This window comes from Nyctereutes procyonoides, unplaced genomic scaffold (genome assembly GCF_905146905.1).
Source record: "Nyctereutes procyonoides isolate TBG_1078 unplaced genomic scaffold, NYPRO_anot_genome, whole genome shotgun sequence".
Lineage (NCBI taxonomy): Eukaryota > Metazoa > Chordata > Mammalia > Carnivora > Canidae > Nyctereutes > Nyctereutes procyonoides.
In genome coordinates this window covers 14,111,707-14,254,789 of record NW_026575147.1, presented here as the reverse complement: position 1 = coordinate 14,254,789, position 143,083 = coordinate 14,111,707, and the positions used below count along the sequence as shown (strand labels likewise).

General features: G+C 47.4%; 1 protein-coding gene across 3 annotated transcripts; it reads left to right on the top strand.

The window, feature by feature from the left end:
* The first annotated feature begins 46,989 nt into the window (after window positions 1-46,989).
* IGSF3 (immunoglobulin superfamily member 3) lies at window positions 46,990-139,291 on the top strand. 3 transcript variants are annotated; one of them, XM_055312335.1, is made up of 12 exons: window positions 46,990-47,071; window positions 47,704-48,375; window positions 98,012-98,389; window positions 100,307-100,717; window positions 106,433-106,822; window positions 108,209-108,268; window positions 110,739-111,140; window positions 114,360-114,764; window positions 125,737-126,147; window positions 130,228-130,635; window positions 134,017-134,484; window positions 136,226-139,291. In XM_055312335.1, the coding sequence occupies exons 2-12, from the start codon at window positions 48,333-48,335 to the stop codon at window positions 136,474-136,476; spliced, it is 3,627 nt and encodes a 1,208-aa protein (XP_055168310.1). In that variant the 5' UTR covers window positions 46,990-47,071; window positions 47,704-48,332; the 3' UTR covers window positions 136,477-139,291. The 3 variants fall into 3 exon arrangements, with proteins under 3 accessions (XP_055168310.1, XP_055168312.1, XP_055168311.1); XM_055312337.1 differs by lacking the exon at window positions 108,209-108,268; XM_055312336.1 differs by lacking the exons at window positions 46,990-47,071; window positions 47,704-48,375 and adding an exon at window positions 86,480-86,746.
* The last annotated feature ends 3,792 nt before the right edge of the window (window positions 139,292-143,083 follow it).

The following is a 143,083-nucleotide window of genomic DNA, read 5'->3' as shown; positions in this document are numbered from 1 at the left end:
ACAGCTCCTCAAGGCTGCTGGAGCTCCAGCCATCATGCCCGGCCTTCCAGATAGAAAGTAGGAGAAAAGGTGAATGGGCAAAAGGCAAAAGGGCACTTACAAACTCTGATAACTCTGAAGGCTTCCTGAAAGTTGCAACTCACATATCTGCTCACATCTTATTGACTACCCCTAACTGCAGAACAGCCTGGGAACTTTTAGCTGGCCACACTGCCACCCAAAGATTGAGTGAGCAACTAGCAGTCTTTGCCTTCACAAAGATGATCAGCAGGAGTCAGAGTCTGGTTTGATGGCCTCTGGCTCTCCTTCTGCCCCCCTTCATCTCTCACTCCCAGTCAAATGTATAGGGAATCACTTAACACCAGGGAAGACTCAGTAAGAGAAACCAGCACAGGTGCCCTAGCTGCAACCTCTCTGAAACATCTTGAAGATGCGTATGGGTCCTTTAAGGAGCTTCCCAGAGACTAACCAACACAGTAAGCAGGTACAGAGTGTTTACCTTCTGGCCGGCACCATGCCAGGTGCTTTATCTCCGTGCCTTCACCTCATTCTCAGAGCTACTCCATGAAGAGGCACAATCTTTCCCAGCTTGCAAATGAGGAAGCCAAGGATGAGTGGCAGGAAGCATCTGGCCTGGTCACTGTTAGAAAGTGGGAAGCCAGCATCGAGACCTGGGTCTGACTCCTGACCCCAAGCTTTTAACCAACACACTGCAGCCACTCTGTCCCATATGGTGCTCACTGGCTACCAGAGCTACATGTTTAGGTACAAGGTCACTAGAATAGAATGTGGGTTTTTTTTTTAAGATTTTATTTATCTATTTGAGAGAAGGAGAGAGGGCGCGTGTGCATGAGCAGAGGTGAAGGGCAACGGGAGAAGGAGATGCAGGCTCCCGGGGCTCAATCCCAGGGCCCTATCCCAGGATTCTGAGATGAAGGCCGTTGCTTAACAAACGGAGCCCCCCAGGTGCCCCTGCAGTGTGTGGTTTAATGGCCTAGCCCCCCCCCCCCCGACTACATTTCAGGTGCTCAGTAGCCACACATCAGGGCCAGTGGCCAATCTCCTGAATAGTGAAGGTGCCGGATGTTTGCACCACTGCAGAAAGTTTGGTTGGGCAAGCTTGTGCCATAGAAAGGGATTGTTTCTGGCTTCTGTCCCTCATCCCAAAGGAGGCAAGGAGATCTTCTCTTCCTTCTAAGATGCCAGAATCTTCCCAGTGTTGGCCAATCCACACAAATGGTCTGACCTGATTAAGATCTATTCCTTAAACTATGGATTTTCCATCACTGCTGATAATGCTGTGGACTGTGAGTACCTGATTTTAGTTTTTCCTAATGAAGCTTGAGACAGGATGCTTGTACAAATACTTTGAATGAGACAAGAAACCCTTCGGGGGAAGCTTTTATAAAGAGATCCGTTAGCTTTCTGTGTTCTTTAGTTAAATATCTCTGCAATATAACCTATACAACTCACAATGCAAAGAAGTGGAAGAAACTCTGAGAAAGAAAATATCCAGAAAGTTGGGGAAACGGCAGGCTGCTCTATTTCTGTGGCTACAGGACTTGAACTTGGGGCAGGGCAGCCACTGCAGGGGGTGAAGAGCCTACTGGCCCTTAAGGCTGCTCCCTGGGGCTCCCAGCCCGCTCAGCGCTCAGCTCACAGGGGGGACCGCTGGCTGCACTGGCCTGAGTTTCTCAACCCCCGGCTGCAGCCCCCTTGTCTTCTAATGCCTTCCCTTAGCTTTTACTCTGTCCTCTTCCTGTCTTGGCATGTGCCCAATGCGTTTCGGCTGAAACTTGCTCTTTTAAAAGGTTGCAGAGCGCTCTGCGACGCTGGGTTTTTAAGAGCACATTTGCATCTCTTCTCAGTTGCTGCGTTAATTACACATAATAAAGGTATTTAGTTATAGAAGAATAGCTGATGAGCCCAAACTATAATAAAAAAGGGGCTTGCCAAAAGCCATTTCCTTTGTCAAGAGAGAACTTGCTCAAAGGCAGTGGGAAGCTGTGATTCATTCTTACACCACAAGAGTTACTACGAAATTCAGCTCGTGGGGAGTGGCTGTCGCACAGACTCTCAGCAGTAACAGAGCTCTCAGTCATGTTCTGCTCCGCAACCAGGGCCACCGCCTCCACCAGGAGTGTATGACTAAAGGAGACCAATGCCCTGTGATGGGGATCCTGGGGGGTCTGCAAACTTCACCAGCTGATTGCCTGTTTTTGTAACTAAAGCTGTACTGGAACAAGGCCATGCTCATTCATTTCCATGTAGTTGATGGCTGCTTTCACCCTACAGGGCAGGGTTGAGTAGTAGCAGACACCACGTGGCCGGTAAAGCCTAAAAATACTCTCTGACCTCTTTCCCAGAGAGTAGATGAGAGCAGATGAGAGGTTGGAGTCCTATACTGGGTGGAGCTCTTTCTAGATGGCTCTGCACTCACCCTGCCCTGGCCCCTGGTCCCGGGCGGCATCACCTCACCTCTGCGGCACTGCCTGCTTCTGCCCACCCATGTCCCCCCATCCTCTGCAGGCTCATCTCCACACTGCTGCCAGGGCACTCCTTCAAAGTGTAAGTCGTTTCATGCCACTGCCTTGCTCAAAACCCTCCGAGGGCTTCCATTCCATAGATAGTAAAACTATCTTATAATATTCTTAAAGTGACCTACAGGGCCCTACATCGACAGCCCAGCACCCATGCTATCACCTCTCCCACCTGTTCCCTTCACCTGGCTCGCTCTGCCCACTCACACCAGCCTCCAAACTGCCAGGCACTGTACACTTCATAGGCAAAGGTGGTGAGCTGGCCCCCCAGTATGCCCAACCGTAGCATGGCCTGGTTGCTGGGAGGCAGTGGCCCAGCCAGACCCCTGGCATTCAGGGGCAGCCTCCTGACCGGTTCCTACCTCTGGTGCATAACAGGAAGTGCAGGGAGTGGTGCTTGACACTTCCACCTGGAGGTACACGTCCTAAGAATCCTTTGTGCTTTCCCTACTCCCCAGCTACCCACTTCTTTGTGGGAGGTCTTTGAGGTCCGTGGGAATGGGAAAGCCACAGGATAGAAGGCATGTGTGTCTCTGGACCCAGAGGAAGAATGCTGCCTATCAACCAGCAGCATGACCCTGGACTGGAACATGAGCAAGAGATAGATATTTATTGCACCATGTTTTTATTATGAAGTTGGGGGATTTGTTCGCCACCACAGTTAGCATTACCCGACTGGAGGGCCTTTGCATTGGTTGTTCCCCCAAACAACTGCTTGATTTTTCACTTCCTTCAGCTCTCTGTTCAAAGGCCATCTAATCTGAGAGGTTTTCTCAGGCATCCCTAAGTAGAAGAGCAAATCACCTGCTACCCCAGCTCCATCTGCCCTATACAGTTTTATCTTTCTCCACAACACCCACCATCACCTGACATAGCCTTTATTTCCTAGCTCGTTGTTCAGTGCCTGACTCGTTTGCCATCTTTCTTACTACATTGGAATGTGAGATCCCATGCAGTCAGCGCAGAGTCTGCCAAGTGTAAATGTTTAATGAATGAATGAATGAATGAATGAACAGATCAACAAGCCCAAGGGTCTTTAAGTAAAGCATCATTTGATACCAGAGGCTACATGGACGCCAGACATGTGGAGCCTCTGCTCTCAGGTGGTAGTGCTCAGTAAGAACGGCTCTACCCTGCCGCAGGGAGCCCAGGCTGCTCAGAACCTCGGAACTGGGCATCAGAATTAGCCCGAGGGGCCCGGGGAAGCCTGCCAAAGGAGGCAACACCCAGGAGGGCCTGGTGTGAGAAGAAGCCAGGAGAGGTGTTCCTGGCACAGGGGAGACCGGGAGGCGTGCCACAGCCTGGTGGATTTGCAGAACCCCGAGCAGGCTGATAAGGTGTGAACTCAGGGGCAGCTGGGAAGTGGGGTAGGGGAGGGCAGAAAGGCCTGTGGGGCCAGATCGTGAACAGACTTGCTTGTTGTGCTCAGATGCTTGAACTGTATCCTGAAAGCGATGGGAACCGGGCGAGAGAGGGATAAGTGGGGGAATGGCATAATCAAGGGTGTGTTTTATGAAGCTCTCTCTGGCAGCAGCCAGTAGATGGGGTTGGCATGGGCAGATGAGTGGCCAGGTGAGGCAAATGTATCTAAACATCCTGGGGGCAGTTCAGGACCCCAGGCCTCACACACCACAAGGCCTCCTCTAGCCAGAGAGCCTGGGATGCTCTGCTTCCCACTTTCTCCCTCCCTGCACTAGGTGAGGAGCTGGGTGCCTCCTGGGTCTAGTTTCACAAAACCCTGGGCTCCAGGAGAAGGTAGGGGTTTCAAAAAGTGGGTTGCCAAGGGGCATGTGGGTAGCTCAATTGGTTAGGTGTTCAGCTCTTAATCTCAGCTCAGGCCTTGATCTCAAGGTTGTGAGTTCAAGCCCCACGTTGGGCTCCAGGCTGGGCATGGAACCTACTTAAAAAATAAAAAGTGCATCTTTGAATGCTTATTGAGCTCTGCATTCACCTTCTCTCACTGTCCAGCAGGGACCTTGCAGGGACAGGGGACCATGATGCATCACTGCCACAAACCCATGCCTGTGAATACACCAGGGGCCTGGGGTCATTGCTAAAGGGAGGATGTTTGGGATGCCGAGGCATCAGGTCTGTCAGGTTATAACTTATGCATTTAGGGTCCTGGTCCCTGACAGGTTTCCGGAGAGGGGACAGTTAGCGTGTATAGACCATGCTGCTGCACTTCAAGTGAGTGAGGCTGACTCTCTCCAGTTAGGTGAGGCCCAAGGAAGCCAGGAGATGTCAGCAATAGGTAGCTGTAGCCAACCAAATGTCAGCAGTGGATCTTCCAAGACCCTTGGCTTGCTCCCAGACACTTGGTAGCTTCCATGTGGCAGTGTCCCCACAGCAGGAGAACTCGTAACACCTTCATTTCCATCATACCCCAAGCTCGCCCACCCGTGGAGCACTTGCCAAGGATTCCAGGACTGGGAGGAGGGGGCAGTGGGGTCTCGAAGGTGTGCAGATAATGTGTGGAGCTGAGCAGTGGGGAAACTCTAGGGGTCTGGCTTCCAGCAGCGTGTCTCCAAAGCTGAGAGACAAGTGAGACAACCCTTGGTTCTCCTGTGGTTTGTGCCAGGCGAGAACTGACTCCCTTCAAGGAGCCTTAGAGATGTTCTGAGACCGAAGTGAGGAGTGCAGGTGGTAGGCGGCTGGGTGAGCAGTTGCGGTGTAAGCGTGTGGAGGAGCTGACAAGTGCCTGAAACAGAGGATATTACTGCCCAGAACAGGCTCTCCCAGGCTCCCTGTGGCTCTCATTGGGCAGGAGAGGCACAGGGGTTTGAGTTGGGAGCTTGGAAGGGCTGGCAAGGTATGTGCAGATGAATAAAGTGGGCAGGTGGTGACCAGTCTCCACCCAAAGGGGGAGCCATCCTTCATCTCCTGCCATTTGTTGCCATGGGGCTCTGAAGGCCAGTGTCACCCATCTTCTGGCTCTTCAAGAGCAGTGGAAGATCCAGATTATTTTTTTTAAGATTTTATTTATTTATTCATGAGAGAGAGAGACAGAGACATAGAGGGAGAAGCAAGCTCCCTGTAGGGACCCCAAAGGGGAACTTGATCCCAGGACCCCAGGATCATACCCTGAGCCAAAGGCAGATGCTCAACCACTGAGCCACCCAAGTGCCCTGAAGATCCAGATTCTTACGGGATAGTTCCTGTCTCACTTTCAGTTAGTTTAGGTTAGGGCTGTAATAACCAACAGTCCCAGATATCAGGGGCTTACACCAGTAGACCTTCACTTCTGTTCCTGTCACATCTTGACAGAGATGGCTCTGCTATGAATGGTTGTTTCTTCCCAGGGTCCAGGCTGAAGCGCAGGCTCCAATCTGGATGTGCTCTCTTGTGGCAGAGGGAAAAGAAGGCCTGAGGAACCCCTGAGGTCCCTCTTCAAGCTACGACTCCTTGGTGGCATGGGTCACTCTTGTCCATACTCCGTCGGTGAAAGCAGGTGGCCCAGCCAAGTCTGGGCAAGGGGAGAAGGCTGCAGGCCTGATTCTCTGTCTTTCACGGGGAGACACTGCTGTTCACATGGCCACTAGTGGGCACGGGGGTGGGGTGGGGACCACAGGGGCAAGAATATGATCTACCACACTCTTTTTTTAGATGTTGGCAATTGAATCAAAAGCATCATAAATGCCGGACAGAGCCAAACAAAACACAGGGCACCATGGGCTGCCAATTTCCAACCTCTAATTTACAGGGTCAGAGGTGAAGTGAGCAATATTGCTCTCTTCCTGAAACGCAGACCCACATCTCAGAATCCCCTGAGCTCAGTAGCCCTCTCAAAAAGCGAAAAAGGGTTACCGGACCTTAACATTACAGGTGAAACTATATGAGCTCCTAGAAATCACTGTTTCCTTTTATAAACGCTCATAAATTCCCCTTCAACAGTTTATGCGTGAACATTACCCAGAATCGAGGCTGCTTGGCGTTCTGTGATTTTTAGACTGCACCCTATTCCATTGTTGGCACTCAGGACATTTGTCTGGGTCTGAACTTAGGACACCAGTTTCACTCCCCACAGTCCTGTGAAAATTACTGGCAAAATACAGAAATGACATTTGCAAGATGTCTCAGTATAGTTTCAGGCCAAGAAAGTTGACACTATTTCCAATAGTAAGAAGCTCTTTTAAATTCCCTTAGTTGGCTCATTGGTTGAGCATCTGCCTTCAGCTCAGGGTGTGATCCTGGGGTCTTGGGATGGAGTCCCGCATGGGGCTCCCTGCAGGGAGCATGCTTCTCCCTCTGCCTGTGTCTCTGCCTCTCTCTCTCTCTCTGTGTGTCTCTCATGAATAAATAAATAAAATCTTTAAAAATACATTCACTTAGTTATTCCTTTGAATGGGCGTGTCCTGGGTGAAGCTGGCACCTGCCATGTTCCTTGAGAATCATGTGTATGGGCAGAATCTGAGGAAATTGCCATTCAAATCTGTGTCCATTTTTGTCCAGAAAGAAGACATGGGTTGAATCCATCTGGTCACACTTTGTGAGTCATTTTGTTACAAACACACACACACACACACACACGAAGCAAATACCTCATGTGTGCTCTTTGAAACAATTAAAGTCATTATTAGTCTGGATGGTGATTTTAGGTTTGGATGATAAACGTTTTGTTTTGGTGGTGTCTGTCTTTGTACATGATGAAGTCTGAGCTAAGTCTCTGCAATTTTGCTTTCAGAGAAGGGGAGAAATATTTCTTAACTTTGTGCAAATGCTGGGAATTACAGTGTTTGCATATTCTTGTGGAGTAGAAAGTATTTTTTGCCTGAGCAATTGTTTACAGGAGCTGAAGGCCCAGAGGGCTGTCAGGGACATTCAGGCAGAGTGTTAACCTCTCCTGAGGAGAGGCTGCAGAAAACTAAGGATGCTCAGAACAACGTAATTGGGGCAGATGGTTCCTGTCCTCCACATGGCACAATTGAAAACCGATGACCACAAAGCCCTCTGGACTATTGTGTTCTGGGCTGTTCTATTGGTCACTGCAGGACAGGATTGCAGACCTGGGATGAGGGCTGGTTTCCTGGGGGAAATGGACACCCATCACCAATCACCAAAGAGCAGGTGCTGGGAAGGGAAATGAGTGCAGGGAGGGAGGCCCGAGAACCCCTTGCCCTTTCCCTGCCTTGGGTGGGGTGGGGCTGGGACTCTAGGCAGGGCTGGCCTGACTCCAGAAGGTTTGGAAATAGGCCGCTGTGCTGGCTCCTGCCACACACTGGCACGACAGGAGCCCTGTCAGGAGACAGTGTGGCTTGTCCACGGAACAAAGGCGCCTGGCCAAGGAGTAACAGCAAGACTTGTCCAAGAACAGAGCCATGTCCTCTCTGTTGTGAGGTGGCCCCTGCTGGGAGGAAGGCAGGCCTTATCTTTCTTTTTTTTTTTTTTTTTTGTTATTTTGCCTCTCTTTATGTGTCCTTCTCAATATGTAGAAATGTGTGATAAGTTTTACAGGATTATCAAAATCATTTCATCAACAGCGGTGCCATCATATCATGTTCATAAAATCATTACACGTAACAAGGATAAAAGCCATGTCAAGTTTCCAGGGCCTCAAAATATGTCTATTTTTTCACCCATCTGGAGAAGGTGTGTCAAATATAATTCACTACGCAACTCACAGGGAAAAATCCTCCATTGTTTTAAGAGGCAGTCCCACCCTGATTGTTCCATGTTTTGGTTTAGCTGTCACTCAGAAGCGGGGTAGAGGCAGAGGGAGACGGGAGAGACAGAATCTTGTAGACTCCACGCTCAGCATGGAGCCGGACAAAGGGCTCCACTCCACGACCCTAGATCATGACCTGAGCCGAAATCAGCACTTTCTAAAAAGGTAATCGGCAGTTTCAGGATACTTTTTTAAAAAAGCATTGTTAGCATATATTTCACTTTATATATTTTTATTTAAATTTTTTAAAATCCAGTATATTTAACGTACAGTGTCATATGTTAGTGTCAGGTGTACAAGAGAGTGACTCAGCACTTCCGCACATCACCCAGTTCTCATCACAATATGTGGCCTCCTTAATCCCCATCACTTCTTTCACCCTCCCCAGAGTGCCCTTTCCTCTGGTGACCATCAGTGTGTTCTCCAGAAAGAGTCTGTTTCCTGGTTTTCTTCTCTTTCATTTCACCCTATATTCATTTGTTTTGTTTCTTAAGTTCCACATGAGTGAAGTCATATGGTATTTGTCTTTCTCTGACTTTTTTTCACTTAACATTATACGTTCTAGATCCATCCATGCCATTGTCCATCCATGTCATTGCAAATGGCAAGATTTCATTCTTTTTTATGGCTGAGTAATATTCTATTACATATATGATATAAAACATATTATATCATATCTGATATAAATGATATATATATCTGATATATATATCATTATATATAATATCACTTCTTTATCCATTCGTCAGTTGATGGACACTTGGTCTGCTTCCATAATTTGGCTAATGTAAACAATTGCAGGGATCCCTGGGTGGCGCAGCGGTTTAGCGCCTGTCTTTGGCCCAGGGCGCGACCCTGGAGACCAGGGATCGAGTCCCACGTCAGGCTCCCGGTGCATGGAGCCTGCTTCTCCCTCTGCCTGTGTCTCTGCCTCTCTCTCTCTCTCTCTGTGTGACTATCATAAATAAATAAAAATTAAAAAATTATTTAAAAAAACAATTGCAATAAACACAGGGGTACATATATCTTTTTTAATTAATATTTTTATATTCCTTGGGTAAATACCTAATACCAGAATTACTGAATCATATGGTAGTTGTATTATTAATTTGCTGAGGAACCTCCATACTGTTTTCCAGAGTGGCTGCACCAGTTTGCCTTCTCACCAACAGTGCTTGAGAATTCCTTTTTCTCTACATCCCTGCCAACACTTGTTGTTTCCTGAGTTTTTTAAATTTTAGCCATTCTGACAGGTGGTTTTGATTTACATTTTCCTGATGATGAGTGATGGTGAGCATCTTTCCATGTGTCTGTTAGCCATCTGTATTTGTTCTTTGGAAAAATATGTGTTTATGTCTTCTGCCCATTTTTTAATTGGATTATTTGGGAGGTTTTGGTGTTGAGTTATATAAGTTCTTTACATATTTCGGAGACTAACCCTTTCTCAGATATTTTGTTTGCAAATACTTTCTCCTGTTCAGTAGGTCTTCTTTTAGTTTTGTTGATTCTTTCTTTTGCTTTGCAAAGATTTTTATTTTGATGTAATTCCAATAGTTTGTTTTTGCTTTTGTTTCCCTTGCCTCAAGAGACCTATCTAGAAAAATGTTGCTATGGCCAATGTCAGAGAAATTACTGCCCATGTTTTCCTCTAGGATTTTTATGATTTCAGGTCTCACATTTAGATCCTTAATACATTTTGAGTTAATTTTTGTGTACAGTGTAAGAAAGTGGTCAGTTTCATTCTTTTGCATGCGGCTGTTTGGTTTTCCCAACCATTTGTTGAAGAGACTGTCTTTTTTTCCATTGATTGTTCTTTCCTGCTTTGTTGAAGATTAACTGACTGTATAATTGTGGGTTCATTTCTGGATTTCCTATTCTGTTCTATTGATCTACATGTCTATTTTTTGCCAGTGCCATACTGTTTTGATTACTACAGTTTTGTAATATAATTTGAAGCCTGGAATTGTGATGCCTCTGGGTTTTTGTTGTTTTGCAAGATTGCTTTGGCTACCCAGGGTCTTTTGTGGGTCCATACAAATTTTAGGATTGTTTGTTTTAGTTCTGTAAAATATGCTGTTGGTATTTTAGTAGAGATGGAATTAAATCTGTAGATTGCTTTGGGTAGTATGGATATTTTAACAATATTTGTTCTTCCAATCCATAAGCATGGAATGTCTTTCCATTTGTTTGTGTTGTCTTCAGTTTTGCTCATCAATGTTTCATAGTTTTCAGAGTTAAGGTCTTTCATCTCCTTGGTTCTGTTTATTCCTAGGCATTTTATTATTTTGGTGCAATTGTAAGTGGGACTGTTTTCTTAACTTCCCTTTCTGCTGCTTCATTATTGGTGTATAGAAATGCAGTGGATTTCTGTATATTGGTTTTGTATTCTCTGACCTTACTGAATTCATTTATTAGTTCTGGTAGTTTTTTGGTGGAGTCTTTAGGGTTTTCTATATATGGTATCATGTCATCTGCAAATAGTGAGTTTTACTCCTTCCTGACCAATTTGGATGTGTTTTTATTTCTTTTTGTTGTCTGATTACTGTGGCTAGGATAGACTTGCAGTACTATGTTGACTAACAGTGGTGGGAGTGGACGTCCTTGTCTTGTTCCTGACGTTAGGGGAAAGGCTCTCAGTTTTTCACCATTGAGCGCGATGTTAGCTGTGGGTATTTCACATATGGTCTTTATTATGTTGAGGTATGTTTCCTTCAAATGTACTTTTTTGAGGGTTTTTATCATGAATGGATGTTGTACACAGTCAAATGCTTTTTCTACATCTGTTGAAATGATCATATGGTGTTTATCCTTAAATCTTGTTGATGCGATATATCATGTTGATTGATTTGCAAATATTGAACTACCCTTGCATCCTAGGAATAAATCCCACTTGATTGTGGTGAATGATTTTTTTTAAAGATTTATCTATTTATTTATTTATTTGTTTATGATAGACATATATATATAGAGAGAGAGAGAAACAGAGACACAGGAGGAGGGAGAAGCAGGCTCCATGCCAGAAGCCTGATGCGGGACTCGATCCTGGGACTCCAGGATCATGCCCTGGGCCAAAGGCATGTGCCAAACCGCTGAGCCACCCAGGGATCCCTGTGGTGAATGATTTTTTAATGTATTGTTGGATTTTGTTTACTAGTAATTTGCTGAAGACTTTTGTATCTATGTTCATCTGAAATGTTGGCCAGTTGGTCTCTTTCTTTGTTGTGTCTTTATCTGGTTATGATATCAGGGTAATGCTGGCCTCCTAGAATTAAATTGGAAGCTCTTCTTCCTCTACTTTTTGTAATAGTTTGAGAAGAACAGGTATTAATTCTTCTTTACATGTTAGGTACAATTCACCTATGAATACATCTGGTCCTGGTCTTTTATTTATTGGGAGTTTTTTGATTACTGATTCAATTTCATTGCTGATAGTTGGTCTGTTCAAATTTTCTATTTCTTCTGATTCAGTTTTGGGATATAATATATTTCTAGGAACTCATCCATTTCTTCTAGGTTGTCTAATTTGTTGGCAATTGATTTTTATAATATTCTCTTAAGATCTTTGCATTTCTGTGGTGTCAATTGTTATTTCTTCTCTTTCATTTCTGATTTTTATTTTGTCCTCTCTCTCTCTCTCTCTCTCTCTCTCTCTCTCTCTCTCTTTTTTATGAGTCTGGCTAAAGGTTTATCAATTTTGTTGATCTTTTCCTAGAACCAGCTCCTGGTTTCATTGATCCGTTCTATTGTTTTTTGGTTCTTATTTCAGTTGTTTCTGCTCTAATCTTTATTATTTTCTTCCTCTACTGTTTTGGGGGTTTTGTTTGTTCTTCTTTTTCTAGCTCCTTTAGGTATAAGTTTAGGTTGTTTGAGATGTTTCTTGCTTCTTGAGGTAGGCTTGTATTGCTATAAACCTCCCTCTTTTATTTTTTAAGATCTATTTATTTGTTCATGAGAGACTCAGAGAGAGAGAGAGGCAGAGACACAGGCAGAGGGAGAAGCAGGCTCCTCGCAGGGAGCCCAATGTGGGACTCGATCCCGGACCTGGGATCATGCCCTGAGCTGAAGGCAGACGCTCAATTGCTGAGCCACCCAGGTGTCCCAAGCCTCCCTCTTAGAACAGCTTTTGCTGTATCCCAAAGATTCTAGACTCTTTGTTTTCATTTTCATTTGTCTCCATCTATTTTTTTTATTTCTTCTTTGATTCCTTGGTTGACCTATTCATTGTTTTGGAGCATGTTATTTAACCTCCATGTATTTGTGCTCTTTTCAGATTTTTCCTTGTGGTTGATTTCTAGTTTCATAGCATTGTGTTCAGAAAAGATGTATGGTATAACTTTAATCTTTTTTAATTTCTTGAGACTTTTTTTGTGTCTTAAATGTGATCTATTGTGGAGAATGTTCCACGTGCACTTGAAAATAATGTGTAAGAGCTCCTGGGTGGCTCAGTTGGTTAAGCTTCTGACTCTTGATCTCAGCTCAGGTCTTGATCTCAGGGTGGTGAGTTCAAGCCCAACATTGGGTTCCACGATGGGTGTGGAGCCTACTTAACAACAATAACAACAAGAATGCATATTCTGTTTTAGGATGGAAAGTTCTGAATATATCTTAGGTCCATCTGGTCCAATGTGTCATTCAAAGCCACTATTGCCTTATTGACTTTCTGTTTGGATAATCTATCCATTGATGTAAGTGGGGTGTTAAAATCCCCTACTATTTTTGTATTACTATTGATTACTTACTTGTTTGTTATTAACTTCCTTATGTATTTGGATATACTGGGTGCATAAATATTTACAATTGTTATATCTTCTTCTTGGATTGCTCCTCTTGTGATTATATAGTATCCTTCCTTGTCTCTTGTTATAGTCTTTGTTTTAAAGTATATTTTGTCCAGGGCACCTGGGTGGCTCAGTCGGTTAAGCATCTGCCTTCAGCTCAGGTATTTTTTTTTTTTTTTTATGATAGGTACACAGTGTGAGAGAGAGAGGCAGAGACACAGGCAGAGGGAGAAGCAGGCTCCATGCACCGGGAGCCCGACGTGGGATTCGATCCCGGGTCTCCAGGATCGCTCCCTGGGCCAAAGGCAGGCGCTAATCCGCTGCGCCACCCAGGGATCCCCATCAGCTCAGGTATTGATCCCAGAGTCCTGGGATCCAGCCTCGTGTTGGGTTCTCTGCTCAGTGGGGAGTCTGCTTCTCTCTCATCCTGTCTACCCCTTCCCCCTCTCATGCTCTATCTCTCAAATAAATAATAAAAACTCTTTTAAAAATAAAGTCTATTTTGTCCAATATAAATATTGCTGCCCTGGCATTCTTTTCACATCCATTTGCATGATAAATGTTTCTTCATTCTTTCACTTTCAATATGCAGGTGTGATTAGGTCTGAAATGAGTCTCTTGTAGGTGGCATATAGATGGGTCTTGTTTTTTTTTTTTTTTCTTTTATCCATTTCATCACCCTATGTCTTTTGACTGGAGCATTTATTCCATTTACATTTAAAGTAATTATTGACAGATGATTTATTGCCATTTTTTTGCTCATTTTATGCTTGTTTTTGTGGTTCCTCTTTGCTCCTTTTTTCTCTTAAGGCAAGCCTTATTATTTACCCAAAGTTATCACCTATTAACTAAGCCCTCTGCCTACAGCCCTGCCCACAAACTGGGATCCCTTCCTAATGTGCCTGCTCACCTGGAGGGCAGGCAGATGGGGAAGCTTTTTTTTTTTTCCATTTTGTCAGCCCAGTGAACCCTTTACTTTCCACAAGGACATTTTCTACTGCAAAGCCATGGACCTGCTCAAGGTGGGGGGTATTTTTTTATCATTTGTACAAAGGCATTCCTAAAATCTGGGCTGAGAACCCCCAAATTAGCAACATTTTTTAACGGTTGTTATTTATTCTCTGTCTCAGCTTTAATTTTGGAATGTTTAGTGAAGACTTGATAAGAGTTACGATTTCCTGAGCTCTTGCTATCTGCCAGGAACTGTTCTAGATCTTAGAACACCTGGCCTGGGTGGAGTGGGGACCAACAAAGTCCCTGCCCCTGTGCAGCTGGTGTTCTAGACAGAGGGTCAGTTGGTCTCAGCTGTGCTTTGGGGGGTTGAGAGGATGCTGTCAGCACCCCTCATCCTGAGGTTTGTGTACTGGTAACAGCAATAGACTGGCTGCCTGGGGCCTGCCAAGGGCTAGACTCTTGAGTATCATTAGCAGGAGGGGACAATCTGAAGTGGTGGACAAACCTTTGGAGCCTGGCACCTTGGCATCCTCTCTGAGGAACACTTGAGGAGACTAAATCCTTCTGGGCCTTTAGGGATTTAGTGAGTACATGAAGTCTGCTCATGGCAGTTGTATGTGGCTTCATTCCCTCTCACCAGCATTAGTTCTGCCTTTTCCAGTCTCCAGCTCCATCTTCTGGACTGAGAATTTGGAAGTAAGTACTTTTTGAATTCTACTTTCTTGCCATCATTGGCCAACAGAATACAATTTAGTCTCAATTAGCCTCAATTAACCTCTCTTTCCTCTGGAACTCCCTGCTCACTGAGAGTCTGCTCATGGAGCCCTACTCTGGATATTTCTAACCCTTATCTGGACATTTCTTTTTTTTTAATTTTATTTATTTATTTATGAGAGACACATAGAGATTTTTTTTCTTATTTTTATTTATGATAGTCATACAGAGAGAGAGAGAGAGAGGCAGAGACACAGGCAGAGGGAGAAGCAGGCTCCATGCACCGGGAGCCCGACGTGGGATTTGATCCCGGGCCTCCAGGATCGCGCCCCGGGCCAAAGGCAGGCGCCAAACCGCTGCACCACCCAGGGATCCCTATGAGAGACACATAGAGAGAGGCAGAGAGAGAAACAGGCTCCACACAGGGAGCCGGATGTGGGACTCGATCCCAGGACTTTGGGATCACGCCCTAGGCTGAAGGCAGACACTCAACCGTTGAGCCACCCAGGCATCCCTATCTGGACATTTCTAAAACCTGCTTTCCCAGTGGGTTCAGGGCCCTCACCTGATTGGGCCCTGGATGTTACCAGCTTTTTTGAAGGCCTCAGAGTCTCTGTCACTCTACTTCTACAGAGCAGGATGCCTGGCATTAGGTTCATAGCCCTTCTTATTTCATTCTTTCAGTTATAAAAGATGAAACTGTCAGTGGCACAAGGAGAATTTATCAGATACCCTGTGTCTAGTAGGATGAGATTCGTAGCTGTCTCCACTGGATCTTGCTGCCGTGCCAGCCAGTGTGGTCACATGTGCCATCAGAAGGCCTGCTCACTCTCTGAGCCCCAGGGCAGATCCACGCACATGTGGACAAGCAGGCATAAAAGCAAGGCTTCAGCAGCAGACAGCCATCTGCTGGAATTCCACACAAGCCTACGTCTGCAGCCCAGTGACCATTCGCCTCAACCACACACACCCAAGGGCCTTGCCAACATCTGCTCCTGAGTTCCTCCCCCTCCAAGTGTCTGACCCTTATGCTCTCTTTCTAGATCTTACTCACTCGTGTCACCTGAATTGTGCCCTTAGATTGACCTTGAACCCACATCCATCTGCTCCTAAGTCAATCGATTTGGCATCTAGTGAGGTTCGTGCCTGTGCTCGCTGCTTCCTGGAAGGGCTTGCTGTGTTCCTCACTCCCCGTGAGTGAACCCAGCACACAGCTTGTAATGTTGCTCCGAAGCCAGCCATCCCTTCCTTACCTCTGGTTCTACCATGCTATAGTCTCATTTCCCTTTCTCTCCTGGTCTTTCCATTACTGTCTCTACCCTCATTTGGTACACTGCCATGCAGGTGTTCTTCTTCTTCTTCTTCTTTTTTTTAAAGACTTTATGTATTTATTTGACAGAGAGAGAAAGCATATAAGTAGGCAGAGCAGCAGGCAGAGGGAGAGGGAGAAGCAGGCTCCCCACTGAGTAAGGATTCGCAAACCGGGGCTCCATCCCAGGACCCCAGGATCATGACCTGAGCCCAAGGCAGATGCTTAGCCAGCTGAGTCACCCAGGTGCCTCCCCATGCATGTGTTCTCATCTTCACACATGGTCACCCTCTCTTCCCCTTCCTTTCAGGAGAAAGGAGCTCTTCCAAGGCTTGTGACATCACAGAGTCACATTTATCTTCCTGAGCTAAAATTCCAGCAACATATTTTTCAGGTCTATATTCCTGTACCCTGAAGTGTATGTGGACTTCCAGGACTGCAAATATTATCCCCCCTGGTTATTTTGTTTCTGGGAATTACAACATCTCCATGTTTTTTGTTGCTTCTGTTTCTTTTATTTTATTAAGTTCTATAATTATGCCACCTTTGTTTAGCGCTTTGTTTAAAGCATGTTTGGTCTAAAAAAAATGACAGAAATTTAACTTTGGCCAGCATAGGCAATACAGCAAATTTGTGGACACATAATCCAAATAAGAGGGGCAGGAATAGGTTTGGGCATGAGTTACCAGTAGAACCGGACCTGGAGGTTCTCAGGGCACTTCTCGTCCCTCTTTCCTGCTTGCCACTGGGCAGCTTTGTGCTCCTCAAGCAGCTTTCCTCTCAAGGATGAAGCATGGCTGCCAGCTTCCTAGCTAGGTTCCTAGCTTTGCCATCACACAGGGCAGGGCTTGCTTCTCAGTTCAAAAACCCCTGGAAGCACCAGGTTGTCATCTTGGATGATTACATCATCACGAAGACCAAGGGCAAAATTGACCAAGGCTAAGTCCAAGGTCAGATGGCTCTGACCATCCCATCTCTGTTCCCCTCTGGCCCTCTTCCCAAAGTTGGCCAGTTTTCTGGCCCTAAAGTCTTTCTATCTTCAATTGAAGTCATCATCATAAGCATGCTGGATGTTAGAAACACTTTTTGTTGGTGATGTGAGTCAAGAGAAGAGAACTAAATAAAATACTATAGAGAGGCTTTCCACCTTACAGGAACAGGGTATAAGAATCCAGTAAGTGCTCCCCTTTCACCTGGGCTCCATTCCTAAACAATTCTGGGTGTGGTCTTTGATTCAGAGGATTCTTGTTCTCCTGACTCCAGCTGGATGGTTAGCAGAATTCTACCTTAGAATATTATTGTTTGCTTCATCTAAGCTGTCCATGAAATGTTCCTGCCAAAACTCCTGAAAGGATACAGAACTGTGCTTTGTTGAGATTACCAAACAGGTTTTGTGATGCCTCTTCTGCCGGCTTGATAATACATGTTTGTTATGTGAAGTAAAATTTAATCTGACGCTGGCCTTTGTTGTGACTTGGTAGCCAGGTTATAAAGGAGAAGAACCGATGTCTTCACCCAGGGAAGGTCAGACCCAATATTTGAGGGCTTTCCTTGAAAAAAAATTAAAAATAACAAATAATAAAATTAGGCACCAAAGCTAATGTTTATGTAGAATGTGAAAAGAAATAGCAAATTTCAAACTATAAAAAGTTAATAAATGCACAAAGATCCAGAAAACAGTGTAATTTTTTTACTGATAGCTGATGTATAATGATGTATATATAATAAAAATAAAAGCTAATATGTAAAATAGCAGTATTATAATATAGAAGTATGGATTATCTATATATTATAGACACAGCTATTATGTAACATTTTCAATAGAAATAAAATAATTCCATTCTTCTTCCAACTTGGTTGATCAAATTTTTTTATGAGTCCTTAATTTTTAAAATTCATAAAATATGCAACTTTCATGGACATGTTCACTGCTGTTCTTCCATAGGACTTATGCTCTATAAATAGAGAAATTCTAATAAATGTGATTTTGCACATTCTCTTCAAAAAAGAAAAAAATAGCAGGGAGTATTTATGACTGTAGACACTGCCTATAGCGTATATTGCTAACAGAATTTCCCTCACTAAGAATTGAGGAGAACCAAATCTTCTGATGATAATTTTATGAGTTTAATTGGAAAAACTCTCCACAGATTAGCTTCTGGCTTTGCACCTAAAACCTTGCTCTTCTTCCTCTCCCTGTATACACCCAGTGCTGGTGCCATAGAATAGATTCATTTCACGGTAGGCCCTCTGCATCTTCCTATCATGTCAATGGGTAAATTTGCCCAGTGAGTGGTAAGAGCATTCCTGCACAGGACAGATAAGACTAAGTTAACCATATGTGGAAACGTCTGCAGACCGCACAAATACATCCCACTACACCCAAACTAAATGTATTACCAACTGAACTTTCCTTAGCTAGTTTCCCAAAATGCCCACAGCACTCAATGCCACCTGACAAAAGGGGAGTTTTGTTGAAAGAAATTCATAAAGGAAAGAGAAGGGTGACTTAGTTGATTGTGGTTCAAATATCTGTCCTCTGCAAGAATTTGTAAAAACATCTAGCATGTCAGCAGATGGCTAGGGACCCTCTGAGGACCATAGAAGAGGGCCATCAAATGAAGAGTTCTCGTATTTAGCTTCATTTGTTTTGTGGTATATTGCCTCTGCACCAAACTCTAACTATGGAGGGCTACCAATATTTAATTGATTGAGAATAGCCAAATTGGCGTAGATGGGTTTGCAACAATGGGAATGAAGCTCCTATTTAGAATCATCAGCAAAACTGTCATTAATTATGGTGCTTTCTAATTCATAATATATTGTTCACAATATTCCCTACAACTATTCACAAAGCCTTGGTTGAAAACTATACCTATAAAGATGAAAATAATTACACATTAAATTTGTATTAATATGTAAATATGTAATATGTAAATAACACTAGGCCTATTAGTAAGGCCTAGTATTATTAGACCCATTTAGAAAATTTATAAATGGGGAGGCTGCCTGGCAAATGCATCTGTTAGAGCCTGCTATAGGCTATGAAGACATGGATGGGAAAAACACAGTGGGATTAATAGGTACAAATTAATGACAGATTGGATATAAGTAAGGAAGACAAGAAAAAATTTAGAAAATAATCCTGAGGGTTACCATGAGTCTGGGCTTTAGAAAGTGGTTGCTTTTGGGGGCACCTGTGTGGCTCAGTTGGTTGAGCATCTGACTCTTGGTTTCTGCTCATGATCCCATGGGTCATGGGATCGAGCTCTGAGTTGGGCTCTGTGCTCAGCGCAGTCTGCTTAAAGATTTCCTCCCTGTGCCCTTCCCCCATTTGCACATGCACATGCACGTGTGCCCTCTCCCTCTCTCTCTCTCAAATAAATAAATAAATCTTTTTTAAAAATTAGGAAAGTAGTTGCTTTTGACCTGATGGGAATATTGTGGAGAAATATTTATTTGGGCTTTGAGAGCGGAAAGGTTCTGAGTTTAATTTGCAACTGGTTAAAGTGATACATCTCAAATTAACAAATTTACTTAGTCATCTTGGCAGGATGTAGGTGGATTCAGCAGTTTGGGGCAAGTCCCGAGTTCCTGCAGTTCCAGTAAGTTCCCAGGGATTCTGATATGACTGATTCAGGGACAGCACTCTGAGTAGCAAGGCATTAAAAGCGACTAATGAATTTTCAAGTTAGATTTCTTTTAAAAGATAAGGGGAGGGTCCTGACAGGAAGGGCTTTTTATGCACTTAGGAGGAAGCAGCCTATTGGTCTCCTCTAGAGGCAAGGGAGCAAAGGGATTGCAATCTTGAAGGGATCCTCTCTGCAGAGAAGAGGAGGATCCAGGGCAATCAAGGAGAAGAAATAAAAAGAGAACCAGGAGAATTTAGTGTCATTAAGGAGTCCTATGGAACACAGTTTCAAGGAAGAAGTCAGTGGAATTTTAACACGTAATTAATTTATCCCACCGTCTTCCCTGGCTCCCTTTCACTGCTTTGTTTGCTCTATTTTTTCCAGCCTCCTCTCAGCTACGGTAGATGGTTATTGGATTGTCTGCCTAAAGTTTCCTCACCCCTTTTGCTAGAAGGCCTCCCCTTATGAGTATCACAACCATATGAGCTGCCACTTTTTTATACAACTCTACACTCCCACCCTACAGTTGATTGGTCCGGCATGGGAACCCATTCCCATTTGAGCCAATCATAGTTCTTCCCTGGGATTATTCCGAATAAAACTTGACAGTGGCAAAAGGTGTTAGGTACAAAATCCGCCGCTGGTTGCCAGCCATGTTAGAAACCAACACAGAGAAAAATTAAAGACAGGTGATGGAAGAGAGCCCTGGTAGTGTTCCAGTCTATTCCAGCTGTTCCCAAGTCCAGCTACCTCCGTCTCCTCCTTTCCCACGATTTGTTTATTCAGTACTCCTTTCCATGACCCAGAAAATCCATCTATTGCCCAAGTAGGTTTGAGTCACTTGCAGCAGGATCCTGATTAATACCCAGCAAAACTTTTCCCATCACATTTCCTCCTGTACACCCCTTCCCCTGGGCCTCTGCACACTGTAGCCTTCCCCAGGTACTCACACAGGATGACACCAGGCCAGAACCAGCTGCTGGGCAAGGATCATAAACCCCAGCGTCGGTGTTGGATGTTGATGTGCCACTGAACACCATTGTACCAGATCCATGTGTTCAGGGCAACAGCTGAACAGAGCCCACAAAAACCTAATCTTCTGTGTACTGGGGCCTCCACTGGCAGATTGTTAAGACCCTGGGGGCAGAGCTTGATGTGGGTAACTATTTGCAATGCACAATTTCCTTTTTACACATTGAGACTAAATTAAATTCGTTTTGGAATTCTCCAGGTTCTTGCTTAGTGACTTTTCCCTGCCTTACTTTACATTCTAGGTACGTTTCCCCAGAACCGAAAGGTGCTCCTGACTTTAGCTCCGTGGATGCCTCAGATCCCTGGAGAGGTTCTATCCCTCCATAATTAGTTAAGATCAGTTAACTCCTTACTTCACATAAGTTAACTTCTTAACTGCTGGGAAATTAGCAGGAAAAAGTACAAATAAAATCTGCTATTCTGCAAAAAAGGTAAGTATGGTTAGAACTTCCCATTCATTCTCTCCTATACCTCCAATACACACGCGCACAGGCACATGCACACACGCACACATGCACACTGGTCCTGGCTGAGAGCAAAAAGCCCACCTCCCACCACCCGTTCTGCAGACAGAAATGCTGGCATTCGTAAGCTGTCACTCTGAGGAAGACAGCAGCTGTGTTATTCTATGATTTATGGAACAGATTTGCATTTCCTTGCCTTTGAAGCTTGCCTATAATCTGCCACATAAATATTTGAAAGACAGGATGGTGGAAACAGACCTAAGCAGCTTAATCGAACACTTGGCAGGTAGAGGACTTGGGCTGGTGTTCATTTCAAACGCCCCCATTGCCCCAGGGCCTCTCGGTGTGTGTGTGTGTGTGTGTGTGTGTGTGTGTGTGTGTACAAAATTGAAATTCAATGTTTAAACCCAATCCTACAGTCAAAATCCCACTTGAAGGAAAGCCAGAAGGATGCCTGTCGGAAGACAGGCTTCATTTCATGTCTTGTCTCCTGGGCCAAACGCCCAGCTGGCTCCCTTAAATTCTGTTCCAGGAAGTGGGGAGCAGGGAGTAAGAACGTCTCTGGCACTCCAGAAGCCCCACCTGTACAAACGGGGTGATCTGGGCTCTGCCCTGCCCCACAGCAGCCCTGAGGCCATGGAGAGGCAGCTCTGCTGGGTTGTAGGAATGCTCACCTCCCTGAGACTAGTCACTGTCCCAGGAAACCAGAAGGCCCCAGTGGGGGAGCAGGAAGCCTCCGATTTTCCATGTATCCACTCCACACGGTATTTCCCCCAAATGTGGCACCTAGTGCCCTTCCTAGAGTTGCTAGAGGTTCGTATCTGGTAGTCACAGCACCCTTTAGCCTTCAGCCTAGCTCTCAGTTTTGCAGCAAAAACAACCACCCAAGTTTGTTGCACCTAATTGAGCAGAAAATACGTGGTTTTTTTCCCCATATACTACTGGTAACACACTGTAGAATAAGTAGAAAGTGGAAATGGGGCCGTAATCTGATTCCATAAATATGTGTTAACCGCCCCCCCCAACCCATGTGCTAGAAGGGAGGGCACCAAAGGCGTTCTTTGTCCTCAAGACAAACCAGGAGGGCCGCTCATGGCTGAGGCTCCTTCTCAGAGATCCTGCAGCTTTGGTGGGGGGATGGGATTGAAAGAAGAGGGGTTCCAACCTCAAAGGACCTTTCATAAAACTCTGCCATTGGGAGGGCAGAAGATCCAGTGAACAGAGACCCAGATTGTGAATCCAGAGACGTGGGGAGTCATGCCCTGCCATGGGTTCTGTGGCTCATGTCCTGAGCTCAACAGCTTTGCCTCTCTGGACCTCTGTTTTCTCATCTGCAGAGCTAGTTGGTCTTGACCTCTGCACTCCCTCTGGCACTACTCTTGTATAGCTGGCTGGGGGAAGGGCTGAGATTTAGAGACTTGGGGTGGTAGTGTGACCTCTTCTCCCACCTGCTCCCGCCTGGATTTCTGGAGTTCCAGAGGACAAACCCCACTGTGTCCATAACTGGAGTTGCCTAAAGACTCAGGACAGGGCGGGGAGGCAGGTGGGGAGATTGATAGCAAAAGTCAAACATGGGGCTCCCAGGACACGGCTCACCCTTAGGGAGAAAGGACTCGGTAACACAGATCTAAGTCGGAAGGAAGCAGGGGTCCCGGCTGGTGTGGCGACATCTAACACAACCAGCCATCTAGCAGCTCGCAGACAGCTAGGGCAGCTCAGAAAACTCCCAGTCCCCAGAATGCTGAGCGACCCTGCTCTAGGACCCTGTGGTATAGTCACACGCTAGGGCAGGAACCCGTTCTTCTTCTTCTCCCCAGCAGGGTGCCAGGAGCCAAAGGTCCAGGAACACTGTGCAATTTGCAGACATGAGTGAGACCTCCCCAGGGACTTTCCAGAGAGGCTGTGGGCCCGAGAAACCCTGCGCAGGTTGGTGTCCTGGGGTATGAGCCAGGGACAGGAAACCGATGTGAGTCTGGCCTCCTCTGGGCACCCTGTGAGCCCATTCTAGTTTCACAAGAGCTTCAAAGGATACCAAGACCTGAACTGGGTCTGGTGACCCCATTCTGGGGAAGTGGCTGCCTGGACACAGGAGGGAGGAGACCAGCCTCCACAGGAAGCACAGTGGGCACGCCTGGTGTCACTGCTGGCCAAGCAAGGTAGGAGGAAGACCTCACTGCTGTCTGACCTGGCCTGCCAGGCTGGGATGCACAAGGCTGGCTTGAACCTGGGAGAGGTTTTTGCTGTTGACAAGGGGAGGGCAATGGGGGGAATGAGCCATCTCAAAAATGGAAGAAGGTTTGGGAACCTGGCTCAGCAGTCCATCCTTATGTCCACCCAGCAGCTAGGTTATAGAACGGGGCTGGTGGTTGGGAAGAGATCACAATACCAACCATCCAGAACACCAGGACACTTCATTGAGCTTGGCAGAGCTGCCACATGCAGTGGAGGCCCTACCCTGCCTCCACGTGAAAGAGAAGCAGCTGGCCCAGCCTGCCCCAGTGGGGGAATTATGAGGCATGCGAGACCAGGGAAAAGCCACATGAAGACACACCGAGAAAGCAGCTCCGTGGTTGCCTTGCACCTGGTTTTCTAGACCCCCTGCTGGATGTGACAGAGGAATGTCGGCTACCTAAACCAGGCAGTGCCCAGAGAAGCCTTTGACCCCAGTAGTGTGCTCTTCATCAAAACCATGGTGGCCTTTCCTCTCTTCAGAGAGCTGAGCCCACAGCCGAGCCCATTGTCCTGTGGACTCTGCAGCTGTGCTTCTGACCTGGGTGGGGCTGCAAGTCTGGGCAGGAGAGGCTGCGGCAAGCTAGACTTGCTGCCAGTGATCTGTTTCCAGCCTGGGGCAGGAGCTGGGCCAGGTTCCAGGAGCAAGTTCTGCTCAATCATTAAGCACAGACTTTGCTCTAAGCATGCAGCCACCTCATTCCTGCCTCAGGGCCTTTGCACTTGCTGGTCCTTCTACCTAAAATATTCTTCCTCTCAATCTTCACCTGTCTTATACTCCATATTCCATCAAATGTTACCTTCTCAGAGAGGCCTTCCCTGACCACCCAGGCTACTGTAGCACCTGTTTGCTCTCTACTTCTTTGAGACTTAAAACAACCTATAATTATCTTGTTTATCTGTTTCCATGTTCTTGTCTCTTTCCCCCACTGAAATGTTAGTTCCTTTAGGGGGTGGGATCTGTGTTTCTTGTTCTCCACAGTTCATGGCTTTCAGCACAATGCCTAATGCAGGCTAGGGATTTAGCAAGTATCTACTGAATGAATAAATGAATGAATGGATGGCATTGCAGCAAGCTGTGTGGTTGTTTATTCAAGATAACTTTACCCCCATGCTCTTCCCTTCATAACAGAACCCCAAACTATGTTTGGCAACCTGTCCTACTCATGACTGTGTGTCTTACTGAGCTATTCATAGTATTCCCTTTCCCTGTACTAGTAACTGGTTTCAGAAAGGACACACAACCATCTGGCTCCAGAGCCCATCATTTCCCTACCACCCCAACCCTCCTGTAGAAGTAGACCTGGCTTGGGAAGAAGACACCCGTAGGCTGACCCAGTGACCCGCATGTGGAGGATTAGCAGAACTCCACGAGCAGGAGAGAGACGTGTGTGAGCAGAGTCAGGAGAACGTGTGCCCTGGATATCGTAGTGGGGAGGTTGATGGGGACAGGGGTAGACAAGAGAGAATGCAGGTGGCCTCAAAATACCAGTCGCTCCCACACCGTGTTTATTTTAAATGGAATGACTGCCATCTCTCACCCATTTCCTTTTGCATGCCCCTTCCAGCTAAATATTATCCTAAAAATTTAGCAGCCCACAAATTTTTGTTAAGCAGCCTGCCTAGGAATGTTACACAGATGGCAAAATAAATAAAACCCGCCGGCAGTTATGACTGGCCTCCCCGAAATGGTAGCTGGCCTCGGGCTCTCGGGAACTCAGCTTCGAGAATTCTGCCTTAAATAATGAACAAGAGGACGAAACAAGCATCCGTCCTCTTGCGGGGCCCTGTAAGTTGGCACCCCAGATCCTACAGAGGCCTTTGGTGTGCGAGCTCCCTTCTTCACAAAACGAGGGAATGGCAGACGCCCATCACCGTAATAAAATAACAGGCACCAGCTAATTTCCCCAGGCTTCCATCTCAGCAGGGAAGGATATAATATTGCAAGCCAGCAGAAGCCAACCAAGTGGTGATACAGTAGTTCTGTTTTACATTACATTAAATGTTACTATTTCTGAAGGGAATATCTGTGGAGCTCCGGTGTAACCCATAGCAACCAGCTAATAAATTGTAACTTACACTGCCTCAGCTTATTGTAGGGATGGAGAACAGCAGGGGGAAAAAACCAACAAAAAACAAAACAAAAAAAGGCAAATGCTGGCAAAAACCACCACGTTTCCCCCCCACACTACTGGCTTTAAACACGCGCGCGCACAAACACACACCATGCCACACCACAAATACAGGCGCATCAGCATTCTCTAACGAAATTATGTGAGGTGAAGTGGGACAATAGCAGCCGAGCTTTTAGAATTCTTAACCTTCATGTTTATGAATGCATTTGATGCCTCTTTTAGGGCTCAGAAGGTGCATGCTAAATGTGGCCCGCTGCGGGCCCTGCCTTCCAGGAGGGTGACCGCCCGCATCACCCCGCAGCCTGTAGTGAGGGCGACAGTGGACAGACCCCAGCGGCCAGCCTGCGCAGGGGAGGGAGCCGCTTAGCTCACCTTCTCTCCTCCTGTCTGCAAATAGCTCTTGCCTAATTGCTCCCATACTTCAAATTCACAGCAGGCCTGGTGAGCCTTGCTCTTTGCTACTCTCTGGCCTCCACCCCCATGGATTCCTCCCCTCCATTAACTCCTGTTCCTTGAGCCGCTCTGTCTTTTATACACTCAGTCCCCCTGAAACGTGGGCATTGGATCCGGATTGACGGGAATTATTCATGGAGCACTTTGTGGCCTTGAGACAGTCTGTTCATCTGTCGGGGCTGATTAACGGCGTCCACCCCCATCTGTGTGAGCAGTGCTGGACTTGATGAAATTACTTCCGATTCTGAGATGCCCATCACTCAGCTGGCTGGAAGGAAATGACCGATGCTTATGCCACCTGAGTAAGTGTCCCTAGGTATATTCCTTCTGTCTAGCCATGTCTCCTGGTGTATGGAGAGGAGTAGTCAGGAGGGCACACAGGCTCAGATTCAAGGGGCTCTCCTTGCCTTCTCCCCTAGGAGACCAGCACAGGCCACAGAGGTGCACAGGACTTGGAATCAGGCACTCTGGTTCAAGACCCTTCTGGGGCACCTACTAGCTGTCATTTGGAAAACCCATGTTGTGGGGACCTGAGTGGCCCAGTGGTTGAGCATCTTTTTTCGTCTCAGGTCATGACCCCGGGGTCCTGGGATCAAGTCCCCCATTGGGCTCCCTGCAGGGAGCCTGCCTCTCCCTCTGCCTGTGTCTCTGCCTTTCTCTCTGTGTCAATCATGAAGAAATAAATAAACAAATCTTTTTTTTCTTTTTTCTTTTTTCTTTTTTCTTTTTTTTTAAATGGGTGCATCATTACTTGAACACCTTATTTTTTTTTAATTATTTATTTATTCATGAGAGACAGAGAGAGAGAGAGAGAGAGAGAGGCAGAGACACAGGCAGAAAGGAGAAGCAGGCTCCATGCATGGAGCCCGACGTGGGATTCGATCCCGGGACTCCAGAATCGGGCCCTGGGCTGAAGGCGGTGCTAAACCGCTGAGCCATGCAGGGATCCCTCTTTTTTCTTTTTTAAAAGGAAAACTCATGTTGCTCCTGGGGACTTAATATCCTTATCTTCAATTTGAGGCCACTATGAGTTTGGCTGCAACAAGAAAAAAAAAAAAACTGGCAATGCTTTAAAGAGGAGGAAATATATTTTCTCACATGATAATTGATAGGGCAGGTTGGAGACTCAACTTCCACTTCCCTATGCTTGTCTCCTGGGTGGGACCCTTTTGTCCCCACATTCCCCGCATCAGAGCAAGTCCCTCACTGCAGTGCTTATTACATTGTGCTGTTGTTTGTGTGTTTGTCTACTCACTGGATGCGATCCCCTCTCTCATCTTGGAGAGTCCCACGCCCTGCCTCTGGCTCAGCCCCATGGCATGTGGACAGGATGAATGGACAGGTGAATGAATGAGTGAATGATTCTAAGCTTCCTGTAGAAGGAATAAGAAATTTGGGAAAAATAAAAAGCTGTAATACATGCAAAAATGCTCTGCAAACAGTGAGATGCTACAGAAGCATTAAGAAAGTTATGATTATTATTATAGTCATGAGCCTCCTGCTATCGGAGCAGCCTCTGGGATGCTGATATGAGCTCTAAGGCCCACCGTGCCAGCAGTGGGAGTTTTTGATGGGACAGTGGAAGAGAGGTGGTTTTTCCAAGAAAAGTTGATGGCTTTTGTCCCCTAAAAACAAACAAATAAACGAAAACACCCACAGTGTAATTATTAATTATAAAGTTCAAAAGTTGTCCTTACAGCAGAGAGATCTGATGGACATTGCTTTTTTTTTCTTAAAGATTTTATTTATTTATTCATGAGAGACACAGAGAGAGGCAGAGACACAGGCAGAGGGAGAAGCAGACTCCCTGCAGGGAGTCGGATGTGGGATTCGATCTCAGGACCCCGGAATCACGACCTGAGCCAAAGGCAGATGCACAACCACTGAGCCACCCAGGAGTCCCTGATGGACATTGCTTTAACCAAATAATGAAACTTCTCCTCACAAACAGTGAGGTCAACCAGCCTTACAGCTTCTTGGTACATGCAGTGGGAGGCACACAATTCACCTATGTGGTGTTCTTATCTGAAACACTCAGCTTGAGTATGATCACGAGGAAACAACCATCAAACTCCAGATTGTGGGACATCCAATGGGACAGCTACTGAACTCCTTAATACTGTCAGGGTCATTAAGACAAAGAAGTCAAGGCAGGGGACTTCTAGATTAGTGGAGACCTTGATAGAGCAACCAAATTGCAACAAGTGAGTTTGGATCCTGGATTATAGACTTGCTACAAAAGCATATTTTCAGAAAATTAGACGACATATTGGATAATACAGTTGCATCAATGTTAAATTTCAGCATGACAATGATATTTTAGGGATGTATCTCTATTCTTAGTAGTTACATAGTGAAGTGTCCTGGTGTCTATAACTTCCTTGGAAATGATTTAGAAAAAAATACACACACAAATATACTCTTGTATACTTACAAACTCAGAGACACAGATACATAGAAAAAGCAAATGTGGCAAAATGCTAACTAGAGAATCAAGGGGAGGGGCACATAAGTATTCATTGCAGTATTCTTTCAAGTTTTCTGCAGCTTTGAACTTTTTCACTATAAAATACTAGGAGAGAAGACGTCAGCAGACAGCATGAAAATCCTACTCACTCACTTAGATGCTATTCCAATTAGACATTTACATTTTATTCTCTCAATTTTATTCTCTCAACTTTTATTATTATGCATTTGCCTTTGGACTTCCCTTATCTAGGCTAAATTACAAAAATCAAGGTAACATATGAGTCTGCATACTTGTAAAGACGCATCATGTTTTCAAAAACATTAATTGGGCTCCTGCTAGATATTCCTACCGTGCCTCTTTCCCTTTGCATCTCTGTCTCTGTCTCTCTCCTTCCCCTGCCCCCCCCACCCCCGCCCTTGCCTGTCTCCCCACCAGCGATCTCAAACGCTCCATGCATTTAAGTGACCACAATCCTTGTCCTCCGGCCAATACCCTAGCTAAGACTCCTTTCGAGCAGAAGCAAGATAAAAAGCATCGGTCACACCTGAAACTTTTGACAAAACAGGACAGCGGGATTAAAGTCTAGCTTTGGTTTATCGAGTCTGTTTTAGAGCAGGCATTTGGGTCAGGGTCTTGGTGGAGGAGGGGCTCAGAGTTGGGGAAGGCTTGGTCCGCTGTGGCCATCAAAATGTAGATCAGACCAAGCCCAGAATGCTAGACCATCTGGCAGAGTTTCTAGAGAGGGCAGTTTCCTGCTGCTTACTATCTCTGAAGCCAGAAAGGCCAGCCTGTCCCATTGACCATTGGCAAGTGGCCCTTTGCCAGCCTGGGTTTCCAGTCCTGGCTGTGCTCACTTACCAGAGACACCCACCTCTACTACTGGTCTTTGGCCAGTGCATGACTTGATTACTTTGCCTCCTCTAGTACAAGCCTTCCTCTCCCAACAGGGCCAGAGTTCTCCAGAGGCAGGACCGGTGAGTGGTTGCAATGACACGGAGGGCCTCTGAGACCTCACCTCTCTGGATGCTGCCCAAATCTTAGGACAATCAGGCCTGACTTACTCATTAAGCATCATAGACAAGACACCTTAGGCCTCTAGTATTTTAGGAACCCAAAAAAGTGTGTTAGGTTCTTTTAACATCAGAAGGGGGGAAGAGAAAGAAACTATTAGGGATAAAGTGATATTCTTTTTTATGCTAATAAAATCATAAAATGTAATTTGTAATTTTTTTTTTATAGAGGAGTCCCTGACCCCACCGCACCCCCTGCCATACCCTAAGGAAATGTGCCAAGGCCTAGAAGGCCACAGTATAGCTCTGGGCTCTGGTTGGCTCTGCCCCAAACCTTCCCCCCAACCCAGGTACCCAGATGCCTCAGACCTCTCTCCCTATTCCTTCCCTCTGCTTGTGGCACCTTCCTCAGCTTCTCTCCTCTACGGTTCTTGTTTTCTGGAATTTGCAGCAAAATAAGAGTTCAATGTGAGGAGCCCTTCCCCAGAAATCAAATTTTTTAAAAGATTTTATTTATTTTATTCATGAGAGACACACAGAGAGGCAGAGACACAGGCAGAGGGAGAAGCAGGCTCCCCCAGGGAGCCTGATGTGGGACTCCATCCCAGGACCCCGGGATCATGCCCTAAGCCGAAGGCAGATGCTCAAACACTGAGCCACCCAGATGCCCACCAAAAATTTATGCAAAGAAGAGGACAGTTCCTTTTTCTAAAATTAGGTACTTCTTTCTTTTCCTTTTGGTGTTAAAATGTTCATCTATAAAATCATGGTAACGGTAGATGATATTTTGAATGGCAATTATGTCACAAAATGTAGAAGTCAGTGACCCTCTGCTGGTCCAGCCTCTACCCTCACTTCTGTGAACATTGCCCTGGCTGTAAAATCCCACGGTCTGACAAGTCCTGGCTTAGAAAACTTGGGTTTATCTTCCAGACTGATGTCTCATGGCTCTTCCTCCCTGAAGCCCCCTCTGGCCCCGGGCTCTACTCTTCGTAGGGCCCATCACACTCCCTTCCCCTTGTCTTGTTAGCATTTCTCGTCTGTCCCCCATACTAGCTATCTTCTGGAAGGCAGGGCTGCGCCTTACTCCCTTGTGTCTCCACTGCTTGGCATGGCGCCTGGCACACGGTAACTGCTCAATTGATCTTTGTTGGATGAATGAAGAAATATACTAATTCCCAGAAAAATTAAGTTAATGGATAGAATTTCTCCAGCTTTTAGGTTTTTTTTCTCTCTCTACATTTTTATTAAATCTTTGGCACCTGTTATTGCTTGTCCACTGGCCAGTTCTAGCAGATGACAGAAAGAATTAGCAAGTAGCAAATGAATATTAATGGACCCAGACATAGCCGCCGGTGCGTAGTTTGACAGCTTGTTTTTTCTGTGGACAGGTGTTTAGGCTTATGGTTGTGGTTTTATATTGTGTGTTAGTGCCTGTAAATTTAATTAAATTTAACATTTCTAAGCAACTTGGGCATACAGTAACTAAATCTGTAATTTTTGTGCTAAATCAGAGGCTGTATTTTGGACTTAAATATATCAATATTTCATGGTGTTCTGCAAAGGGTCCCATGACCGGTAAGAACCCTGCTGTATGAAAAAAAAAAAAAAAAGAAACCAGAGGATAGACAACCACTGTCCTGGTGCAAATTTGGGCTCTGGAGGCAGATTTTAAGTGGAAGGGGGGCTCTCTGTGGTTACAGGGAGCCTAAAAGAAGGCGGGATGCTGGAAGCAGGTTGGAGAAGTTTGTAGGAGGCCAAGGCTAATCATCAGTGCTGGTTCCTCCCTCCCGTCACTTTGGGCCTGAGAACATAATTCTCTCTTGTTTATTCTTGCTGAGGTTTTAGGTGGGTCTATATGAGTGTGTGTGTGCCTATTGAGGGTGTGGCAAATAACTAAAACAGTTATTACTGGGTCTTTGGTCCCTAAGCTAAAGCTGAATCTTCCCACGCTCAGCTCTGATAGCAGTACTGGCCTATTGAGAGACTCTCTCAGCGCTGCCATTTCCCACCTGAACAAACCCTAATTTCTTGGCATCTGAAATCCTAACCCAATGCCACTTTTCAACATTAATGCCACCATCCTCTAGGCACACTCTGCAAGACAGCTGAACTGAACTTACCATGTGGTTTTCCAGAGCAGTCCGCCTTTTGGCCTCTACCTTTGTCATTACGGTTTCCTCCTTTCTGCATCTGGGCAGTCCCCCACTCCATCTCCAGCCAGCCCCCCAAATCCCACCTCCTTTTCAAGGTCCAACTTATATTCTAATTCCTTGATGAGACTATTTCAATTTCCCCAAATGGATGTTATCACTCTCTTCTCTGACCTTTTGTATCTTTTTCAAGGCACTTATGGTCTGCTCTCTGGAATAGTAATTTCTGTATTTTATTATCTCCAGTCTACAGTACAGACACACATAGATTTGTTATAATACATTCACGGTAAAGGAGTCTTATTCATCTGGGTATAATACGATGCCTGGCACATTGTTCTCCTTTTATCTATATTGCATTGAGTTGAATTTGTGTCCTCAATAAGGCCAAGCTGAATTCTGCATGCATTTTGCTGACAATCTGTGCATCAGAATTCTTCCAGTTGCAAATCACAGATGAATCAACAAAAACGTTCATAGTCAACAAGGAAAATACATAATAATATCTCATATACTAAGAAATCTGGAGGGGGGAGCCTGGGTGGCTCAGTCAGTTAAGTGTCTGCCTTTGGCTCAGGTCATGATCTCAGGGTCCTGGGATCGAACCCCATGTCGCACTCCCCGCTCAGCGAGGAGTCTGCTTCTCCCTCTGCCTCTGCTCTTCCCCCTGCTGATGCTCTATCTCTCTTTCAAATAAATAAGTAAAAATTAAATAAACAAACAAACAAACAAACAGAAATCTGGAGGTGAGGAGGAGGCTCCAGGGTTGGATTCAGTAGCTCAGTGATATCATTAAAGACCTGCCTTCTCTAGCCTATAGGCCCCCCCACTTGGATCAAGTCACAATTTGGCTGCTCAGATCTGGATTCTACACAGTTATGACACTGGGGAGCAAAGAAAAGAAACCATTCCTTCTATGATTCTTTCTTTATCATAAGGGAAAATCTTTTCCGAGGCACAGACAGCAGACCTTCTCTCAGATATGATCAATCGGAATTGCAACACATGCTCATGCCTAAAATAAGTTCTGGCAAAGAGAATAGAATCACCTTGATTGGCTCAGGTTAATCGAGATTCATGGCCTTAGTCCAGAAAAAAGTTCAGACTCTCCTAAGCACATGGCCACCATGTATCTGTAAAAACGTGTGTTCTGTGTCCAGATGGAAGGAATAAGTAGCTTTGTCCATGCACAATAGTGCCAGGTAAAGTTGTTCTGTACAGGCCATTGGAAAGCCTGGACCTGTAGGAACAAGAGTCCTGAGCTCTTGGGTAGTAAAGGTAGAATGGGAATCCTCACTTCCTACAGGGAGATAATAATGATTAATGATAACTACTATTCATTTCTATCCCCCCTTTTCCCTAACTTTCCAACACCCTTCCTATCCTCAAGCTCAGTCAATGATCCTGCTGAGAAAACATAAGCAAAGGGATGCCTGGGTGACTCAGCAGATGAGCGTCAGCCTTCAGCCTAGGGCATGATCCTGGAGTCCTGCAGGGAGCCTGCTTCTCCCTCTGCTTGTGTCTCTGCCTCTCTCTGTGTCTCTCATGAATAAATAATAATAATAAAAACATAAGCAAAAAATTCTGTGTTCTTCTACCTACACTTGAATACCAACTTTACATCAGCGCGCACATAGTCTGCCTTTCCCCCCACATTATGTGTGCCCCATCCTTGCTCCCAGCTAAGGCTAGTGCCACCACTTATACCCCAGTTCCCATTCCCACTCATCTACTCAAGGTGAATCCAGCAAATCTTTCTGTTTCCTGCACCACTTGCTTTGCCTCTTTCTCTACATCACTCTCATCCATAAACAGCATGCTCCCAACCTTAAAACATCTCTCTTGACTTCACATCCTTCTACCACCATGGATCCATTTCTCTGTTTTCCTTTGTAACAGATTCCCTCAAAAGGGTAACCCATAGCCGCGGCTAAAGCTGTTCCTGTCAGGTAACCAAGGATGTCCCTTTCCTAAATCCAGTGATTAATTCTCAGTCCTCATCTTATTGGCTCAGTTAGCAGTATTTGACATAACTGGTTTCTTCTTTGAACCAGTAACATACTCAGTTACTTGGTTCTCAGGATGCCTTGCATGGCTGGCTTTTCTCCTGTTGCACTCACTGGGCCTTCTCTGCCACATTTGCAATTCCTCTTCCTTTCTATAAATGCTATGGCATCCTGGAGCTAAGTCCTTGGACTTCTCTTCTCTACTTATACTCAATTCCCTGGTGCTTTTATCAGTGCCATGGTTTTAACTATCATCTATATGCTGATGACTCCCAAGATGTGTTCTCAGCCTGGACATATCAGCTACATGCTAGACTCAGACATCCAACTGTCCACTTGCATTCTGAATTTCACATGACACCCTCAAATATAACATGATTGTACCAGTTACCTATCACTGCAGAACAAACCTTAAAGCTTCATGGTAATTTGGGCTGAGCTCAGTTGGATGAATCAACTGGCCTCACTTAGGGTCACTCATGTGACTAATGTCCTCTGAAGGCTTTACCAGGACAGGATGGTCTAAGATGTCCAATTAGCTGGAGCTATTGACCAGGACACTTTGGTTGTCCTCCATTGACAGCTAGAGAGGACAGCCTGGGGTCCTTATGTGGCCAAGGCAGTGGTCTAAAAGAGCATGCCCACATACACAAACCCCAGGGCATGACTTGTTGGGTGCTGTGAACGTAATAATTTCTCACAATATCCAGAACAGAATTCATAGCATCTACTACCCCCGGATCCCTATCTGCTCCAACTATAGTCTTCGCCATCTCAGTAAATAACCATTCCATCCTTTTGATTGCTCAGGCCAAAAACTGTAGAGGCACTCTGCAAACTCCTTTCTTGTTACACTATTCCTTAATCCATCATCCTACTCTGCCAGCAGTTCCTTAAAAAACACATTCTGAACCTGGCCACTTCTCACCACCCCCTTTTCTGACAGCAGTCTCTCACCTGGATGGTTGCAATGGCCTTCACCTGGCTTCCCCACTGCCACCCTTGACACCCGCAATCTGTTTTCAACACTTCAGCCTGAGCTATTATGTTAGAACATTAATCAGATTATATCACTCCTTGCCTTAAAAGTCTCCCAAGTTTTTACGATGGCCAACAAGTTCCTACAGGGTCACTCTCGCTGCTCCCACCCTCTCCTCCTGCACACACATACACCATTACCTCTCTGACTTCAATGCAGTTACTCTCCCTCCCTTGCTTCACTCCTGTCCCACTTGCCTTCTTGATGGTTCTCACTGGTTCTCATTTTGTACCTGGTACATTGCTGGCTCCGGGCCTTTTACTTGCAGTTCCCAATGCCCAAATATCTGTGGGGGCCCGGGCTCCTTCATCATCTCTGGGTTGTTGGTCAAACATCACAGAGGAGTTCAGATTGCTTTACTTAAGATCACAAGCCCTTCTTCGGTGGCACAGCCCTATCCCCCTCGAAGATTTCTTTTTCTTCTTTTTCTCTTGGCCCTTTCCTTCACCTGATGTACTATGTCCTTTACTATGTCCTTTACTTATTTACCTGTTTATTGTCTGTCACCCCCTCTTAGAATGCTAACTCCCCAGGAGCAGGATTTCCTTTTTGTCTGTTTTGTTCACCCAGCACCTGGAACAGAGCCTGGCAGTTCGTAGGTGCTTAATTATATTTGTGAAGTGATTGAATTCATTGAGCACTTACTATGTACTACAGACATCTCTCAGTTTATTCCCCATATAGTCCCTACACTAGACTGACGCAAAAGGTGCTACAATATCTCCTCATGTGAAGCAGGTGCTATTATCACCATATTGCAGGTGAGGAGACTGAGGCTGGTGGATTAAATTAATGATCTGAGGTCATATAACCAGGGGAAAGGGGAAGTGTGGATTCACACTCTTGACCAGCAGGCTAAAGTGTCAGTGCCTTCCTCAAGTTTCTTTCATGGCCAAGGGGCGGGCAGCTCTGTGGCCATTTGGTCAGGATCCTCCCGTGGTGTGACTCTTGACTGCCTTGCTAGAGTTCCACTGCTGACCCAGATTCCAGGTTATGAAGGAGAAGGAGGAGCTGGAGGAAGAGAAGACAGTGAGGGAAGGGCAGGTGATGGAGGTTGTGCTGGAGGTGGTGGGATCTGGAACCATCTAGCCACCTCCTGGGGCTACAGTGGACTGCAGGACCATCCAGAAAGCACTCCCTAGAACAAGGTCTAGGGTTTGTTCCCCACCACGTCTCCCAGCTCATGAGGCTCCTTTCAAACCCAACTAGTCGGTCTGTCCTCTTCCCCCCCCCCCATGCTAATAACTGGATTCCCAGGCTGAAAACAGGCCTTTGAATAAGCAGCAGTTGCAGAGAACCCCACTGGGTCTGCGCTCTCAGGCTTTGCCCATTTCCCCCCAACTTCTCCCCAGCTGGCCTCAGGCAAGTAGACCCCACTCCTTCTGGGGTGGGGCTCAGAGATGGCCAGGACCCCCAGCCCTACACAGGCCTCGATGGCTGTGTGGTGGGTGAGGATGAAAAGGAGCCACTGGCTGACATCTGGCAGCCAGGAGCCCCGCTGGAAGAGTCAGGGCTGAACTCTATAGGTCAGCCATGGTTGCAACGGAGACTACTTTGGTCTTGTGGCTGATAGATACATACACACACACACACACATTTTTTTTTTTTAAGGGTTGGGTTTTGTTGTTGTTTTAAAGCGTCTAGGACCAAGACAGACAGCTGTGGTTGATTGCATCTGGAGAAAAATAGCAACTACTGTGTTTGGGTTATCATATGATAGCTCACAAAGAAAGGGGCTTTGTTCTATGATTGGTTTCTCTAGTCAATTAAACATTTAATATCTGTCATGAGGTCCCTGCTGTTTAAGTAGAGATACTTCAGATATACTTCGCAGCCCCGTGCCTGCTTACCTAATGTAAGGTTCTGTCTCTTTTTTCTTTTTCTTTCCTTCCTTTCTTCTTTCTTTCCTTCCTTTCTTCCTTCCTTCCTTCCTTTCTCTTTGTCCTCCCTCTACTTTCTTTTGTCTTTTTTTTTTGAGATTTTATTTATTTATTCCCGAGACACACACAGAGAGAGGCAGAGACACAGGCAGAGGGATAAGCAGGTCCCATGCAGGGACCCCGATGTGGGACTCCATCCCAGGACCCTAGGATCATGCCCTAGGCCAAAGGCAGACACTCAACCACTGAGCCACCCAGGTGTCCCTCTTTTTTCTTTTCTTTCCTTACTACTCCTTCCTTCATGCCTTCCTCCTTCCCAATTATCTTCATCCATGAATAGGAAATTACACATGAGGAAAAGAAGGGGAGGATGAGGGGGTCACAGAGTGTTGTAGAAGTTATAAGTGAAAGAAGCCTGTCGACATCCATGTGTTGTATTCTGTGCTGGGAACTGAAGGCACACGTGTGGACTCCTACAAGTCATCAGCTTCGTCCAAAGCCTCAGGGGAGATGCTCTTCCTGGTGAAGTCCCCAGGGCTCCAAGGTCTGGGATGGGGGGAGACTCAGGGATCCCAGGGAGATCCCTGTAATGTAGAGGCAGATGTCCCTTGCCAGGGGCTGTTGTGGAGGGAACTAGAGGGTGATCACTAATGAAGGCTCTTGGGTACATGTAGAAACAAAAAAAGCCTGCCCTCCTACTTGCTTGTATAAACCATCTATCCAAAGCAGCCTAGTATCTGTTACACCTGGGACTAAATTGCCCAAGGGAAACTCAAAAAAAAAAAAACAAAAAAAAAACCCATCCCCTGGCTGCTAGAGCTTCCTGAAGCCCAGGGCCTGGAGGGCTACTCTGTGGGCTTGAGGGTATAGTACAGGGTATTCGCTTAGCCTCACCTCATTCATTCGATAAAGCTTTAGTCAAATACCTGCTGGGCACAAGGCACAGTGTGGGAAGCAGAGGACACTGCTATACCAGTGTCTGGGGGCCAGGTAATCTCTGGCCCCCAGAAACTCACTAGGTAAACATATATGTAAACAGATAACCTAAATCAGTGAAAAAGCACTACCCTAGAGGACTATACTACCCACAGAGCTTTCATAGATGATTACGTCAAAGCTGGGAGGAGACAAACAGGGAGAGGCAAGGAGGGGGAACGGAGGGGTGCTACATAGAGAAGTTGGTGCTTCAGTTGCTCCTGCAAGAAGGCTGGGTGTCCACCAAGTGGATGGATAGTGGAAGGAGACAAAGCATACCTGGAAGAACGACGGCATATACAGAGCCCAGCCAGAAACCCAGAGGTAACCAGGTAAGAGGAGACAGATTATAGTGGGAAGAGTCAAGAGCTGAGAAAAGTTGAAGCAAGATCAAGGCTAGTCGAAGGCATGTTTGTAACCCATTCTAAGGAGTCTGAATCTTTCAGAAGCAATTGGTAGCCCCAAAGGGGTCATATCTACACTGTAGGTAGATGTGCACTTTAGAAGGATGATGGGCAGAGAGTGAGATCATCACCTGGGCGAGCAGCTGGGCAACCAGGACAACGGTCTCGAGAGAGGGCCTGAAGCCTGAGCTAGGGCAGAGGCCACGAGAACAGAAAGGAACAGACAGCTTCAAAAGATGTGAAGAAGATAGAATTGGCAGCTCCTGTTACCAATTGGCCATGGAAAGTGAGAAGTCTAAAATTAATCTAAAGGCTCTGGCTTATATGATTGAGTGAAAAGCAGTCTCATTAACGGAGATAGGAAATTGAGGAGGAAAAAATAGATTCGAGGGGAAAAGAATGAGCTGTGTTTGGGGTGTGTTCAGTCTAGGGTCTGGTGACATCCAAGTAGAACATTCCATAAAGCAGTTGGCTCTATAGGTGTGAAGCAAGGAAAGACTGGGCTGAAAGCGTCAATGGGGGTTGTCTACTGAGAGAGAAAATAGAGACCATGTGGGTGTCAGAGGAGGATGGAGTCATATAGAGAATATTTTCAGGTGGGCAGCTATTCTGGCTCTTGTCTTAAACCCTAGGTCTAATCCGACAGGAAGAGTGGTCAACTCTCCCTTCAATGTACAATCTGAACCACCTCCATCACTTCCCCAGGCAAAGCTTCCATCATCTCTCACCTGAGCTTATGCAATAATCTATGAATTGGTAGCCTGCATCTATTTTTGCTTTCCTGTAGGCTATTTCCTATACAACAGCCAGATAGACCTTTAAGAAATGTAAATTAAGTCATATGACTTTAATCCTCTAAACCACCCAATGGTTTCCCTTAACTCATGAAATAAAACCCAAATTTCCACAAGACTTGAGAACAGCCTTTGCCTTCCTTTCTGAATTCACCTTCCACCTCCCTCTCCCTGGCTCACTCTGTTCCTGCCACACTGACTTTATAGCTCTCAAACATGTCAAGCTTATTCCTGCCTCAGGGCCTTTGCACTTGCCTGCAATGCTCTTCTCCTGGATCTTTCTACAGTTTCGATTTTTCTGACAAGACGTTCAAGTGTAAATTCAAGTTCGTATTTCTATGAGCAGAGTAAGATAGGTGCTCCATTGGCTATGTCAGATAACTCCAGTATCTCAAGATTTTGTGGACCTATTCCAGTTTTCTATTGTTTCTGTTGCCTTTCACTCACATTGTCTTATTTCCTAGTTATCTCTTTGTGCTGGAGATTTCATTTTGGAATAATTTGAGGTCCACAGTGATAGGCTTTTCCTCCTGAAAGGATTTTCATTTACTTCTGGAAGTTACCTAATGCATACATACTCCAGTATGGAACCACAATCAGCCATGTTCTAGACTCAAGGTCTCAGGTAGTGTCCAGATGACCTGAAGCCAGGTTGCATGTCTGAGTAAGAGCTGATTCTGGTTCACAGTTATTACCCTGAGGACATAGCTCTTGGAGGATCCCAGCTTCGGGTTCAGAGCTCTCTACATTCTTCCCAGGCTCTAATATTTGTGCCCTCACCGTGTAAGGCCCCCACAAGCTCAGTTCAGTTATAAAGATATTTATTTCACATTGTTAGATGTTCTCAGGGCAACAGTGACTCTGAGTGATGGCCCTCCTCTTCTAGCTTCTGCCTCGTAATTAATTCCTCACCACTTTAATAACTACTTTTGGCATTATTTAAGTTTTGGCCAGGTATTTTTTTTAAAGACTGTATTTATTTATTCATGAGAGACACACAGAGAGAGGTAGAGACACAGGCAGGGGGAGAAGCAAGCTCTCTGCGGGGAGCCTGATGCAGGACTCAATCCCAGGACCCAGGATCACAACCCCAGCTGAAGGCAGATGGTCAACCACCGAGCCACACAGATGTCCCCTGTCCAGGTATTTCAGTTGGTGGTGGGAACATTGGTCCAAATTCCCTGGGCTGATGTTACCAAAAGCAGTCCTGCATGCCCCATTTCTTCCTCAATTAATTTCCTCATTCAGATCTGTGTGCAAATATCATTTCTTCAGAGAAGCCTTTTATGCCTGTTCCATCGGAAATAGCCACCTCTATCCGTGCATTCTCTGCTTTCTTTTCCTTCATGGTGCTTTAATCACCATCTGATATTTGGTTGCATATTTATTTGCTTACTTGTTTATTGTCTGCCTCCCCAGCTAGAAGTTATTGACTCATTCATGCATCAAATATTTATTGCACGTGTCCTATGTGCTAGGCATTATTCTAGCCATTGGGCATACACTAGAGAACGAGGCCAATCAGATACCAGCCCACAGGGAGCCTAGGTTCTCATGAGGAAGAGAAACAATAAACAGGAAAATAAAACAGAATGTAAACTCCATGAGGATAGGAAGCTTGCCTGCTTTCTTCCGCACCTTGGGGAATAGAACAGTGCTTTTATGTTAACTGAATATTTGTAATTTTTTAAAGGAAAAAAAAATCCCTGTCTCAATGTTATTTTTCAGTACTATTTCATTCCTAGTGTTTCAATCATACTGTTGGTTTGCTCTTAAATATGTATCATTTTAAGCATATTAAGGGTTAAAAAGACTTGTGTGTCAGCCCGGAGATAGAATCATCACTTACTATATTACTGTTATGGGGAAATATGTTCTGAGTTCCAAATAATTAACTTCCAAGTGAACTTTTGGAAACTGTCAGCTGGGCTCATATATATTTGGGTGAGATTTGCCAATGTCTTTGCACTCTTTTATAGAAAGAGGCAACATGCCAGCCAGCTCACGCTAGACAGCTCTGGTGATGAGTGCAATAACAGATGTCTCAGAAAGAGGGCCCTCACATCCAGGAGGCTCTCTTCTGCTCTAAGCTTACGGTTATTTGGATTCTTAGAATCTTAGATCTGTGGTGACACACCTTGCCCTGTGCAAGGATGGAAGCTCTGGGATAAAACTAACATATTTTTCACCAGAGGGGCCAAGTGAAATTCTTAAGAGTCCTCCACCTGGGCAACAGCATGGTTAGAAGTGGCAGCCAGCCCTGGCAGCCAGCCCTGCCACCCTGGGACGTTGAGATAGAGCAAGAGATTGGCGGGGGGGGGGGGGGGTGTCAGCCAATCCAACTCAGAGAAGTCACTCCTACATGACAGCATCATGGCATTCAGCCTGAGCTCAAAATCTTTGCCTACACACATGCTCCAGGTTGTTCCATTCATTAGCAACGGGAGGCAGCCTATGGAGGAAGAGCACAGGAGAGCCAGAGCTGAGAATAGGAAGAATTGAATCTAAGGCTGTCATTGGGTTAAAAAAAAAAAAAAAAAAAAACCCAAACCAAAAAAACAAGCACATCAGGATTTGCTGAGATTTTGGAAAGGAAAATGGAGAGCAAAAAATGCTCAAGGTTTGGGCTTGAGAATGATGGGGAAACCTCTTGAGTGGGGTCAAGATTAAGTTCACAAGGGTGGAAAAATGAGCCCTCCCTCACTTCACAGAGTAAGTAACTTGGGTCCAGAGAGCTCAAAAGACACCGTTAACAGCAGAGAGAGCCTAGATAGAAAGCTGCAATTTCTGGCTTATAATTCCTTGCTTCTTATACTATGTGAAGTTCATAATCAGCCCAAACGATAACCAATGACTACTGAGAACTAGCACCAGGCATCTTGGTAAGTTTTTCCTGTATATCAGCTCATTTAATCCTTACAAGCTCCCTATGAAAGCAGGTGATCCTGTCATCTTCTTTTATAGGTGAGGAACCCAGGGGTGCCTGGGTGGCTCAGTAGGTTAGGCATCTGCCTTCAGCTCAGTCATGATCCCAGGGTCCTGGGATCAAACCTTACATTGGGCTCCCTACTCAGTGAGGAGCCTGCTTCTCCCTCTGCTCCTCCCCACCCCATGCTCTCTCTCTTGCTCTCTCTCTCTCTCTCTCTCTCTCTCTCTCTCAAATAAATAAAGATTTTAATAAATGAAGAACTCAGGCAAGAGGTGTAGTAAGTTGATCAGAGTTAAGAGTCGGTGGTTCAGCCTGGTATCCTCTTCCAGATGCCACAGTTCTCCATCAGCCTGAGAAGAGGGGAAGAAGCAAGCACAGCACAGCACAGGGGCCTTGTGGAGGAGGAAGAATGTTAGCTCAGTAGAATCTTACTCCCCCCCTACCCCCGGGACAAACAAGTCTTCAGAGATCTATGGGGGCACATCCAGACCCAGCGCTGATGCCAAATGGCACACCTCAGGTTCTAAGCACCCACCTGTGGGGAAAGCCTTAGGGACCCACTCAACTCCCCTGCCTTGCCACCTTGATCTCGAGATATAAGAGTCAACTCTATTTTTTTTTCCAAGATTGATGGTATCCTGTGTAAGCTATTCCTAGCTTTCAGCTCTGGGGATCCTCGCCCGTGTAGGAGGGTAATCATCAAGAAGAAAGCTTGCTATCAGAATTGTTTCGTGGCACTTTTGTTTTGTGGGGTAGAGACGCTTTGCTCTTTCCACTTGGCATTTTGAGTGCATTAAGAGCAATTAACGCTGGTACTTGTGAGCACAGTGTCAGGCTATCTTTAGGCAGAATGTCTTGCCCTCAACTTTTTTCCAGTTGACAAAAGAGAACTTAGCTGATCCCTTTCTTTTCCTTTGATTTTTAAAAAACATAACTTTATGTCGCTGTGGTTTTATTTTTTTAAAGAAGGTTTTGTGTATTCATAAAGGACAGAGAGAGAAGCAGAGACACAGGCAGAGGGAGAAACAGGCTCCCTGTGGGGAGCCCGAAGTGGGACTCGATCCCAGGACCCCGGGATCATGCCCTGAGCTGAAGGTAGACGCTCAACCACTGAGCCACCCAGGTGCCCCTTGCTTGTAGCTTTCTATCAACCTTTTGATTACAACTACAGTAGGTCTGGAGACCTCAAACTGATAGAACCACTTGGCCATATCGTATCTACAAATTTCATGTTGTTGTTCCCCCAATGTGTTCAATTTATTTTTAAACACTAGCTTCCAATGGATAAAATTAGGAAGAATTCAACGAAAATCTGGATCTCCTGCTTTTCCTGAAAAGTAAGGAAATCAAGCAACATTGGATCTTCGTACCTGCTTGCAACTCTTTGCTGAAGCCCTGCTTCAGCCTGGCTTCGTAGACTTTTGAGTTTAACTCCCTAGGGGAGAAGATTAAGGAGTCTTCCAAAATGTCCAAAATATCCACCTGATCCCAGGCCAGTCCAGGAGAGGTTGGAACATTTCAATATATGTTGTTTTGAAGCAAGCTGCTAATGTTCGGCCTGGGCATGAGACACGCTTGCTGACTGGGGATGTCTGTCCCCTCCTCTCTTTTGGTGCTTCTCTTTCCCTTAAAACTCTTTCTCTATCTGCAGATGGTCTCCTGAAAGGGCCACCATCCTGTCACTGTTCAGCACTTCATTTAATATATCCATGTCTGGAGGTCAGACACTCTTTTCACTGTACGGGTGTGCGCCCCAGAGATGTTGTGGGTTAGGGTTATCCAGACCACTGCAATAAAGCATATTTTGTAAAAAAAAAAAAAAAAAAAAAAAACAAGTCAAGTGAATTTTTTGGTTTCCCAGGGTCTATCATAGTCTAATTGTATTATTATAGTCTATTGTAGTATTGTAGTCTATTAAGTATACAATTGCATGTCTAAAAAAATAATGTACTTACCTTAATTAAAAAATACTTTATTCCTAAAAAATCCTGACCATCATCTGAGCTTTTAGCCAGTCATCGGTCACTGATCACAGATCACCATAACAAATATAATAATAATGAAAAAGTTTGAAGTATTGTGAGAATTACCAAACTGTGAGTGACACAGAAACATGAAGTGAGCAAATGCTATTGGTAAAATGGCACCGGTAGATGTGCTCTAAGCAAGGTTGCCACAGGCCTTTCTTTCATAAAAACTGCAGTACCTGCAAAACAGTGAATAGAGTGAATTACAATAAAATGAGGTATGCTTCTACTCTACTCTCCCTGCCCTACAGTTAGCAGAGCTCTTTGAATCTCTTAGATGGTCCATCAATGTGAAAATTAGAAAGATGCTATGCTGGGAACTAGCCATAGCCTATCTGGAATGATGATGGAAGTCAAGGGTTGTCCATCCAAAAAGATGCAAGGGGCCTAGGTGGCAGGAAGTGGGGTAGGTGGAGAAGTTAAAAATGAGAAGGAATACTTGAGTACAGGGTTCAAAGACGGAGGAAGTGGCCTGGCCAGAGGCCTGGGGACTGAACCCTTAGGAAATGTGGTCTTGGATAAGGATTTGGGCAATTTGGTGGGGTCACAGAGCTGTGACACAGGCTGAGGTAGCTCTTCCTGCAGATCCCTTGACTCTTCTCTTTCTCTCCCCTTCCATATCCAATTCTCCAGAACATTACGTTGATATTTTCAAAATGCTTAGACTCCACCCATATCTCACAACTTGTGTCTTTATCACCCTAGTCCCAGCCACGGTCATCTCCCATCTGCACAACTAACTACGAGAGCCTCCTTTTCATTGTCCCTTCTCCACCCATATCTCCTGACACTCTATTGTTCCCCTGAATCCAGAGGACCCAAATTGCCTGCTAGCCTGAAGGTCCTACTGGATTTGGCCTTTTGACCTCTCTGATCACATTACTCCTCCTTTGCTCTCATGTCCCTATAGGCCCAGCAACACACCTTTTAGTTTCTGAGCATGTTAAGGGACATTGCACCTGCTGTTCCCTAAGCTTGGAATGCTCTTCCAGAAATCTCCACGGCTCATTCACTCCTTCTAATCAGTTGTCATCTTCCCTGATCACCCACCTAGAACAGAATACTCTTCCTCACCCTACACACATACACACAGAATTTCCTTCTTCCACTTTTCCTAAGAACACATGTCATGTTCTACATTTATTTGTTTCATTGTTTGTGTTTTCCACTAGAATATAATTGCCATGAGAGCAGAGACTTTTCTTGGCACACAGTATATGCTCAATAAATAAATGAAGCAGTCTAGCAGATAAGGAGAAATGAGAGGTGCCAGAGTCAGGGTTGTCTTGGGGAAAAGAAGTAATATTTAACATATAAGAAGAGATTTTCCATATAACATTTGGCATATTTGATAAATATTTAATTCAATTCAATTCAATTGAAGTATACATAGTGCAATTACTATATGCAGACCACAATGCCAAGAGATGTTTGGAATAAAGGATAATTTAAGTGCAGATTCCGCCTGCAAGGAATTTATAGGCAAGGAAGAGGGGGTGAGGGCAAATAAGACTATTTATTTATTTATTTATTTATTTATTTATTTATTTATTTAATCAATCCCCCATAGCATGTTCTTCATTGCCTTGTACACTGCGGGGAGGGGTAACTAACTTTTTAAAATAAGTTAATTATCAGTATCTTCCCTCACGAAATCCTTTCATTACCGTACCGTCCAACAGGGTGAAAAACATCTTAAACACCCACAGTCTCTTTCTGAGCTCTGAACTCCACACCCCGCCCCCGAATTGCTTTTTGGACATCTTCAAACTCAATATATCCTATCTTTCTTATGTATCTTGATCTCAGTTTGGGAAGCTGAGCTGAGTTTTTCTGCCCCATTCCTCACCTTCACCCTGGCTTTCTGTGGAATCTACCTGCTGACATTGTGGGGACCTGCTCATTTCTCTCCCTCACTGTTGCTACTTCTGGGGTTCCTGGTCACCTTGATTTCTTGTCTGGATTTTCAGCAACACTCACTAACCTTGTGTAGAACTCTCCTCTTATCCATCTTCCAAAAGGAGGCGAGAGTGGTCTTTCTAAAAGATGTACCTGAAACCTTCAGGGCGCCCAGAACCCTCAGGGTGTCACCATGATCCTGGGCTAAAGTGCAAACCCCTTGACACACCATACAAAGTCCTCTAGGTTCTAGCCTTTCTTGCCACTTTTTTACAGCCTAGCTTGTGCCCAACAGACATTTCTGGTCCTCTACCTGGACTACCCTCTCTTCCCTCTAGGTTTTAGAGGATATTGATGCAGGGTCTGGACTCTGTTACCCCATCCCTCTCTCCTTTCCTTTCTTTGGTGCCTCCTTCTGTTCTTTCGGATTCTACCAAGGTTTCCTTTCCTCTAAGAAGCCTTCCTGGTACTTGATCTGATCTGACCAAATTCCCTCCTCCTCATGTCCCAATCCCACAACACAGGGTGGGGCTCCTAGTGTGTGCTTCCTCTACACTCTGTTCTTTTCTTGCCGTACCCGTTTTATTGTCTCCCCACTGGACTGCAAACTCCAGGCGGGCAGGACCGTCTTATATCCTACCTTGGTTACCTTTTGATCTTCCCTACCCAGAATGTGCCTGTATTCATTAAGTATTGAATGGATGAAAGTGCACTTGTTTGACTAGGGCTGTTCCTTACAAAATAATTATATCTTATGTGTATTGAGGACTTAAGACGGGGCAGGCTCCTTTCTGGTGCTTCACAAGTGTGCCATAACCCCATTTGGTAGGGGCGGCCTATTTCCCCATATAACAGATGAGGAAACTAAGGTACAGAGAGGTTAAGTTACCGGACCAAGGTCGGCAGCAAGGACACGGAAGAACCAGGGTTAGAACCCAGGCTGTGTCCGGAATCCAGTTCGGCCACAACTTCTGGAAAGTTCTGCCCTCGAATGCAGCTCGATATGGGGTTCCAGTACAGGAACAGATTCAAGTCGGCTAAGGGCTTTGTTTTTGCTTGCCGGAGAGAGGACCCGCTCCCCCGCCGCGCTCTTCGGGGCTCACCTGGCCTTGGCGGGGCTTTGGGAAGGGCCTTGCGCTTCTTGCCCACGGCCCGGCAGCCTGCGTGTGAACCCCCCGCTTGACTTTCAGGGCCGCCCGGCCCCGCCCCCGGCGCCCAGGCCCTGGGGTGGCTCTTGGCCTCGGCAGGTGCGCGGGGGAGAGCGAGCCGCGGCCCCTCCCACGGTCGGCCAGGCCCGGCCCGGCCCGCCCCGCCCCCCAGGCCCGGGGCCGGGCCGCGCGGCTCCGGGGGCGGGGCAGGGGCGGGGCGGGGCGGGGCCTCTCGCCCGGGCCCCGCCCCCGCCCCGCGCGCGGCTGCACCGGGCGCAGCGGGCCGGGCTGGAGGGGCGGGGCCTCGGGAGGGGCGGGAGCGGGGCTGCCGGGGCGGCTGCTGGGGGAGCTGGAGGAGGCGGCGCGTCCCCAGAGGCGTGCGCCCGGGCCGCGGGCCGCCGGACCGACGCGCGGAGCGAGAGGGCCGGGGGCGAGGTCAGCGTCCGGTGGGAGCGCGGGCGGCGCGCGGAGGGGCGGCGGCCGGGAGCCGGGGCAGGCGCACGGGCAGGGGCGGGGGCAGGGGGCTGGAGGGCGGCGGCGGGCGCGGGGCCGGCTCCGCGCCGGGGTCGGGCCCGAGACCCTCCCCGTGGCCGGGCGAGCGCTCGGCGAGCGCGCCCCGGCAGCGGAAAGCGCAGCCCCGGCTCGCTTCTCCCTCCGTCTCTTTTCTTTCCAATCAGCGAAAAATAAACACCCGGGAAGGTAAAACAATAGCGGGGCCACCTGGGACGCGGCGCGCGCGGAGCTCCGGGGCGGGGGCGGGGCGGGGGCGGGGCCCGGGAGCGGCGGCCTCGCGTCCGAGCCCCTCCCGCCGGGCCCCGCGCAGGGTGGGGCGGCCCGCGGCGGCCGGCTCGGCGGGAGGCGAAGGGAATTCCCTGGAGTGAGGCGTGTGGGCAAAGTATTGCGGGAGCCTTGGGGCCGCCCGCAGCTGCCCTGCTCTGGGCGGGGAAACTGAGGCGGGGGCCGGTGGCCGCTGGCCGCTTGCCGCTTGCCCAAGGTCAGAGCGCGCGGCCTGCGTCCTGCCCCGGGAGCCTGCTCCCCCTTGAGCCATCTCTGCTTGTTTGTTTTAGAGGTTGCTGGCACCGTGGGACCCGCTTCTCCCGCGGCTGCTGGACGCCGGCTCGCTTCGTGTGTCCTGGGCAGGTGTGGGGCAGGTGGCCGCTCCGCGACCTACCGACATGGATGGAGACGACTTTTTGATGAAGCGACCCAAACAGCCGGTGCCATTCCGGGGCGATTTAGCTGTCAGAGGTTTTGGCCAAACCTGCCCTGTTCCCTTTGGGGAATCTGAATGAGGAAGCTTGCAGACACCTTCACTGGGAAGCCAAGGACATTTCTGTATAATCAGTGGATGAAAGGATTTTCTCAGACTCTTTTTTCCCTTTTCCTGGAGGATTAACTCACTGCAGTCTACAATTCCAGTGGAAACCACAAGGCACGCGATGTGGGAGAAGCCTAGAGGGCCTTCAGAATTGTTCTGGACCCTTCCTTTAGCATAGGGGGAGTTCAGCAGAAGCCACTGGCGGCCCATCCCCCCCACCCCCATCTTGCTGATCTCTTTAACCTCTTCTCATTTTTTGAGTTCAGTTCTGTTTCCAAAACTATCCTCGGGACCCATTAAGTGGATTGCCAGAAATGAGAGATTAAGCGCCCAGAGAAGAGGGAACGTCCTGTGTTGTGTCTCCTCTCTGCTGCCGACATGAAGTGCTTTTTACCAGTGCTGAGTTGTCTGGCTGTGCTGGGTAAGTGGCTCTGCTTTATCAGGGCGATCGATGTGAAAGTTTAACCTGCTGTTGGTTCCTGTAATTCCTTGTGGTTCTTTCCCATCAACACTTGGCATTGGGGGGACACCAGGACGTAGCCGGTGTATATCACAGGTTGGAATGGGGTACCAAGAGGCCCGTTTCTGACCCAGGAGGAACAGTGAGATACTGTTTGTTGTCTTTGAGAAGGAACATTTGCTGTCCTTGAAAGGTCTTGTGGTGTGAGATTCCCCCATCTGCATGTCGGTGGTTTAGGGACTCCATGTGGCTTCTAGACTTCAGTGTCTTTGCCTCTGTGTTGGTCCGCATTAATTCCTAATTCGAAGTGGCAGCATTATTCTTACTGTGGGGAAAGTTGGTTGTGGTAATGATGGTGCAGGTTTTTGTTTTTGTTTTTGAGGAGGAAGTCGGCATGAGGTGGGACAGGGTGGTGAAGGGATGCATCACTCTACCTAAGTGGTCTGTAGGCTAAGAATGTTTGAGGATACCAGCCTTGTGTCCTCTTCACCAAGGAAACTCAGAGCGTGGTTCTGGGAGGAAGAGAGACTGGAGGAGTGGAAACTGCTTGGGAAGGGGTGTGTTAGGATTGGTTTTGGTGTCCCTACAGAAGGCTGGAAGGCTTAGAGCAAAGTGAAGAACAGTGGCCCCAAGAGGCAAGCCCTTGACACCTGTCCTAGGGATTCTGTACCCATTGCCGAGGTCCCCCCACTTTGCACCTACTTTCTGTGCTGTTGAGCTACATACATGTGGGGTCTGAGGACACGTGTTGGGTCAAGGAAAAACTCCCTAGCCAGGATCTGATGCGTCCTCTGTGTCCACCTCCTCAGACCTCACACAGGAGCAAATGCTCTGACCTCTGTGTGGTCCCATCCCCTGCATTTGGAAGAGGTCATCACTGCTGCCTGTAGTGCCTGCATTTTCAAGTCTAGATATTTTGCATTTATAGAGTTTATTCATGACCTGCTGGCCGTGGAGATTGCACTCATGCATTGTCTGTACCCTTGTAGGAGTTTACAGTTGGGTGGAAAGAACGGATTTTGGAGTTAGAGAACCCGACGCGAATCTCAGCCTTACCGTGATCACTCTGTGAACCTCAGTAAGATGGGATGATCCCTCCAAGGGCTGTCTTAACAGTGAAAGGCTCTAAGGTGTCCTAAACATCTTGACTGTTTTGAAAAATGTCTGGAACACATAATAAATGTGTCCAGTTGGCGGTTCTCAAACTTGGGTGCATGATGGAATCACTGTGGGAGCTTTTAAAATTCCTTGTCTCCAGGCAGCAACCCAAGACCAAGGAAACCAGATTCGCTGGGAGGGTGACCCGGGCATCATCAGTCTTTCTGCTCTCCTAAGTAATTCCAAGTGAAAGAACCAGTGTGTGAATTCATTAATGCCAGCCCTCCCTGCCCTTGTGCACACGTGGACATGGGTCCCGTGGCAGGTTAATCAGTGTTCTGCCCAGGTGAGGGTGTCCCCATCTCCTCGTGTCGCTTGTCTGTTCAGGCAGAGAGCTCTCTGTGCACCCCTCCTAAATATCCCACTGGCATTTGTTCATACTGTATTTGTCATTCATTTAGTGTCTGGGTTTAAATCAGTAATTAGTGATTCATGTGGATTCACGGAGGACAAACAAGGAAAGCCCTGGGGAGTTGGGGACGGTGGGATGCCTAAGGTGGGAAAGAGGACCGGCTGGAAGGGTGGGGCCCAGGGCCAGAGAAGGAGCCACCAATGGCAAAGCAAGGATATGTGACATTTGTGCCTTTTGTCTCTTTGGGCTGCTCTAGAAATGTGAGGCCCCCTGCAGGTCCCCTCTGCAGTTCGCCCTCTGGGCCACTCTGTGGAATGGAGCTTGGGTCCTGGCATTGCTCTTCCCTCCACTGCCAGCCTCCTGTATAAACGGGGGCGTCGGGGAAGAAATGAGCATCAAGGTGGTGGGAAGGGGAGCACTGGCAGACGACTGGACGTGGGTGAGGGTGGGCAGGTTTAGAAGTGTGGGTGTCCCTGGTTTTTTGCACTCTACTGCTGAAATCTCATCTTCTCCCAGCACCCGGTGACTGTCAGCATGGCAGGGAGGGGGGTCTTGCTACTGGCTGCTAACCTTGGAGAGCAGGAGGTGTTTGGGGAGGGAGCGCAACCCAAGGGGGGGGGGTCTTATTTCCTGCTTGCAGTCTGGTGTGGGCTGATTCATGCGTCAGCATTCTTGCTGTGCAATGTAAATTAATGTGTAATGTGGATTTCAAAGAGCACAGAATCCCAAGGTTTTATGCTCATGTGGGTCACACACCCAGAATCAAATTTTGTTTGTATAAAGTAGGCTAAGGCTAATAAGTACTCTGTAAAGTAGCATTGAGACAAGTGCTGCCAGCCTCCAGAAATGGCAGTTGGAGTTGAAAGACCCTATGATGGTACACCAGGGTGTATCCAGGGTAAATCTCGCACATGCCTGCAACTCCCTCCACGTCCTTAGACTTGTGCTTTCTGCTCCCTTCCTTTGCCAGTGTCTGGGATTTGGATCAGGTCCCTCCTTTTCTGCCTGTCTGGGCCTTGATTCCTGCCCTTGTCTTTGTCCTACCAAAGCCACATTGACCACTCTGTCATGTTTCTTCCTCTTGCAGCTCTGGGTGCCCCACCCAACTTGGGAGCCATTGGCTGCCACGGCCACCCATGTTCCAGTTCCAAAGCCATCCTAAGCCCCAGCCTGGTTGAGCCACGAGGGTAGTAAAGCCTCCACTGCTGAGAATGGGTGGAGCTAGAGGGGCAGAAGACGAAAGGGAGGGGGGCTGGTGTGACTGTGGCATGAATGTGGCATGCCTGTGAAAAGGAGGGAATGAGGAGAGAGGGAGAGCTAGCTGTGGCTGTGCCTGGCAGCAGCCTGCATGAATGACAGTGACATGGAAAGATGACAGCAATGTGGGAAAGACAGAATGGGATTTGTGTCTACGAGAACAGGAAGGGGACAGTCAGGAAAGGTGATTAGAAGCTTCAGGCACACAAACCAAATTTCAGTTTTACATAGCCACAGATAGTTATGCCTCCTAGGCCGTGCTGATGTTGCAGACAAGACGACAGAGCTTTAAAAGTGTTAGCCAGGAAAGATACAGGAGGTTGGACCATCTCTGGATCAGCACAGGAGAATCTGTAGCTGGCTGATGATCTTCTCCGCTGAGAGAATTTCATTTGTCCTCTTGCTTGAATAGGATGGGACCGAGGCAGTGATCACTTACCTCCCAGTTATGGAAGAGGCCAGAGGATTCTTCCAAAAGAGACTGAAGGAGAACTTTGATGTTCTGATGAGAGTGAGTTCGGAGGCAGGACTCATGATCAAAGGCAGAAGACAGAAGGGAAGCTGCTTGGGGCAGTCAGGGAAAGAGTTCTTAAGATCGTGATTTATGGATGAACAAACACCATCCCCACCAGTTGTCACAGAGGTGGTGCACTTCTCTCTCCTGGGGACCATCTGACCAGGGGGCTGGAGAAGGAAATCCTTGTTAGGAGGTCTAAACTGGCCAGGATGCCTTTCAACTGTGCAAATTATTAAGCCCCCACTGGGCACCCAGGGCTGTGTTAAGACGCCCCAGTCTCCTGCATTTTGCATTGCAGTAAGAGAAGAAGCAGTAATGATACCACGTCTCCTGGCTCTGGCCTTTGCTGTGAAGCGAACCCTGTCTCATTAAGTCTTCAAAATATACCCACTAGATAGATGACTCACATCATCACCTTTCTGTACATGGAGATGTTGAGGTCCAGGGAGGTTAAAGAGCTTGCCTTGGGTAGACTACTGTACCAGCTCCATATGGCGCTCCACAGTGGTAAGGACCCAGGCCCCTAATGTCTTGTCTCATGTGCATGCCCCCATTCCCAAGGTCATTGCATGGTCCAAGATGGCTGTGCTAGCCCCAGCCATCACGAAGGAGATGAAGGATTGGCGACAGGCAAGATCTCATAATTTGGGGACACTTCTGGGAAGTTGCACACATCTCTTCTGCTTTCCATCTCTGTCTGCTAGAACTTGAGTGTATGACAATACGTGGCTGCAAGGGAGGCTGACAGATATCATCCTTAATTCTGAGTGTCCAGCGAAAAATTGAGGGTTCTGGGGAGAGAACAGATTTTGGAGGGACAGCAACAGATTGCTGGCAGAGCAACAGAGCTAGTAAGTGGCAGCACAGGGTTTTGAGGCCAAGATTATTTGGTTCAAATCCTCTGTTCCTTCCATCTCGCCAGCTGCCCCCCTGGGAGTGTGTGGCCCAGCCCCTGGCTTTTAAGAAGCCTTATTGGGAGGGCATGAGCCAGATGAGCCACCAGTTGTTACAATGGGAAGCAACATAAATCAGCATATAATTACACAAGCAGTGTTGTGGTTTTAGCAGTTGTACTGTAGTGTCTACAGAATGCTTATGTGCCAGTCACTGCTAGACACTTCGTAGAGCAAGCCGTTCTGGATGAAGGACCGGCTCTGTCGTTCTGACTACTATAGCTCCAGAGCTCAGCGCTATGCCTGGCACAAAATCAGTAGGTGTATAGTTAATTTTTTAATGAACACATGGTTTCTCTGTTGGCTTCCTTGATCAAGATAAGGAAACTCAAGGCACAGACAATTTAAATCATTTTGCTTGAAGGACAAGTGCTAGAGATTGGCAGAGCCAGGATTTGAGTCCAGGTTTGGCTCTAGAGCTTGTGACCTTTTATGCCACCAGACAAGGGATCTTGGCCTTTTTGGTGCCCGAGATTCTTTGGGCAGCCTGTTGAAGGCTGTGGACCCTTTCTTTGGATAACATTTTGAAATGCATAAATGAAAACATATAGACTAACAAAGGAAATCAATTATATTGAAATACAGTCATCAAAATATTAAACAAATTTGTGATCATAGCAATATGCTTTTTCAGTAACGCATTAAATAATAATATCTCTAACAGCAGATCTGACAATTATTTTAATTATGGCATAGTGAGGCATGGAAAGGGTATGTTGAGGTATCTGTGTCAAACTGTGATGTGATATGAAAGCATTTGTGATTTCTGTTGTGACAAAGTCACAGGTCCTGGAGACATCGCCCGCGATGGCTGCCTGGATTCATAATCAAACAGTTCACATTCACAGAGAGGTTAGTTGAAAATAAAGGCATAATTTTTCCCCCCATTCAAGCTCACATACCTCCTGAATTCTGTTCAGGGACCCCTGTGAAGTTCAAGGTGAAGTTCAGTGTAGGCGGTGGTTGTCGGGAAGGCTCTGTGTGAGAGGACTTCATTAGCTTTCAGAAATGGGCAGGGATTCCATGCAGGGAGCATTCTCTTCCCAGTAGAATCCTGATCCTGCAGAGGAGACAGCCATCATAAAGGTGGTAGAGTGGCCCTTTAGGGTTTGGACAAATGACTGTCAGTGGCTTTAGGGTCCAGTTCGTCTGGGATGATGAGGGCACAGAACTGGCTTAGGTTGTAATGAGTTTGGGATTTGGGCTTAGACTGGGTCCCCAGAGCCCAGGCAGACGACTTCCGCTGAGCCGTGGCCTGGAAACTGAATGAAGTGGCTCCGTTGCTGGCTTCCCATGGTCCCTGGCCTTGTGCATCCTCCATTATGGCTCCTTGATTAATATTTTTAAGTTCCTGCGGGAGCTCTTCATTTGGCATGATTGGACACCTGTTTCTTTGCTGCTTGAAAGTGAGCACAGCTAACTCCTCGTAAAGGGTTGGTTTTTAATTTAAGGAAATTTAGGACACCTGTGTGTGAATGCCCCCTGATTTTCAAAGAAATGAGTGGTTGCATCAAAATCAAGCTTACATTTGTAGAAAAGCACACGTTGCCAAATTCCCTCATCAAAGACGCTTTATTAAGTGACTAATTGTGGGCCACAGTGGTGGGCACTTAACAAAGACCATGGCAGTGAACCTCCCGTAACTGGAACCCTCAATTAAGTGGGATTTTGTTTTTATTTTTGAACTCCACTTTCCGAAAGGCAAAAAATCAGAAGATGTGGTGGCAAGGATTTATTCTAGAAATTAGCTTCCAGGCCACCAGCAGTCCAGTCTGTACACCTTCCGCATCTATAATTATAGTAGCAGAAGAGAATGATGAGCCTCAGGGCACTGCAAGATCCTAAATCAAAGATTAAATTATATTAACTCTACTCAGGCTGGAAAAGTGGTCAGATGTATTTTAAAAACCTTTATAACAGGCTTTATGATAACAAGAGTTGAAGCAAAGTCTCTGCTTAATCTCCTGTTAACCCTTTAATTAAATCCACCTGAAAACCCTGTCTCCGCCACCTGCACCATCCAAGTGACCCAGGCTTTGCTGGAGGCCACCCTATCCGTCCCTTGTCTTCTAAGCGATGATCATCTAAGGCCAGCAGTAAAACAAATGGCAAGTCACTTTGCAAATGGGCAGGAAGACATGGCTAGGCCATGCCCCCTGAGGACAGACGTCTTCTGGGGAAGGAGGTTCCAGGCAAGTTTGTTCTTGTTTTCAGCCCAGTGAGAGCAGTGAGGGAACGTTGACCAGGAGAGGGATGAGGCTGGAATATCTTGTGAGTGGCCAGTCTGGAAAGGCTTTCTGGAAGAGCTAGAATGTTCGGCATTTCTGAAGTAATAAGAGAGTTGAGGTCCTTTCAGAACTGTGGAGGGTGGAGACCACTCTGGGCGCATGGGGCTGATTTGAGAAGGCTTCTCAAGGAGTGGAGGAGCCCGAGTGTCAGTGGACTGGGGCCCTGGAGCTGCTGGTCCGTAAGAATTGAAGCAGTCAGTTGGCATGAGGTCTTGGGTGTTTGGGCCTGAGACAGAAGGAAGGTACCAGAGACCTGTAAGTGGGTGTCCTGGAGGACCGCTGAAGTGGCCAGGGAAGGTAGGAGGTGTCCTGGAGATGGGGGGTCCAGAGTGGAAGTGAAATATAACAAGGGAAGGGCTTTCGTGGGTGCCTGGGGGGCTCAGTGGGTTAAGCATCTGCCTTCGGCTCAGGTCATGACCCCAGGGTCCTGGGATTGAGTCCCACATTGGGCTCCCTGCTCAGCGGGGAGTCTGCTTTTCCCTCTGTCCCTCTCCCTGCTCGTTCTCTCTCTCTCTCTCTCTCTCTCTCTCTCTCTCATTTCTTTCTCAAAGAAATAAATACAATTTTTTTTTTTTTTTTAAGGGAAGAACTTTCGTGTACCTTCAAAACATCGTCAGGGCAGTGAACTCAAAACTGTGAACTCAAAGAAATCAGTGGCCTCTTCTTGATTTTCAGGTCCCTAGGCCTTTCTTTTATTAAAACAGGGGTGGGGGGGGGTGGGGAAGGAATCTGATACCAGTTGTGTGTTCTTTCCCCAAATCTGACTCTTTGGTGTACGGGGAGCATGTTCAGGATTGCCTTAAATGGGCCTTCTTCTTGTGTATTTAATACTGTTTTTGTAATGCCCACTTTCCTATTCTCTGGAGCACAGTCCACACTTCCTTTCTTGTGGTGACTTCTGAGAACACCATCTCTGCCCTCAGGGTGCTGGATCCCAGCTTGGGGCACCTTGGTGACAGAGTCCGGTCTTGAGGCAAGCTGTTGACCTCCTTCTCACGGCTCCCTTTTAGTACTTCCCTTCCCTTAGGGGCCCCATCTGTTTGAAATCTTCTTTCAGCATTAATTACTAATTAATCTGTTTTTCCTATGTAGTAACCAGTATGATCGCTTACACTTGATGTAGTGCTATAGTTGAGCTCTAAAGCAGAGTTAATCGGGCACTCTGCATTGCCCATGACCAAAAGACACACAAGGCTTTGCCTATTAGGTACCTTAGCCCTGGATCTGCAGTTTAGTGGAAGTGGTGTCATTGTTTGGTGTTTTGAAATGTCTAAATGGGGACACCTGGGTGGCTCAGTGGTTGAGCATCTGCCTTCGGCTCAGGTTGGGATTCCAGGGTCCTGGGATCAAGTCCTGCATCAGGCTCCCCACAGGGAGCCTGCTTTTCCCTCTGCCCATGTCTGTGCCTCTCCCTGCGTGTCTCTCATGGATAAATAAATAAAATCTTAAAAAAAAAGTCTAAGGTGGCCAGCTTTCCTACCCCACGTGATCCGTTGAGAGCCTCCTGGCACTTGGATAACCTTGGTATTTGCCCATTCAGTGATTGCGTCGGTGACCTTGATTGACTTTGCCAGGAAGGACTTGCAGTAGGAAGAGCAACAGGAGCCTGATGCTGAGTAACCAGCCATTGCTGCAGGTCAAACCACACCTGTCCTGTCCAGGAACAACCTACTCCTCTTTCTTTTCTTTTTTTTAAAGACTTCAGAGAGGTTTCACAACCTCTTAGAGGTAACAATCGCATCAATCTTAAATTTCACTGAAGACTTGATTTGAATCAACTCATAATTTAAAACAACAAAATGCTTTAGGGTAACGTGTTGTGTAAGAGGAAGATCATGAGAAATTGGTTTCAATTTCAGAAGGTAGCTTATAATTGCTTTGTGTTTTGGATTTTTAAATAGTTGACAGAGGTAACGGGAGTATAGTTGTGTAATAAAAAATCCAGACAGTACAGAGAATAAAATGTGACGGTTCCCACTCTCTGCCCTATGCCCCTTACTGAGTCTGATGTATATTCTTCGTAGTTTAATATATATTCTTCTAGATCTTTTTAAGTCCTATGCATATATTCCCACAAATATAGATTTTTTTTCTGACATAAATGGAATCATACAGAACATATTGTTCAAGAACTTGATTTTAAAAGAGTAATTTACCTCACTGTTTTTCCAGGCTTAATTTTATGGGCATATCAGAACTGATTTGGTTATTTTATAGTTAGTTGGAACTGTAATTTGTGAAATCATTGGGGAGTAGTGAGCCTCATTCAATAGCTGTATCACGGAATAATTTTGTCTTGCTGTATCAAGAGCAAGAGTCATAATAAACACTACCCTTACGTTTTAACGTACTTAATGAAAATAATTGACTTGTTTATTCTGAATATTTTCTCCCCAAACACATAAATTTAACAAATTAAGTACACACATATTTTGTTGACTGTTTTAGTTATAATTTTGAAATGATGTTGAATTCAAATGAAGCCTATTTAAAACTTGCTAAGAGGATAACCATAAATCTTGGGCTTGGGGTTTAATTTAGTCAAGTTTCTTATTTGCTCACTGACTAGGAGAAAAAACGAGAGAAGTTTCCCTTGCATTTTCAATTCCCGAATAATTCTTCCATTTAGAGTGAACTGAATAACCACTGAGGTAGCTGGCTACCAGACATGTAAGACCTTAACACAAGAGAGCACTTATTTTTCTAGTGCTCCAGAAGCAGCTATATCTGTAAAAAAAAAAAAAAAAAAAAAAAAGATGCTCATTTCAAAGTGTTGGGTTACTTCTCAGGTTCACGAGTATGACTGTATTTAAATCCCTGGGAACAAATGCAGGTTTCTTGGATCATTCACCTTGAGTCCTGATTTTTTAAAAAATAATTCCCATTTGGGATGGATGGTTGTTGGATTCACATATCATAGTCAGCTCTTCTTCAGCATCAGGGTTTGACCTGCCACTCCCCATCCCGGAGACCACTGTTCTGCTACAAACCACTTATGATACTTTCCTAAAAAGTTTTCATCGGATCATTCAGCAAATACTTGAATGCTAGCTCCTAGCAGTTGATTGTTGGGTTAAATCTTTTAAAGAAGAGTTAAAAGGTAAAATTATGAGAAACATTTTAAGAAGGCACCTGATGTGTATTTTTAATCTTAATAAATAGAAAGATTATTAATTAAATTAAATTAAAATTAAATTAAATTAAAAACACTCTGACATGGGGGAGTCTTTTCTTTCCCTAAGGTCTGTCTTGTCTTGCTGTTACTTAACATCTTTTCCTCCTGGTTTGTTCTCAGCTCTCCTTTAGCAGCTGTGAGTTACACATACCCTGTCAGTCCTGACGAAGGGCCTTTTAAGGAGTAAGACATGAATACCACTGATTGGGGGAGATTGGGGTGGGTGGCCCCTTGAGTGCAAATTCTTTCTCTTGAAAATGCACGAATATCCCCAAGTCCTGGATATGTGGAGCATCCTTATTCACTGCTGTGGATAATGTCTGTCTTTGGGAACTGGGGATTTCGTCCTTCGCTCTAAATTTCTAGGAAGCCAGGACAAAAGAGAACTAGAACAGTCACATACTTCCCATCTCGACAGGAGGTGGCATCCACACCAGGCTTTCTCTGGAGGACCCTCTGTGTGGGGAAGTGTGGTGGCCGTAAGGTAGATGTGTCTCCTGCCTTATACTCTGCCTCCCTACTTCCCCCACACAGTGGCTCCCCCTCAGGGAGCCTTGGGAGGGGAAGGCTATCATGGGGACAGCTCAGGGACCTCTCCAGAGTGGGCCTGGGTTCCAGAAATCATTGAGACAGCTCAACAGGGTCCAGGCTCTTCCAAGTCTACATCTCGCCAAGTGCCATCGTCCCTTCACCTTGGGCTACCCCTGAGCACTCACTGATCTGCACTTCTCCTGAATGCCACCAGTGCTACTTCCCTTTTCTCCAACCAGTCACCTAAGTCTTAGGTTCCAGGCAGGTTGGAAATGCTGGACGAGGCCATCCTTCTCCTGGCAAGCAGCACTTCTTGGAGGCCTTTCTGGTGCTCCTCATCAGTTTTGCTCCGTGGTGGTTTCCTGTTGGTTTGGAGTTGGCTGGTCTCTTGGGAATTCTGCTTCCCAGATGGACACATCTGGCAGTTTATCAGAGAGTGACTGTGTAGGTAGAGTCATCCTAGATTAATCCCGAAACTAGACCACCCTTTAGGACGCTGGTTAGAGATGATGGGCTGAATAACTTCTTAAGGTCTTCTGATGGTGTAGTGCCAAAGAAAGCATGCTGGACAGTTTTGCCATCTGTCTTCTAGTCTGTCATGAGACAGGCAAGATCACATCTGAGTGCCCTGCCCCGCCTTTCCTCTGTCCCTCTGTCAGAAGGGGCTGGGGTCCCCAGCTGTGTGGGGTGCTGTAGGAACAGCATCTGTGACTCTTGTCACACGGATGAATCCAACGCTTCAGAGAAACTCCCTGCCAGTGGACTTCTGGAAGGTAGAAAGTAGATTGAGAACCCATGTGCCTCTTGGCTTGAATGTATTTGAAGAGAATCCTTAGGGATCTCATGGGCAATCCTCTTCTCTTAAAGGGGAAGTGTTCCGGAGGTGAGTTAAAGATTGCCACGGCCTGGGTTGGGGAGAGGGGCAGCGCTGGAGAACACCCCTCACAGAAGAGAAATTTCTGCTATACGTAGTCTTTGTTTTAAAATTAAAACATTACGTAATCCAAACATTTGCCTTCCCACTTTTACCCCTGCCACAGAAGAGCTGTAATTTCCCATATTTGGAATTTGGGGAGAGCCAGGCCTCATTTGAAGACAAGGCCAGATTCAGTCTATGCTTTGGGGGAAAGTAAGTAAATACGAGAGCCTCGAGGGTTGCTGTATTTATGGTGAATCTGTGATTACTGCATGTGCCTCCTTGTCATAATTTATTCAGCAGCCCCCAATGTCCTGGAGCTGGTGCTGTGCCCATCAGTAATCTGACTCTTGTTTTCTTCTGCATATTTTCCCTTTTGCAAATGTATAGGCATTCAGCTTTAATCAAGTAGGCTTTTACTCTGTCATCTGTAATGGGGATGACTGAAGTCATGTGGAGGATTTTAAGTAACTAATCTCTTAAGACATTCAGAGCATAATCTCCTCCAACCCCTGATCATCCTGCCTGCATCGGAGAGATTTGCGAGGTTCTGCAAAGGAGGCAGGATGGGGACTTTGGCATCCTTCAGCGAGACTGGGGGTCTTCCTTGCTGGCAACAGGTTTTTGTTTGCTTTTGGTGTGGGGACCTGCTGATCATTTGCCGGGTCAAGAGAGTTCAAGATGCTCCGTGAACGTGACCAGTGCGTTAGTAAATCTTGGAGCGGGTGCAGAAAATGAGAGGCCAGACCCACCTGAAGATACTATTCAAGCTCACGGATGTCTGCGCAGCACATCCAGGGCCAGCTCTCAGGGAGAGGCTGCGAGATAGATAAGAGGCCTGCCAGTCAGTGTTGTTGGCTGACATTGGTCGTGACGTTACAGCAAGATCAATCAAAAGAGCAGGGGTGCGGGTCTAAAATGTTCATGTGGTCTCTGCTTATAATTGGAACGTGACTTCACATGTGTGTCATTTATTAGACTTAATTGGATTACGGTCGCTCTTCAAATTGCCCTTTCTCGATTTGCCATTTGCAGCCCCTCTCTGTAACCTCTCTGAGGTTAGCTCAGGTCCCTTGCGGGTCCCTGGTGTCAGAAGTATCCTCCCGCTAAGGAATTTGGTGAACATTCCTATAGGTGCAGACTTTTTGGTGTCCTCTTGGTGTGGTGATAGAACCCCTCCCAACGTAGACTAGTGAGAAAGATTAGTTTGATTTAGTAAAATGTTTGAATTACCAAATATTTTTCAAGGACTTCACTGTTATTACTTTTAAGTAAATATTGTAACTCAAACTAGGCTAATAGAGCTCCCAATAAAGATCCTTAGGGGATCCTGTTTTAGTAGAGAAATAAGAATGATTTGCAATTAGTGCACCAATTGTTTATGTAAATGGAGTTTCTGAAAAACTGGATTGTGCGTGAAAACAGTGTTTTAAGTAGTCCCTGTGAAGCCCTGTGTACGTACGCTGCCGATTGGTTATACATGGTATAAAGACCTATTTTGCAAAGACCTAATTCAACCTTATTAGCAACATCTGGATTTCCAAGTTACTGAAGTTTTCTGATCTTATACACCCCCCCCCATGCTTCCATAGCACCTGCACTTACCTATTTTAACATGAGTTATCAAGCTTAGCAAACATCTAGCATGTTCTGCTATGTGCTTGGCAGTGTTTTATATGGAAACGACAACAATCCTTGTGTAGCTTATAGGCTTGCAAAGAAGTCAAGCAGTATACAAATAAGTACACATCTAATTAATTACAGGAGTGAAGCTAGATGGTATATTACTTTTTAATTAATGATCTGATGCATTAGGCTGTAAGCTCCATAAGGACAGGGATTATGTCTGTGTTGTTGACCATGGTTGGCGCTCCTTAACCTGTTGCCTGGCACGGAGCTATTAGGTTGAGTTGTATGACTTTGCCACATTTGTAGGTCAACAACAGTTGAGTATCGTCAGTGTCGTAGGGTTCAACTTAATGGTTGTCCAGTCGATATGTATTGAATGTTGAATACGTATTATAGTCAGTGAGCTCTTGGAGTACGCTGCATTTAACACAGTTTGCTTTAGCCAGGGAAATGCCTACTGCAGTATTTGAGAAAGAACACTGAAATTTCAAAGAGCTAAAACTCACAGACCCTGTGATGTAGATATGGTCCATCAGCGGGACTTCAGAGCCTTGTGTTCCATGTATCTTCTATGCAATTCTTGGCACATTTCCCAGCCTCGGGTGGAGACATGTGTACTTGGGGTGGGAGGGCTATCAGTAGCCTGGAGAATCCAGGAAAGTGTGCTGGAAAGCTGAGATAAAGACAAAGACCTGAGCAGGGTGGCCCGAGAGGAATGAGGAAGGAGAGACCCATCAGGGAAACCTAAGGGGCCAACTCTTTAGTCCAGCATGATGGGAGCACTTGCTTTGACAGCACAGACCTCGAGTGTTCTCTGATTCAGCAGATTTGTGTGTACCCGCAAAGTGCTTGGTTACTTGCTAGGCACCGACAGACCTCATTGTGAGCCTCCTTTGTGCCTGACAGGTTGTGGGCTGATCTCTTAGATCGCTGGCCCATTGGAAGCAAGGGTTGAACTGAGGAGAAAGCCCAGCTGGGCCCTGCTGGGAGAAGCCCAGCCCTCTGGCCTGTGGCCTATTCCCTATCTGTGGAACTGGGAGTTGGGCCCAGCCAAGGGCTTGGACCAGAGCGTCCCAGACCTCCTCTGCTAAGTACTTTTTTTTGCATCTGTTTGGATTTATTGGCCTTCTTTCCAGCTTCTCTGCACAAATGTCCAATTGTGCTACTCTATTATAATGCTCACTATTTTCTCACACCCACAGGATAATTTCTAGTTCAGCTCAATTCCACAGCTAATTCTTGAGCATCCTTATGTGCCAGCACAGGATGGGGGTGGCAAGTTAGGAACATAAATATGTGACATGGGTCCTGGCCTGTGGGAGACACTGTTGGTTGCCCACACACAGCTATTCTTTCCTCAATGGCAGAGCCCTGATTTGGTTCAAAGGTCATGCCTCTCTCCCTGTACTACTCAAGGAAAAATGACTGTGCTTCTAGCTCCAGAGTAAAAGCTGACCCATCTAAGCCAGTCGTGAAGGTCATAGCATAGACATGAGTGAATGGCAGGGTTTTGGCCAGTGAGATAAGAGAAGTCCACTGTGGGGATCTGGGAAAAAAGTCTTCTCTTAGAAACACAAAAGAAGGACAGCTCCTTTGACTAGATTTTTGGAAATGAGGCAGCCATTGTATCACCATGAGGAAAGTAAACCCGTTGAGCCCTCAGAGGGGAGGAACCAGGGTCCTTGATTGCAGAGCCACTGAAGACCAAGCAGGTTGACTTCCATACTTCCAGTCTTCACTGTTTCAGCCAGTTGAGTTGGTGTTTTCTGCTACTTATAGTTGAAGGCAACCTGTAGACACTCCCTCAAAAGAGCAGGAAGTAGGATTTATGCTTATAAAAAAAATACAACTCAGCTTATCATCAAAAGGCACACTATTCAGAGCTAGTACTGAGCCCTGGGGGTGAGCCAGAAAAGGAGAGGTAAGTCCACTGGTGGGCAAAGCTTGAGGAGATTGTGTTTGGAGTGGATCCTGAGGTTGGATTAGGATTTGCGTGGGAAGAGCAGAAGGGGATTCCGAGCCATGGACAGCATGAGCAGGCCTGCAGAGACAGGAGTGGACATGGCACTGTCAGAGAACAGTGAGATTATGTCCTAATTCTACAAGTAGATCCTAGAGCACTTCAAGCTACAGGCTTATTAGAAAGTGACCCTTGACTGAGGCAGTGGGAAGTGTCATGAGCAGGGGAGAAGCTAGGAGATGGGGTGGCAGCCATGGACCTGGTGGGTCAGAAGGGAAGACAGGAAAAGCCTAGTGGAATAATTCAGTTATAGGTGGTGAGATTCGAGTTGAAAGCAGTAAGAAATGGAAGAAGGTTATCAAAGGAAAATTGTAGAGGAATAAAATAACTGCTAAGAGAAGGGTTGATTGGATGTGGGCGAAAGGGGAAGTATTTGAGTGTGATCGCTTGGGAAATGACATAAAATGGAAATTTGAAAGAGGGGATTGATTTTTAGGGCGATGCTATCTAGTCTTTGTCACTGGGGTTTGAGGTAATGATGGAAGATCTAAGTAATGGGACCTCAAAGTCATCTGAAAATACGGGTTAGGCCTTGGGAATGAGAGGCCAGGGTTTAAGATGATGGGACAGGGACAACACAGATCTGCACATACTCCCCCAGATTTGCAGTGTTGTGGGGTCATGTGACCAATCTTAACCAATAAGATGAGTGAGGAAATAACAGGTATCATTTCCTGGCAAAGGCAGCTAAGAGCTTGTATTCCTGCATTTCTTCCCAGCACCCCCACCCATCCACCTGCAGGCCAGAGCATGCTTGGGGCTAGGGGGCCGGGGCAGTGGATGTGGCCCCAGGGGGAGAAGGGCCTCCTCCTGGCATAAGACTTCGATTGCTCCACCTTTGGGTGGTCGATCCTCATGGAAGCCAGATCTACAGCTATAACAGGGTGGCATTGCTAACTGCTGTTTATGTAGGATCCAGGTTGATATGTGGTCTTCAGGTTACTTTTTTTTTTTTAAAGATTTTATTTATTCATGAGAGAGACAGAGATAGAAGCAGAGACACAGGCAGAGGGAGAACCAGGCTTCTCACAGGGAGCCCAATGTGGGACTTGATCCTAGACCCCGGGATCACGCCCTGAGCCAAAGGCAGACACTCAACCACTGAGCCACCTAGGTTACATTTTTAAAAAGATTTTATTTATTTATTTGACAGAGAGAGCTCGCAGGAACAGGGAGAGGGAGAAGCAGACTCTGCGCTGAGCAGGGAGCCTGACATGGGGCTCCATCCCGGGACCCTGAAATCTCAGGACCCTGAGATCGTGACCTGAGCCGCAAACAGACTCAACACACTGAGCCACCCAGGCGCCCCTTCGGGTTACATGGTTTGCTCAGAGGTCTGCGTTGAATGGGCTAGAGCTTGCTGGCTGCCTCTCCTGCCTCTGGGGTCTTAGTGTTCTTGGAGGGTGAGTTCACTTCTTGATCTGCCCCACAAGGCCTTCTAGCTTTGCCGGGTAGGGGCTCCCTGCTCAGGAGCTGTGGCGGGGAGATGGCTGCTGTCTCCGCAGGTACTAGAAGGTCAAGTGGCTTGTGCAGGGGAATGGTGACCAGCTTTCTCTATCATCCATGGAGCTAGACCTGGAGCTCTGGGAAGAAGTTCCAGACCTCCAGATTAGACTAAGAATGAGGGGTTTTAAAAAAAATCTTTCTTTCCTCTTCTCAAGAGATTGATAATGTGCCTTCTCTTAAAGGCTCACGGGTGTGGAGCTAGGCCCTGGGACTAGACCACTCTTTGTTACAGCGCCGGGTTCCCTTGGCCGGGCTGACTCACGTTATTCCTGAGGGCAGGGGCCGGGGTGCAGTGCAGGCAGGCAGGCATCTGGCATCTGGTTTTTGTCAGGCAGCGAGTAGAAGTGCAGACGCCGAATCTGATCTTGTTTTAAACAAAGCAGGGTTAGATGCGGGGGAAAGGCTTTTGTGAGGCGCCTCTCCTGCTCTGGGTGTGATCGCTGGTGTGTCCTGTTTCTCATCTAACTGAAAACTTTGAGCCCACAAATACCGAGAGGAAAGCCCTTGAGGCCGGGGGATGACCACCATGGGCCCCTCAGGCTTTTCTCTCTGAATTTGAAAACTTAAACGCATGGAGAGGCCATTTCTGTCTCCTGTGGCTTTTTTTTTTTTTTTTTTTAATTTTTCCTCCACTTCCGACAGCACAGAGGTGTCATAGATATTTATTGGCGCCATTCTGTTCATGCACAGCCACTCTTACTTTGCCACCACTCTCCCTGCTTCCTCTGACAGGCCTAGAGGGTCCAAGTGTCGTCCCAGGAGGAGGATGACACTGAAGCCATCTGTCAGCCTGGCCTTTCCTTTGTCCATCTGTCCTTCCAGTCATCCTTCCATCTGTCCACCCAGCCAACATTCACTAAGCATTTGTTCCTGAGCCAGCAGTAGGATTTGGGGCAAGCTACTTAACTCTTCTAAGCTCCTATTTAATTCCTCGTCTGTAAAACAATAGGAGCCACTCAATGTGGGTTAGTGTGAACACCCACTGGGGCTCCGGGAGGAGAGTGGGGGCCTGTGCCTGGCGCCCGGTACCCCGCTCAGGGACTGGGTGCCTCCCTGGTGGGCTGACTGGCCGCAGGTTGCCTTGCACATGGGTGGCCATTTGGAGATTGGATTTAGGCCATAGTACAGAATGGCTAGCTATAAATGCCAGAGACCTTTGGACCGTATTGTCACATTCCTCCGGATATCTTGCCATTCTTGTCTCAATCTTGGCGGGGCTGCTGTCACCAGGCTCCAGAAATCTCCAAGCATTGATTATCTGCATTGGCCTCAGTGTTTACCGGCCTTGACGTCGTTGGATGTTGAGAGTGTCAGCCGCTCGGAGGGGGTTCCTCACCCTGTTGACTGGGCAGGACTGCCCGGGTCTGGCCTGCCCGTCTGCCTCACCCCCCCTTTTTTTTTTTGCCACCTACCATACCTGTGCGTCTAATACGTGAGCCATTGTTACCTCCAGCTTTCTCCATATGCTCACTCTTCCGTGTCTGTCGGGGCTGCTGCTCTTTTGCCTGTTCTTCAGGATTTCCTTCATTTTTGCCTTCTTTTCCAGCACTTTCAGGGAGCAGTGCCGATGTCATGCACTGGGCTGGGTTTTTTGGAAAGAACCTGCACCAGCGTTTGTGTGTAAGAGAACAGTAGCCTAATGAGAGGGTCCCGGGGAAGTGAGTTGTTTGTCATCGGATGACGTGCTGGGGGAGGGCTTGGGGAGACACCCACATTACCGGAGATGGTGCCACCTGGAGCAAGGATGTGCAGGTCAGCTACCAGGCTCTCTGGCTGGTGGCAGTGGCTCATGACCTGAGGGACACACTGTTTGAGCCCCTGCCTAGTTTTGTTGACCAACCTTAGTGGTCTCCCTTGTCTTTCTCCACCAAGAACTCACTTGCTTCTGCCTCTGGTGATGTTGGTCTCCTGGAGGCACTCTTTGGTGGCCACTCTGTGCCTTGTTCCTGCTCTCCTCTGGCGCCTTGAGGAAATTCTGGCCTTCACTCTTCATGAACCAAAAACTAACCCCGACTTGGCCTGTTGAGCGTATTGTGCTGGGAGGAACTTTTGGAGCAAAGTGAGACACACCAACGAACTGGCACCGTCTGCTTCCAAGCCTTTTATAGTTCCTCGAAGTCTTGTGGATCCGTCCTCTGTTTGACCCCCACCCCCTAGAAGTTTCTAGTTCCTCCTGAAGATCATGATAAAGGCATTTTAACCAGAAGCCAGGCAGAGGAATGCGCTCTCCTGGCGCCTGTGGGAAGGGATGGGGCGTGGCCAGAGCTGGTGTTCCGTGTCCCACAGCCCCAGGGTCCAAACAGCAGAGGGAACAAGCCACAGGGTGTTATAAAGGAGACTTTGTCCTGCTCCAGCTCAGCTCTGTGTTTAAGCCAGCGACTGGAGATGATGCAGTGTGGGCAGGCCCTTGCTACATGACCTCTCATTAAGGTAGAGGAAATGAGAGGCCTGGAAGGCCCCATCCAGGCTGGCCTGGAGCACAACGGTCAACAGCAGCCCTGCACTTGCCACCCCCTCTGTGCTATCCTCAGGCTTCCCTTCCTCCAGCCCCCGAGCAGCCATGTCAGGCTCCCCCCCACTGTCTGGGCCCCACTCGGGCTACAGGCCCCCCTCCTTGTCTGGCTGGACCCAGCCTTTGCCCCCCTGCTCTGCCCAGGGTTTTAGCTTCACTGGGGCCTCTGCTGCGTGGCTGGCCTGGGGCTAGTAGGAAGGCATATGGATCGGTAGGGTGACTCCTTTGCACTGAGGAGGGAAGCAGAGGCGGACGTTTACTGAATTCTCACATCAGTCCAGGCTCTGCACGTTCACTCGCATTCTCTGACTTCATCAGAGAACAGTTTCAGGTCTGAGGACTGGCATGCACCCCCCCGTCCAGAGAGGGCAGTCGGGGCACAGCAAGGTCATGTGATTTCTCCAGGTCACGGCCTGCATGGACCACTGTCTACTGAGGAACAGGAACCCAGTATTGTTCTAATCCGCTTTATTGTGCTGTAACTAACATATAGCAAAATTCCCCAGTGTTAAGTATGCTGTTCTCTGAGTGTTGACCAACATAAACATTTGTGTAGATCACCATCAGCGTCCAGTAGAGAACCCTCCTCTCACCCCAGGAAGTTTCCTCGTCACACCTGCAGGCACAGCAGCCATGGATCTGGTACCTGTTACTATGGTGTTGCCCTGGCTGGAATGTGGGCTTCACTGAATCCTGCAGTATGAAGCCTTTTTAAATTTGTCTTCTCTCACCCCGCATAATGCTTTTCATAATTCATGCATGTGGCTGCGTGGATCTAGTTCATGTTTTTTGCTGAGTGGTATCCCGTAGTACAGATGTATCATGTTTTGTGATGGACAAAATGTCCCATTGATGGACATTTGGGTTGTTTCCAGTTTGGGGCGATTATAAATAAAGCTGCTATTTCATGTATAAGTCTCTGTGTGGATATAGGCTTTCATTTGTCTTGGGTAAATACCAGGAGTGGGATTGCTGGGTCATTCAGTGAGTGTATGCGTAATTTTATAGCAAACTGCCAGATTATCTCCTCAAGTGGCTGTGCCACCCCACATTCCCACCAGCAGTGTCTGATGGGGACCTGACACAGTTGACTCCTAACTGAGGGCCGTTCTGGTCATCAACCCCACAGGGTAGCTAGCTGCTGTTGTGTTAGTGGCTGATAATCACATTGATGTGTCTTGAGCTTATGCTTTCTCTTTGCTTTCCTTTTTCTTTTTAACGAGTTGTTTGCCCTCACATTTATTCAGATTAGAAAGCCAATCCCAGAAACCCCAGAACCATTTGAGAAAACACATATTTAAGATTCTGTTCCTCTAGAACCATCCTACGTACAAAAATCAGTATCAGATAAGTGGTTCTCCTGAGAAAGAGAACATAAATATTTATAGCATGAACGTATATATGTATGCATGTGTACGTGTATATGTATATTTACACACATATACAAATGTGTATAATGTATATACACAGAAACACACATAAGGAGATTTAAATTTTGGAATTATTCTTGTGGTTGTGGGTTTGGCAAGTTTGAAGTCCCTAGGGCAGGCCCAAGTACTGGAAACTCAACGGGATTTTACCCTGTGGTCTGAGGCTTGATTTCTTCTTCACTAGAGATACTTTCATTTTTCCTCTTGAAGGCTTCAGCTGAGTAGCTGAGACCCACCCATATTTTCAAGGTCGAGATCTTCTAAAGTCAACTGATCCTAGATGTGTTTGGTTCAGTAACTGGCTGCTGTAGTGGCTAGGTTATGGTAACCAGTTGCTGAGCCTGCCCTTTTAATGCAGGATTTCTGGAAAAGTCCTTACGCTTGGAGCCAGTTGAGGTTCTAGAAAATTAGAGAGGTTTTCTTCAGGTGGCCCTTGGCGACTCAGGCCAGCCTCATTTCTGATCAATACCCCCTGCACAGATGTCCTTTTTTGCTGGCTTCTCTGCCATCACCTCGGTTTGTAATTTGGAGTCACTCCTTAATAGGTGCCCAGTAACTGCAGTTTCCTATGGTATTTTCCAGGTAGGTCCCTGATGTTTTGATAGCCCCAAATGGACAGGGGTGCTGTTGGATTACGGTTGGCCCTGGTGTGACTCTTGGGGAAATGAGAGAAGGAGTTTGAGGAACATGTAGTTGTATTTTCTCTTTCTTTCTTTCTTTCTTTCTTTCTTTCTTTCTTTCTTTCTTTCTTTTCTTTTCTTTTCTTTTCTTTTCTTTTCTTTTCTTTTCTTTCTTTTCTTTTTCTTTTCTTTCTTTTCTTTCTTTCTTTCTTTCTTTCTTTCATTTTATTTATTTATTTGGGAGAAAGAGAGAGAGGGAGCACAAGCACTGGGGAACGGCAGAGGCAGAAGGAGAAGCAGACTCCTCCACTGAGCAGGGAGCCTGATGCAGGGCTCGATCCCAAAACCCTGGGATCATGACCTGAACCAAAGGCAGATGCTTAACCACTGAGCCACCCAGCCATCCCAGGTTCACTTTTTTCTTTATTTATGGTAGCATTTCCTATGTGGGGACTGCTGACAGGTGTTCTTTGGTAGAGGTCTAGATGAAGGAAGCCCAGGTCCTCTGCTCTAAGGCATTGGTGTCACAGAGTGGAGTACAGAACACAGAAGTGTGTCCTGCATTACACTGGGGTGCAGCGACCTCACCCAATCTGGCCCCCGGTTTGGGGAGAGTAGCAATTAGCTGGGGAAAGTCCTGCCCTCAGAAAGGGAAACCTTGGTTTTCTACCCTTTCCCTGGTTCCTTCTAACTTTATGACCTTGGGTGAATCATCAGACCTTTCTGGACTTCAGCTTCCTCACTGAGGCGTAGGAACAATGGTCTGTGTTGCTCAGGGGGTTGGCTGGTCAGCCGCACCGTCCACGGGAAAGCGTCTTGTGTACACACATGGCATCATGAGACTTGGCCTTGGCCCAGTCCCCAGAGAGGCCAAGCTAACACCAGGAAGCCACTTCCTCCTCCTGTCCTCTGGGATTGCTGTGCCTGGAGCCCCTGGAGCACCAGGCATGGATGGGTGTGACTGGGGCAGGCTGGCTCTGGGGCCGTGTCAGCTGAGAAGGGCCAGCCTCTGAGCACAGGGCATGGAAACGTCTTTCTTGCTCCCACACACTGATAGTCATAAATGCACAAAAGAGGACAGAGCCACCGATGAGCAGCTAGGAGTCAAGGACACAAAGGACTGTCAGGGGAGGGAGTCAAGGCCCCCGAAGGTCACACGAAGAGTATCCATCCCAAATGGGATTTCTCGATGACTGAAGGGTGTGAATACAAAAGTATCTGGATTCTAACACTGAGGTGAATGGGCCTTTAGGAGAGGGGCAGCCTTGTGGGAGAGACGAGAGCACTGACCTGGGAATTAGAAGACTCCTTGTCAGCCACTAGCCATGTGACCTTGCACAGGTTGACCTCAGTTCCTTCTGTGAGTCAGGGGGCAGGACAAGATGACCCGGCTCCAGAGCTGTCACACAGCATTTGGCGAGTGTGGCGATACAACCCCAGCCCCTCTCACTGTTCACACTGTGCTTCTCAGACCAAGACCTGCAGGCAGCCTCTGCTGTTACTGGTGCTAAATCCCTGTGGTTCATGCAGAACTGCTTTAGGGGCGGGGGTGGGGGAGTGGAGGCTGTAGGTTCAGGTGGTGGGATGATTTCAGGCAGTGACATACAGAGGAACAGGAAACCGGCAGATGACTTCAGGAAGCAGTTGTGGCTGCGGGCTCTCTGGGCCTCTGGCCCGGTGGCCCCCTGCTGACATCTGCCACCCAGAGCTCTCCAGGCCCAGCATGCAGTGATTGATGATGGTGCAGAGGAACCTCCGCCCCGTCAGTTCTGCCTTCTGTCCCCGCCCCCCCTCCCCCGCTGCATCCTTCGGCTGAGGACACCTGTTCCCTGATGGCCCCACAGCCCCAGCTCTATACCACCCAGTCTAATTCTGGTTGAGACTTTTCCTTTTCCACATTTTCTTGCCAACTTGAGCGAATGTGCTTCTTCCCCACGTGACTGGCATTTCTAGCCTTCACCTTGGCCAAATTGTCCTCTGTCCTGAATCCCACTCTTTGTTCTTTTGAGGTTTATCTTTTGCACCACAGGCCTGGACCCCTGCCTGTCAAGCAGAGGCGCTCAGGTCCTCCCTGCTCTGGCTGCTTGAAGGCACCCAGAAATCTGAGATCATTCATCAAGACCACACTTTAAAATCTTTAAAAATAAAATAGAATTCATTTTCAGAATAACAAGGAGGTAACAGTTTGTCCACATCAGATTGGTGAAAATGGAATAGCCAGACAATACCAGGGAGTTGATGGAGATCTGGAACAGAAGGAACACTTAAACCCTGACCTTGAGAATATAAATTGGGGTCGCAGTGTTGCAGAGCGATTTGGGCAATGTGTAGCATGACTGGAGATACCCTTAGATGAACAATTACAAGAATATTTAGTGTAGTGAAGGGTTGGAAACCCGAAGGGTTGAAAGTTCATCAACAGGAAAATGAATAGATAAACTGTGATATATATAGTGAACATTCATACAAGGGACTGTAATATACAACAATCAAATAAAATGCTCTGGAGTGACACATGTCAACAGAGATTACTCTCAAAAATGTTTTGTCAAATAAAGATGCAGAGTGTATATACAGTGATGCTATTTTAAACAATTTGGAAATGTGCAAAAACTCTATATTGTTATACATACATAGCAGAAGCCTAAGAACACACAGGAGTGGTAAATGCTGAGTGCAGAATGGGACAAGTGGGGAGCGGGGAAATTCAGACTTGGTCAGCGTCTGTGGGGCTTTCTTTCTTGGAAAAAAGAATTTTAAGCAAGTGTGACAACATAGTAGGATTTGACAGCCCCAGATAGGCACGGCTATTTATTATTCTTTATACTCTTTTGTGTGTTCCAAATGCTTCTTCATTCAAAAACTAAATTTGAGAAACGTAATTATTTTCCATCTTCTGAGCTTGAGCTGAATCCACTGTTGTCACATGATGTCATCAGCATCCAGACTGACGCTGAGACACTTGTCCAGTCCTGAGAAAAATGCATGTTTTGTCATCTGATGACAGTAGGACATGGACACCCCCCTAAGATTTCCTAGAGGTCCATGAGTTCATGTATTTTCCAGACACTTATATTGACAGTTAGAAAAAGCCAAGTAATGAAACCCTAAGGATTTGACCTAACAAGCCATAGAAGAAGCAATTACATTGTACTTTCTTTCTCCTTTTAGAGAAGGTGGGAACAGCATGGAGGGAGGGGGCGAAGGGGGACCCTTCCTTCCCTGTATGTAGTCTGGTCCTAGATGTGGTTTCCTTCCTCTTATCTATAGTTGGTTAACACCTATCTCCACACCTGAGGCTTGCACCCGTGTAGGACAGGTGGGTAGGATTTATATAAAAAGGCCTGGGTGACTAGATGTATGCAGGATGAAGGGCCTGTCTTTACCAGAAGACCTGGTCCCTACTTATCCATCTTTGCCTGGGTTAATACTAGCGTTTTAGCCAGGGCCCACAGCAGTCCTCTCAGTGAACTCATCCTTTGTCCTCTGGCCTTGTGGTGCCCTTTGCTCACATGTGGATAAGTCCCTCCCCATACCGGTCCCTGGGCTGCCTGCCCAACTCCTGTTTAGTTCCTAAGACTCAGATGAAAGGGGTCTTCATGAGACACCCTCCCTGATTCCTCAGGTTGACCCCACCCTCCCCTGGGCCCTGTGCAGAGAACTCCTTAGCTGGCTGGTGCTTTATTCCATGTCTGTCTCCCTACCTCTGCCTCTTCGCTGGGTGATGATGCAGGTAGAATGGTCCAGAGCACAGACTCCCTATGTGGCCCTGGGCAGATGACTTAACTGGCCCACATTCATCTGCAGACAGGGATGAGACACTTCATGTTGTGTGGATTCAGAGCAGGGCCTGGCAAGACTCAGTGCTGAGAGTCGCCGGTGCTACCATTGTTATTTACCCCGGTTCCTCCCTCGTCCTTCCTTTCTGCTACCTTTGCTCCTTCCTCTTCCTTTGTGCTCACTGTTGTTCGCTCACCAACATGGGAAGGTGGAAGACACTGTAAGAACCTATTGATGTGGATGATGGATGGCAGATTTGTTGGGCAGGGGAGGCAAGTTTTGGGAGGACTTGGGGGGGATTGGATGGGTAGGAGAGTGGGCTCAGGGTTTGGCTGTCTTGAAGACCAAGAGAAAGCATTTAGATGAGAAGGGACTTGCAGAGTGGAGCCACCAGAAAGAACACATTTTCTTGAAATTTATTTGTATTTTTAATATGTGTTGGAATAGCCTTGGTTGAAAATGCCTGCCGTGGGTGCCAGCAAGTGGTGGGGGGATGTGGTGCACTTCAGTGCAGGGCAAGTGCACGGAGGTCTTGTGCTCAAGCATTGTGTTCAGGTTCTCTGGCTGCATGAGGGTGTCTGAGATTCTGTCCCTGGCCTTTCTGCCACCCTCTAGCGAGTTTTGCTGAAGGTGAAGGTCACGTCATTTAAAGGGCATTAAAACAAGAAGACACAGCATGTTTGTTGGTAGGTAAGGAAGACAAACACGAGGCAGGCCGATGGTCTTCCTTCTGTTAGGTTGGAACAGGGATAAAGGTGAGGTTGGGAATCCAGCTGCACAAGTGCTAGAGCGGGAGGCTGTGGGAAGAAACAGGTTGTAGTTGGCGGGTGCCAGCCATGTGACATGGCCACCAAACGAAGCTATCTTGTCTGCACTGAAAGAAATTTCGGTGTCCAGCACCAGGGTGGTGGTGTGCTTGCTCTCTGCGGGCCATACCACAGGTGGGGGGCAGCGTGAGGTTCCTAGCAACACATCTGGAGGGACCAAGGCCATGTGGGGCCTGTTTGCAAGAAATAGGGAAGAGAATCGAATAACCGAATCCATGTCATATGTGCAGCCATGAGAGGTCTCGGGCTGTACAGCCTGGAGAGGGAGACGTTTCACAGCTTCTAGATGGCAAGCTCCTTGAGCGTCAAGGTGGCTCCTGTGTTTCCCTCTGTAGCTTTCATGCCTGTTTCAGTGCTTGGTGCCTAGAAGGTGCTTGGTTATTACCCACTGAACGGGCTCATAAGAGACTGAGCTCATCCTGTGTCCAGGACCCCTGAGCCCAATTTCAGTTACAGGGAAAAAAGAACTTTCTAACAGAGCTTCCCCACCTGAGCTGCCATTGGTGGAGATGAGCCATAGGTGTGAGGAGTCAGGGTTAGGGGGTTGGTTAGGCCAGCTGGCCCCAAGAATCATCCTTTACATCCCTTAGTCAGGACTTTTTATGGAGGGAAGGATAGGGAGTGGGTAAAAAAAAATCTGAAATTGCTGAAGGCATCCAGGAACAAGTAGATTTGTAAATGAATGTGCTGGCAACTTATAAACACATCCTACCCCACCCCTCCAAACAAGACTTTTTATAATTTCTGGTTAAAATGCCCTAATTTGAAATAACATTGAGTAGATTTAAGTTAATAGTGTGAGTCGCAGTCCCATTTGCTCAGCTTCATGGCCCAGATCTGCAGAGCCATTTGTCACAGTTTGTTTTAAAGCCAGGAAGAAAAATACTCCTGGACGCTGTCCAGAACTCCTTGGGAGATGCTGTCTTTGGAACATGGAAGGGGTGGGTGGTGAGAAAGCTGGGGTTGGGCAGAAGGAGGGCCATGTGCTGGGAGGCAAGAGATGGGGTTCCACTTTCCCTCGCTGGCTTGCTGGTGACCTTGGCTGAGTCATACAACCTCTCAGCCCCCGGGGCTTGGTGGTGAAGAGGCCCAGAAGACCACACTTTCTCCAGGTCAGCGGCCAGGCCAGATAGCTTTCATTCTTTCGTTCATTCAGCTAATCTTTTGGGCTCCTTGTAGGTACCAGGCACCATTCTAGAAGCGGGGCATCCAGCAGTGCCAGTACTTTCCTAGTGTTAAGACCCAGGATGCTAAGAACACCATCATCCGTGCTAGTGAGCAGCGTTGCCTCCAGGCACAAGAACCACATGTATGCAGATTGTTGAGAGCTCAGGAAAAGTCATCAGCGGGCTTCCTCCTGATGTGCTTGAGGCCTGAGAGAGGGCAATGAGGGCCAGCTCAGAAGTGCATGAAAATCAAGCTGTGGAGATTTGGATAGCTGAACAGAGGCTCCTCAAAGCACCTTCAAGCATAGAAGGAACAGTCAAGCTGGTGTTGGGAAGGCAGTTACGGAGGGGGCTGTCTGCAGGCCGGGGGGCCCCTTTGGTGGAGGAGGGTGAGGGGACTTCAGCTGGGGTGGGAGGGGTGAGGCACCTGTGGGGAGGGTGCTCTTTGGAGTGGAGGTACACTGGCAAAGGGGGTTCCAGGAGAGTTAGCGATTCACCCCACACATGTCCTGGGCAACCTGCTTCAAGAGTGCAGAGGGACCCACAGAGCTGGGTTATGGCGGGGCTCTGACTTCCATTGCCCTGGAGGCCAGTGAGCAGACAAGTGTGCAAATGTATCTGCACAGTGCAGCGGGGGCACAGGGCACCGGAGTGTGGGACTAGCTGCCCCAGCTGCCACAGAGGGCCTTCCAGCAGAGATGACAAATGGGTTGGGGCTTCAGGAGGGACTGGGAGTTAGCTGGGTGTGGGGCAGAGTCTTCAGCATTTGCCTTCATGTCGTAGGTGGAGGCAGAGACCTCATCACCAGGCATTGGCCATTTGATTCTTGGAATGATGGGGGGACATGCCTCAGTGCCCAAAAAAGAGGGTGGCCATCACAGTGTTCGAGGCTAAGAATTCTTTGTGCTTAAGCTGCCATGAGTCTTTTCTGGAACACCGTGGGTGTAAGACAAAAAATAGTCCTTCCTGCTCTGTGTGTGGGGAGTTGGAGGGATGAGGGCTGGGAGACGGTCGGTGGGCCAGGTGCAGAGGGTGGCAGGTGGATGGAGGTGTGGCTGCAGGAGGGGGCATGGGAGGCCCTGACAGTGCTGGGAGTAAACAGGATTTGGGGGCGGCCCGTGGGCCATCCACTGGCTGTCCACAGTCGAGGGAAGAGAGAAGAGCCAGGACCACTGTCTACCGGGAAGAGAGCTGAGGGAGGCAGACATCAGTGGGGACTGTTTGGGAGGAATAGGCAAACATGGGCAGACACAATGAATTTATTTAAATAAATTTCTGGAGTTGACGGCTTGACTTAAGGGATTGGTGAAGCTCTGTGCCTTAAAATCAGTAAGTGGGAACCTGAAGTGAGTTTGAAATGGGGTCTAGACCTTGGGGATTCTGTTGTTGAGAGGCAGGTTATTCTTTATCTCGAGATTTTGAACCAACCACCCTAAATCTTAGTGGCTTAAAATAATAATCCTTTTATTCTCTCTTAGGCATCCTATAGACCAGGACTCCAGGAAGGGTTTGGCCGGTGATTCTGGCTTTCGTGTCTTTCATGCAGCTGCAGGCAGCTGTTGGCTGGGACTCCAGGAGGTGGAGCAGTGGGGCCCACCATCTCTTTCTCTTCTGGTGGTCGCTCCCAGGGGCTGGCATGGCTTCCTCGGAGTTCGGTGGGTTCAGTGCAAGTCAGGCTGCTTCCCGGACTCCCAGGGCCCCAAGTGAGTGTGCCTTTCATGAAGGTTTTCATGACCTAGCCTCCAAGTCACCAGTGTCACTCCTACCCTAGTCATAAGCCCACCCACCTGCAAGGGGAGGACTGAGAGCACATCTCTCCCTGGGAGCTGTGTCAGAGTCAGGTGAGCAGAGCACATGGGATGGAAGGTGGCCTCGCAGCCAGCTGTGAGAAACCCTTGCTCAGTGGGGCAAGTGGCCAGAATGGTTGAAAAGCACTGTTAGAGGCCGAGGGTGGGGGATACCACCTGTGGTCTGGTAGGCGGCCCACGATCCTGGGCATGCAGGAAAGGAGGCGGCAAATGCTGTAGGCAATGGAGGGACACCAGAGATGCTCTGGGCTTGAAGCTGCCTTGGGGGCTGGGCAGGAGGGAGGATCAGAAGGAGGTGCCCTTGGCCAGAAGCATGGGGCTCCTGTTGATTCGTTGTTTCCTTCACTCTCCTGAGCTCTCCCGGCAACCTTCCCCTTAGATTTCTAAATGACACTTCATCAGGAGAAATTTGAAGTAATCTGAGTCTTTTTTATTGTCTCCAGATTTTACTTTGGCCTGGCGTGCATCCCTACTCATTTACTTTTGAATAAGGGAATAGATGCATGTGTCTAATTTAAAAAGATACAAAAGGATGGGCAGCCCCAGTGGCTCAGTGGTTTAGCGCCGCCTTTGGCCCAGGGCCTGATCCTGGGGACCTGGGGTCGGGTCCCACATTGGGCTCCCTGTATGGAGCCTGCTTCTCCTTCTGGCTGTGTCTCTGCCTCTCTCTCTGTGTGTCTCTCTCATGAATAAATAAATAAAGTCTTTAAAAAAAGTAAAAAATAAATAAAAAGACATCAAAGGATGTCACTAGTGAGAGGTCTGCTCCGCACCCTAGAGACCAGGGCCGTTGCAGTGCTTGCATGTTCTCCACCCTGGCAGCAGCTGCAGTGCCAACTGGGGGGGCTCCCTAATCTCTGGCCTGGCACTGAGGCTCCTCTCCAGCCTGTACCCCTCTCCCCCCAAGACCCATCCTGCCTTCAAAAGGAGGCAGGGACTGTGAACTCAGGGTCAGCTGTAGCCTAGGGTTCTGGGCAGGCTTTTCTGAACCTGTCATTTTAGATGTTCCTTCTAATTCAAGTCAGATTCCATTCCACGTTGGTTCTTCATTTTGGTTTGTGTGGCTTCTAAATGTTCTTTTATCCCCAAGATCATAATTTCTGATATTTTTGTTGTAGTTCAGTCAGTTGCGTGTACATTTCCCTGGCAGAGGGAAATATATATAGTGGGGGGAGTCCCAGGGCTTTGCATTTTGGTGTCATAGAATCACAGAGACTTGGAGCTGAAAAGGGACTTTAAGGATTGTATAGGTGTTTTCCCTTTTTTGTTTTGGTTCAATTTCTTTTTTCGCACATAGGGAATTGAACCCTAGAGAGGAAGCTGAGAAATTGTGTAAAGTCCTCACTGTGCCAAAAAACAAAACAAAACAAAAAGCCTCCCACACAAATCCCAGGCCTTCACTGCTTCACTTCCTGGGATGGATGCTGACCTGCAGAGACCCCGCTGAGTCCCCAGAGCAGGTGTTGGAAGTACCTGATCCTGCTCTGGATCAGGACAGGAATGCTTGAACCAGGATATTCCAGGATATGGTTTGAGTGTGAAACCTTGGCACTGTGCCCAGGCTGGGGGGGACTCCTTTGCTGGCCTTCAAAGGGACAGATTGCAGCTGAACTCTGCGCAGTACCCAAACAGAACTCATAGACACCAAAGGCTGTGTCTCTGCAGTGCGCAGCATCGATCCATAGCATTTGAAGCTATTTTTTTCTCTCCGAGTGTCCACAAAATTCATTACTTTACAATGAGCCTGTCAGGGACGGCTGCAGTGAAGAAACCCTCCACTCAGGTCCCAGTGTGTCATACTTCTGGAATTTTGCCTTAGCAAGTAAATCAAATGCTCTATAAACACGCTAATGTCACCATTCCCATTTAAACTTTTTCAGAGCTCCTTTGTATCTGTTGGCTCACCTGTTCTGGGCTGCAGCCCTTTGCTTTTCTGGATTTGGCTGGAGGTTCTAGTAAAAAGGTTTTTTTGTTTTTGTTTTTAAGATTTTATTTCTTTATTTTAGAGCCCCTGGATGTGTGAGCAGGAGGGAGGGAGAGAGAATCTCAAGCAGACTCCCTGCTGAGGGCAGAGGTCAGTACACCCCAGAGCTGGGGGCTCGATCTCCTGACCATGACTATGACTCTGAGATTGTGACCTGAGCCCAAACCAAGACTTGGATGCTTAACCCCTGCACCACCCAGGCGTCCCTGTAAAGAGGTTTTAAGTGGCAGCTGCTTTGCCCCTAAAAAGCACCCCATGCACTGGGGCTGGCTCTTGGCTCTACAGGTATGGTGAGTTAATCCCGCCAGACAAGGGGAGCTCTGAGTTAATGAGTACAATTTCTCTTTTCCCTCTTAAAGCATGGATTTCCTTTACAATCCTTGTGAGTTTGGGGAGACAGAAATACATGGCTGAAAAAGGATCGCTGGGCAGGATTAAAAACAAATCCTCAGCATCCACGTCCCCATTTGTTCCTTCCCGGTTGGCTTTTTTCCTGCCTCTGAGGGCCTCTCATTCAGGATACTGCGTGCTTAGTTGGTCCACAGTTCTCCTGAAAGTGGTTTCTGAGATGCTGTTTAAATCCTGGCAAGCATGTCGCCTCCTGATGGCAGTCTGCCGTGCGGGGGATGCTGGCAGCCCCCACCTCCCCCCACCACACACGGATCCATATCTCATCTGGCCGCACACAAAAGGCAGCTGATAACTCCACTTATCAGCACTGGATGCAGTTGGAGACCTCGGGGGACGGTCAGCGTTTTCTGGTTTTGATTACCCTGTAACTACTTTAAATGTGCAGCCCTAGCAAAGCGATAACCTTCACAGCCATATCATATGGGTTCTGGTTAATGGGACCATTTTCTATTTTAAATGTTAGTAGTCTTTCCTCTCTTTTCTCAATCAAGCCTTCATTGATTGAGTTGTGTGAGTCTGGAATCCTTGACTGCCTTCCAGGAACAGGCTCTGCCCTAGTGACTCCTGCTATGTCTAGATCTTTGTGGTAATGATGCCCGTGTGGGAGCTGTGGGGTCAGCTGCTGATGAGGTTTTGAGGACGCCTGAATGCCACGTATTTGGGAGCAGCCTTGAAGTAACTGTCTCTTGGCAACTTTCTCAAATTGATTGATGACTTATCGTGGCCTATGAGGCACCTTTGTCTGAATGTTTGCTATCCTTCAGCTGGGTGACTGTTCTCTGCTCCCTCTGGGCTGCAGAGGGTTGTTGGAGGAGGTTATTCCTAGTTGCACATGGCAGGGTGGTCTAGAGAGTTGGACGGGCCCAGGGAAGGGCTCTCATTCCTATGATGACCTCATCAACTTGCCCCCAAACCGACCTCCTCTATCTCTGTTCCATCCAGTCGCCCAGATCTGGGAGTTGTTCTGGACAACTCCCTGGACCCTCCTTTGGACTCTCTACCACATCTCCTTAGCACCTCTGTTGCCAGCCTGCCTCCCTCCACCTCCTGGGACCTGCTCTGGTTGGGTTTTCAGCAGTGCTCTTCTGGATTACTGCAAGGATCTTCTGTTAGCACCCTTTCCCATCATTCCCACCAGAACTGCCTTCCCAAGACATGACTCGGAATCAGTGGATTCCTTGCTGCCCTTGCATCAAAGCCTCTTTAGCATGATGACTGAGCCCCACCTGCATCTGCCCTTCTGCTGCCTCTTGGGGCCTGATCCTTGGTCCCCCTGCACCGTGGGCCCTCCGGCTCCCTCCTGTAGCTCTGTGACTCAGGCTGCTCTGTGGTGAGGGCCTGGGCCTCTCCTTCCAGCCTCATCAAGCAGGAATGTCCGCTCATCCTGATTAAAACTGGCCCAAGGAAGCACTGTTCTCTGTAGCTGTCCTACCGACTCCCCGTGGTTTGCAGGGACTGCTTGCCCTGTGCCCTCCACATGTCCTTCACAGCACTGCCGGCACTTCACAGCCTTTGTTTGCACATCTGTCTCCACCTCCTAGATTGGGAGGGTTTGGGTGTTGTAGCTCATCAGTTTCACACAAGGCCTGGCATAGGAGAAGCACTATCCATATCTGTGGAATGGATGAAAAAGGTGTGTGGCACTGGCTCCGCACCCACCGTGGCACTTAATTTCTCTGAGCCTCCATTTGCTCACGTCATCTGTAGAATGGGGACAGGATACTTCTCTTACAAGTTGGTGGTGAAGTTAAAATGAGAGGACACTTGTGGAAGATGCTAGTATGGGGCCGATTTGGCTAATGCCAGGGAATTAGCAGGTACTCAGTCCTTACAGTCTTTTTCAGATGATAGCTGAGGAGAAGCCTCAGTTTCGGAATATGACATCTTATTACTGCCTTATACCTTTTGTCTCCTTTCCCACAGGGCTTCTCCTCTTGCCTTTAATTGGGAGGACATGTCTGGGGAGTGCCTTCAGCCTCTGGGCCCAGTTTGCTGCCAGGGGGCAGAGGTTTTTGAACCCTTCCCGCCTTGTGGGACCATATAGCAAATGTTCAGACTCCTAATCCTGAAATGTCTGTTCCTCAAGGCTTCTCAAGGACCCTTGATGGTGCAGCCACCCTTGTGTTCAGTAGGAAATTACAGACTATCCTGTGCTGTGTGTTGTGTGTCACGTGTGACATGCGTTGTGTCTTTGGCCCTTGGTAAGTCAGAGGTGGCCTGAATGTGCGTACCTGAACTTCTACTTTCTCAGGATACTTCCAGCCAGCTGTCACTCAGGGGCCTCCTTTGTAGCCTAGAAGGGCTCATGGTCTCCATTCATACTGCCCAGGGGCGCCCAGTTGGAAGAAGCAGAAGAAGAGATGCATAAGAGGGCTCGGAATGGATCAACATGGAATTTGAAAGTTTAATAACTTGGAAAATAGGAGTTTTAGCAAAGTGACTAAATAGCTTGGGAAAAAAAAAGGAGATGAAGCCAAACCTGTTCATCCAGGCCCTTGAGCCTGTACCAAGCTCAAATAGAGGGCAACTGATTAACCATGTGACGTGTCACACCTGCCAGGTCACCTGGCCAGCCTGGCCCTGGCCGATTTTGCCATCTATTCACTCTCAGCCCTTCCCCGTGTCACATCACCCCCCCCCACCCCACACAGGCCACTTGGCCACCCCCCATGCCCCGCACACACAACCTTGGATTGATCTGCACAAATGCATTTACCCCTCTTTGACTCCTGTTTTTACAGGATGAGGGGGAAGGTGGTCTGAGGAATGCCTTGTGACCACTTGTCCTCATTCCAGGAGTAATCCGTGCTAAGTGCAGAATGCTTAGGAAACACGACATGCAAGGAAACCCAGTCCCTTGTTACTCTCCTGTCCTGTAGCATCGTCCTGCATATGAGCCCCATACTTTCTGCAGGCATATATAGCAGGGTGAGAGGTTCTAGACAAAAACACTTTCAGACCCTTTAGAGCTTTTTCTTTCTTTAACTTCATAATGGGCTTTCAGCATTTTTAGGTGCTCATCATAGTTTTCTCCATGATTTTTGTTGGTTGTATAATATTTCACCCCATGGAGAAGGGCTGTAATTTCCATCATAGAGCCTTACCAAGTGGACCTCTCCCTGCTTCTGCGACCCCTCCTCCCCACTCCCATGTGTTGCTCCTTGTTTTGCTGCCCTTTAGGAAGCCCATCTCCTCTGTGCCAGCATGGCCCCCCACACCTTGGGGCGGTGTTCTGACTCCCCAGCTCTCGTCTCTGCACTGTTGCAGAGTAAATCTCCACATCCAGAGTTGGGTTTTCTATGTACATGCCTCCCAGTAAGAACAAGCAGGGGACCCACTACTCAGTGCCTGGTGGCAGTCATGGTCAAAGCATCTTCCTTGAATTACATGGGAAAAATATGCAACCCAAGGGTTGCCCACAGAGGAGGGCAAAGTGCAAGAGACTGAACTACCAGCAATGAAAGTCAAAGCTGAAAGAGCAGGAAGGGCCTTGAATTATTACGATAAAGGTAACAGGGGCTTGGGGAAATCCCCAGAGGGTATGTCCATGAACTTGACTCTTAATTTTTAGTTGAGTGTAGATGTTGGTTCTTTGTTAGTGTGTTAGACATATTCCAGGGTGCCTGTCCACTCACACTTGGAGTGGGGGTGGCCCCCTCCCCCATTGTCCCTGCCGCCTTGTATGCAGCAGGGACCAAGGGGGCAGTGGTTGTATGCCGGATAATGGAATACAGAAGCCCATCTCGACAAGTCTGGCTGGACCTGGGTGGGGTGAAGTGTGTGTCATAAACAACCCCCAAATCTACAAGTTAGCCTTTGAGGTTAATATCTAGGGAGTTTGTACAGAGAGCCGTAGTGGGGCATTGCAGGTGAGTGCAGAGATAATGGTAGGTATATGTGAGCTGCATTCTTGGAGCACAGAAATTTTGGCCAAGCAAAGAAAGCCCATCTTTGAAGAGAGAAGTAAAGCTGTCTTGAGGAAGTAGTCAAGTCATGTGGGTTTCCAGTTCCAGGCCTTCCAAAGTCTATGACCCATACTCTTGGGTTGCTTTGAACTTCCATGGTGTTACTTATCATACATTCTCTACCCCACACACATACATACTTGAGTAGTCGAATGGGCCCCTGAGTTCAAATTCTTGTGATTAGCTGGCTAACATCCACGAGGATGGCCCACATGTGTATGGGGATGGTTATGGTCAGGAGAATGGTCATCTCTGCTTGCCAGCCCATCTGCTTCCCTTACTGTCCTCCAAAGTCAGGCTGGCTCCCAGAGGAAACTGCCTGGGTACCTCTAGAACTGAAGGCCAGTGTTTTGGGCTCTTCCTAACTTTGGAGAAGTGGACGCTTGGAGCCTGCCGGACTTGTTGGCTCGTTGGCTCATCCATCGATCATGTTTACTGAAGTGTCGGACAGACCTCAAGCACTGAGCTCAGGGCATGCATGGATAGTAACTGAGTTCCTCAGTTTCTAGAGATTCCCACTGGGAGTCACAGCATGGCCTCCAATAGGCCAGGAGAACATGGGGAGAAGGCTGTGGCCTTGGGCGGAGTTGGGAGAAGAGCATTAATGGTTTGTACCAGGAGTGCTTGCTGAGGGGGAGCTGGAGGGGCTGTACCAGGAGGAGGAAGCTGCTCTGAGGCCCCTCTGAAGACCATCCATTCAAAACCTGTCCCTTATAATAATAATAAAAAAAAAACCTGTCTCTTGGCAGCTGGGCACCCCCCCCCCATCTGTTTCCATGGCCTTGACATTGGAACACAAAACAGGTAAGGAGTGGGACATTGTGTGGAGGGACACGACACAGCTCTCATGTGCTTCCTGAAGCCATGGGCACCTGTTCACATCCAGATATTGGTCTAATTCTTGATGCCCTGGACAAGCTCCTCAAGATCTTCTGCATTCCTTGCTGCCTGAGCGAGCTGACATCGTAATGCCGCCCAAAGGACCCCTCTTGGCATTTTTCAGGAAGGACCTGGGCTTGGCATCCTCTTCCTGGGGCCATGAGAACATCAAGAGAGACCTAGAGAGGAAACCTACCAGCTTCTGGGAGGAAGAACCAGAGGACAGGGTGTGATAGGGAAACCAAGGAGGGGCTTTAGTTTGCTCCCTGTGGGGGATGGTGGTGATGGCCAGTAAAGAGACTGCTTGGAGGTCCAGGAGATACCTCTCAATCAGTCTGAGAACTTGCTGAAACTGGGGCATCCCTGTCCAGAAATGCCCCCTTCAAGAGCACCAGCAGCAACAATTATGAAATGCATGCTTGTGGGGGTGGGGCAGGGGGAGCAGGCCTTTGCTGGTTCCCAGGGAGGGTCCTTTTACTGGAACTCATGTGAAGCTTGTGGTTCCTAGGCCACTGGACTTGGCAGGGGAATGTGCCATGAGGCTGCACTCTTATTAAAAAGAATCAGCCTGACGCTCAGTGCATTTCTGTTATCTTTGAAAGTGGATGGAAGGAAACAGTGGTCAGTAGATCTAGGATAATTACAGGGAGAGCATTTACAGGCAAGTAATCTGATTCCATCTTTTAATTTTTTTTCTCCTCCAGAAAATAGAAAGCAAATACTGGTACTTATATTCAATTATAACCATTTTCCATTGGATATGCTGCCTTTAGTCCTGGTGTTGTTGGGAAAAGGGTCTGTTACCTTAGCCATGGGCATGGTTAGGTCAAGCTGCAGGGCTCCCCCATCTACCTTTCGAGATACTCCTTCCATGCTGTGCTGTCCTTAGGATGGATGAGTAGGAGTGTGAGAGGGTGGGTGGGACTCTGGGACATTAGCCCTACCTTTTCTGGGAAGGGAGTGGAAGGCCATGGTGGGGGTGAATGACAGGAGAGGGAGAAGAAGAGGTCGGAGATGTAGTCTTTGGGGCTAATCCTAGTGCCAAGCATGTCGTGGGGTGAAAGAGCCTAGGCATCCTAGAAGGGCTCAAGTCTTCCCTGTGGGTTAAATGGTTAAGGAGAGAGAAGCAGGAAGATTGTACACACTTGGGTGAGGAAAGGACAAAGAGGTAGCGTTCCTGGACAGAGCACAGGTTCTGAATTCAGGTGAAGCTACTCACTGCTCGAAAATCAATACTTGGCAGCCAAGTGATGGTAGGAAAGGAAAGCTTGCTTTACGCAGGAAGCTGGCAACCTGGGAAAATGGTGGATGAACCTTCGGAGACCATCTTCCCCATCTAGGTGAGGCTGGAAGGGTTCAAAGGGGAGGGAGAGGGGAGTGCTCATGCAGGAGAAGCAGGTGCCCTGGCAGTTGGTCCGTCCGAGGTGGACGTGACCCTGAACGGACTTGCTGGCGTCTAGGACGGCTGTTTTCATGTAGTCAGACCTTATCTCCTGGGAGAGTCTGGTCCTTTAGTCCTCAAGGCCAACGGTCTGCATATCTTAAGGAAAGCAGGTTAGTTCTGCTCCAGACCAAGGGACTTAGTTCACCAAGCAAGGGGTGCTCAAAGCAAGTTACCCCTTACGACCCACTGGAGTGCTTGTTACAGTGGGAGGCACGTGCAAAGAGGAGGACATGTTGGTCATAGCAAAATAATTAGAAATCACCTAAGTCTCCGTCCATAGGGGAACAAATAAAATGTGCTGTCATCCCAGGAGAGGATACTATATAGCTGTGTCAAAGGCAGGAACTAGAATTATATTTAATCTCAAAAGTATTGAGGAACAAAGCCAAGGAGCATGTGTGTATGGAACCAAAGTGTTTATGTAAAAACGTAGCATCTGGGTGGCTCAGTCGGTTAAGCAGCTGCCTTTGGCTCAGGTCGTAATCTCAGGGTCCTGGGATCAAGCCCTGCCTTGGGCTCTGTGCTCAGTGGGGAGTTTGGTTCTCCTTCTCCCTCTGCCCCTCCCCCCTGCTTGTGTTCTCTCTCTTTCTCTGAAATAAATAAATGAAATGTTTAAAAAAAAAGTGGGGAGTGATACTGTGTATTTTCAAGGATTATATATATATACACATACACATACATGTGTATGTGTATATATGTGTGTGTGAGTATCTGTATGTACACGGATTTTTACACTTGATCTTAGCCAAAAGGCTGAGAAGCGATGTACATGGATTTTTAAGAAGAGTCTAGAGCGGCATATCTCTGAAGCATAGCAGTGCTCGTCTCTGGGGAATTGAGGGGGAAGGAGGATGATGCTGGTGTCGGGAAGAGTTTGAAGGCTTGTAATATTTTCATTAAAATTTGTTTTAAATATTCTAATTGAAGTAAATATCGGAATGCTTAAAGGATTTTTGAAGTGGAAGTTCAGCAGCTTTCGAAGGTGGCAGCTTCAGCATTTGGGAATGCGTAAATGAGGCCGCAGCCGGGAAGCAGGGACCCAGCCCAGGGGCTCACTCCCTCGAAGTCCTAACGTAGAGAGCTGACAGCGTAGACAACGAGGCAGCCTTGCCATGACTCAGCAGGGTACATGTCACGGAGATCAGTCAGTTTGGGGTGAAGTGAATCATGGTGTTTGCCATCTTCTCTGCCGGTTCTGCAGCTGGTAAGTTATACCTCCTGAGCAGCCGCATCAATAATTTAACATTAACTAATCATCAGCTTTAGACGAGCTCTATTTTAGGTACCACTGGGGAATTAAAAAAAGAAGAAGAAGAAGAAGAAGAAGAAGAAGAAGAAGAGAGGAGGAGGAGGAGGAGGAGGAGGAGGAGGAGGAGGAGGAGGAGGAGGAGGAAGAGGAGGAAGAGGAGGAAGAGGAGGAAGAGGAGGAAGAGGAGGAAGAGGAGGAAGAGGAGGAAGAGGAAGAAGAGGAAGAAAGAAGAAGAAGAAGAAGAAGAAGAAGAAGAAGAAGAAGAAGAAGAAGAAGAAGAAGAAGAAAGAAGAAGAAGAAGAAGAAGAAGAAGAAGGAATGAGTGATATTTTTGTCCTTGAACTTAAAAACCAGGCCAGGCCCTCCTCTTGTCTCATTCAACTATTAATTCAGTCTCCCTGCTTCCAGTCTTGCCCTCTTCTCTGTCCTCCACTTGCCACCAGGACAAGGACTCAGAGACACAAATCTGATCTGTGTCCTCACTTGTCCTTTGCTAGCTTCTTTCTCAACTTGCCCTGTCCCGGAGGACAGGTCTGACTTTGTTGGTGTGCCTTCCAGGGCCCTCTCCTGCCCGGCACTCAGGTGCCTTTCGGGCATGGGACAGGAGCCCTTGGCAGACTTCTTGTGGGTCCTAGAACATACTACAGTTTTTTTGTGTGGCATGTATTCCCCCCTGCTTCAAGACCCAGTTCAAACACCCCTAATTCTATGAAGCCTGTTGGGACCTACTTTCTCCTTCTGACAGGCCTTATTAACCTAGCACTTTGCACCTCCCTGCCATCACATTGTGTCGTATAATAATGATCACTGAGGTATATTTCCTTTGGGATTTTCAGCTTCGCATAAAAATATGTCTTACGAATCTCTCCCTTAGTTTCTGGCCTGGCCCCCTTCATATAATAGGTACTCAAAAAATGTTGGTTGGAAGTATAGTGTATGTTTCAGTTCTCCTGGCCATGCAACCGATTACTCCAGAACTCAGTTGCTTAAAACAACCATTTTATCACGTTCACAGAATCAGTGGGTCAGGAATTCAGGTGGGCCTAGCCAGGGATGGCTTCTGTCTGTTCCCCCAGGGGTCTGGGGTCTCTGCTGGGAAGATTCCAAGGCTGGGCAGCTACTTGTAGCTGAGCAATCATATGAAGGCTCATTCACGTACATGGCTGGCAGTGGTGGTGGCTGTGGATGGCGAACTCTCTTGGGCTCTCTCAGGCTCTGGACCCTCCTCAGGACCCTTCCCTGTGCCTTGGGCTTCCTCATAGCATGGCAGCCTTAGGACACTGGAAATTCTTCCACCGCAGCACAGGACACCGGGTAGCAGAGCAGATCGCTGTGTCACTTGTTTAGGACTGAATCCTGACGTTCACAGGGTCATAGGCCCATCCAGGCTCAAAGGGAGGGGAATTAAACTCCACCTCCAATGGCATGGTCACAGTAAGAAGAGCACATGAGACAGGAGGTGTTGTTAAGCCGTGTTTAGAAAATACACCTTGTCATGGCACGTGGGAGAAATGAGTTGCACAGCAAGAGCTAATATATCACACTGCTACAGCTCCTCCGGCCGTTGGTGGCTTAATGTTTTTTTTTTTAACTTTTTTACTTTTTTATTATTTATTTTTAAGATTTTGTTTATTTATTCATGAGAGACACAGAGAGGCAGAGACATAGGGAGACCAAGAAGTAGGCTCCCTATGAGGACCCTGATGTGGAACTCGATCCCAGGACCCTGGGATCACGCCCTGAACCAAAGGCAAATTTTCAATCACTGAGCCCTGGTATAGTATTTTTTTTAACATTATTTTACTACCTATGCCATTTTTCATTTTTAGCCAAAAGTTAAACATTGATGTTCCTTTTATGCTCTGGTACTTACAGAGACTTTTCCTGTTTTTAGATTATCTCATGTTGGCCAGAAATTAACTGGAATCCTGAAATATTCATTTAGTGGCTTTTGCAATATTATGTGACCTCTGGGGTTGCCTGTGAGATTGAGATATGGTGCATTGCATTATTCCCATTTTATAGATAAAGAAATATGCCAGTGTGATGGAGTTGTGTGTAGAATTTGTACCAGCTGGGTGCTGAGTGAGCTTTGATAATTGTAGAGACCAAAACTGGAAGAACAGACGTGGAACAGTGAGCTAGGTCCTTTGATGCTTTGACATGCTCAGTCATGCATCACAAGCATAGCAGTTGGATCCTTTGCCTAGAGATGTGGGTTACCTGAGCCTAGGCATATTCCAAAAAAATGCATGAGAAGCTAGTTTCCACAGGCACAGTGACCCCTCCTGCTCACTAACTCCTGAATCATACTGCCCCTAGCCAGGTTCATCTAGGACTTAATACAAAGGAAAAAAGAGCATCCTGGGATATGTAGTATCTTGAAAAACTAGTTAAGTGATAGATACCATGTGTTTATGTGACTGGAGACTTTCACAAGTAAATCTAAAAGGACATAGACTATCCTAATGATCATGTAATATTCTAAAGCAATATTCTTAACTCTTTTCTGGCCCTTAAATTGCTTTCAGAATCTTTTGAGATTTATGGACCCTTTTTCCAGAAGACACATACATGGGTATGGAACACAGTATTTCATTAAATCTTAGGACTCACAGCTGTTGATATTGGTCATATATTGGTACAAAACAAATTATCCCAAAACTCGAGGCTTAAAGCAACAGTTCTTCTCAGTTTTATTGTAAACCTAAAAATGTTCTTAAAAAACGTAGTCTTAAAAAAGGATTTTGATTGGAGAAGCTGTGTGTACTCGGTGAAAGCAGTAATTACCGCATTTGTCTATAAAATTCTTAAAATGATACAGAAAAACAACACAACAGTTTCCGTCCATGAGGAATCTAGGAGCATCTCAGCTCTGGTGGCTCTGACTCTGTGGCTCCCGACAGCGTACAGTCATCTTGGCTGGGCCTGGTTGTTGGCTGGAGGCCTCGGGTAGACCTGAGCAGAGGGGGCTGCTTTGATATCTTCCTGACACGGTTATATGTGGTCCCAGAGAAGAAGGCAGAAACTCTTGTCTTTTTATAGCCTTGCCTTGGAAGTCATACTCTAGCACTTCTGCATTTCCAGTCAGTGCAAAGGGCAAGGTATGGAGGGTAACCTCTGTGTCCTCTCCAGGCGTGCCACCCTCCCTGCAAATTGACCTAGAGGTTTTCCTAACCCTCTCCTTTAGGGTTTTTATATGGGGGCTTTATTACATAGGCATGGTTGATTAAATCATTGGCCATTGATGATTGAACTCAATCTCTTGCCCCCTACCTCCTCCCTAGAGTGAGGTGGGGTTGACAGTTTCAACCTTCTCAGCATGGCCAGTTCCTCTCTTAAGACCATCCAAAAGCCCACCATAAATCAGCATAACTCCTTAGGGATATAAGGGACTCTTTATGAATGACAAAAGACATTCCTGTCACTCAGGAAATTACAAGGGTTTTAGAAGCTCTGGGCCAGAAACCAGGGACAAAGACCAAATTCATATTTTTTTAATCCTACCATTCTAGTCAATATGGACAAAATTTTGTATGGCAATCATATGTCACTTTTATTTTTGGTTAAATTCCTTTCCTATTTATATAACTAGTACATAATCTTTGCAGAGGATGAGGGTGGGGAGGAGTAAACTACAAAGAAGAAAATAAAAATCACTTGCCTTCCTATTACCCAGTATTTTCTCTCTAAACTTTTTTAGGTTTACAACAAAATCCAGAGGAAGATACAGAAATTTCCCATACGCCCCTGCCTCCACACATAAATAACCTCATGCATTATCCACATCACTCATCAGACTGGTACATTTATTAACCCAGGATGAACCTGCATTGACACATCATAATCGCCTGAAGTCCATAGTTTCCCCGAGGGTTCACACTTCCTGTGCTATACCCTATGGGTTTCCATAAGTATATAGTCAAATGTGTTCATCATTACATTATCATATAGAGTATCTTTACTGCCCTAAAAATCCTCTGTGCTCTGCCTATTTATCTCCCCATCTCCAGCAACCACTGAAATTTCTTTTGTCTCCATAACTTGGCCTTTTCTAGAATGTCACATAGTTGGAAGCATATAATATGCTTGCATTTTGTTAGTAGCCTTTCTTGATTGGCTTCTTTCACTTAATACTATGTGTTTAAAGTTACTTCATGTCTTTTCAGGGTTAAAAAGCTAATTTATTTTTAGTGCTGAATATTATTCTGTGTTCTGGATGTACCACAGTTTGTTTCTCTATACTGAAGACCATCTTGATTGCTTCTACCTTTTGACAATTGTGAATAAAGCTGATATAAACATTTGTGTGCTGGTTTTTGTATAATCAGAAGTTTTCAACACCTTTGGGTAATACCTGTTTTGCATTCCCACTAGCAATGAATGGAGAGTTCTTCTTGCTCTACATCGTTGTTAGCTTTTGGTGTTGTCAGGATTCCAGATTTTGGCCACTCTTACAGGCTTGTAGTAGTATCTTTTTTTGTTGTTTTCATTTCTATATTCCTTGTGACATGATGTGGAGCAGCCTTTCATATGCTTACTTGCCCTCCAATATCTTCTTCAGTGGGGTGTCTCCTAAGATCTTTGGCTCATTTTTTAATCAGATTTTTTTTCTTATTTTTGAGTTTTAAACATTCGTTGTATATTTTTTGGGTTAACAGTCTTTATCAGACGTGTCTTTTGCAAATATTTTCTCCCAGTCAGTAGCATGTCTTCTAATTCTCTTGATCTTATCTTTCACAGAGCAGAAGATTAATTTTAATGAAGCTTAGCATATCGATTATTTCTTTCGATGGATCATGCCTTTAGTGTTGTATCCGAAAGGGCATCACTATACCCAAGTTCACTTGGGCTTCCTCTTATGTTATATTGTAGGAGTTTCATAGTTTTGTATGTTAATTTAGATCTGTGAACCGTTTTGAATTAGTTTTTGTGAAGGGAATAAATCTGCATTTCGATTTGGTCATTTTGTTTATTTGATTTTTTGCATGTGATTGTACAGGTACGTCAGCACCATTTATTGAAAAGACTATCTTTGCTCCACTGGATTGCCTTTGCCCCTTTGTCAAAGATTAGTTAACTGTATTTACAGGGGTCTATTTCTGGAGTCTCTGTTTTGTTCCATTGACCTATATTTGTCCATTCTTTCTCCATTACCATGCTGTTTTCATTACTTTATAGTAAGTACTAAAGTTGAGTAGCTTCAGCCCTTCAACTTTGTTCTCTTCTTTCAAGATGGTGTTGGCTGTTCTGGGTCTTTGCCTCTCTGTATAAACTTTAGATGTGTTGATATATACAAATAACTTCCTGTGACTTTGGAATTGCATTCAGTCTATAGATAAAGTTGGGAAGAACTGGTATCTTGACAATGTTGAGTCCTTTTATCCAAGAACATCAGATTTTTCTCCATTTATTTAATTCTTTTTTGATTTTGTTCATCAGAGTTTTGTAGCTTTCTTCGTATATATCTTCTGTATATCTTGTTAGATTTCTACCTATTTTGTTTTGGGGAGTACTAATGTAAATGGTATTGTCTTTTCACAGTTTTAAATTCCCTTTGTTCATTGTTGTTATATAGGAAGGCAATTGACTTTTGTATGTTAACTTTGTATCTTGCAACAAGTTTGCTATAATTGCTTATTTCTTTCAGGATTTGTTTGGTAGTCAATTCCTGTAGATTTTTTTTTATATAGACAGTCATGTCATCTGTGAACAAAGAGTTTTTCTTTCTTCCCAATCTTTCATATGCTTACTTGCCCTCCAATAAAAGTATACTTTTTATTTCCTTTTCTTGCCTTGTTGCATTAGCAAGGACTTCCAAGTATGATATTGAAAATAAGTAGTAAGAGGGAAGATCCTTGTATTGTATCTGATCTTAGTGGGAAAGCTTTGAGTTTCTCACCATTAGGTCTGATGTTAGCTATAGGTTTTTTGTAGATATTCTTTATAGGTTGGAAAAAATTTCCCTCCGTTCCTAGTTTACTGTGACTTCCTAATGAATGAGAGTTGTTGGATTTTGTCAAATGGTTTTCCTACTTCTATTGATAGGATCATGTGGTTTTTCTTTTTTAGCCTAGTGATGCCATAGATTACATTAATTGATTTTCAAATATTTAACCAGCCTTGCATACCTGGGATAAATCATACATGGTCTTGATAATTCTATAAATTGTTGGGTTTGATTTGCTAATACTTTGTTGAGGATTTTTGCATCTATGTTCATCAAAGATACTGGTCTGTAATTTTCTTATAATACCTTGGTCTAGTTTGAATATTAGCGTAGTGCTGCCCTCATAAAATGAGTTATTAGGTGTTACATCTGCTTCTGTTTTCTGAAAGAGATTGTAGAGAGTTGGTATACTTTTTTCCTTAAATGTTCGTTAGAATTTACTCATCTGGGCCTGGTGCTCTCTGCTTTGGAAGGTTATTAATTATTGAATCAATTTCCTTTATAGGTCTGTTAAAACCACCTTTCTTTCTTTCTTTCTTTCTTTCTTTCTTTCTTTCTTTCTTTCTTTCTTTTTCTTTCTTTCTTTCTTTCTTTTTTTTTAAACCACCTTTCTTGTGTGAGTTTTCACAGATGTATCTTTCAAGGAATTGATCCATTTCATCTGGGTTATCAAATTTGTAGGCACAGAGTTGTTCATAGGATTCCTTTATTATCCTTTTAATTTTCATGGGCTCTGTAGTGATATCTTCTCTTTCATTTTTGATATTAGTAATTTGTGCCCTTTCTCTGTTTTCTTAGTCATCCTGGCTAAGAGCTTATTGATTTTATTGATCTATTCAAAGAATCACTTTTGATTTTGTTGATTTTCTCCAGTGATTTTCTGTTTTCAATTTCATTGATTTCTGTTCTGATTCTTGTGATTTTTTTTTCTGCTTATTTTGGACTTTATTTCCTTTTTCTATTCTATTTTCTTAAGGTGGAAACTTAGATTACTGATTTGAGATCTTTCTTCTTTTCTAATACATGCATTCAATGATACAACTTTCCCTCTAAGCACTGTTTTGCCTGCATGCGACACATTTTGGTAAATTGTACTTTTATTTTCATTTAATACAAAATATTTTTAAATATCTCTTGAGGCTTCTTTTGTGACCCAGGTGTTTTTTAGAAGAGTGTTGTTTAATATCCACGTGTTTGGGGATTTTCCAGTTATTTTTCTGTTACTGATTTCTGGTTTAATTCCAGTGTAGTCTGCAAGCAGACACTGTAATTTCTAGTCTTGTAAATTTGCTAAGGTGTGTGTTACGGTCCAGAATGTGGTCTCTTTTGGTGAATGTTCCATGTGGGCTTGAGAAGAATGTGTACTCTGCCGCTGTTGGATGAAGCGGTCAATAGATGTCCATTATATTCAGTTGACTGATGGTGGTGTTGAGTTCAACTATGTCTTTACTGATTTTCTGCTTGATGGACCAGTCCATTTCTGATAGAGGGGTATTGTAGTCATCAGCTCTAATACTGGATTCATCTCTTTCTCCCTACAGTTCTATCGGTTTTTGCCTCATCCAGTATGATGCTCTGTTGTTATGTGCATACACATTAAGAATTGTTATGTCTTCATGGAGAATTATGTCATGTCCTTCATCATCAGTAGTAACTTTTTTTACTTTGAAATCTGCTCTGTCTGAGATTATTATAACTATGCCTGCTTTCTTTTGATTAGTGTTTACATGGTATATTTTTCTCTGTCCATTTGCTTTTAACTTGTCTGTGTCTGTATATTTTGAGTGGATTTCTTGTAGATATGATATAGTTGGGTCATGTGTTTTGATCCACTCCAACAATCTCTGTCTTTGAATTGGTGTGTTGAGACCACTGATTGACATTCAGAGTGATTACTAGTATAGTGATTACTGGTGTAGGCAGATTAGTATCTACCATATGCATTACTACTTTGTATTTATGGCCCTTTCTCTTTGTTCTTATTTCTGTCCTCCACTCTTTTTCTACCCTTCACAAAAGGCAGAAAATCCTTTTTATACAGTTATATATGAAACTGTGTATATTTGTTCTTTTCTTTTTAAACTGTGGAAGCGATATTTGCTTGTTGCAAAGTAATTCAAAAAGTATAGGAATGTCTAAAGTGAAAAAGAGTAATAATAATAATGAAAAAGTGATCTTTGCTTGGAAGGAGTCTTCTGTCATAGGCTGAGAGGGTAGATGGAAGGGGCTGTGAGGCCAGGGGATGCCTTGGCAGGTAGGGGGCCTGGGTCCCTTTGAAGACAAAACACTGTCTTGGAAAACTGAGGGGCAGTGCCAGGAGTAGGAAATGTGGAGGTGAGGTATACAGAAGGAATTAAAATGTGAAGAAAAAGGTAATTTTTACTTCTATGTTAGGGTCCATTCTCTAAGAACAGCATTATTTTCAGGGGTCAAAGGCCCTTTGTGGGGACAGGAAGGAAGTAAAAGAGATACTGAACGAACAGATGCAGCTGAATGTGTGTGGTTCAAGTACAATCCAGTGTTTACTTACTTATTTGTTTGGCAGGGCTATTTATGACCTGCTTCTGGCTTGGACAAATTGTGTTGACCCTGATGCCCTGGCTCATTGAGGCCACTTAACACTGTTTACTTTTCAGGGAGTGGTGTGTGTGATCCCACAATCAAGCACTTTGGTTAGGTCTGTTAGGAGAATGCCCACTGGCTAAGCCCTGCGTTGCCAGGATGTGCTACGCCCATTCACTAGAGAAGAATGAAGTTTTCTTGACCCAAATTCTTGCAGAGCCTTTGCAGAAAGAAGGAGCTTAAAGCTGAGAGCTTCAAGTTAGGAGATGGTTTTTAATTGGACACCTGGTTGCCAGTATGTAGAGACCCCTGAAAGCAGCAGTCCTTGACTCTGCCTTGCATTTGAATTTTTTCAAAATGCTAATGCCCAGGCTGCACCCCAGGCCAGTTACATCAGGTGGGCAGAGGCCCTGCTACTTTGTAAAGCCCCCCCGGTGAATTCAGTGTGGCTCCTTGAAGAAGCCGGCTCAGTCCTGACCTGCCTTTAACCTTCTCTGCGGCAGACTACGAGCAGTGGTGGCTTTTGCGTCACCGAACAACAAAATACAACGAGACCTAAATGTTGTGAATGTAGTTAAATTGTTTTCAGGGTTCTGTATTTCTCGAGTAGTGCAAACATTTGATTCAGATGTCACCATATAGATATTTTAAGTTGTCATAGAAAGCGTACACATAGTCAAAATGTTATACACCAAATTCTAACATACTGAAAATAATTAATGAGCTGTCTTCTCAGTGACTCTCTGTGCTAATGAATGCTGTCAACCAGGGTGGATCAATTAAATTCACACCCTTCAGTTTTTCAGTTCCCAGTTTTTATTCCTGTGGCCAGGTTGGGGTTCTAGGTAAGATTTGGATCGGGAGGGGAAGGTTCTCCGTGAATTATAGCTGATAAGCCACATGTCTTTCCTTATAAAGTCTGTCATCTTATAGGTAAGGCCAGCTCGCTTAGAGGCACAAACACTGCCCCCTCCCCAGCTGCACCCCTGGACTGGGCAGAGCCGCATCCTACTAGTACTTGAGCTGTCCCAGCTGTTCATCAGCTGGATGCTATCAGATAGGTTTACAGTGGGGGCAACTGTGATTCCTTTTTGGAGAGGGAGAGGGGAAGCTTTCATGGGGTGGAAGTGGGCTGCAGCTGTGGGTGGAGGTGGGTAGCCCAGAGAGATGCTGTCATTGTCAAGAGGCCATCGGAATGTCCCTGGCCAACTGCTGTGGATGCAAGAGCTGCAGAATGTTCCAGCCAGGAGAGGTTTTTAGCCAGCAGCTCTATACTGAAGAGTAATTGTGTCAGGGGCTTTGCAGATGTTATTTGATACCTCTGTGAGGCACACATTATTATCCCCATCTTACAGATGAGGAAACTGAGGCTTGGAGATGTTAGGTAACTCATCCAAGGTCACAGCTAGTACATTAACAAAGCCAGCACTGGCACATGTGCTAGTCTACTCCCAAGCCTTGTTGGAAATCATTTTACAGATGAAGAGATCAAAGTCCAGGAAGGAGAAGCAACCTGTCTAAGGTGACACAGCCAGTTCCAGCTGCTGGCAGAGCTGTGGCTAGAACTCACCCACTCCTTTTGCCTTAACTGCCGTGCCCACCTGCTGCTGAGGGGAGGGCAGGTCGGGGGGGGGGTGTACCCTCCCCCCACCTGCTCAGCGGCTCAGGCAATAGCAGCGTTAGGCTGGGCATGGAATCAGAAATGGAACTCACCATATTTCCCAGCCCCTGAGTGTATGGGAGAGACCGTGTTAAGAACATGGAGAAGGTATGTAGAGGCATATCCCAGCCAGAAGGCAGGGGGAATAGTGGGGAATCAGAGCCGCCATCCCAGGGTCAGGTCTACACTGTCAGCTCCCCTCAACCCAACCCACTGCCAGCGTGCAGGCATCCTGGGCAGCAGGGCTGTGCTTCAGCCCTTCACATACTTTCACATTCGTGTACACTCGGCTTAAAGCTGCAGCCACCTGCAGGGGCTCAGCTCTGTCCCTATTCACAGAGGGGAGAGGAGATAAGGAATGCCCCTCCACCTCCTGTCCTGGGAGCAGCTATTTGAAAACAAGGGTGCAGCACCAGAGAAAGAGCCCTAGGACTCCCTCTGACCTACAGGCCCAGATAGCAAGATGGTTGCTTTTTTTCCATCTGAACGTGTGCCAAGAGTTCAACTTTTCCTGCTCATTTTATTAAAAACTTTATAAACAGCCTCAATAGGGCAGCCCCGGTGGCTGAGCGGTTTAGCACCGCCTGCAGCCTAGGGCACGATCCTGGAGACCTCAGATCGAGTCCCACATCAGGCTTCCTGCATGGAGCCTATTCTCCCTCTGCCTGTGTCTCTGCCTCTCTCTCTCTGTGCCTCTCATGAATAAATAAATAAAATCTTTAAAAAAAAAAACCAGCCTCAATAAATAGATATAAAACTGCTACACAAATGACAGAGGGACTAGATGAAATTCCCAAGGGTCAGCCCTTGAATAAGCAACAGCACCTCAACTTTTTGCATAGTCAGATTTCCATATATGCAAATTAAGGACCATGAGCTCTACCACAGAGTGTCTTAATTAATATTTATAAATCACAGAACGCCCCCGAAAAGGCCAGCAAGCTATTTATATGGTCATGTCACACAAATAATAAACCCTTTGAAGTTTGCTGCGTACTCTGCGTTTTGGTCTGAGAAGTAAGCGAGCATGTCTGTATATCTCCCACAGGTGTAGTGTGGGCACAGCGGCATGTTGCCGTCCAGGAAGGACCCCTGTACCGCACGGAGGGCTCCCACATCACCATCTGGTGCAATGTGAGCGGCTACCAGGGGCCTTCTGAGCAGAATTTCCAGTGGTCCATTTACCTGCCATCCGCCCCGGAGCGTGAGGTCCAAATCGTCAGCACCGTGGACTCATCCTTCCCTTATGCCATCTACACCCAGCGTGTCCGTGGAGGCAAGATCTACGTGGAGAGAGTCCAGGGGAACTCAGCCTTGTTGCACATCACCGATCTCCAGGCCCGGGATGCTGGGGAGTATGAGTGCCACACGCCCAACACGGATGAGCGGTACTTTGGGAGTTACAGTGCCAAGATGAACCTAGTGGGTAAGGAGGTGATGATGTTTCTTTCCCATGGTCAGTATCCCACCCAAGTCAGTCCTCTTGGGCTGCTGCCCCACAGCCACTCTGGGTGGCTGAAACCACAAGCATTTATTTCTCACAGTTCTGGAGGCTGGAAGTCAGAGATCAATGTGCCAGCAGAGTTGGTTCTGGTGAAGGTCCTCTCCTGGGTTGCCAACTCATAATTTCTCATTGTGTCCTCCTGTAGCAGAAAGGGAGTGAAAGAGCTCACTGAGCCCCTTTTCTGAGGGCACTACTCCCATTGATGGGGGCTCCACCTCCCTGACTTCATCACCTCCCAGAGGCCCCACCTCCAAACACCATTGCGGGGTGGGGGTGGGTGATTAGGATTTACCATATGGATTGTGAGGAGGGGAGGAAATAAATATTGAGCCCATATCATGAGCTACTCCTTTTGTAGTGCAACTTTGACTTAAAAAAAAAAAAATCTCCCCGGATATTTTAGTGGTTAACAGGTAGTGTGAGTGAACAAAGATTGTGGGTTCGTTTGTAAATAATCAGAAGGCTGAGGCCAAAACATAGGAAGAATCTGGTGCAGGTGTTAAAAATTCAGAGAAGGTTAACTGACCTGTAGCTGGCAAAAGGGGATGTGAAAATATAAGGTAAGGATGCCTGTGGTTGATGATCTGTCTGAAGAAATGACAAAGAGGAGCACATGACATCAGCTAGCAGAGAGGTGAAACCGCTGGGCAGTGGAGGGGCTCTGAGAGCCGTGGGGTGCTTGTGAATCAGGAAGCAAATGTACCTGTGGGTCCTTGTTCACACTTGGGGCCTGTCCCTAGGTCTTTTGGCTGCACGAATGAGGAGTTGCGCACCAGCTGTCTCGCTCAGCCCTGGTACTCCATGAATGATGGAAGGGACTGGCAGGAGGGGAGGGGACAGATTTCAGTGTGGACAGCCAGGGGCCACCATGCTTGCTGATGTGATGTCCAAAGCAGAATTTCCAGGCATAATTGAGATCATAAAAACTGGAGGTTGAGAGTTGGGCAGAAAAACAGAACAGCCTTGATACTGTTGACCCTCCCCGTGGGTGGACATCGCAGCCGGGTGCCATCCACACTGAGACCCCCTCCTTCTCCACCCCATGCCAAACTTGCTTTTCCCTTCTCTCTGTCTGCATCCCATCAGGAGGCCTGGGAGACCCTCACTAGACATGAGTGCAGTGAGAAAACACACACTGGTTGTGGTTGGAGTGTCCCCATCAGGCCGAGGGCAGGGGGCTGTTTAGTCTTCAGAGGACGATGGTTCTGACTAAGGGGCCACAGGGCAGTGACCTCACTTGCCTCAGCTGGGGCTTCCTTCCATGCAGACCACTCTGACACACGAGTTACAGGAAATTTCAACTTACCAGATGATTGAAGATGCTGTTCGTTGCTTTCCTCTTCCAAAGATTTTTTTTTTAAAAAACCTAGACTTCCTAGGTTGCATTGCATTGCTGAAGTTTGGCGGGGAGCAGGTAGGGGGTGCAGTGAGAGCAGAGGAAATGAGCAAGGTGTATAGAAATGTAAAACTGCAAGTTCTAGGAACTATTTCCTTTTGAAGATGAGTCAGAAGCCAAGTGACAGTATCTCAGGACAGAACCAAAATGAACAACAAAAATCTTATTTGGCCTAAAAGAGAATTCTTTTTACACAGTATTTTCAGGGAGCTTATTTACTATGAGACACAAAATACAATTCTACCTGTTATCCAAGTGTTATTAAAATACTGAACAGGTTAAGTGTAAGTGTCAAAAAATTGCAAATTCAAGCAGAACACTCCTGTTTCTGTGCCACCCGAGGCCTCACAGTGACTGCTGAGTGGGCTTGGGTGGCTAGCACCCCGCGAGGGTGCAATTCTATGGCTTTGTGACCGTGCACTCGGCACATTTCTGTGTTGCAGTGATCCCTGACACCCTGCAGACCACGGCCATGCCCCAGACTCTGCACAAAGTGGAACAGGATCCTCTGGAGCTCACTTGTGAGGTGGCCACGGAGACATTCCAGCACAGCCACCTGTCTGTGGCCTGGCTCCGGCAGAGAGGGGGCGAGAAGCCCGTGGAGGTCATTTCCCTGAGCCGAGATTTCGTGCTTCACTCCAGCAGTGAATATGCCCAGAGGCAGAGTCTGGGGGAGGTCCGGCTGGACAAGCTGGGGGGCGCCACCTTCCGCCTCACCGTCTTCCACCTGCAGCCCTCTGACCAGGGCGAGTTCTACTGTGAGGCTGCCGAGTGGATCCAGGACCCGGACGGCTCGTGGTATGCCATGACCCGAAAGCGCTCCGAGGGAACCGTGGTCAACGTCCAGCCCACTGGTCAGTCCCTCTTGTCCCCATTCTGCGCCGGGTGGTGAGGGTTGTCAGACTCTGGGAGACTGTGCAGACTCCTTCTCCGGTGACCTCTGAAAGTACTAAGAGGGTCTACGTAGCTACGTAAGATCTGTCCTTCTGGGCACATGGGTGGGTGGCTTAGTGGGTTAGGTGTCTGTCTTCGGCTCAGGTCATGATCCCAGGGCCCTGGGATCGAGCCCCGCATGGAGGGGGGTGCGGGGGGGGGGTCCGTGCTCAGCAGGGAGCCTGCTTCTCCTTCTGCCCTGCTTGGGCTCTCTCTCTCTCAAAAATAAATAAACTCTTAAAAAAAAAAAAAAAAGTTCTGACCTAGCGAGTCTTGGAGGGAGCAGCCCAGACTGAATCCAGCTTACAGACATGGTTTCTTTGCCCTCTCCATGGAATTTTATACTTTCTGGAAGTACAAATCCATTTTCAAAATTGGGAGATTTTCGATCTAGATTTTAGATGAACCATCTAGATCTGATGACTGGGCACCCAGTGGCTACCCAGTTTTTGATGGTGTTGCCTGTTTCAAGGACCAGTCCTGTTTAATTTGTAGAAGACATTTGAGATTCTGAGCCTTCCAACAGAGGTATGAAATTGTGATCTAGAGAAATTTTGGCTTGAACTATTACTATTTTTATATTAATAATACGTCTTCAGTGGTGTTTTGTAACCTCTAAATTGCTTTATCCTATATTGCTTCATTATCCCTCAGAAGTTCTGCAAGGTAAGTCGGTGGTGGCGGGGCAGATACCAAGGGCTGACTGCTTTATGGCAGGGCCCAGGGAGAAGTCACAGGGTGGGTTGTCGAGGCCAGCCTGGCCTGGGTATCAGATTCTCCCATAAAGGCTTTCTCAGGTAAAAGACCTGGAAAGGGGGTTCCCTGATGAGGCTGAGTGATATGTTTGTAGCTGGGGCAAAAAGGTGGTAGCACCGTGAGCTGAGATCTTCCCTGACTCCTTGTATGATTCTTCCACAATCTCCCGACTGCCCCACACCCCCAAATCCAGTCATGCTCCAGATCAGAGCTGACCAGTGTTGCTGGCTGCCTCCGCTGGGCAGGCTCTCTGTGGGCCTTGAGTCCCCTGGCTTTGGTTGCAGGGTGGTTGTCGTGCCATCATCGAGGAGCAGAAAGTGGCCCGAGAACCCTCCTGTGTCGTTCCTCTGTTGAGGGGTGTGGTTTGTGGGAGATGAGCTGGGGTCTCCTCTTCAGGACCTGACCCTGACCTCACTGTCCCATTTGATACATACAGTCAGCGATCTTGGGCTTCCTCCACTTGTTCTTGGGTCCTTCTAGAGCAGTGCTTCCACCTTACCCAACAGGACACATTCCCGAGCCAGGCTCCTGTTTGGCAGGTGGTGGTGGTGGGGACCTGGGAAGCTGGATTTCCAGTACACTTCCCAGGTGATTCTTCTGCTGCCTATGTTGTCAAGCACAACTCTATAGGTAATAGGGGCAGAAGAGATTCTCTGGACATCTGATGGGCTTTTATGAGAAGGGTCGGCTCCAGGAAAGAGATCACTATATGTGCTCTGTTAGGCCCCGCACAGCTAGTAACTTTTGGGTCTCTCAGTGCTAATATATCTGTGGAAGGCACTTCATCTCATATTTATCCTTTCCCTTCCTGGATGGCTTTAAGATCAGCTTCCAAAAGTCTGGACCAAATTTTTGAATCTTAATGCTTTTAAATTAGGTTGCATCAGTTAATCTTCTTTATTTTAATCTTACCAATTTGGGATTAGGACTTTTTGAATTTGCCCAGCAAATGTATTTGGACTAAGCCAGCAAAGGAAAAACTAGATTTAAAAAAAAAAAAAGGCTGATGACTTTACTCTGTGCCCCTGTGTTCTTCAGGTTCAATGGTTGCAGCCTCATCTTTGCCCTCTCTCAGCTCATTTCGGTAAATGTCTAGTAAGTCCCTGCTTCAGTGAAGGAATGGTGATAGGCATTGGGGATTCAAAGATGAATAGCTCTTAGGGCCTGCACTTGGGGAAGGTTGGTGGCTGAGTGCTGAGGTCTGTGATGCTACTATGTGTATGATGCCCTGGGACACAGTGACTCAGAGGCCACAACATGAAATTTTCCCTGGATGGGAGAGTTAAGGCAAGTCCAGGAAAAACCAGCAAATTTGGTATGGTGGGCTGATTCTGACGCTTGATGAGACATCAGAGGGACAAGCATAAAGGCACAACATTGTGTGACATGTTTGGCAAGCAGAGAGGAGTCCAGTGCCGGCAGAGGTTGAGTCCCAGAAATGAGTGACAAGAGGAGGGAGGAAACGTGGTCTGAGGGCCCCATATGCTCCAGTGCAGAGCTTGGCTTTGACTCTGTGGGCCCAGTGTTTGCAAGCTGTTCTTCTTGGGATCCTAGGAGCCCCTCAGAGGTGCCTGCCAGGCTACACATGGGATGTGTGCATGTTCATGTGCACATGTGCACACCAGGGGGTGCTGGAGGGAGATGTGTGAGGGCCACAGTGTTCTCCTGCTTGCCTCAACCAAATGTTTTCTGTACTGGGCAGCAAAAGATTCTGTATGAAGAAAGTGCCCTTTCCTCTGCCCCTTCCAAAGAATGTTTGAAAATCACTGCTGCAGACACTTGAAGGGAGGGGGGGGAGTAGAGATTTAAAGCAAGGAGTGACACAATGAGATCTAGGTGCTAGAAGGGAGAGACCACAGATGCCAGCTGGAAGTTGATTAAACAGGTTGATCCTGCTGTGGAGAGACCAGGTAGGAGACAGCTCTAAGGCCAGGGTGGGAGGCACCTGGGTGGCTCTCTGGTTCAGTATCTGTCTTTGGCTCAAGGCATGATCCTGGGGTGCTGGGATTGAGTTACACATTGGGCTCCCCGCAGGGAGCCTACATCTCCCTCTGCCTAGGTCTCTGCCTCTCTGTATGTGTCTCTCAAGAATAAGTAAATAAAATCCTAAAAAAAAAAAAAAGAAAGAAAGAAAAGAAAAGGCCACTGCTGGATTGGCAGCAGTGCCTGGAAAGCAGGCAGTGGGTGCTAGGGACAGAAGAATGGGGAGCACCATCATGGAATGAGAATCCACCTACTGGGAACCCTGAGGCTGGCACTCTAGGTGATCCTTGAATCAGGGGAAGGAGGGAGGGGGAAAGACGGGTATTGAGAGCATGCAGAGTCCTGCTTAAAAGCTTCTGCTTCCCCATTGGTGGCAACCTTGGTTGTCTTTTCTTCTGTTTTTGTAAGTTTTAGTTAAGGAGATGCTCAGTAGGCAAAGCACTGTCCATGCCCCACCTGGGAGAGGTGAGGGCCCAGGGAAAGCCCATGGGGTAGTAATTGGAAAAGGCACAAGAGAACAGCAGCAGTAAGAGGTCAGAGGAGCAGATCTCAGTGAGAAACAGTGAGAAACCGAGGGGGCAGTCAAGCAAGAGGAAAAGTGGGAAGGGAAGTGTCATGGAACCTAAAAGAGGAGAGTGGGTCCAGATGGAATCCTGCTTGAGAAAAGCCTTTGGTGTGACTGGTGGTGGTGGAGGGCGGTGTGTTAGGGGGATCACTGGTGACATTTGCTAAGTCAGTGAAGTGTGGAAGAAGGACCAGAAGCCAGACTTCAATGAGTTGAAGAGTGGGATAGTACATGGGAAGAAGCATAAACCAATTTCTAGAGGTTTAATTGAAGGGGTATCACCAAGGACAAATTGCTGCACAGGGAGGAGGTGGTACGCTGTCAATCTTGTGTCTTCAACCTGGGAATGTGAAGGCTTTACCAAGCCATGGGGATTGTCCCAGGAGAGCAGTAGAGCTTCTGGCTGCCACAAGTCAAAAGCCACAGCTATAGCCAGCCTAACTCTGAGAAAATGGACAGTTCTGAGGTCTCGGGCACCTGTTGGCATGTCTTCAGTGCCATTTATGTGAACAGGATGCTTTTCCTTTCTTATCATTGATATTGAGTAATTGGGCTTGCCACAGAGCCACTCTCCAGCAGATAGTTTGGGCACAGGTCCCCACAGGTATGTTCACCTGGGCAGGGGGTGTCTGAACAAAACCTGCTTCTTTTAGGCCATGCCTTGTAGGTCTTTGAGGGAGGGAAAGCTGAGGCAGCAGCCGTGTCATTGGAGGTGAGCCCTTGGACGTCCTTGAGTGTAGTTTGCTTTCTTGGGAATTTGGGGCAACAAAGGGAGGAGCTAATTTGCCAAAGAAGATGAGTACCTGGAGCAAGATGCTAGCCCATGTGGGAGGAGAGAAGGTGGAGAGCCCAAAGAACAGGAGATACAAAGCCAAGCTTGGGTTGGGGAAGGGGGGGATGTTGGAGCAGTGTACTCATGATTCCTGTGATTTCTCAGGGAAAGAGAGCTTTTATCTGCTCAGAGGGTACATAGGATCAGGGAACAAAAATGGGGCAAAGGTCTTAAAGATAGTGGTGGAGGCTTAGAAAGGCCAGTGTAAGGAAGGCAGGCAAGGTCAGAGCTAGCCAGTATCCAAGAAGTCCAGCATACCTGGAATGTGATGTCCCCTCCTTAGAGGGGCACAGCTAGATCTGAGAGGAGGAGGGACCCAGCTTCAGCCCTCCTCCCCAAGGCCCTGTGGTTCTGTTTTCTCCAACCTTCATCCTTCTTCTTAGCCCCCACTTGTGCCAGGGATACCTGTGTCATGGCACGGTAACTGTCTCACCAGGCGGGACACTGTTAGTGGGAATGAGCCCTTCTCTGGCCATCCACTCATTCCTGGTTAGACGGCCAGCTCTCCGAAAAGTGCTTGGGTTCATTGAGGTCCTGGGCTTTCAGTAGAAGTTATAGTTTCCCTCTCCATCCTTCCCCAGATTTGTTCTGACAGGTGGTGACCATTTGCTCCTCTGACCTCTTACTGCTGCTGTTCTCTTGTGCCTTTTCCAATTACTACCCCATGGGCTTTCCCTGGGCCCTCACCTCTCCCAGGTGGGGCATGGACAGTGCTTTGCCTACTGAGCATCTCTGCAGGATTCTGCATGCAGGATGGACTCCTTAACTAAAACTTACAAAAACAGAAGAAAAGACAACCAAGGTTGCCACCAATGGGGAAGCAGAAGCTTTTAAGCAGGACTCTGCATGCTCTCAATACCCGTCTTTCCCCCTCCCTCCTTCCCCTGATTCAAGGATGAATGAATGAGGGACATTTGTTTTCCTATTGCCTGCAGAATTTTCTCAAAGATTGTCTTCCCTGTGTCTTAATTCCAGTGTGCACAATGTATTTCAATCATATGTATGTTTTTGAGTATTTACTAGGAGCGGGGTCAGCACTTAGGCCACAATATAACTTGGTCTCTCACATCTTAGTGGGCTGGGTCCTACAACATCTGCAGAAAATGTTTGTAGTTAGGTTGCTTAAATGGAATTCTGGGAGTACAGGTCAAGGCTAGATAGACCTGGGTAAGTGATGTCATATGTGATATTCCTCATTGACCTCTGAGGGTCTAATCCAGGGCATCGCAGGCTGCAAATAGAGCCCCACTGGTCTCAACCGGGATGACAAGCCCCTTAGACTGTGTGGGCCTAGCTACCTCTGAGTTTGCTCTGTGACCTTCAGGAGTGTCTCTGGTCCTCAGATCACGGGTTGGATTTTTCCCCCAAGACCAGCAGGGAGGTGCCTTCCCAGAGTTAGCACAACACAGAAGGCCGGGTGGTGGGAGTTTGCTGATGAGTTGGGGTAACCGGGGCCCGGGTTCACCCAGAATGCATCCGTTTTGTCATATGTTCTCTTAGACAAGGAGTTCACTGTTCGGCTGGAAACGGAGAAGCGACTGTACACGGTGGGGGAGCCGGTGGAATTCAGATGCATCCTGGAGGCTCAGAACATTCCTGACCGCTACTTTGCCGTCTCTTGGGCCTTCAACAGCTCGCTCATTGCCAGCATGGGGCCCAATGCGGTGCCCATCCTCAACAGTGAATTCGCCCATCGGGAAGCCAGGGGCCAGCTTAAAGTGGCCAAAGACAGTGACAGTGTCTTTGTGCTGAAAATCTACCACCTCCGCCAGGAAGACAGCGGCAAATACAACTGTCGAGTCACAGAGAGAGAGAAGACAGTCACCGGGGAATTCATCGACAAGGAGAGCAAGCGGCCCAAGAACATCCCCATCATAGTCCTCCCCATCAGTAAGTAGAGAGATGTGCTGCCTCCTTTGCCTCCCCCTGGTTCCGTCTGTAGCTTGACATCACCGAAGAGAATTCAGGGGACAGGTGAGCTGTGTGGGCAGAGGGCAAGGGCAAGGCAGAGAAAACCCTTTTTAATCCCTCTCCCTCCTTCAGCTCGCCTGCCCATACTTAGCAACCTCCCAGTTAGGCAGAATATTGGGATGTGTTTGCAGGTGGGAGGGGACATCCCAGAACTGAGCATTAGCAGCCCTCTGTAAATGCCAGCCATGCCAGCTCAGCTCAGAGGAGCATCAGGAATCCAGGATGGCTGTTTGTTTGCTCCCATGTGGGAATTGAGTCCCAGAAGAAGTGGGTAGATGCCTACCTTGAAATCTTACTTACGAGGGGCTGGTCTTTTGTGGGAGGAGTTTAAATCATAAAGCATGTTATCAAAAAAAAAAAAGACTTGCTGCCTGGGTTTTGAGTTACAAGGCATTTCCCTAAATGTCTCTTCCCTGTTGAAACTGTATTTTCAAAAGTCAGTGAATGGGACCTCTCCTGCCCTCCTGGAGTGTAGCCTTTCACTTAAAGCTTAGCCGGTGTCTAAGGCTATCTATCGATAGGTGGGCTCCTGCCTCCATGGAAGCTGGCCTTGTCTGGGTGGGGAACCGTTGTGGCTGAGAATTTGGGGTACTACCTGCATTTGCTCCTACTGTGTTTACTCTCCCCTAGGGTCAGGATGTTCTCATTAACATCTCAATTCTCTCATAGTTCTGTTTTTAGAAAAAAAAAAGATAATTTAAAGCTTACAGTGCCCTGATTTTAAACAAGCCAGTGAAGTTTTTAAACTAACCTTTAACCTTTTCTCAACTGCTCAGACTCTTCTTTCCCTCAGCCTTGTAATGATTCTCTTTACGTTTCGGTTTACACTTTTATATTTTTAATATAATTCTCTTCAAACGAGAAGGAAAAAGTAGATATGGGTCTTGCCATTTTTTCTTTCCTCATCATCAGGATTCCTTTCTTACATATTTGTTTATTTTTTTTAAATCTCTCACACACACCTAATTGTCTTGAAATTATTTCATTTCTTAGACTTCTTTTTTTTTTCCTTCTTCCTTGCAATGCCTAGCATGGTGCTTTGCATAGGGTAGGTGCTTGCTGAGTATTTGTAGAGTTGAAATTGTTGAATTGAATGCCTACTCTCTTGACTGTTTCCCTGTTGGTTTGTGCTTGTCTTAACCACAGACTCTCTACTTTTAAATCTGCGACTAATTCCTCACTCTAAGGACCCAGTGAAGGGCAGCCACACTGTTTACTTCCTATATCTTTTATACTAAGAGATTTCCCCCAACCCCTTACAAGAACTTGTTTGATGATCTGTGGCCTGCTATATTGCTTTTCCAGCAGATAACTGGGTAGTTAAAGTCCCTCAGCACCACCAGATCCTGCCCCAAGGCCACTTGGGTAAGTCTACCAAAGTACAACGATCACATCGGTAATGGTGATAATACCTTGGATTTTAATGGCGCTTTTCCTCCCAAGAGCCCAAGTGCTTCTGCATATATCACTTCCTTCTCCGCTCCCACCCCTCAAATCCCTGCAGAGGCCCAAATCATATCCACCCCAGGAATGAAGAAGCCAGAGCACTGTGTAGAGAGGTAGCCGAGCCAGTTTCATTAGAGGTTGAGCGTGCATTGCATTAGGAATATTTGCTTCTAACTCCAGATCCACTGCTCTGCGCTTGGCCTGTGCTATATCATCCACCTCCTGATTTGAAATTTCATTTGCGAACATGCAGCCAGGTTCTCATTAGTCTGTCCTAGTTTTCACTTAATCCAGAGAGTTTTAAATTCTCAGCTGCCTTTTCTCAGGCCTGGGAATGCTTGTAACTAGTCTTAACAGGCAGCGCAGCACGGGGTTTGTATCTACCTTTACCTGGGCCACCGGTGTGGTTTTTCTTCCCAGAGGTTCACATCGAACTATGCAGTTCTTCCAGGCTTGTTCGAGCAGCAGAGCACCAAGCAGCAGCCCCCATCGTAAACCAGCCAGGGCTTACGGAAGAGTCCACTGGGGTGATAGTAGGGAATGGCAGTGACGCCCTGCAAGTCATCCTTCTGCCAGAGGCAACCGAAGGGATGTTTATCCCTTGATGCTGGGTTGTCCTTTCGATTCACCCCATGGAATGATAATGCTGGGGATGAGTCGTTAACCTAAAGAGGAATTATTAATGATGATGATGATGAGAAATAATTACCTCATCCAATACAGTCAGTGTCGTGACCCCAAGAAGTAGGGACTTTTGGCATCTCTGTTCTGCATATGAGAAATGAAGTGTGGGTAGTTTAAGTAAGAACCCCAAGTCTGTAGAGTTAGGAAGCAGTATATCTGGGCCTGGAGCCCAGGTCCACCTGCCTCCAAATCCATGCTTTTATCCACTTAGTGCTATAGATGGTGGCTAATCAGGAGCCTCCTCATCTCCATAAATCATCTTGGTAAGGCTCTGGGGAAGGTTCCCCTCCTGGGAAAATTCTCATTTCTCCACCCTGTCCGGACCTCTTGTTCATGTGAAACAAGCCAGTCCAGAATGGATACCAGACGTCTCACCATATAGCACGAACTACCTGCTGGGGCTCGGTGCTCATCTTTGTCTGTTTCTGCCTGTGGGAAAATTATGGGGGGGAAAAGATTGATTCGAATGCATGGTTATGGGTGTATATGTGTCCCCTGTTCAGTGTTTGGGTTTGCCTCCTAATCTGGGATTTGAATTAATTGATTCATTTTAAATTGTTATGTTTCTTATAGGTGGTACCCAGAAAATTGAAGCAGAATTAGTTATGATGCTTTGTATTCTTTGATTCTTGTGGGGTTTTTAAATTCAGTATAGATAATTACACAAAATAATGTATGCATAATTAAGACAAATTCGAGCAGCCATGGTGTTCATAAAAACAAAAGTTCTCAGGAATAGTAAAGTTCATCGTGATCCCAGTGACCACTTTTTGGATAACCTGCTAAGTGTTAGGTGACTTACATATCTTGTCTTGTTGACTTTTTAATCTTTAAAAAACTACACAATATAAATAGCACCATCCCTATCTTATAGAAGAAGGCATATAGAGTTGAAATAATTCGATTGAGTGACTTCAGAGAGCTGAGTGAGTTGCAAGAGAGCAAAGGGAGTGGATCCTTATCCCAGACTTTGATTGGCAGGATGTTTTAAGGTCGAAGCAATGGCAGGATGTTTTAAGTGGAAGCAGGGCTGACTGTGCATGGCAGGATGGAGAGCCGGCCTTGGTCTGTTCCTCTGCTTTAATGAAGAGGATGAGTGCTTGCTCCCTTCTACTCTGTGAAACTAAATGTCTGCTCCATTATTCCCTACACCCAAGCAAGCATGTGTTATCTTCCAAATACTTCCCATCATTTTTGTTCTGCTTGCTAATATTGCCCCGAAGGGCTCAAATGGCCCATTATGTATGTTCCGCTTTTATTTGACTGCTGTAGCACTGAACAGTGGGAGGACTGAGGTGAAGTAGAATTCTCAAGTCACTCAATTTACTGCAACTCTTGAGCTGAAAAATCCTTGAACCTCAGCTCAACAGATTCCCTGATAAACGGTTTTAAGTCCTAAGTGTAATGCCATTGTGTTTGTATTCCTTAGGTTCTGATTCAGTCTCAGGTCTTAGACCCTCATTATCCCACACATTTTTCTGGTGCCCAGCACAGGGCCTCTCCTGGGGTTTGGAGCTAAAATCCTAGGTAGCAATGGCCAGAACCAGCCAGGGCTTGCAGCAGTAAGTGCCAGAGGGCTTTAGTCCTCCGAGGTGAACTGTACCTACAGAGCATGACATCTTCCCCCATCCTCCTTTTGCATCTGGAGGGAGGGTGCAGAAGCAGTCAGAAAGGCCCAGCGTGGCCCTCTCTCCCTTTCCCCCAGAGAGCAGCATCTCCGTGGAGGTGGCCAGCAATGCCAGCGTCATCCTTGAGGGTGAGAACCTGCACTTCTCCTGCAGCATCCGCACGGCAGGCAGGCCGCAGGGCCGCTTCTCCGTCATCTGGCAGCTCGTGGACCGGCAGAGCCGCCGTAGCAACATCATGTGGCTGGACCGGGATGGCACCGTCCAGCCAGGCGCAGCCTACTGGGAGCGCAGCAGCTTTGGGGGCATCCAGATGGAGCAGGTGCAGCCCAACTCGTTCAGCCTGGGCATCTTCAACAGCAGGAAGGAAGACGAGGGCCAGTATGAATGCCACGTGACCGAATGGGTGCGGGCAGTGGACGGCGAGTGGCAGGTCATCGGGGAGCGCCGGGCCAGCACCCCCATCTCCATCACAGCTCTCGGTATGTAGGCGTCCGACAGTCTTTCCGCGGGGCTGTCAGGAGACTACTCCCACTTCAAGAACCTTACTCCGACTTCTCCTGTCAGAGTTCTGGCAGGAAATGGATGGTACCCTCCAAAGGGTTTAAGTAAAGGGACCGTATAGAAGTTCAGCGGGGGTTGACGGGGCCTGTGGGATGTTTTGGGGCCCCTGGGGGCTGGTGTCAGCTGGGGGCGCTCACTACCCCTGGGTCTGTGTGGTGGGAGTGAAGTTAGAAGAATTCTGGCTGGGGGAGCACAGCCATCCAGCAGGAGCAGAGGCCACTGCCAGAACTGGCCCCCCAGGGCAGAGCCCCTCTCGCCTGCCCCCAGGCTCTCCTGCCCTGCAGCCCAGGGGCTCAGCCCTCCTTAAGAGGCCAGTACAGGGCAGACAAGGGTAGAAAATGCTCTTCGGCCATTTATTTAGCATTTACTATGTTCCCTAAGCACCTAAGCTTAATCATCCCTTTGAATTTTCACCCAGCCAAGAGCTAAGCACTGATTTTACAAGGAGATTGAGTGTGAGACCGGTTAACTCATTTGCCCAGGGCTACAGCCTTTAAATGACAGACCCACAATCTGAACCAGGGGAGCCAGGAGGCCCTCAATTTTTTACAAAGCCTATGCTTTTTATCTGTTCCTCTGTAAGGCATCTCCTTAGGAAAGCCACTTCCTCATTAGCATGAAATTAAAAGATACCTTGAGACTTGGTAAGACCAGAGAATTAGATTTGCTTCTCACGGGGCAGTTAAAGAGGCTTCTATCAACGTTGATCTGCTTAATACAATCAGTATATTCAATTTTAAAAGGCCAGTCTGCTACTTCTTGTCTTGTTAAGTCTTCCTGTTTATCAGAACGGCCGGCCGTGACATCAGTTGTCCTCAGTGGCTTTGTGTCCCACTCCTAGGGATCATGTTGCCCACCGTCCTCATAGGCAGAGCTGGTGGTGCTTGCAGATACACCCCTAGGAAAGATGGCAGCCCCGGCTGGTTTGCCCTCAACAGAGTGCTCTATTCTCCCCACCCAAGGTTAGAATTACACTCTTTTTCTGAAAGCTTAATCCTCAAATTGACCTGCTTCGTGCAGCAGTCATATTGCTCAGATTTCTATCTGTAGAAACTTAGTCCGGTGGTTGAGATTGCTGATCGGCTCAATCCCTGGGCCTATACTGGCCCAGTGTGGACCTGTGGGAATGGCACCTGTGAGGAAATGTTTGGGTAACCAGTCACCATCATTTTCCCTACCTGTGAGGTTAGGAACGTCCAAGGAGTGGTTAGCATTAGCCAGGAGTGCTTCTCAAGAGGTAATCTGACAGTAGCTGCTGATCCCCTGAGGTTTTTCATTCTTACCATATGTCTGTGGCTCCACAGTCAGGGTCTCACCAGGGCCTTAGACCTGGGATGCCGGGGCTTGGTTCTGCTTCCCTATCCTCTACCCTTGGGGCTCCTATGGCCAAAGCCAGGATCAGGATGGCCCAAGGGGGTGGGGCAGGGGAGAGTGGAGGGTGTTGTGGGTTCAGGTTGCCTCTTGGTCTAAATAGTGACACAGGTGAATTTTCATATTGGTGCAGTTTTACTCTTAGCAGGTGCCCTGGCATGATAACGTGTAGGTACATCATTCAGCTTCAGGTGGGCTGTTATAATGACCATTCAGTAAGTGTAAGTTGGGTGCCCTGTCAAGCCTGGACAGAGTCATTTGCTTGGAGAAGCTCTCCCTCCTTCAGGTGTTGAGGCTAGGAACCCCTGGTGTGTGTCCTATCCCTGAGGTCCTGTGTTCTCCCACCCTCATGCCAGCATCTTCTGCACACAGGGGCACAAGTGATCATCACAGCCACTGAATGTTTAAGGATGGATCTCTGGGTCTTAACATGTTTTTTTTAAGGATACATAAAGATAGCTTATGAAATCCAAATTGAAGTTCTAGAGTTTTCAGCAAATCATGCCTATCTATTTGCTGACATAACCTCCCCATATAAAGCCAAAGGATTCATTCTGTGCCTAATCTTTTAACTACAGAATTTAAACTACTTTCCTTTATGTGTATTTTGTTTCTTTAGCCAACCATATGTTTAACAAAATATGGCATGTCCCAGGTACCACTCCATTCCAAGCAGGTTGCAAATATTAACTCATTTAATCCTCACAAGGACCCATTTTATAGACGGGGAAATCAAGGCAGAGAGACGTGAAGTGTCATCCAGCTAGAAAGGGTTACAGTCAGGCATCTGGCTCAAGAGTCTGTGCCTTTAACCACTTTCCCTGTGTAAAGCCTCCTGATAAGACAGACCCTCGACTCTGCTATTTACTAGCAGCTTGATCGTGGGCAACTTATTTAACTTCTCTGTTTCTCTTCCTCATCTATAAGAAATGGATGGTATGCCAGAAGGCGTTACTGATGCACAGTGTTCAGTAAATACTATTCCCAGTTTTATGATCATAACCAAAGTATTAATATTAAGTAGTATTTCAAGGTGAAGGAACTCAGATAACCCCCACTGAAGAGTTGGTATCAGGGATTAGTCTGCTGCCCGTCAGTAAGGAGTATTGCGAGCTGCACAGACTACTGTGACTGCAGAAACCCACCTTGCCCCAGGTCCCCACCTGCTCAAGGTCAGGCCATGTGATGTGGGTCCCTCCCTGCCCATCTTCCCTGGATGTCACAAGGTAAAACGGAAAAGGGACTGGTGAGCAAGCCTACGCTGTGCGCCCCAGGGAATGCGTGGCACATCCTCCATCTGCCACCCCCTTCTCCAGCCCCAATGCACTGCGGACCAGACAGAGGAGGTGTCAGGGCTGGGGGGGTGGTGTCCATCTTGCCAGCAATGAATGACGTTGGCTTGGGGGATCTTTTCTCTTGTTTTAGCATGGGATCCCCATGATTTCTGGGAATGGCTCTCCCTACATGACCTCAGTCCCTGGGAGGGGACTTATGGGAGGCAGATCGACGTGAAGGTTTCATCAGGAAGGATTCACTTAGTGCTACTCAAAGAGAATTGCCTCTGGCTTCTGTATATGGCGTCTTGTGATCTTCTGGGCTTGTGCTTTAATGCGAGAGCTAAAGTCATACTGGCCTGGGCATCAAGAGAGACCCAGAGCTTTGGCTCTGCTCCGCCGGCTTTGCCAACAGCCCCATCACTGCGGCATGCTGCCCTGAGAAAGCCAGGTGTGTCCCCCCTAGCTGCAGTCTCTCTGCTCTCTCTCCAGAAATGGGCTTTGCCGTCACAGCCATCTCCCGCACACCAGGTGTGACCTACAGTGACTCGTTTGACCTGCAGTGCATCATCAAACCCCATTACCCGGCCCGGGTCCCTGTGTCCGTGACGTGGCGGTTCCAGCCAGTGGGCACTGTTGAGTTCCATGACCTGGTGACTTTCACCCGGGACGGAGGGGTCCAGTGGGGGGACAGGTCCTCCAGCTTCCGAACCCGCACGGCCATCGAGAAGGCGGAGTCCAGCAACAATGTGCGCCTGAGCATCAGCCGAGCCAGTGACACGGAGGCGGGCAAGTACCAGTGTGTAGCCGAGCTGTGGCGGAGGAACTACAACAACACCTGGACGCGGCTGGCCGAGCGCACCTCCAACCTGCTGGAGATCAGGGTGCTGCAGCCAGGTCAGGGGCTTGGGGTGGTAGGGAGTGGGGTGTGCGTGCTTGCCCTGGGTGCCAGGCACGCGGGGAGGGAGGGAGAGGTGCACATCAAGTCCTCGGTTGGGGGGGCGGTGTGTGTGCTGCCTTCATTTCCCAACTTTTTAACTTGAGAAATTTCAAATCCAAAGGTAGCTTCGAGATTTCCCATTCCCTGGTCGTGCTGGTCAGTGGTTACCATCTTACTGCATGTGTTTTCTCCCTCTGTTTGGTCATTGTTATTGTTTCTGAACCATCTGAGGGTAGCTTGTAGGGGTCGGGCCTCCTCCTCCTCAGTACTCTAGGACAAGGACCCTCTCCTGTCCAAGCACAACACTGCTGTCAGGCCCCAGGAATTCAACAGGATTATAGGGTGTTACCAGCATTTCCCCCATTCTCCCAACAATGTCCTTTATAGTTTATTTTTTTTTCCTTCCACACCAGGATCCAATCAGGGATTAAAACCACTTTTAGTTGTCATGTCTTATTTAGGCTGTCTCTTTACCTAATGTCATCTCCTATAATCCTTGTAACAACAGAGTGGAGGGGTGACCATTTTCCCCTGTTGGCAGATAAGGAATGTTGAATGCAAGAGGGAACATGAGAGGCACTTACTGAGTATCTCCCTTGTGGCAGGTGCTTAGGGTCGATGGTTTGTTTTTTTTTTTTAAATTATTTATTTATTTATGATAGTCACACACACACACACACAGAGAGAGAGAGAGAGAGAGAGAGAGAGGCAGAGACATAGGCAGAGGGAGAAGCAGGCTCCATGCACCGGGAGCCCGACGTGGGATTCCATCCCGGGTCTCCAGGATTGCGCCCTGGGCCAAAGGCAGGCGCTAAACCACTGCGCCACCCAGGGATCCCAGGGTCGATGGTTTTATGAGAATTTCACAACAAGCCCAAGAAAGATTAAGTGACGCACCCAGAGTTGCGTAGCTGGTAAATGGTAGAGCCTGGTCTTGAACCGTTGTGTGTCTTTCTCCCCAACCCAGGCTCTAGTCTCCTGCATTGCTTTGAGCTCCCCTCCCCTGTGGAGGCAGGGTCCCTCACTCATGGCAGATGGTAAGGCTACTAGTTTGGAAATCCTCCAGTTGTGGGGAAAGGTGGGTGGGGAGCACGATGCTCCACAACCACTCCTTCGTTGGGCTCTTTTCCTAATGTGTGGGAGGGGATAAGTATATGCGCTTGTATGGTTTCCTCGGTGGCTGTCCCCCTCTCCTGCTTGGTTGGAAGCTGGTGGAAGGTGGAGCCCAGGCTGAAGACCCTGCTGCCCTGCTGCCATCCAGCCCCTGAACAGGAGATCACAGGCACCCATGCTGTGAAGGGTGCGTTGGGTGAGAGGTGACTTTGCAAAGAAGTTTTTTCTGACATTGTGACCCACCCACTTTGAAAAGATGGCTTGAACACCCTGCAAAGAGGAATTTTCTGCCCCTCACAGCTGTGGTTAGTGCCCAACCTGGCCTGTTCCATCACGTTGCATGTGGTTTACAGGGTGGTTACCCAGTGGGATTGTCTGAGTTTACCCTTGGCCTCTTCTAACCCCATAAAAGCCCTGTTCTGTTCCAGAGTTTGGAACAAGCAGATTGTCTAAATGATCGAAAGGGGTCCCTTGGCCAATTAGAGCCTCAGCCTGGGCAGCAGAAGCTCAGAGAAGATGCTGTGCTGCTTAAGTGGATTTTTGGGTTAATGGAGGGTTAAGCAGAGACCCCATTTTGTGTGACCCCTTTCGTGGAAATGCCGAGGGACACACTTGCCTGCCTCACTGACTGGGACATTCTGATTGTAATTGCGCATTTTGTGGTCTCCTCTGGCCCTCAAGGTCGGCGTCGTCAGCCACAGTGTCCATCACGTGGTTCTGGAGTTGTAGAAGGCAGGCTTACTGCTGACCCCAGGACCTTGCCTGACATTGCCTTTTTGAATCAATTCCTGATACTTGCTTGTTTCCGTCCCTCTTTGGAATCTAAAGCTGAAACACATAAGGGAAGGCTAAGGAAGTAGCTCATCAAAGGTTCAAGTTAGTTGGATTCTGATTAATTTATGGTGTTACTGGGATGCCTGGGTGGCTCAGCAGTTGAGCATCCGCCTTTGGCCCAGGGTGTGACCCCAGGATCCTGGGATCAAGTCCTGCATCAGGCTCCCTACGAGGAGCCTGCTTCTCCCTCTGCCTGTGTCTTTGCCTCTCTCTCTGTGTCTCTTATGAATAAATAAATAAAATCTTTTAAAAAAATAAATATTTGTGCAGTTAGCACTTCGTCTTCCCCAAAGAGCCTCCCCTACGTTTTTACTTTTTCCCCTCCCACACTCTGGTTGGTACTATGTGTTCTTGGTGGGGGAAATTAGAAGTGGAAAATACCAGAGCACTGACCATGTTGGACACCTGGCCTGTGTGATCTCATGTCGCCCTCACCCGTTACCCTCTCCCACTTTATAAATGAAGTAACTGAGGCCCACAGAGGTTCTGATCTGCTGACGTCACAGTAAGTGGCGAAGGGGAGATCAGGATTTGAACCCATGTGTGTTGTGTTCAAAAGCAGTGGTGCTGGATAAAAGGGGGGCTTTGACTTCCTCTAAGCCCACATAGTCAGAGATTGTGCTTTCTGCCTTCAGCTAACAGCCTCATTTGTAGGAGTTTCTTTGTGTAGATCGCTGGCATGGAGGAGTCTCAGCACAGGTGGTTATGGTAGTAAGAACAGTAACAACGACAGCAGCTGATGTTTCTTTTTTTTTTTAATTTTTTTTTCAATTTTTATTTATTTATGATAGTCACAGAGAGAGAGAGAGAGAGAGAGAGAGGCAGAGACATAGGCAGAGACAGGCAGAGGGAGAAGCAGGCTCCATGCACTGGGAGCCCGACGTGGGATTCGATCCCGGGTCTCCAGGATCGCGCCCTGGGCCAATGGCAGGCGCCAAACCGCTGCGCCACCCAGGGATCCCCGCAGCTGATGTTTCTTGAGCACTTCTTGTGTGTCCGTCACCATCCCGAATACACAACATACACAATAGCTTACTTGGTTCTTGAGATACCATGTCTCACCCATTTTATAGGCGAGGATGCTGACACAGAGGGCAAATAAATGATCCAGTGATGCATAATAAGTGGCAGAAGCAAGATTCAAATCCAGAAAGGCAGTCTGGCTCCAGAATCCAAGCTCTTAATTTTATTATATTACATATTTTCTAGACGATTATTATTATTTTCTTCTCAGGAATCCTCTTTTGTATCAGGTACTTTTGTCTCTGGTTTACCATCCTTGATTTCCTGACACTCATAAGCAAATAGTTAAATTTGTTTTTTTTTTTTTTCCAAGTTGGGGTCACGAGGGAATCATAGAGTTCCCAGTTTCCTGATGGTGTAGGAGTTTAATTTATGCCTCCTCTAACTCCCGTTTCTTCAAGCTTCTGCCACAAGATGGCTCCTAAAACTTGGGGTACTAGACTCCAAACCAGTGCTGGCTTCTCTTCTTTCTACTCTCCCTCCATTCCTTGCCTCAAAACATGGCTGCTTATCCCCGCTCTGGTGCTTTCCATAGGAGCGTCCCCTACCAACTGCTCCCTCCACTCCTTTAAGAATACTTTGTCAAGGGCAACCCAGGTGGCTCAGCGGTTTAGCGCTGTCTGCAGCCCAGGGTGTGATCCTGGAGACGGAGGATCGAGTCCCACGTCGGGCTCCCTGCATGGAGCCAGCTTCTCCCTCTGCCCGTGTCTCTGCCTCTCTCTCTCTCTCCTCTCTGTGTATTCTCATGAATAAATAAATAAAACCTTAAAAAAAAGAAGAATATTTTGTCAAATATTCTTATTCCAAAGAATCGAAGAGAAACCCAGGGACTGTTGGCTCTCCCATGCTGGTCCATTTATCAGCCTTACACTGGTCATGTCTTCTGCTCCAAAAGGGCTCTGTGTGATCTATGCCCCATATCGGTCCTTGCCAGGGCCACCTGATGGCCTGACCACATCACAGGTATCTGATTCATTAAAATCTCTGGCTGGATGGCACGATCGATTGTGGATCTATTATCGACTTTTTTTTTTTTTTTTACCTACTTCCTGTTCCATCTGCTGGTCCCCAAGGAAATCTTCCAGGAATGCCATCACTCCCATTTTGTTGATTTAGCTCAGCCTGACTCCCATTGATCATAGAATGTGACCCCCATGGGGCATTTAGGCAAGACTTTAAGCCAGTTCAACATATTCGATCCTTCCCTCGTAATCAATTCTTTTCTCTTTTAATTTTGAAGCAGGGCTTTTCTTCCTTCTGATTTTCTCTAGCACCAAAAACACCCTCCAATTACATATCCCTAAATACAGAAGCAATAAGGGAAATGTCAGCACTCATTTTCCAAATGTTTATGACCCTCTCTTGGTCTGGCTATTAAATATTGCACATTCAAATTGACAAAGCAATAAACAAGCTTCCAAGAGGACAGCCTCCGGTGTAGAAAGCCGACTTGTCAGTGGGTGTATTCTGCTGGGATTTTACTGATGGGTAGTCAGGATGAATATTTAATACCCTCTGGATGCTGCCAAATCCGTTTTCTCCAATTTCTTATTGCTGACCTGGCAGATGGGGAGAGCTGAGCGCTTTTTCTTTGACTTGCATGGGTCCAGGGCATGTGAGCAGTGGCTGCCCTTGTCACAGTCTGGTAAGTGACAGGCTGCCTCATCCCTAGTGGGACTGGCCCCTACTTCTAGGAGAACCTGGGGTTCTCCTCGCATGCTGTGTGCAAAAGGCTTCTTGCGCGCACGGTGCTCAGAGACAGGGAGCAGGAGTGCCAGAGCCCTAGGGGAGTCCCCAGCCCGCCCCCAACTCCTCAGGCCTCGTTGTCATGGTGACGCCAGGTGCACCTGTGCACACTCCCTGCATAAGGGTCACTGCTCTGTCTGCAGACAGGGCACGTCTGGGTTACTCCTAAGCAGCGGTTTCCACTTCCAAACTTTTGCTACTTTCTCTTCGCTCCTCCCTCCCACTGCCTCCTGCAAGCACGTTTGAGCACCTACTGTGTGTCTGTTTCCATGCTGGGTGCCGCAGCTGCAGAAATAGGTGTGTCCCAGTTCCTGGGCAGAGGGGAGCACAGGGAAGAGTCACAAGGGTGGTGGGAGAGCCGGCCTGGGGTACGGGCGGTAGGCATTAGGAAGGAATCAGCTTGTTTTGGGGGTGGGCAGTGGGACATCTCAGGCTCAGAACAGAGTGTGCAAAGAACATTATGGTGGAAGGAAGCAGCATACATGCTTTGATATGACTGAAGCATCGGGTCAAGGAGGGGTCTGGCCCCAGGTATGTTGGCAAGGGCCAAAGGAGCCCCTGGTTATACACCGAAGCAGGGAGGGTCATCATATGCGCTATGACCTATGCTTAAAAGCAAGGACAGAGTAGCAGCCTGGGCTTGATCCTTGGCTCTACTATTTATTAGCAGTGTGACCTTGGCCCATTTCTATAAAATTGGGAATAAGAATACTTATTTCCTAGATCTGGTGAGGAGCAAATAGTTAATATTTATGAAGTGCTTAGAATAGTGCTCAGCACATAGAAAGTTATCTATAAGTGTATTAAATACGAACATTCTAAGCAATCAGGAGTTCTAATCATGCTCGGATCGTATAATCCTTTTATAACAATTTAGAAGAGTCCCTTTATTGCTATTAAAATGAAATTCCTAGACAGTATAACATTCCTACTGACATAATCTTTAAAAATTGTTACAGTGCACTAATTATGGAATAAAGGATGATTTTTTTTTAAAGTGGTTTGTAATAAAATGATGTATTGTAACATATCCATGGTCAGGGGCAGCTACCCTGGGCAGGCGCACTGCTTCTCTGTCCCTAGAAAAACTGACCGACCAACTGACTGTCAGGCCTGTCAGCCCCAGCAGTGCTGCTGCCCTGACGGGGTTTCCGAAATCCTGAGTTACTCTTGCAGCAATGCTGAACAATATAAAGGAAAACCTCCCTCCCTTCATTTACCTAGCATATGTTAAAACCATGCAAAAAAAAAAAAATATATATATATATATAGTGGTGATGGTAAAACGAAAGTTGGTTCCAGGCTCAGGGACAGCGTTTTCACCCATATGAATGTCATTTGAAAGTCATGCAAGAAATGAAGCAGAGGTGTGTTGCATGGAGCTGTCCCAGACACGGGTTGGCATCAAACGCTGGCTTTAGTCCATTAAACATTTGCCCCTGCCCCTCACCCCTCACCCAGTCAATGTGACAAGGAAAGACCTGCCCACAGATTTCCCTGATGTCTCTTGGGGCATAACTGCCCTGTTGAAAATTGTTGTCCTGGGGAGCCACCGCGGGCCCTAAGCTGGGAGCAACAAGCTCCTGTTGGTGGGCTTAGGACGCTCTCCCTGCAGGGGCCTGCGGCCGGGAAGCTCCAGTGCAGGCTGAGTGTAAGGTTGGCAGGGATTCTAGGGGCTCAGACAGGGCATGACCAGGGGGAGAGAAAAGAGGGGGGCTCTTAGGATGCAGGAACTGTACCGTGTAGTAACTGCTTGGCTGACAGGTACCTTTGCTTTCTCCTTCTCTGAGAGGGGGTGGGACGCACGTACTCACATGCACCCTCCTTCATTCATTCTTCCCCCGTAGCTTTCCCTTCCTGGCAGACTTGCTCCCCTCAACTTGACAGATGCCTGCTGCCCCGCCACTGGCCCCCTCCATGCCTCACTTTTCTGATCACTGTCACATGTCTTTAAGAAAGAACAGTCTTCTCTCTCTCTCTCTCTCTCTCTCTCTCTCTCTCTCTCTCTCTCTCTCACTTTCACTCACTGCCCCAAATCTCCTCACCTGCTTCCTCTGGCCTTACTCAGCCCCCGCACAGAAAGTGCTGTCTCCCGTGGCCCATGGCCACCTCACCACCGCACCTGTGGCTTCTCAAGCTTAGTACCCCTCAGACTTAGCTGGGGACTCGTCAAACTGCAGGTCTCTTTGGGATGTAGTGGTCTCAGGAAGTCCCTGGGTGATGCTGATGCCTGAGGGCCACAGACAGGCCCCCTGAGAGCCTCGAGTAGGCAGGGTCTGGTCCACGCTCTGGGCAGTCTGGCGGTGGAGGCTGACCTCTGACTCTATCTGCCACCCTGACCACTTGGTTTTCTCCGAATGTGCCACCTTTGCTCACCTGTCCTTTCTTTCTTGAATGCCCTTTCTCTCGCTCCCGTGCCTGGGCAACACCTACCCACTTGGTTTCTCAGGGCTGAGCTCAGACATCACATGCTTTTTCAAGCGTGCCGTGCCTCCTGTCACAGTCAGGATTAAATACCTTTCCCTTATATATTCCCATACCTCCAAGAAAAGACCAATCACCTATTTCTTCAATTCATCCATTTATTAATTTGTTTGGCGAATGGTTGGGTCTCAGTCCCTGCCCATCAGGTGCTTATAATTTAGTAGGAAAGAAAAGGCCTTCAAAAAATTAACCTCGGGACGCCTGGTTAGCTCAGTGGTTGAGCATCTGCCTTTGGCTCAGGGTGTGATCCCAGGGGTCCTGGGATCAAGTACCACATCGGGCTCCCCACATGGAGCCTGCTTCTCCCTCTGCCTCTCTGTGTGTCTCTCATGAATAAATAAGTACAATCTTTTAAAAAAATTAAAAATCAAAATGTGAGGCAGCCTGGAAGAGCTCTAGCAGGGTGTAAAAGGACTTCACTGGTGGAAGAAAGGAGTTCTGTGTGAGGGGCACACCCACAAAGCAGAGTCCCCTGGATGGATAGGTGGCCAGTGAAGCCACGGCTCCTCCCTGCTGCTAAATTCCTCCAGATGCCTCTCACTGTCCACCACCCTGTCCTTGTTGTAACACAGCAGCCTCTCCCAGAATGCAGGACACACGATTCCACTCCACGAGAGGCCTAGGAATGGAACCCTTCAGATGCAGAAGGAAAGAGCCCTCCTCTCAAACAGGACACAGGCCTGGGAGCCTGAGATGCCCCCCACCCTATCCCAAGGCAGGAGGCAGCACAGGTGGAGCCAAAGCCTGTGCTGGCAGGAGGGGGGCCTCTCTCCACAGCCTCTCTTCCTGCCCCTTCCTCCTGCTGACTCACTGTTGGGGATTAACCAAGCCTCTGTCCCCTGACAGCTTTCCTTTCACCTGTGTGCCATTGCCCTCCCTAAATCTTACTTCACTCATAGGGCCCCAGGGATTCTCAGGCTTTAAGGGGTGCCTGAGTTACCCAGGGATCCTGTTAGAGGCAGATTCTGAGTCAGCGGGTTGTGAGGGGTGGGTCTGGAAGTCTACATTTCTAGCAAGTTCCCAGGTGACGCCCATGATGCTGCTGCTTGTCCCACAAGCACACTTGCCACACTCTTAGTAGCATGTTTGCCACTTGGTTTGCCAGTTCTGGATCTCATGTGGAGCTTTGAATGTGGGCCAAGCCCAGAGACCCCAAAAGAAATGGAAATAGTGAATACATATTGGACGTTTATGTTCTCCTGGGTTCTGTGCTAAACTCTCTCCATAGACCATTGCATTTAGCCTACACAACACTCCTTTGAGGTTTTGTCATCAGGCAGATGAAAATTTCTACGGTCCTTAAGTGGGCTGGGCCCCCCCTCCTCTGCAGATGAGGATGGTGCAGGCAGGCTGCCCACCGCCCAGGGCAGTATCAGGACAGGACTCTTGAGATCTTCCTAATTAGGCACGGGGGCTGCTGGCTCTCCTGCACTTCAAGGGAAGGCCCTTCCTGCCCTTGAGATGTAGAATAGGAGCTGACCCCTTGCCCACCTGTCAGGCGTGCACCAAATTTCAAAAATGCCTCTCTTTTAAGCTTTTCAATACTTCACAATATTTTGACATGGGAAGGAAAGAAAAATGGAAATGCTTTGAAACATCTCTCTTCCTTGGATTTTTGTACTCAGACCATGTGACTGAATTGAGGCTTAGTCATAGGATTTCAGTTTAACATATGCAGTTACTATAGCAATTGAGGTTTCCTTAGTAACAGTTGCAAAAATAATCTAGCCCCAATTAATAATACATTTTAAAGCTCTTTCTACTCTACACTGAACAACCCAGTTTTTTGGACAAGAACCAGATAATTCAGGTGGTATCATTTGTGCTGATATAGATATCATTTGCATGCGGTGAATTGGGTTGGAAAGGAATGAAAAGGGAGCTGGTTGTTTTCAAGTATTGTAGGAATCCGATCTGAAAAGTCGACTGGCAAGCTAATATGCATCTAGTTTGCAGAGCTTGGACGCTTACTGGTAAACCCTGCCCTGGATTCCCAGTGTGCCCTGGAGGACTTTGTGTTTTTGAAGAAGGGAGAAGGCAGGAGACTGGGCTTGTTCACAACAACAGATGAAAAGAAGGGTGGGGCATGGGACGGAGGATTGCTCTCATGCTCTCATATTGGTGTGTTACTTTTTTTTTTTCTTTTTTTCCTCTTCTTTTTAGAGAGGGTGAAGGGCTGAGGGAGGGCCAGAGGGAGAGAAAGAGAGAGAATCTTAAGAAGACTCCAAGCCCAGGGCTCTACGCTGGGTTTGATCTCATGCTCCAGAGATCATGACCTGAGCCGAAACCAAGAGTCAGATGCTCTACCAACAGCCACCTAGGCACCCCTCGTATTGTGTTCTTGATGGTTTGAGAAGGCCTGTGAGAATGTGAAGTCGGCAGTCCTTTGGTGAAGAGTGTCCCCTGATTCACTAATGAGTTATTCATTCATAGAGTTGGAGTGTGCAAAGCTGCTTTCACTATTAGCTCCCTAGGAGGAACTCAGAGCTGCGTCTTTTTCCTTTCTTTAAACTTTTTCAGTAAGGGGAGATTGGTGGGGAGGGAGAAGCAGTACCAAGTATAATAAGGATGAAGTGGGTTTGATCCCAGGTTACCTTCATAAGATATATTTCCTTAGACCTTGGCTTCTTGCCTCCTTAAAGGTGAGCATTGTCATTAATTAGCAGGTAGGGTGGCACTCTGCAGTCTGCCCTCCCTTCTGATTTTGGAGCAGGGCGGCCAGGGGAAGGACCCTGGAGTTAGCTCTGTTCTGTCCTGTTGCTCACCACTTTCTTTTCAGCCTCCTCCCACTCTCTGCACCCAGGAAGATCACCCCAGCAATCCTCTAACTACGGGCTACCAGATTTCTCTGGCATACTCTCCCCCACGTATCACAGCAGACACTGATCAAGCACTTTCTGCAGCTCAGGCACTGTGCCAGGCTCCGGGGGTGCAACAATGAGAACCTCCACTAGGCACGACAGTGTTGTTATTCAGGGTGTCCCTAGCACTTAGCATCGGTGGGGCCACACTTGAAATGTTTGTGGAGTACAAGAGCAAAGGTTGACTTCTACCCTCAGAGCGCTCACAGACTAGGGTGGAGGAGAGACTAAGGAAAAACAGTTGCAAGATATGGAAGATACGTAGAGAGGGCTGATGCCAGTGCTGAGAGGGGGCTTCTGGCCCAGTAGGATGGGAAGGAAGGACAGGGGTGGAGGGACGAGTGCACAGAAGGGCCAGAGGGGAGATGGTGGAGGAAGCCAGGCAGAGAAGTCAGCTGAACAGTGACCAGAACTCAGGGAAGAGGTGCAGAGATGCTGGAGTCGGGGTGGGGGGCTTGTGGGGTGAGTCCTGGAGATAAACCAGGACATCTGGGTGAGAGCCAGACCCTGGAGGGACTTTGTAGTGTGAAAGGAATTTTTTTTTCTCCATAAGCCATAAGCAGTTGGGAACCATTAAAGTTTCTAAGCAGGGAAATGATTGGGAAGATCTGAGTTTTCTAGCAAAGTCCCCTGGAGGCCACGTGACATGAGGAGAGCAGGCGGGAGACTGAGTGAGGGGCGAGGCAGATGGAGGGAGGTTGGGGTGAGGCCAGCTCTACACCACCTCTCTCACACCGATCCCCGCTTTGGAGGAGGCCTGTCCTCCTGGAGCTGGAGGCTGGAGGCTGCAGGGGAGGTCGGGGACTGGCATATGCCCAAGGGGGCAGGTGGCAGCCATTCTGCTGAAGTGGCCCCCTTTCCTCTGCAGTGACAAAGCTGCAGGTGAGCAAATCCAAGAGGACCCTCACCCTGGTGGAGAACAGGCCCATCCAGCTGAACTGCTCCGTCAAGTCCCAGACCAGCCCGAACTCCCACTTTGCGGTGCTTTGGTACGTGCATAAGCCCTCGGACGCCGACGGCAAGCTCATCCTGAAGACCACCCACAGCTCCGCCTTCGAGTTTGGCACCTACGCCGAGGACGAGGGCCTGCGGCCCAGGCTCCAGTTCGAGAGGCATGTGTCCGGGGGCCTGTTCAGCCTCACCGTGCAGAGAGCCGAGGTCAGTGACAGCGGCAGCTACTACTGCCACGTGGAGGAGTGGCTGCTGAGCCCCAACTATGCGTGGTACAAGCTGGCCGAGGAGGTTTCAGGGCGCACAGAAGTCACTGTGAAGCAGCCAGGTAAGGACACAGGGTGGAGCCATCCTGGGCCAGTGGGCTTAGCGCGGAGACACCGCGTGGGGGTGACGGGCTCTGCCGGGCCGGAGCTGGGGGTAGGGGCAGGCGCACAGGCCGGCGTCCTAGCACGGCTTTGGCTGGCTTTGGCTGCGGGGCATTCTGGTGCCGAGGACAACCTCAGGAAAGCACCCTCGACTCTGCTGTTAGGGGCAGCATCTTTCTCACCAGGCAGACGCCCAAGGGGCGGCCGTGCTGAGCAGGAGGCGGCGCGGCAGGGTCCCCGGCGGCACCTGGATCTTCTCCTGGGTTTGCAGGTGGCACCCCACATCTCGGGCTGGTGCCAGCTCCATACCCAGCGTTCTCGTCTGAAAGGTGCTTTCTGGTCTCCCTCCTCTGCTTCCCCTTTCTTCCTTATCACCCATTTCAGCCCAGGGAGGAGCCTTTCCTGTTTCCAAAGTGGACCCTCCCCCGCCACCACCTGCCCACTCAGAGCCTGTGGGTGCAGCCCTCATTCTGCTGCCAGACGGACCAGGGATGGCCCCTGACTTCTGCTGGAATGTTTCAGGGGGAGGGAACACTTCCTACCTCCACAGGACCCCATTCTGTTCCATCCACCACAGGGCAGTCCTACTTGTTGAAAAACCCCCTCCATGTAATTCCCCTCCAGATTCTACATTTGCTCCTGGAACAACCCAGGAGAAGTTTGGGTCATATATACACATATTTTTTAAGATTTTATTTATTCATGAGAGACATGCAGAAAGAGGCAGAGACACAGGCAGAGGGAGAAGCAGGCTCCTTGCAGGGAGCCCAATGTGGGATTCGATCCCTGGACCCCGGGATCATGCCCTGAGCTGAAGGCGGACGCTCAGCCACTGAGCCACCCAGGTGCCCCAGGTCATATCTTTTCCATGTCACTCTCCCCTTTCTTGTTAAAGAGCTCTAGTTCTATGAACTCCCCCCACAATGTGGCCTTAAGCTCCCTCTCCATCCCTCATTCCTGCTTAGCCTGCAGTATAAACAACCAGGCTGCCTGTCCTTCCTGATGGGCCTGGGCGCTATGTTGCCACCTCAAGTCTCATCTCCATGCCTTCATTTATGTTGTCTTCTCTGCCTGGAATGCCTCACTCCTTCTGCTTCTCCCCATCCCCAAGACCTCACTCAGCACCACCTCCAGGAAGCCTTCCCTGCTTTCTCCCACATCACCAGAGGCTCCTTTTTCCTTATAAAACACCAAGTGTAACAATTCTATGTTTGCATTTCATTTCCACTCTACTTTAAGTACTTTGAGGACAGGGCTGTGTCTTTGTATTTTCAGCCACTGATATGGTACCCTGATAAATACTGACTGAATGAGGAATGAACGGCTGCTCTCCTTGAACACCCCAGGACCTTTGTACTTACTGTTCTCTGAGCCTGGAACATGTTGACCATAGATATTCATTTATCTAATTCTTCCTCAGAGAGGTGTTCCTAGCTCATTTTAACTAAAATAGCACCCTAGTTACCCTGTACCCTCTTCCCTGTCCCCTGTGTAGCATACATCCCCACCTGGCATTCTGTTTATTTACCTCTGCATATGTAAGTAACTACAAACTGCTTATTTGTATTTATGGAAATGCATTTATTATCAGATATTATGTATAGAAGTAAATGTGTGTGTATATATTTTTCACCTTTGTGTTTGCACAGCATGTCTCCCAGGAGGCCTCAGTAAATACTGGTTCAGACAGCATGTGGTACCAGGTGCAGAGGCCTGGATGTGGCCTGGCCCATGCTGATTGCAGTGGGGCTGGTCCCCTCTTTTCCCTCGGGGTGCTGTGTTGCTAAGACTGCCCCAGTGCAGGGCTCTTAGTGCCTTGCAATGACACCTTTGTGAACCCTTTCTGCTGGCGCACACTGTGAGGGAAGCTCTGGGCTGTCTGTTCCCTCTTGGTTTTTCCAGAGACCTCAGGCCAGTCCTCGGGGCTTTTGAACGCGGACACTTGTCATTTGGCTCACAGATGTTCTTTTAGGTTTCTGTTTCTTCCTGTCTGTTTTCGGTTTTGGTCACTTTCTCTGCTAGAAGCACAGGATCCCCTGCCCACCTCGAGTTCCCCCCTTGGGCACCATTCATCCTTTGCTTTTGCTTGTTTGCACAGAAACTAAAAGATTCTCGGTGGATCCTAAATTTATCGAGGGAACTTCCCCATCTGAGACTACAGACTCACAGTGAGCTAACTGGGCCAACGCACAGGGCTGCATGAGTATTTGTCAAAACACATGTAGTAAGATCTCTGCGGGAATGCTAACGCTATAAACAGCAAACTCACAGGACACTGATTAAAACAACACAGCCCTCCTTCTCAGTGGAGATTTTTTTCATTTCTTTGTTGTTTTTCTTCTTCTCCTGCTTCTAGTTCTTTTTCTCTACATACCACCCCTCTCCTTTTCCTGATGAGAAAGCATATGCTTATAGAGATTTTGGAAAACACATGAAAAAGGAAGAAAATAATCTTTCAACCCAGAGACAACTAGAGTTAATATCTTCGTACACAGACACATGTACACACGGGTATATGTATATGTGTGTTTTGGGTGACTGGTTATTTAAAATACTTTTTCTGTTAATTTTTAAAAGATTGTATTTATTTGAAAGAGACAGAGAGAGGGAATGAGAGGAGGGGCAGAGGGAGAGGGAGAGAGAATCATAAGCAAGACTCTGCACTGAGCAGGGTGCCCGACGTGGGGCTCGATCTCATGACCCTGAGATCATGACCTGAGCCAAAACCAAGAGTGGGTGGCTTTACTGACTGGCCTGTACCAGCAGGTTCTCTGAGCCTGGAACATGTTGACCATAGATATTCATTTATCTCATTCTTCCTCAGAGAGGTGTTCCTAGCTCATTTTAACTAAAATAGCACCCTAGTTAAAGTGGGTAGCTTTACTGACTGAGCCACCCAGGCACCCCTTTTTTTTCTGTTATTTTATTTCTTTTAGACCTTTTAATTACAGAATTTACTGCATTGCATGGTAAAATATTCTGACAGTTTTGGGGTGTAAAAAAATGATCATGCGTGGCCCTCCCCCTCCTCAGGTGTCAGTCCGGAGGTATCCTTACCCATGTGATTCTGTACTTTTACTGTTTTGTAGGGTTTTGATCCCCGTGGTCCAGATACACTCATCAGGACCTTTTATGAAATTACAGATGTGTCATCAGAGTGTGCCATCATTAGTGACACTTTTTCTCGGGAGGAGAATCTGACTGGCTGAGTTTTCAAGTCACCGGTTCCATCAGTATCAGGCTTTTCTTTACTGAGATCAGATCAGTCCTGTTCCCAACTTGAGAGGGAACCCGACAAAGTAAGAACTGCAGTTTGTAAGGGCAGCTCAGGAGCACACTTAACTGTCGCTTCTGCAGGTCTTTCGTGGTGGATGGTCCAGCATATTCTAGCCATCACACTGTCAATTTTCAAGATTTGTGAGAGGGGGGCGGGGGCGGGTCTCATCATGCCCTTTCCTGCCTGGCCCCTCCTAGCCATATGCTCATGGGCTGCTGCCATTTATTTTTTTTATTTTTATATTTTTTTAAAGATCCTATTTATTTATTTATTTATTTATTTATTTATTTATTTATTTATTTATTTATTTAAGAGAGAAAGAGAGAGAGAGAGAGGCAGAGACAGAGGGAGAGGCAGAGGGAGAAGCAGGCTCCATGCAGGGAGCCCAATGTGGGACTTGATCCCAGGACTCTAGGATCACACCCTGGGCCGAAGGCAGGCGCTCAACTAGCTGAGCCACCCAGGTGTTCCAGCTGCTGTCATTTAGATGTGGAGTCATCTATACCTCATGCTTGTCCTCTCCTATGCACCTGAACTGATGAGCTATAAATTGGGGGACGGCTGTTACCGTGAGCTGCTTGTAGTCCATGCACTCGGATGCGTGATCAAGGGGCTCTGAACGTGCCAGGCACCACACCTGGGAAATGTTTCTGCTAACTGAGTGTGTGCCTCTGCCCTTTGGTGTGGGGAAGGCACACACTGCGCGTGCACGCCCATCACCTGTCGCTCCTTGCAGCTCGTATGTCTTTCCTTGCCTTTCTAGACAGCCGCCTGAAGCTCAGCCAGGCACAGGGGAATCTGTCGGTCCTGGAGACACAGCAGGTGCAGCTGGAGTGCGTGGTGCTAAACCGCACCAGCACAGCCTCCCAGCTTGTGGTGGAGTGGTTTGTGTGGAAGCCCAACCACCCGGAGAGGGAGACCGTGGCCCTCCTGAGCCGCGAGGCCACCTTCCACTATGGAGAGCAGGCGGCCAAGAACAACCTGAAGGGGCGGCTGCACTTGGAGAGTCCTTCATCAGGCGTGTACCGGCTCTTCATCCAGAACGTGGCGGTGCAGGACAGTGGCACCTACAGCTGCCGGGTGGAGGAGTGGCTGCCCAGCCCCAGCGGCGTGTGGTACAAGCGGGCAGAGGACACAGCTGGGCAGATGGCTGTTACCGTCATGCGGCCAGGTGAGCATTCATGTCCCCAGTCCCCTACTGCTTCGGGTATTTCCCCCTGCAAGTGTCATGTGTTGTGCGCTGCACAAAATTGTGTTCATACAGTGTTTGCAGTTAAATATACGAGCACTTATATTTTGCATCTGCACTCAGAATTGCCTCAACTTTTTTCCCCCCTAGTAAATGGAAAATTGCACATCTGGCTTTGGCCTAGAGTGATTCTGTTTTTTAACCAGAATAGCATTTTTCAATCAATTCTTTCAGAACAGAGAATATTTGCTTTTTAAACAGTGCATTCTGATTCAGAGGGTGGTGGATATGCAAAAGTCTTGATACAGTGGCCATGTGGTTTCAAAAAATTAAGCATATGTATTCTCAGTGGAAAAGAATCAATTCGCATGCTTTAAATAGAAGTAGCACGCCCTAAATAGAAAAAGATGAGATTCAGTCTTTCACTTTCTAATAACATTAGTGGTACCAATGACTGTTCTGTGTGGCCTCTCTTGTCCTTGTTGCTGTTTCTAATGTATGTATATGCACATAATCACTCAGTGTAATTATGGTCATGCATTTCAACACAAGACGAAAGCAGAGGGATGCCAGGCTCCTGGTCCTCTGCAGCATCACAGCCTCATTCATCCCAGTCATAGCAAAAAGTCAGCAGTCCCCCAGAGGACAGGGAGCAGAAATGAACCTGTGGCCTGTGTTGGTGGGAACGCTTTGTCTTGTTTGCTTTCCGCACATCCCAGTGTTCCTATGTGTGGTCTGTTGGAAGCATTTGTCACATTTCCACATCTCACTAGAGTGGCTCTCTTTTGTTGGCGGGACCCAGCTGTGCTGACCCCATGCGTCATGGAACACGCTTCAGGAGTGAATACACCCTTTGTTACAGGAAAGGGGCATTATCTCACTGCTCTGTGTCTTGCCTAAGCTAGACGGGAAATCACCTCTGCATTGAGTTACTCATTTCCCAAGAGCTTTTGTTTTTTTTTCTTTTTACTGGGGCTAGAAACTGCTGCATGTCTTCCCCCTGAGGCAAAATTGTAGAGAGGTGGCAGCTGAACACTCTCCTCCCCCAACACCCACCCATTTGCACATCCCAACCCCGGGGCTCAGGGGCAGACAGATACGTATGGAGTGCCAGCTGCATTCCAGCGTAACGTACAGGGGAGAGGCAGAGGCAAACCTCTTTTTATGGCTTATCCTTGAAACAGGAAATAGTGCTAAAGTCTGCATAGGGACATGGTTTGGTCAATTCTAGCCAATTTGGGCAACCAAATTAGATGTGTTAAAGGGAAGGAGGGGGCGTGGGCCGGTGGACATTAGTTTCATTAAAAAAAACCTCCTATTGAGTCATTGCTGAAGACAAGGCACTGGAAGGGGCCAGGAAATTTAAATTTAAATGCTTAAATTATAAGCATCAGGGGCACCCAGGTGATGCAGTCAGTTAAGCACTGACCCTTGGTTTCAGCCCAGGTCATGATCTCAGGGTTGCTAGATCAAGCCCCAGGTCGGGCTCTGCGCTCCGTGCCACGTCTGCTGGAGATTCTCTCTCCCTCTGCCCCTTCTGCTCATGCTCTCACTCTCACTCTCTCTCAAATAAACAAGTCTTTAGATTGTAAGCATTCAGATGAGAAGAAAACAAAGGGAGAGTTGATGGGGAAAAGGCCCCTCTGAGGAACTAAATATCTTGTGGTCTCTGATCATCTTGCCATTTTGAGTGCATTGCATCTTATTGGCCAGCTGCTGGGAGCTTTAGGACACTAGTGTGACAGACTCTGCAGGGCCGAGGTGCCCTAGACTGCCCCTTGATTGGCAGTATTTCTCTATGATGGCTCTGAGGTTACAGTCAGCTGTGCTCTCTGGAAGGATAAGCCAATGAGTCAAGGAGTGTGAGTTGCCTATGACTGGATATCCTGTGGCCTGCCACCTTGCCCTCCAACATGTTCTCTGCCATGGCAACCTGGCCCAGGTGCCATTCCTGCCACTTGTAGCCAGAACCTGAGCCTTCCTGTACCAGCAGTGCACACTGAGATTCTAGATGGGCCATGGGGGAGTGTGGAGGGGCCTTGGCAAAGCCCCCACAAAGGTGGGGGGACCTCCAGCTTTATGTGCACCTGTGAACAACATTAAGCCAATTCATTGAAAACCCGGACAATACTTGGGAGATGCTCCTGTTTGGTCTCCGTCCAAGCAGAATCTGATTTGGTATCACTACTTTTGTTGCTGTTGTGTTGGCATCTTTCATGAGCATTTCATAAACAGAACCAAACAGGCCATTTAGGAGGTAGGGAATGAATTATTTTTCTAGTACCTACCTCAGTGAGCCAAAAAAAAAAAAAAAAAAGAAAAGAAAAGAAAAGAAAAAGAAAGGCAGCAGCAAAACAAAGGAACAGATTATGGCTCCCTGGTGATGTCTGTGACTGTGACTCACCTGCTTGGCTACCTCTCGCTGGCTGTTTTGTGTCTCCCATTTCAGTTGGGAGGATGCTGTCTGTGTCCTCTTTCTGGGGGGTTCTGTGCTCAAGGCAAGGGGCCCTTTCAGGATTGTTTTCTGTTCTTGGGCTTCAGTCCTTGGAGAATACTTACCTCCTCAGATTCACTGTGGCATAGGTAACAGTCCACATACACACAGTTTAAGCTCAAAAGCTGCTGAGGAGTGAATTAGTTTCCTGGGGCTGCCATCACAAATTAGCACAAACTTGGTAGCTTAAAACAACAATTTATTCTCTGATGGTTCTGGAGGCTAGAAGTCTAGAAGCAAGCTGTCAGCAGTGCCAGGCTCCCCCAAAGCTTCTAGGGAAGAATCCTTCCTTACCTCCTCCAGCTTCTCATGGCCCCAAGCATCCCCTTGGCTTGTGGCTGCATTGCTTCAGTCTCTGCCTCTGTATCCACTTGTCCTTCTCTCTGTGCATCCCCTTGTCTTCTTATCAGGACACCAGGCATTGGGTTGGGGCCCACCCTAAATCCAGTAGGAGTCCATTACATCTGCAAAGGCCCTATTTCCAATTAAGGTCACATTCTGAAGGTCCAGATAGATGTCAGCCACTGCAAGAGGTTACAGTGAAAATAAATGGCCCTTCCTCCCCAGATTCCCATAAGCAGCCATGGCACCAGCTTTCCGCAGAAATTTGATGCACATATAAACAGATACATGGGTCCGAATAGAATACATTTTTTTCTGCATACAGTGACTTGTAGGGTACACAGTGTTCTTTCTCAACTCCTCTTCCACACCTCCCTGCACACAGCACCCACCCCCTTACTCCTCTCACTGTGTATGTGTCATATATTACTATGTGGCTATCATGTGTTGGGAGATGGACATTCAGGTTATTTGGAGCAAAGGAATGAAAAACACCTCTTCTTCCTTTTTTTGCCCGTCTCCCCCAGATGCTGCCCTGCAGGTGGACACAGTGGTCCCCAATGCCACAGTGTCCGAGAAAGCAGCTTTCCAGCTGGACTGTAGCATTGTTTCTCGGTCAAGTCAGGACTCCCGCTTTGCTGTGGCCTGGTACTCTCTGAGGACTAGAGCTGGAGGAGAAAGGGACGGCCTGGGCCTGGGAGAGCAGGAGGAGGAAGGGGATGAGGAAGAAGAGGAGGACCCAACGGAGCGGATGGCCCTGCTGAGCGTGGGCCCGGATGCAGTCTTTGGCCCAGAAGGCAGCCCCTGGGAGGGCAGGCTTCGCTTTCAGAGGCTCTCCCCCTTGCTCTACCGGCTCACAGTGCTGCAGGCGAGCCCCCGGGATACAGGCAACTACTCCTGCCGTGTGGAGGAGTGGCTGCCCAGCCCTCAGAAGGAGTGGTACCGGCTGACGGAAGAGGAGTCGGCCCCCATCGGCATCCGAGTCCTGGACACAAGTGAGTTTTCCCAAGTTACAGGGGAAGGATGTCCCTGTTGGTTCCAACTGTTGGTTCCAATAGTCTGGAAGAATAAGATCAGACATGGAGTATGGGTTAAGAAGCATTTTCCCCACCTGTCGTGGGCATTTCGGCTTTGATGTACCAATTCATATGTTCACGCTTGAGGATAGGAGTTAAAGTGATAACATACCATGTGATCTTCATAATCAATTTGAGGTTCCACCAGATTCTATGCTAGTGAGATCTCATTACCCAAGTATATTGGTAGGTGTTACTGTGTCACTCTCTAGAATATCCCACCTAGTTGCCCTTTAGCCAGTTAGCGTATTTTAGACTCCTAAGAAGGAAACAAAAAAAAGGAGCCCGAGCACATCACTGCTCTGTTTCCTCCCATATTCCGGGCTCATATGTGCATTTTGGAGGGCGACTTAGAGGTTTAGGTGGATTTTGCATGGTTGTCTGGGAAGACCAGTGATGCTGCAGGGCACTGCTCCCCACCAGCTGCTGCTCCAGAGAGGTCCCAAGCTCAGACTTCTCATCAGATCAAGGGACTCTGTGGCCAGAGACTGGAAGAAATAATCGCTGACCTGAATAATTTGTTCTAACAAGGCACTCTTTTAGTTGCCCTTCTGTCAAAGTGTGGGATCGAGCAAACTGAAGATGGCATTTGTAATAGTAGAATCGGCTTAAATGCAGAAATAACAAAATCTGCTAGAAATGGTAACTTATTTTCTGTTTCAGCCAAAACATTTTACCAGGTAATTTTGATTTGAGTCTTTTAGTTTGTCAGCTTTTTCTTTTCTTTGACTACCTCCTATTTAGTAGATGGAACCATATGAAATTGAGGCTTTGTAAGTCAAAAGTGAGTGACTATCAGCAATTTTATATATTTTGGAAATCTAATAAGTGAATGTTGAATTTTCTTAAGAATAGTGAGCAACAGCTATGCAGTAGAAAGGAAAGTAGAGAAAAGCCTATATCCTACTCAGACTCCCCCCCAACAATCTACTGAATGACCCAAAAGCGCAAGCAAGGGTGTTCAGACCACATTTTATCTGCCCACCGTGGATATCCTTATTTATTAATAAGCTTTGTAGAACACAGAGGTCACCCAGCAGCCTTATTTTTCCAGAGAAAATGGGCCCCTGCTAAAGTCTACACCAGAGCAGACCTTGACTGGGTATGGGGAGTGGGCAGGGGGTGGGTTTCATTCTCTTGCATATCCAGGAATAAGTAGCACTGAATTCTATGCAACCACAGACACACTGTGGACATTTGTAAATAGCCCGTGATGGCATTTCAACTGATAACATTAAGCAAGTAAGCATCACTTCCGGTAAAACTGCTCTCAGAAGCTGGGAGGGAGAGTATATGTGACATCCCAAAGAAGGATATTTGGAGCAGAAGCAAGTGCAAAAGGACATGTCAGATGTCACCAGGCAGGAGTCACAGACCCAAGCGGAGTCAGCTTCCCCATCTAGATGCAATTGGGCCCACAGTCAACAAACTACATTTTATTACATGGCTCTCCAAGCAGCAATACTAGCTCCCAGTGGGAAATGGAGGCCTTCCTTTACATGAGTCTCCAGCTATGAACTGGAAGAGGCACTGCTGTGAGAATGAGGCTATGATCGGGGAGGGTGCTCTTCCCTCCCTTGGGCAGCATCAGGGGAAAGACAGGGTGGGCTGGGTGAGGTCTTCTGGGAACAGAGCCCTCACTGTCATGCCTCTGTTTCAGGTTCTACCCTGCAGTCCATCATCTGCTCCAATGACGCGCTTTTCTACTTCGTCTTCTTCTACCCTTTCCCCATCTTCGGCATCCTCGTCATCACCATCCTGCTGGTGCGCTTCAAGAGCCGGAACTCAAGCAAGAACTCGGATGGGAAGAACGGGGTACCCCTGTTATGGATCAAGGAACCACACCTCAACTACTCTCCCACTTGCCTGGAGCCTCCTGTGCTCAGTATCCACCCAGGAGCCATAGACTAAGGGGACCCCAGTGGACCTCAGCCATGGAGGAGCTGAGACTCTCCCTGCCTTTTGCTCTGTGATCGCACAGCAGACACGGCCCCCAAACTCTGGAGCGCCTTCCCTGCTGCTGAAAACTGTCAAGACTTGAGAAGGGTTCAAAGTCCCTGATGGGTCACAGAGACAGACTGCCTCTAGGTGGCAGTCTTGGTTGCTTGGCCGTCTTGGAGCAGTTGTCCTTACCCTGCAGAGTTAGGCTTCTTGTTTTTGTTTCTGGTAATGTAGCAAGTAGCTCCAAATGCCACATCTACTCTCCCAATTTATATAGTATTCTCTGGTAGATGTTACAGGGATTCTCATTCTTTGTAATGGACTCTTTTTAGATCCCTTTGGTTTTACTCTTTTTGGATCCGTAACGGTACGGATGAACTTCTCTTAATACACCACCGATGGCAAAAGGAAGGATGAACTTTCTGGAGCAAAGGAGTCTCTTCCAAGACTTACTGTTTTTGCACACTTGAAAACACTGCCTGTGGATCAGAACCCACCCAAACATTTTTTTTTGTTTGTTTGTTTTGTTTTGTTTTTTACTTTCTTAACGAGACTTGAAAATGATGCGTAGTGCGGGCCCAATTTGTATCTTTTCCTTCAGCTGGAGTTGTTGGAACCACTTTGTAGTCAAGATGAAAGTGTTGAATTTTGCTTCAAAGAATTGTGTATGTACAGGAGAAATCCTGCATAACCCCATTAGGAGTAGATGGTGCCCGACTAGCTGGTCAGGGAGGAAAAAAAATAGCTTCATCCCAAGCTTGCCAAAACAACAACAACAACAACAACTTTGTTGGAGAATAAGTCAAAAGCTCCAAACAGCTCACCGTTTGCCAGCTAAAGTGGGCAGAGGGCTGCTTTTAGCAGCTACTCACTTTCATACTGACCAAAGCCAATGATTTGTGAAGGAAGGGGAAAAAGGCTAGTTGTTGGCTTGATCTGTTCTGTAGGAGCTTGATCTGTGAGTGGGTGGGCTTCTATTTTAAGGTGCTTTGCCAAACTTTTAAGGGAAAGTGGCCAGTGAGCCTGCAAAGGGGACAGTGCTGAGCTGAACCACCAAGGCCAAAGCAGCTACCCCATATACCGTATGGGCGTGGGGTGGGCTGCCACCTAAGTTCCTGCAAGGGTCTGTGGTGGGACAGGTTGGTTCCCAGAGCCTGACCTTGGAGACCAGACGAGGAATAACTGGTTTCAGATTTTCCTCAAAGGTAACAATGTCTTTCTAACTCACCATTTCCCTCCCCCTGTGTCTTACTGCTATGAGAATTATCTGCCCAGGAGAGGTCCAGACACAGCCCGGTTGTAACCCATTCCAATGACCGAGTCTCAGTGCAAAATCATCCCATGCCTGTGTGGGCTTTTGCCCTTTGCCTTCTTAGATCTTGTTTATGGTTTTAGGGGATTTGGTTGTTCATTGTTATGGTGGCTTTTCATTCGAATGCCCGCTCATTAAGCCCAACAAGGCCAGCTTTACACTATGGGGCAACATGCTTGGCTCCCCCGGGGCACAGTGGTCGTGTGGGTTACAGGTGTTTCCTTGTGCTCGCTCCATGGGAGAAGTGTTTACACCCAGGCGCTCCTATATTTTGCCTGGCTGAGAGCCCACCACCTCCTTTCCTCTTGAACTTGCATCTTAAATCCCAAGGGAATTCCCAGTTTCAAAAAAGCCACCAGGGATTCTGGAGCTAAGTCTAACCAGAGAGCTTATTGTCTCTCCTGAGACTGAACGGACCCCATGGGAAGCCATGCAGGTGCTGATCCGTTTCGGGGTATGCTGTGCCACAGCTGAGGGAGAGCCAGGTGACCCACAGGCTTTTGTAGGCCTGCCTCCTTTTCCTCCCCCTATACCAGTAGTCTCCAGTGAGACCGTGTTGTAGGCACCACTACCTTCATCCCCCCTGTTGCCTGATATGCTCATTCCCGTTTATTACGTATGCTGCATCAACGCTCTGGAGGTACAGAGTCCACTGGCTCAGCAGTGAGGGGAAAAGGCAGTCCTTTGCCCTATTTCTTCATTTACGACATGTGGACGTTCTGTGGGAAATTGGCCCCCAATGTATAGCCTGAGTCAACAAGGGAAGATGGCTTACTTTGCATTGAAAGGAAAGATTCCAGAGGGGTGGCTGCAACTGGAGGTGTAACAACTTGAATTGACTCTGCATTGGCTCTCAGCTATAGAAAAGTAGGTAAATGCATGGAATTAGATAACAAAGCAGTGGCAGGAGATTGGAAAGGAAGAAACCGAAACCAGTATTTTAATAATTGGGTTTTTTTTTTCTTCCCTATGTCTTTTCTCTGGGGCTGAGGGATGCGTATCCATCAAAGGGTGATCTTTTCAGCTTTGTGTGAAAATCACAGGACCTTCTCAGCCATTTCAATGGAAATTGGTGTCAGATGAGTGGTAATGGTGCCCTCCAGCTGCTGGGAGATCTCATTGCGCATGGCCTCCCTGAACTCTAGGCCGTGGACCAGGAGAGGAAGAACACCAGCTGTTCTCTTGACCTATCTATCTGCAAGCTACAATGTTGCATTAATGAAAAAACTACACTGTGCTAGGCCCATTCCAGGACATGGATATGACCACACCCTCGCTCATCAGGGTGTCTCTATAGCAGGTTTTCATATTCTTTTCAAACAATGGTTTCTCTGCGTTTATTGTTGGAAAAAAAAAAAAAACAGGGTAAGAAAACTACCCATGCATGATGTAGAGAGCTGTTGATCTGTTTTTGTTTGTTTTTTTAAAAGGAAAACTATTTGTAAAATGTTGCACTAAAATGTTTTATATACACTTCAGAGACCTGTAGTAAATTATGTTGAAAATATGGCTGTTTACAGTTACTGGAGCCCACTGCATTTCTTTCTCTTCCCTTCCTTAACTGGCCTTTCTCCTCTGTGAAACTGTGCCCTCTGGGGCGGGGGGCGGGGGGAGGGCTTGGAGTTCTGCCTCTGGCATTGGCCTGTGAGGCTCACAAGGGTCCAGGATTGCAGCCTTTATTACCCTGCCCTGCCCCCAGCCTAAAGAGTGCCTTTGTACAAATGTTGAGGAAAAAAAAGTCTTTCTCTAGACACTTTACTGCCATCTGCTGAAAAGGTGTCATAATAAACGTACACAACTGCCTTGTCAAGGCCATGATGCCTCCAGATCTGAGCACACCCCACACAAATGGAGGCCCGACAGGCAGGTTCAAAATGCAGAGCTTGTGAACCAGCTTTCCTTTTTAGCGGAGCAGGGCAGGACAGGGATGCCTGGGTGGCTCAGCGGTCGAGCATCTGGCTCAGGACCGGATCATAGGATCCGGAGATCTAGTCCTGCATCGGGCTCCCCACAGGGGGCGTGCTTTTCCCTCTGCCTGTGTCTCTGCCTCTCTCACTGTGTCTCTCATGAATAAATAAAATATTTTTTTTAAAAAAGTATAGGCAGGTGTGATAGGAAGGGGCAGGAGGCTGATGGAGACACAGAGCAGGAACTGGGAACCACCTTCTTGGCCACAGAGGGCCTCCGCAACAAAGACCACACCATCCTTCCCCAAGGACAGAGAGTTGTCATGACCCTGGAATTGGCAGCAAGCATTCCCCAGGACCCGGGAGGGAGCAGGAGCTGTGCCTTCCTGCCCTGCACACCAGTCCACGTTTTCTGTACCACTCGAAGGCTGGCATGTTTCGGAGGAATTCTGCTTCTGCAAAGAGAGAAGGATAGAATGATTGAAACCCTGGCAGTTATTACGTTATTATGGAGAACCAATCTGTAATTCTTTACATTGCACAGAATATGCAAAAAATTGCAGCGGGTAAAAAGCAGAGGGAGGTGCTTTTCTCTTTCTTTCTTTCTTTTTTTTTTTTTTTTTTTTTTTTTTTTTTAAGAAATCAGACCTTTCAAAGGCTTTAACTCGTGCTTTCCTATGCTCTGCTGCATCCTTATCAACTTCTTGCAGCTGCTGGCTTGGCCAGGAGTCGAAATGTGATTGTTTATCTTTTGGCTGGCTATCCAGAATGGTACCATGTTAAGTCTTGCATATGACTTTTGCCTAATTTTTCTCCCAAATTCTCTCTTTCTGCCAGGGAAATGTTGTAAAAAGGGAAATGGAGCGTTGTGGAAGAAGATTCCTCATCTATGCCTTTGGTGTAAATCTGCCCTAGTGTTTATATAAGCAAAGTGAAGGTACATTTTTCACAAGAGGCAGGGGGCGGTTTCCATGTATGCAGGTTTAGGATCCGTGTTTTGCTCAGTTCATTCTGGGATTTTTAAGTTTCCTGGGGTGTAGTTCCAAGGTTGGCAAGAACTAGAGCCAGAATACCAGAAAGGAACCCTATGCCACATGAGCAGGCTGGATGATGAGCCCTCCTTTCTAAAGCTCTGGTTCATGATTATCTACAGTGACAAGCAGATAAGACTGGAGCTCTCAATATAGGCCAGAGGATGAAAAACACATCCACTCTCCTTTTGGGGGCAAGTCCTCAATATATGAATAGAGCCTCTTTGGCCCATTGCCCAACTTGGGTCTACCTTTTCAAGCCACTTTTGATTCATGAAGTCTGCTAGGCATATAAGCTCTCTTAAAAATGCTTGTAGAAGGGACAGCTGACTGGCTCAGTCGGTAGCATGTGTCACTCTTAATCCTGGGGTTCTGGGTTTCAGCCCCATGTTGAGTGTGGAGATTACTTTAAAAAATATTTTTTAAAAAATGCTTGATGCACAGCATTTCTCTTAATGAAAAAGCTGGCACTGTTCTGCTAGTCTTGGTCAGCAGAGCATCCAACCAAAGAAGACCTAATGAATCATTCTTTACTCGAAGGCTGGAGACCATGACCTGAGGCATACTTCTCAGCCCCATGTGACTGGGCAAAATTTTCCCCAGCCCTGCTCTGGAGATGGTTGACCGCTCCTGCTGGCTGGTCCAAACGACAGCATGGTTGCCTATCTGAAAGTTGCATCCTGTTCTGTATGACGGGGTAAGAGTCGTGCTTTGGATGTAGCTTTAGTTGGACTCCCAGTTTTGCTCCTTACTATGTGTCCTTGGGCAAGTCATGTATCTTCTCTGAGTCTCTGTTTTCTCATTTGTGAATTTAGGGACAGCAAGAAGATTAAATTAATTGGGGATAATGCACTTAATACAAGGCCTGACTTAGTAAGTGCTCAGCATATGTTTGCTGTTACATCATTTCTCAGTTTAAAAATATTCAGGGGCACTCTAGTGTCTAAAGTTTGACCCTATCCTACCTTTCTCAGTTGGCCTGAGTTCCTACTAGCCCATGGCAGAGCAGAAACTTGATTTTCTCCCATTTTGTGCTATACACTGCACCTGCCTCATGTTCCAGTATCTACAGATGGTAGGGATGTTTTAAGGTAGGATACTTCATGCATGGTACATGACGTTTGTCCCCCAAATTTCATTGATAGAGATACCTTTAAGATTTAAGGTTATTATTATTATTATTTTTTTTTGGTAGGCTCCACACCCAGCATGGAGCCCAACACAGGGCTTGAACTCAACAATGCTGCATCAAGACCTGAGTTGAGATCAAGAGTTGGGTGCTCTAGGTGCCCCTAGATAAAGTTAAGATTTTTTTGGCTGACTTAAGAACTAATGAATCCTTACAGTATAGTTCAGATGTCTTGAGTAGTTTGGGGATCCTGGCTTGAGGATGATGGAGATGACAGCAACAATATGGCAATTTCCCCTCTGTTTCACAACTGACAGGTTGGTGTTTATTAGGACAGCAGGATATCCTGTTCACTGGAAGAGCTTCAGAGTTCCCTTAGCTCCCACAGCTGGGCAGGAGCAAGTCATGTGCTTCTCTCTGAAAGGGGACAGACAGGAAGGCATGTGGGGAGCTGGTTCTGGGAGTTCTTTGACAAATTTGACAGACAAGCCAATCAAGAATTCTAACCACACCACCACTAGGCTAGGGGGCGCCTGGGTGGTTCGGTGGGTTAAACGTCTGAGGTGGGCCCAGGTCAAGATCCCCGAGTCCTGGGCTGGAGCCCCACATTCTGGCTCCCTGCTCGGCGGGGAGTCTACTTCTCTCTCTGCCCCTTCCGCGGCTCATACTCTTTCTCTAATAAGTAAATAAAATCTTTTTTTTTTTTTTAAAGAAGATTAAGCACTAGGATGGTGTGTCCAGGTGCCTGTTGCAGTTGAGGTGGGGGGTTTTGGGGGGAGGCCCAACGGTGCGGAGCGACTAGACCCCACTTCTCAGCTTAAAGGAAAGCCCACAGCTGAGTTGGAGGAAGAGGAAAACAAAGAGGAAATTGAGAAGGGAGAAACCCAAGGCTAGGACCCCCAGCTCTGGGGAAGGTAGTGTTGGGCAGCCTTAAGGAAAATGTGGCCTGGACCGGAGTGACACCGGCGGGACCGGCTGCACCAGGTAATCAGGCACGTTCTAGCAGTTGCCCCCAATGCCCGGTTTGCTTTCGCTCTACTCCCGCTGGACGGTGACTGACAGGAGAAGCCGACTCCGGGGGGCGGGGGGCCGGCGGCTGCGGCCGCTGCTCCAAGCGCCGCAGGAAGCCTTGGCAGCCCCTCGGTGCCTGGGCAGAGTTCCCGTGGCACCTGGGGGCCAGCTTCGCGGGGGCGGTGAG

Coding starts and splice junctions, on each gene's coding strand:
- IGSF3 (XM_055312335.1), top strand. CDS start 48,333: ATGAAGTGCTTTTTACCAGTGCTGAGTTGTCTGGCTGTGCTGG. Junction 100,718..106,432: donor GGTCAACGTCCAGCCCACTG/GTCAGTCCCTCT, acceptor ATGTTCTCTTAG/ACAAGGAGTTCACTGTTCGG. Junction 130,636..134,016: donor TGTTACCGTCATGCGGCCAG/GTGAGCATTCAT, acceptor CGTCTCCCCCAG/ATGCTGCCCTGCAGGTGGAC.